Source organism: Corapipo altera, unplaced genomic scaffold, assembly GCF_003945725.1.
Source record: "Corapipo altera isolate COAL_440 unplaced genomic scaffold, ASM394572v1 1, whole genome shotgun sequence".
NCBI lineage: Eukaryota > Metazoa > Chordata > Aves > Passeriformes > Pipridae > Corapipo > Corapipo altera.
Window position 1 is genome coordinate 15,112,633 of NW_020884873.1, and position 144,179 is coordinate 15,256,811.

At 43.5% G+C, this 144,179-nt stretch overlaps 1 protein-coding gene across 7 annotated transcripts; it reads right to left on the minus strand.

The window, feature by feature from the left end:
- Positions 1 to 1,332: 1,332 nt before the first annotated feature.
- RBFOX2 (RNA binding fox-1 homolog 2) lies at positions 1,333 to 110,653 on the minus strand. 7 transcript variants are annotated; one of them, XM_027666644.1, is made up of 13 exons: positions 110,359 to 110,653; positions 56,981 to 57,205; positions 46,501 to 46,647; positions 32,657 to 32,710; positions 23,362 to 23,454; positions 20,536 to 20,596; positions 18,135 to 18,188; positions 17,899 to 17,991; positions 16,641 to 16,773; positions 8,671 to 8,713; positions 3,652 to 3,740; positions 2,632 to 2,704; positions 1,333 to 1,523 (listed from the first exon to the last, which is right to left on the minus strand). In XM_027666644.1, exons 1-13 carry the CDS (start codon positions 110,371 to 110,373, stop codon positions 1,479 to 1,481), a joined length of 1,125 nt encoding a protein of 374 aa, XP_027522445.1. In that variant the 5' UTR covers positions 110,374 to 110,653; the 3' UTR covers positions 1,333 to 1,478. The 7 variants fall into 7 exon arrangements, 5 of the variants coding, with proteins under 5 accessions (XP_027522445.1, XP_027522416.1, XP_027522405.1 ...); XM_027666615.1 differs by lacking the exon at positions 110,359 to 110,653 and adding an exon at positions 87,475 to 87,911 and having other exon boundaries at positions 46,501 to 46,644; XM_027666604.1 differs by lacking the exon at positions 110,359 to 110,653 and adding an exon at positions 87,475 to 87,910.
- Positions 110,654 to 144,179: the final 33,526 nt, after the last annotated feature.

The window sequence follows — 144,179 nt, forward strand, 5'->3', positions numbered from 1 at the left end:
CTGTCATCTAAATGTTATCTTTGAAACACAGCGAATTTGATGTATGTGGGAGCAGAAGGGAGAGGGTCTTGGGAGTTGTGGAGCCTTCTGCGAAATAGTCTCTATGCTTGTTCTAATATGTAGTGTCTATATGGACTCAGCAGACCAGGTGCACAACTTTCTACGAGAGGTTGGGCAAAACAAACCCAGGGGCTCCAATGCAGCTATGTAAGGGCCTGACAGAGCTTGTGGTAGGAAGTTCCTATGAATTCAGAGCTTGCACAAACTGCTTCTGCCAGAAACAAAACCACTTCAGGATCACATTTAGATATAAAAGATCCTCTTCCCCCACACAAACCCACATGCTTGTCCCTCACCTCAAGTAGCTTATACATGACTGTTTTTACCTTACTCATGTTGTTTGAAATAGATTACTTGCAGAAGCACCTAAGCAGCTCAGGATGAACAGGAGCAGAGACCTTGCACGCTGGGCCTCAGAGCATCTGCCATGCTCGACTCTTCTGCTAACTTTCTTCCTCTGCAAGGCTGCACATGCTTCACCTCTGCAAGTTTAACCACTTGCTGTCTGCAGCAGAGGTACTCTGCCTGATCCTGCACTGCATCTGCCACTTCTCAAGGAACAGGACAGCAAGGGAGAAAGATCTTGAAAAGAAGGAATGAAAACTAAGATAATTATAGCCACCAGCAATGGACAACAATCAGCTAGTAAAAGTTCTGTGTGTGGGGGAAAGGTCATCCTCATCAAAAACTTCTTCCAAAGTCTTGTCTCCTATACAGCAGATAACAGCAGAAGTCTTAGAGCAGGTTGAGGGACTCTTCTCTTGTGAAGTCTAAAATTCTGACACTGCTGAAGCTGTCCCAAACCTGTGCGTGTCAGATGATGACAGGAACGAGGAAAGTCTCTGCATTTCCCCCATTTCCAAATGTAAATGACTATTTCCCACCAGCATTTAGGTCCCAGCCGCAGCCAAAGAGTGCTTCCTTCTGCAGACCAGAAACACGGCAGGTGGAGACTTCTCCCTCACGTCCTTCCGTCTCACAGGCACCAAGCACCAGACCCAGGGAAGTAACTCTGTCTGCGTGTTCCTGATTAATTGCATGATATCAGTTTCTAACCGCTTTCCTTATCACTAATTGCCTTTTCCGTGATTGGTAGGATAAGCTATGCACCAACATACAGACACGGAAATGCATTATTTTTACCACAGTTTAAAAAAAACCCCAAAAATGAAAACAAAAACCAAAACAAAACAAAAAAAAAAAGCACAATCTTTGGAACAAAAGAATTAAAGGCAGAAATTTAAAGGAAAAAAAATACATATTCAAAGAACATAGTGAGGTATAAAAAAGTATTTTCTCTTTTGTTTTTTTGTTTTTCCTCCTCAACTTGCTATAGAGTTCCTCTACTAGTAAATATTGCAATAGCCAGGCCTCATGACTTGGGGGGGCTGTCCCACTTGCAGGGGGCTCACGTCACTTCAGTAGGGGGCAAATCGGCTGTAGCCACCTCGGTATAAACTCGCCTGTAGAAATGAAATGGGAGAAGAAAAGGTTGTTAGGAGAACTGTGAAGTGATACCTAGGACAGCACCCAAATGCTTTTGGAAGGACCAATGGACCTGTCCTGGCACTGGCCCACCACCATCAGCACCTCTAAGAAGCAAGAGAGAACTCCGTCTGCAAATCCAAAGACGTGGCTCAGGAGAACATGCTCATGGCCAGCCAAGCTGGAGGTGAAGTTTGGCAAGTCTTAGTGGAAGGGAGCTCAGTACCAGAGAGGAGATTCACGAGTCTTAATCTCAAGCTACATTTTTAGGTTGCCTTTATAGATAGATAGCAGACACCAAGACTTCTAGGATGCTCTTTACCTCACCTTAGGGTGATATGATGACCAGGTACCCTAGAATCACCTGCTTTTCCCTCACTGACCCTAAAGAGAATCCACATGATGAGCTGAGGCTGAAACAGAGGTGCTACACTGCAGTTATCTATTTTTAGGTGTCTTCTTCTCTGAACACATTTGTATTCCAGCTTCTGCAACAACTTAGCTACTGCGCTGGCTAGCAGATGGGCAAGCGTGTGTTTTCACCAAGCTGCTCCACTCGTCTCTGATGCCAGCATACCTCATTCCTACCCTTGCGTAACTACTGCTGGCAGGCAGGACACCGCATCCTTCCACTAGTGGAAGAGGGAACCAAGTGAAGCAGCTTTGCTGCAAGATGTCACAAGAACAACTTATTCCCTTGCTTCCTACAACTGAAATGGCACAAAAGGGCGTCTTGAATCTCAAACTATTGCCGATTTTTGCTCTCTATATCACTTTGATACAGTTCTACTGATTCACCAGCAGAGTTCTGGCTCCTGGCACTTCTGGTCAGTTTCAATTTTTGTTTTTCATTGTACTAGCTGATGTGCAAGACCAAGTAATAACTGGCCTCCTACAACCTGGTTCCTTTCCTAGTGCACACACACATATGAATGCAGAACAACTGGGAACCCAGCACTGCAGCTAAGGACCTCCTCTCTCAACACAAAAGTCTTTCTGGGTGAAGTTTCATTGCCTTGTACCCAGTGAACAGCTGTTCCCCACGCTGGAAATGAGAAACAGCACAAGAAAGAAAATCCCACTTACCACAGCGCCAACTCCGTAGCTAGCGGCAGGGGCAAGGGCATGGTAAGGATCTGCTGTGTACACCCTGCCATAACTGAAGAGAGGGAGAAAAGATATAAAAAGAAAAAAAAAAAAAGTCACTCGGGAGGGGCAGAGAAATAGCTGTCTGACCACAGGTAATGGAAGAAGCAGCATGCCCTTCCACACACATGTATGCACACATGCACACACAGGCACGCAGGCAGCCTCTCTGTGAAGAGAACCAATGGGCATGTTGCCATGCATCGGTATGAGATGGGCAAGAGAACGGCCTGCATGGAGGGATATGGTAGAAGCCATGAGCTTGACCTGTAGGGAAGAGGTCATCGCCTTTGAAATGACAGCTAGTATATCCCTTACCTCACGTGATGCAATTTGGGAGGAGAGTGACTGCTGGTGCTAGCGCTACTGGCATGGTAACAGCTGCTACATGGAAAGCAGTGAGGGATTCTCCATAATGAAAAGAGAGCATAAACTTTAATGGTCTCGCATTTGCTAGGATTAAAACACGACCTCACTGCACAGGAGATGAAAAATCTTAAGGCAAGCACTCTGATGATGACAATCCTTTGTATCTATTCAGAGCTGCATGTTACAGCATCCTAGAGCACTGCATGAGCTGAGTCATTTTTACTTTATGGATGGGGAAAGAAACGCACCCAGTGATTAAGCAACCTGCCCAGAGTCACAGAGCAAGAAAAGCCAGATCTCTGACTCTGAGGCTGTAACCGCACTGCCTCCTTTGTGCAGAGAATCACAAGGATAGGGAAGAGGCTAGGATTTGTGCCAGCTCACATACACCGGAGTGCAATACCGTCTGGGAGTAGAGACAAACCGTGCATTCAAGTCTTTCATGTTGGGTTGTCCATGCATGTGTGCGCATGCGAGTGCAAGAAAGACCAAAAAATGGGGGAAAGAAGTAGAAGTTCTGTAATGGATCGATGCTCCTTGAATCCCTGAGCACAGCAAGCTAACCCCCATGGACACCTGTCCCTTACATACCCATCGCTGTAAGCTGCTGCAGCGGCTGCAGCGGCCGTGGCTGCTGTTGCAGTAGCAGGCTGTGCATATCTGTAGGCTGCGTATCCACCCTGCAGGAGAGAAGAGAACTGACTTTACAGATACCTGTCCACCCACGCAGAGCATAAAAAAAAGAAAATTAAATAAAAGTCACACACATCACAAGGAGAGGAAGTATTTCAAACTGCATCAGCTCCCATGTCTTGTCTATCACAAGCATCACCCATTAACTCATGTATATTCCTTTCCTTAGAGGGACCAGGGAGGCTCTTCCACTACTCTGTTTAGCAGAAAAAATATACTGAAGAAGACTAAGCATGGTTATAACCCTGCAGAAAATGCAATTTGGCATGGAGGAACTGAAAACCAGAATAGACCTGAAATCTTCCATGTAACGTAATTTTAATGGTCCCTTCCTCTTAAGCTGGAGAAATTAGAGGTGGACACTTTCTGTGAAGTGTGTATTTTAGAAAGGGGACCATTATGAGAAATTCCTGCATTTATTTATTATTATTTTTTACCTCTCTTTTTTTAAGCCTAGAATTTAATTTAGTCCACATGTGCAAAAGTACCAATAGCCAGAGAAGCCAAAGAGTAGTCAGGAAAAGACGGTCAGAGAAGACAGTCTCTAGTGGGTTCAGGGCTGTCAACAAGCAAACTGACAAGGAAGCCAATCAGACTGTTCTACCTTCCCCTCCATATGAAAAGGACACAGGTCAAGGGAAATTATTCCAGAGTAGTCTGTACTGCTGCTGCTTTTCTGCCCGTGCGACACACTGTAGCAAAGGGGTTTACATTGAGCAGAGGTAGTTACTAAAAATGTGCTTACAGCTGTGTTGGCAAAACATGAATCCTGACTCAGAGAAAGACCTGTGAGTCTTCTGGAACTCCCACAAGGAGCTCCTGGGGCAGAGCAAGGCTTGGCCCAGGCTCTGCACACCCTGCAGTACTGAAGGGTCAAGGCCAGCCACCTTTCAGACCAGGGGCAAAGGTGGCACAGCAGGAAGCAAAGGGGACTCTGAAGCCGTGGTTAGGTCTTTCCTTACTGGACACTTCTGAACACATTTTTGTTAATTTACAGGGGAAGGGGGAATGGTAAATGAACCATGGCTTTGACTTGCTTGAAACACAATGAGCTATTAAAAAAAAAAAATCAGAAAATTCCAGATTGTTTCTGGCCTTTTCTTTTCTTTTTTAATTCCAAATGACATTTCAGGGTTTGAAGGAGCAGAAGGCAGAGTTATGGTCTTCACCTCCAGAATCAGCTCAACATACCTCTACCACTTATTTATCCTTTGCACATATGTAACTAAGAGTACAAGATCAGCTCTACCACAGAACTGTGTTTGCTCAGCAGTGCTCAGTTTGGGGCTAGGTAGTTTTTAAATTAGAAGTTATGATTTTAAACTTATTTTGGTTGCTTTTGTGGGGCCTGTGTTAGTCCCATGAAGGCTAACATGCTATCGAAAACGTTTGCAGACCCTTTCCTACTCCAGAGGAGAGGGACCTGCAGCCTCTTCAATTTTCTAGTTAACAGAAGAAAAAGCAACCCATATCTACACCTGTGAAACATCACCACGTGACCTGGAAGAGGTGTCACGTTGCAGTTTTGCCCTTTTAATCTCACCTGGCTGTTTCAAACTCTGCATTGTGGATTGATGGTTTGGGGATCCTTAGCTTGGTTTTGCCATGGTATCACTGCACCATTATTTCCACCACCAAAACATGATGGAGGCAACCGCAATGAGGCGCAGCCTTAATCCAAACCAAACCTTCAGCAATCTCACCAAATTAAAACAAGACTTTATATCATTGTTATTGAGTTATTCCCTTAGGTTTATCAGCTTCCTGAACCCTTGATCTGTTACTTGGGCACAGCTAAGAGGCACTTTCTCCTGGCACCACCCTCTGCAGGGCAGCTGACTTCAGCATGCACCCTGATTCCCACCCTGCCCCACACTTGCCAGTCACATTTCTGATCAGAAGCCACTTCAAATGTGCCTGGCACATACTCTGAACATGACAGCAAGATGCAGTTTGAAACCAAAAAGGCTTATCATGTAATTATCTTTTAACTCATGTCTCTCATAAAGGAAAACGAAACAAAAACAAATCAAAACAAAACAAAACAAAACAAAAAGAAGAAGAAGAAAAGAAGGGTTGGAATCGGGGGGGGAATGGTGTAACATTTATTAATCAAAATTAAAAACTAAGCATGCTGACATCTGGAGCTAGAACAACCAGCAAAGTCACCACGTTCAGACTCATATTGGCTAGTTCTATCCATCCCAGCATTCTCTTGGGACAGCAGTTCGCCCTAGGCTCTACCACAAGCTCAGTGAAGTACACAGCCTCAAGTACTAGAGCGTGCAGCCACAACAACCTGCTATTACGGAAACAGTCAGTCACCACTGGAGTTAACATTCCAACCTTAACAACTCCCGCAGCCTCCCACCCTCGCCCCCCAAAATGGCTCCCACCCTAGCCCTGTCCCACACCACAATGTTAATAATTATAACAAGCAATAACCCATCTGTTATATCAGAGAAGGGAACAGAGACTCCACTGAGAGATTTAGAGCGGGATGTTAACATTTCTTCAGTCAACTGCACAACAAACAAAAAGAAAAAAAAAAAACAGGAGAAATAATTCATTGGAGAAATGAAGTTAAGAAATAGCTGACGTGTACTGCTTTTTAACCATGCACTGATGCAAAATTGAAGCTACTGGTTATTTAAAAAAGGAAAAAAACCAAAAAAATCTCAGGATAGAGGTACACACGTACAGGCAGACCTGCTCAGTTCAAAGCGATCTGCAAAATCTACTTATGTGTACTTCAAATAAAACCAAAAATGGGGATTATAATGGCCATGGTGCATTCCTGTCATAGGAGCAATGAGTGGGGACAGCTGGGAGATTTCTGATACAGGGATGTATTTAGCATGACCAGCAGGTCCAAATACACCAAAACAGGGTGAAGGAAAGAGGAGGAACTATTGCAACTATTATTCATTATTTCATAAATCCTTTCACCAAGCTCTGGGACCTGTACAGAGCAAAGCAGGCACTGTACAGGTTGCCTCATCCAGCTGATGCTCCTGTTCTCCATAACCCAGTGCCCACCTACATAATTCCATAAATGCATCTAAAGCCCTGCTCAGTTTGTCCAATGCACCAGATATTTTCTCCCGCTCTTCCTGTTCACACAGAACTTTTAACTGATATGCAGAGCTCATCCGTAACCTCAGCTGCACAGTCCTAAAACTCCTAGTGATTTCTGGTGTCACTCGCTTCAGTGACACTCCAGTACTATAGTAAATATAAACGATAACAGAGTAGAGCATCTGCAATAAAGAGGAACAATCACGTTTCCCAATTAAATAAATAATTATTTAAAAAAAAAAAAAAAGGTCCTTGCTAACTTCCCCACTTTCCTCCAGCGCCACACAGCCAAACTGCAACAGAAGACACCACTGAGTGACAGAGTGCCTGAAACCCAGGACAGCCATGCAAACTCCCACTCCAATCTATTTGATTCCACAGGGACAGGTTACCCACCTAGGTTCAGTTTTTTAAAATCTTTAGCCTCATCTCAAAAGAGATGAATCTGTCTGAGCTTCTTGCAAAGATGTTAAGTCAGAGACCTTTCCATCACTGGGACAGTTTAATCACTGCCTCCACAAGGAAACAGGAACTAATGAGAAGGCTTATGCATTTTTACTGGGCAGTAACAACCAAAAGGACTGTGTAAATCAAGATTATACAGACTTTTGGATTGTCCGGGGAACATGTGAGAGAGGAACACAAGCCTAGATGTTGCTTATATTAATTCAAAGTTCTCTTTCTCTGGCTATCTGGCCAGTGTTGCTGGGACTATGCTGAACCCTTTCCCCATGTAGTACTTGAGCCTTCAGACCTCACTGCCTGTATTAGTCAGGTATTCACAAAAGCCCAAATTCAAAATGACTCTTCTGCAATGTTATTGTCCTTGGCTCATCAACAAAGCAATTTTTTTTTTAATTCCTTCTTTAATGTTAGATGACAGCTTTTTCAGTACTGTCTTATATTCTCTGAAATAATACAAACGTGGAGGAACAACATACACAGGAAGCTGCAATCCCAACTAAAGCAGCATTCCAATTACTGAGCATGTTAATGTAAATAAATGAGCACAATGGAATTCAGCTCAAAATAAGTCCATCTTCTCTTCCACTCTTCAGGTCCATATTAGGTGATCAATCCAAAGAGAGCTGGAGGAAATCCAACACTACAGCTTACTATGCCAGTGTATCCTATGGTATAAGCCTCCCTTTTTTTTTTTTTCCCCCTTCCTGCCTTAGACAGGCACACAAAAAGTATGTTGCTGGCCCTCTTTACTTCAAAGAGCCTTAATACCCCTAAGGCACAAGCACACATGTAACCCTGGAGAAATGTGTAACTCATGGTACCAGTTAGATACGTTCGACCACCTGCCAAGTTTAGGCGGTGAGCCCAATTTTAGGATCTTCTATTTGTCATCTCTCAAATGTGTCTTCTCCACCCCCAAACTGCCATATAACAGAATTTAAGAAGTAGAAAGGGCTAGAACCCCTTCTGGTATTTCTGTATTAGAAGGGTGGCATATGTGCACCAGGAATGAGCATGAATGAATTAAAAGAGGTGACAGGACAACGGTGTCCATTGCAGCAGGTGCTTCTAACATGGTAATGGGATAAGCATGACCTTGTTAACCCTTCCACTGAATTTATGTTTTGTTGGTTTTTTTTAGTTTTTGTTGTTTTGGTTTGGTTTTTTTTATTTTGAATGAAATGCCACTCAGTATGAAATCTGGACACACGCCACCCTGCTACAGCGGGGGCTTGGATCACACGTGAGTCTGCGCTGCCCTAAAAAAGCCTCTGTTCCCATCTCTAATGTGGTGCTGGAATGGTTAGTATAATTCAGTTTGTTCCACTGCAATCCACAATCTGATTGGTTGGCAGGTCACACTGGCACTCCTACCTGAGGTATTTTAGCGCTAATGATTGGTTCCTGTAAGACTATTCTATAACAGAACACAGGAAGAGCAGTTCAAAAAAACACAGCTGTGGAAAGAAACAATCATACAAACAGCCCGCAGCGGGGCTCACCAGCCTTTTCTTTCCAGTGGATGCAAGCACGCTTTTCACAGGCAGGAGCGGTCTTCGCATGGGTGGGTTTGTTTGGGTTTCCCCCCCACCACCCAGATTGACCCCATTGTAGAAGAAAGATAACCTTTCTTATGATCCGAAATGAAGCCCTCTGCATCCTGGGGCAGGTTGTTTTATCAATTCAGGTGTCTTGCCAGAGTGGGACGCATCCAACAACAGATGGAATGCCTTCTTCATAGAAGAAATGGCTAGCAGGATGGTTGCCCCAGGAAAGAAAAAAGGAGTGAGGAAAAGGAGGAGGAGGAAAATGAGAAATTGGTGCGTAGCATATATGCAGAAAAAGCAGCCCAAACTTGGGACACTTCCCTTTCATCTTGTCTATGACTAACCACTCCCTGCCAGTTTAGCTCCTTTTTCTACCCTTCCTTCACACAACCCTATGGGCTCAGACGTCCTAAGAGAACCTCAGTTTAACTTCCCCCAGTCCTAACTGAAGTATCCTCTGCCATCCCTTCCAGAATCTGGACAAGTCTATCACACCAACCAGAGGGATGGAAGCACTGCAGTGAAAAGCACGACAAATCAGTGGGGCACAGGGACACTGCAATCATTCCACCTGTGACAAAGAAATTGTTTGGAAAGGCAATTTCAAGTTTGGATTATGATAACTTTTTCCTGAGCTCCACTGGAGGGCTTTGAGCAGCAATAACAGAGGAAAAAGCACCATCATCTACCTTGATGGAGTTCCCTCTTCTATCAGCCTGCTTTCTGACAGAGAGACCATAGCCACAAACAGCAGTCATCAGAAGTCCACCTAATGGTTCTAACCTGACTTGGGGGCTTGCTTTTGTGTTATGTGATGGTAGTGCACTGCAGCACCAAGTCACTATGGGTATTCTTCATTACTGAAGTCTCTGTCCTTAAAACATGTTAAGCCTCTCTCCCCACCTGCAACAGAAGCTCTGAAGGAGCTTTCTCAAAAGAAGCAGGGAGTAACCCTGGCCAGTCTTTCCTTTCAATGTGGCAGACTCTTATACGCCACACTGAGGGAAGAGGCACTAAGCATCAATCATTTTCTTGGTTACTTGCTGTAGCAAAGTCAGTGGTGGGTAAAACTAGTGTTTTAGGCGTGAAGCAGGAAAACCCAGAATCTTCTGTTGTCCTTGACACAGTTTTATAAAGAAACACTTGACTAGGCAGATCAATTTTTAAAGGACTGCACACACAACAGTATATGTAAGAATGAAGAAATGCACCCAGTATCTCTGTGCTCAGAGAGCACATCTTCCAACTAGTGTACCCGGGCTGGGAAAAGCACCTCTACAAGACTTGATCCTCTACATAAGCCAACAAAATCCAAAAGCTAGTTCCATCTATTATCCTGAGTCTAACCCCAGGATCCTCTTTATAAATGTCAGGAATAGCACCTTCAAAGGAATGGGAATGTGAAATTCATGCTGACAACTGTGCCACTACCCAGTACAAAACTTCCCCAGCTCCAAAGAGCTATGACCTACAATATCACAAAAGGAAACTCCACTAGAGCTAGGCAGGCCACAAGTTGCAATGGCAGTAGTGAACCTGAACATATTTGCTTTGAAAGGCATATTCCTGCTCTGCAACAGCTCTCCCCCTCCCACTTTTCTCACTGGTCAGTTCAAATACCTCCATCTGCAACCCACCTAGGTAAACAGAGATGCCTTGGAGATTTGCAATACAGACTGACTGGGTAGGACAAAGACAATGACAGGACAAAGTCTCCCATGGTATTACACCTAATTCCCAGACAGGAGGAGGCTGCTGACTCTTGTAACCGAACATCTCAACATATTTGTACTCTACAATTCCCCAAAGATATGAGAGAATCTGGCCTATTTAGGTACCATTTCTACTAGCAAAATCAGATGTCAGTTTTCACTCTAGCATCTCAGTCTCCATTTTTAATCAGTCCCAGTGTCTTCCCCAAAGGGAAAATCTCCACATCCCAGTGGCACATGAACATTTTTAAACATACAGCTTGCTCAGTTTAGTGTGGGCTGCACAAATCAAACCTGAAAGGGCCCCAAGAGGGAAGAGAAAGGGGAGGGTGAAGGGGGAGAAGGAAAGGGAAGGTCTGAGGCTAAACCAGTCCTGTTATTTTTATATTCAAATTATGAGAGAAGTGTTGAGAGAAATTTTAATTTGCTAGTCGTCTCTCAGGCTGATTAGTACCAGTGTGCGTGTGGGGGACAGGACACCCAGTGAACTGACCCTGGCAATGATCAGGAAACCCAAAGGCTTAGGTCTTGCACCCAGGGGCAAGCGCAGTGACAGAGAAGCATGCTTGCATTCCTAAATATATAAATATATATATCCACAAGGAAGAAGAAAATTAAAGTAAATGATATTTAAAAAAACAAACCAAACCAAACAAACAAACCAAAAGAAAAAGAAAACAAAACAAAAAAAGGCTGGCTTGTCAGGGGTTGGGGACGAGAAGGCTCTGGTGTGTGTACTTACATAGAGGTCAGCACCGTAAAATCCGTCCTGGTAAACCACACTGCAGAAAATCCACACAAAAACAAAAAAACAAAAAAACAAAAAACAAAAGAACAGAAAACACATTCCGGTTATTGAGGACGGCAGCATGCACATGCGTTTTACACAGGCAGGTGATGTATGAATCCACAACCTGGGCTTTTGGCAGGAGCAAATCAGCAAGAGAATGTGTGTGCGCACGCACGCTAGACGGCTCCAAGTCATCTTCCATGGCATGCAAAGGGGAAGGGGCGGGCAGAGGGGGAGACAGTATGCGAAGGAGAGAGGGAGGGGAACCACCATCTTGTACAATAAATATAGACTCAAAAAGATCTGATGTCCTGAAGAAGAGAAACAAGGGTTTAGAAACCTCCACTCTTGGTTATTTTCCTGGAATGATTTTAGTTACCCCCTAAACACGTGGAAACATTGGCTTCCTGAAGTGGGTTTGTGAAATTGAGGAGCCCCTCAGAAGGCATCCCACGGGGGCTGGAATCACCTATGTCAGGAAGTGTGGTTCAGAGACTTGTGCCTGATTACATATTTCAGGCTTCACAGGGCTGCATGACTTTGTTTCTGACATCCATACATCACCTGCTTTTACCCTGCACATTAGACATGCGATAAGATTTGGCTGATCACACAAGCATGCAAAGTATTATTATTCAGCATCTTAAAGAACCGATGCAACACCTCAGGAAAACAAGTCAATCAATTCTGATCAAAGTAAACACAGAGAAATGTAATTGAAAAGAAAAAACCAAAAATACCCACAATGCATTGCTTTCACAAGCAGAGATAATGAGCTAAAAAGGTTAGGTGACTGGTCCAAGGTCCGAGAATTGAAAGGTGCAGTGGGAGTCCCTGGTAGTAACAACCTATTCCGTAGCAGAAAGGAGCAACTGGAAGGGTTTCCATGGGATGGTGCTTTTTCTGCTTTAAGCCATAGTTTTCTTTCTCTCAGAACTTCAAGCAGGAAAACTGTTTAACAGAGCCTGGGGTTCCCAAAGAGCTGCTCTTACCAGAGCATTCACTAGCTTAAGACTATGCAGCTCGCTCTGGGGACAGGGGTTGGGGAAGGATGAGGAAGGAAGAGAGGGTATGCCCCCCACCCAATTTGAGTTCAGCGTGTGCTTCACATACTGAGGAATTTCCTCCTGCTTCGTCCTCTCAATAGCTCCGCACAAACTTGCTCAAGGCTTTAAAAAGCATTAGCCCCACCATCTGTGATGTTCATGGATCTGATGTGCATGACTTACCCATAGCATTAAGGAAAAAGAAGGTATGGAACACTAGCTATTCTTTTGACTATTATTTTTTACTTATCAGATGAAATGTGAAATGCTGCCAAGAGCCTGCCACCCTCAGACACCCACCTATTGTAAGGCACACACACGCAAAAAAAGCCCAGCAGATCTTGCCAAAATTCTGCATGCTATTACTAAAAAATAAAATAAAATTAAAAAAAAATCTTGCCATGTTAGCTACTGCTTGAATAATTTAGTCTTGCTGTCTTCCCCAGGAAAAGTACACTCCATTCCCAATGGACAAAGTTACTGTAGTCTCCAAGAGCGCTGGGAGCAGGTATGAAGATAGAGACCCTTGTTAGAGGAAGAGGGGAGCCACTTCAGCAGGGAGAAGCAGGCCATAAGATCATGTTTGTTGAAGCTAAATTTTTACAACCACATAACAAAGAATTTGGCTCCTGGGGCAGTGACTTACATTGCTGGGTTCTCTATCTAGGACCAGGAGTGTTTTAGCAGTGATACTCCACCTGCTCCTGCAGGAAAGGCAAACGCATGACAGAGGAAGTGACTTGGTTTATGAACAGGTTAGCAGTTTTAACAGTTATTCCGAACACAATCAGTTGGATGAATATAAGCATTACCACATTGGATCAGGCCACTATTTCTGTCAGCAAGAAATGCTAGCATCAGCTCTCCAGAGAAAACTGCAAGGAACGCTAATAACAGGTAAGAGTAAGACTTCCTGGATCAAAATAACCAAGCACACGTGCATCCTCCATCTCTCCTTTAGTTAGGACTTGACTGACATCAACTCGCAGGGTTGAAATTTAGCAAGGTTTATTTATATGCTAGAATATCCATATTTGTTGCTTCTTAATGCTCGTAAAAACCTGAGAGAATTCCATCATTTGAGAACCACAGAGGCCATTCTGGTAATGTAGCCTGACCAGAAACATAAAGCAGTCCAGCAGCCCATCAAATCTGTGTCATCTGCAAAAAACACACTAACTGAGCTAAAACACATCCACGGGAAAAAGAATTATGCTGGTTTTGTAAAGCAGCCAGCATATCATCTAGGTGTACCAACAGTTGACTGTGCTGTAAAAAGAACCAAAAAACCACTCCAAATCCCCAAAGCTCCCTGCTGCCTTGTACCTAGTCTTTTATCTGCTGCGGCTTTGAACCTGTGAATCCTCTATATATTTACACTCCTAGACTAAATTACTCTTTACTAAGGCAAGTCCACTCTTCATATAGGTACTTAATGACCACGAACAAGTCAAAGACTAACCTACAGAGTTTGAGAAATAAAATTTATCAAGCTTATTTAGCTTCCAGAGTTTTACAGTAGGCAAGTTTTTTCCCCACTATCTAAATTCTTACAGCTTTTGGTCTGAAGTGTAATTTGTCAGCATTCTCATTTAAAAAGCGTGGCTGCTACAAATCAAGGCAATATTCCAGTACAGTTTTTACTCATGCTATATATCAGAGGTCTCCTTATTTCTACTGAGTGGTATCTCAGTTATAAACTGAAGGTGGCAATTGTATTCGAAGTCAGGCTCAGGTGACTATCTAACACCATCTCCAAGAGTCTAAGCAACTGCTTTCTGAGGTATGGATAGCCTTCCCTGGATAAACATCCATGTCCGTACATAAGTATGGAAATTCCAATTACACATTGGTAAATCTTAGTTTGAGTTCTTGAAATAAATATTAAACCATTAAGAGCTATGATTTCTTGCACCTTCCTCTGGTCTAGCACTTGACACTGTCAAAACTTACTCTAACCTGAATGGTCCTCAGGTCTGATCCAGTATGGCAATACCAACGAGCTTTTATTAATCTATATTCTGTATTTTTTAAATTCTGCTAAGCTCTCAAATGCAGTGATACCATTAAGTTTTGTAATTTAAACACCACTGAGGTTTGTGAAAACCAATTCCTTCCACCAGGTTTGAGTTAACCTGCAGCTTACTTTACCGTCATCTTCCACATTACTCACTATGTCTTGGTCACTCATGTGTTGCTGACTGATCTTGTAGTGTCATCTTTCCACTGGCCAAGAAGAAACTAACTGATGCAGGGCAAGGTGTCAGGAACATGTGCCTGTCCCTGACCCCATGGAGGTCAACAGTGGTCCTGACCACATGGAGCAGTGGCTGTCCAGGTTACTGCAACATGGAATTGAATAGTACATTTTGTATGATTCCACTAGGAAACAAATTTGGTCTACAAAATATCTTTTGGAGACTCAGACTATGATGACAAAAAACATCAGCAGTTAATTACACCTCAGTGCTTGGACTAGGGACAGTCCTGGGCCATCTGTGAACCTGCCTTGCTTACTGCTGCCCTTGTCAATGTTTACTACATAGTGTCCTGCCCATGAAGACATGGAATCAGTCAGCACAGTCAAAAAAACTCGATGTAATGTAAGTAAATACAGACATGAGACAGTATTTGGGATGGCTAATAAATGGAGCCTGGTCCATATTCCAAATGGAAATAAACCTTTTACAGGGACTCAGGCTGGATTTATATCAAAGACAAGCCCTCCCAGTGCCCCACTCATGACAGTCTCTTGCTAGGAAAGCTTAGCCATTACTCCCAGGGATGAAGAGCACATTTCCTCTCCCTGGTGCAAATAATTCATATTCTGCTAGACGGCAGCACTTAGCTCAGCTTTGCTTCTCTGTTAAGCTGTGGAGTACTTCCTAATAAAACTTGACTGGGTCATTTTTAGAGCAACAGACAAGTTGCAGGTCAGAGGTTATGGTTAGAGGATAACATGAACTAGAAGTGGTAGAAGAAAGAGGTGGATCTGAAAACCCAGAAGAAACACTGTTCAGAAGACCAACATTCAGGCAGGAGGTTTCATTTAAAGTCTTCTGGCAAATTAAATACATTGTCTAGCTTTGCTCTCCGGCAAATCTGGCAGATACATGACCACTGCAGCTTGCTTCCTTGAGCTCCACTTTAAACATCAGATGGGACTCTAAAAAGAAAGGGCCACAGAAGCTCTCACCACTTAATCTGCTATAGAAGGTACCGTAAGTTTATCAGGCCAGCTCCCTGCACTGATGTGTGTGGATTCCACCTTCCTTTTTAATAAAAGACCTGTGATTTATTTTCTTCCCTTTTGGGCCTAGTCTAAAGAAAAAAAAAAAGGGTCAGTCCACTTCTCTGTCTCGGAGGATTCATTCCTACTCCTGTTCTTTCTGAGAACATTGCCTGGAAAATATGGCAAGTAAAACTCCAGAGACAATATGAATAAAGTATCCTCAAAATCAGAAACAAACAAAAAAAAAGACAGTTTGGAAGGGATTTGCTGATTTATCTGTCATTCCATCACATTTACACAAACCAACAAAAACCCCAAACAAAACTCACATACGGACCTAGTTCCCTGTACTTTTAAACAGCGGAATATTCTTTTGTAACAGCATCTATTCCACTGCATTACTAGTGAAAAGTCTGAGGGCAAAGAATGCTAAGGCCATGCATTCGCTGCTGCTTCATTGCACTTTTATTTTCCCTACATCCCAAACACTCCCAGCTTTAAATTAATGGACTTGATTAATCTTTGTTTTAAACCTTTTTAAACCGTCTCCAACAAAGAAAGCAAATCCATTGTGGGTAACTGGCTCTTCTGTGTCCTACTGCCAGATGGTGAGGCATGAAGGTAATGGATAATATTCCTCAATCCAGGATATGAAAACGCAAATGGAGTGCAAAGAGCAGAACCTTTTCAGGAATTTTAGATCTCTTTGTGTCCTTCTCAGCAGCACTATAACATTTGGGTCAATGGATGACAAACGCCCCATAGACAAATTGAGAAATTATGAGAAGGAATTCATCAGCGCTTGAAGCTGTCACAAGTACTGAAAATTGTTTCAATCAAGAACTCAACACAGAAAAATTTAGATTTGCCCCCACTGGATTCCATCATGTGCAGAATGCTCTGGCACTAGCAATATCTTGACTCTCACCATCCAGACAATTTTAGGTTTTTTTTGTTAACTGATTAGCTATTTGACACAGTTGTGCAGAGCACTCTGCTCTTGTGACCTGTGCTTACCCTGGGTAGGCAGGGATGGCCGTGGGAGGTACCGCCCGGACTGCCCCATACACTGTCCTTCCTCGGCCCCTCAGATGGGCGCCCCGAAATGCGGCTGCTGTGGTGGCTGCAGTTGGATAGGGGAAGCCTGGAACTGTAAAGACAGACAAAGTGGAAGGTGAAAAGGATCTGAGGTCTTTCCCAGAGAACAACCACCTGCTTCAAACAAAGTGACACAATAGCTCCACAGCAGTGGGACGTTTTGCATCAATCCTGCAGAGGGACATGCTTATAACCCAGCAAGCATCCCATACAGACTTCCTTCTACACCATGGCCCTCTGGGGGGAGAAGGGTTGCAGAGAGGTTTGGCATGCAAGAGGTTAATGTTTTGGCATGCCTTACCCACCCCAAACAGGGTTCCAATCCCCCCACCTTCTGACACTGCCATGCAGTCTGGTTAGAGTCTGAGAAGCGCGGGGAGTTACTATCAATACAGCACGCGGTTCTTCCAAAACTGCAGAGGCTCTTTAAAATAATTGGTCAAGAGGCCCTTAAAGTCAACCAACTTACATCAGTCTCTTCCCTCCTTTCCCCTCCCACTCTTTGCCACCCAATCCTCTGTATGTTCATTTTAAAGCCTGAAAGACAAGATAGCCCATATAACAGCAGCAGAAATTTCCCATAAAGTGCCAGTTTACTGAGAGCCCAACTTCATTTAACAAGTGTGACCAATAACCAGCACCACATATAGTGATGCCTATATTATTATGCTTTAAACTGGAGTAAACTGGCTCGTGATGAAATGATGTAAAACCTCACAGGCATCTGCAAACACGTAATAATCAGATACCGAGAGGGAACGAGTCCCAGGGCACAAACCAAAGCCAACCCAACGTGCGTCCAGGTACATGCCACTAGGGGCCCTGCAGACTCGCGGTTTAGCAGCTTGTATAATATGTACTTTAGGGATTTGTCTGTTTGGTTTCTTCGATTTCTAAAGCGGGGAGGGGGGCAAGGGAATGGCCTATTGCTCACACACACCCTCCCCTTGTTCTGCAGCTTCCTCGTTGTTCAGAAAGACACATTCAGTAGTACAGCAACACACTGCAGATGAACAAGTTACAGCAACTGCACAGTATACTTTGGTTCAAGGTGAACTCATTCCCAGCGAGACCCATCCTTTCAAGTATATATTATACAGACTGGAGAGAAGAAGGGTAACAGGTCATTGTTAACTCAAGCACAGTAACAATACAGGGGTCAACAGGGGTTACTTACTGATTAAAGGAATGTAAGTGTTAATACCCCCCCTTCCTGAGAGGGGCACTGCGGCGTCATTGCCGAGCGAGACATCTGCTTGAAAGCTGGACGCTATTTTAATTTTAAAAAGAATAAAAAAAGAAAAAAAACAAAACAAAACCATAAAAAGGTTATAAAGAAACAGCAGATTAAGAACATAAACAAACACCACTGCAGTTAAATGGCAGAAGTGGAAGTGTCTACTTAAGCTCTACCTGCATATAACTCAGGGCCGTACACCGCTCCAACCACAGGACTCAACTTCCAACCTGAAACAACAAAGACTGCAGTGAATGCCAAAATCTACACCAAGAGAAGGAACGGGCAGCATGGGTAGGGGGAACGGTCTCTTGCATGCGGCCCCAGCTTCACATGCATAGCTCTTTCCATTTTCTGCTTCGCCTCAATCCCCCTTGGTGTAGATGGAGGCCAACTGCCTTTTTCTAATGTCAAGTTCTAGGTACAGGTCGCTGTATCAGAGGGAACAGCAAAACATCAGCTGATCCGCAGCACGGCAGAGGCACTGCTGAGGGAATGCCAACTGCCTTATACGCATATTCGCCGTGAGCACCATGCGACCTGGCATTCCCTGCTGAACCTTGCTGCCAACTCCTCCCTCCTTTACCAGGAACACCACAGATCCAAGCCCTCTCTAAAGCCACTGGCCCAGACTGTCATCTCAGGCAAGTCAACCTATAGCCTTGAATTCTCAAAACACCCTTCTGTCTTGTTTCCTAGAGAACTGCTGAAAAATAAGTGTCTGAATTTCCTCATTAACTGCATTACACAACTATAGTTCATAAAGCCAATTTGCATTCTGTCCATCTCACATTTTCTTCTCTCTGTTATTTTAGTATTTCCTGTCTTCTTTGTGCTGCTTTTCAGGTGAAAGCCTTCACAGAGAATTGATTTTAATATAATCTGGATAATTGGCAAGAACTGCAAATCATCAACATAACATGATTCCCTACAAGAGAATAGGGTTAAAATCTATGGGTACGAGGAGGAACATATTTCCAGTCAGATCTAGAAACCTATCTGTCCTTTTTCCTCTCCATCTCTCCAATAGGGGAGAAGAAGGGGTGTAAAGCTAACAACATATTCTGGTTAGCTTCCACAAAGCATTCCTTTCAGGAAAGACCTCAGCTATTCAGCTCGGAATCACACAGGCTTTATTATTTAAATAAATCCATACCCTTCCTCTGTCTTGGAGCCCTGGTGCACTTACTGAACTTTAACACCTCAAACCATTCCAGAAATCCAACTTTGTGAACTGCAGCCCATCAACACCACCCCTTCATCTGCTGGCAGGTTATCAGTGAGAGATGCAGTGCAAGCTCCCTCTATAAGAACAGACAGGCTTCTGCTGCACTGCCCACCTTGATGGCAAAATACTCCAGTGGCTGCAACAAGTGGATTGGGAATCAGCGCTCAAACTTACTAACAGTTGTACACCCACTTGTCAGTATGCCCTAAGCCTGGCCTAATACTAAATACCCTTGCATAGCTTTGAAGCTGGCTTTAACTGCTGGCTGCAAAAGCAAAATATTCTTGCCTCTTATCAATTTCACAAGTACGTCAAGTTTTGTTACCAGTCACATGTACGACACTTTATGCCCTTGTTTTCAGGACAATATAGCACGGTTGCATTGCCTTTTGCTACAAAATCCTTTCAGGTACTGAGACTCAGAATCCCAGCCCTTTTGCCTGGCTCTGTTTCCCCAGCTCTGCACTCAAAATAAGATTTATTTGCCAGGAGCCACTCAACAAGTCAGCAGCAGAGGCACATATAAAATTTTTATCTTCTGACTTCACAGTCTTATGTTATAATCAAAAAAGGTTCTCACACTAGCAACAAACTACCTGTACGCAGTTTCCTGCCTTGCTGAAGCTGTTTGGGAACATTTTCAGTCCGAAAAGGACTTTCCTGCCTGTTTCAGGACAAAGACTCAGATTCAAAATCTTTATCAAAGCAGCATTCATTTCTGCTGGGAGAATGACTTTTTATGCTATATATGCCTATGCAATAAAATTACTGTACAGAGAACCACCAAGATATCCCGATGAAACAGGATTCTTCATTATCCAAACAACTTGGTCTTTCTCTGTTTAGGTTCGCTAGAAAATTACTGAACACAAGCAAAATCCGTAACAAAAAGAGAGCACACAAGCAGTGCAAAGCCTCTGTTTTCCTGGTTGCTTGGGGACAGCTGTAGTTTTACAGACAGAACCTAAACTGAGATATAGCTAATTACGCATCTTAAGTTATGCTTCTGCATTCATATTTAGGTATCTATGTGATGGCAATGAGACACAGGAGCACTGCATATCCCACTGTACAGCATCAGCTTGCAGTAGTAGGGCAGGCAACTCATCACTCCTTGGCATCTTTACTCAGCTTGGCCATGTTGGGCATATCCCTACTTCTCTTTGTCTCCACTTCTCCATCTGGAAAATGGTATTTCTCCACAAAAACTTTCAGGTTATACTGAAGAATAAATTAGGGTTTGTGGGGTTTTGTTGGTTTCTTTTGGTCCTGAGGAGAGGTCGTGACTTTTCCCTTTCATCTTTCTTCAAACGTTTCAGCTCATCAATAGTACAAACAGTCTCTCTTACCATTTGCGTAAGGTGTGACCATCTTCTTATTGGTCATCACTCGTGCAGTGGCGTTGTTAACCTGAAAGTAAGAAAGGGGAGGGGGAGGAGAGGGAAGGAAGCATAGGACGTTAGGGAAAATGGTGGAAAACTCAGATACCACACATACACACACACGCACACACACACTATACTTCTCTGAGCAAAAAAAATTAATTTTACATTAATGCAATCTTTAAATTACTTTTAACAGTTGCCATTTAATTATAAAAGTTACAGCTAAATGTGGCATTTTAAAATTATGCATTAAATAAAAGGCCAACGAGAGTAAAGTGCAGATTCTCCACCGCCCTGCCATCCTTCGGCACAGGATTATTTACAGCTCAGTGATCCAAAGGGCAAAACTTGATGTTTTGTCCAGGTTCTGTTCAAGAGGCAGCAATAATTTCTGCAGACCAGGGCAGGGGAGCTGAACCAGGTGACACACAAACCGACCTGTTTCTCAAGCTCACTGCTGGAATTGGGGGCCAGCAGGTCTCTGGCAGGCATGCTTTTGGATAGAAAAAGGTAGCTTGGAGTCCATCCGCTTTAGATTTGAACTCCCAAGGCTTGAAGAAGTCTCTGGAACACCACCAACTGTTTGGACGGTCTATATTCACTGATTTCTTCCCCAAAATTTTAAAATCTTTTTCCAGATTATTTTTTCCCTGTCACATATCTCATAGAGCAAAAAGAAGAAATACATAGCAGCAGACCTGGGTCTTTTTTTGGTTTTATTGTGCCCTCCACCCTCTTTGCAGAGCTCTGTATAGTTCCAAGCAGTTTGATTGCTCAAGCAAGTGGGGTGTTACCACAGAGATGGTGCTGATAAAGAAAAGATGGACTAGTTTGGAAGCCAAGTTACTGCAGCCCTGTGTCAGACAGCCTCAAAGTTCCTGCAAGGAGGGTGAAGTCTTTATGTATCATCAATAATTTACCAAAACCCATGCCAAATGCGAATTGAGGTCAGGGTGAAGAAGAAAAAAAGTGGATATAAAAATAAAAGCTGCCTCGGGCCCTTGAGACATATGGATGGCGAGTGTACACAGGGTGGGGAGTCGGGAGCTACATTTTACTCTTGTTTCAGCCCCAAAACAATAGAAACATTACACATTTAAAAAGAGAGAATGGGAAACAACAATGATGAGACTGAGAGCATGCAGTTAAACACACACAGATAAAAAAAAAGAAAAAAAAAACACCACAATTGATTCAGAGGGTGGGGAGGGGAGGAGTGAGGGGATAAGGTCTCACAAACAATCATTTAGATGGAGCGAGTGCCTGAAATCAGCTGCTACAGCAAAGTGCAACACAAGCACTTAAAGGAAAAATTGCCAGAACCGATCAGAAACCACCAGTCAGCAAAGAGACCAACAGCTGCATTTAACTTAGTAAAGAAATAAACTCGGGAGGGGGGAAGAAACAAAAAGAGAGAAAACAAACAGTAACAGCTACAAACAGGTCTCAGATAGAAAGAGCAGCAGAAAGAAGGGGCAGGAGAGAGAGAAGAGGAAATGGGTGCATTAATAAAAACCAGCCAAACTGGAGTTCAGTAACTCTGAGTAAGATGTGCAAGGGGAAATCACCATGAAGTCAGTAATCAAACAGCTCAGACTGCTACAAAACAATATGTACATCCAAAGTCCAGGCGGCATTACTCAACAGCATTGAAAATAAAAGGGGGAGAAGGGGGAAGGAGGTGGGTGGGGACAACAAGTCAAATCACATTTCGTAGTGTTAATGTGAGATGGCAGATGGATTTTTTCTTTCTTAATTTTTTTTTTGTAATTTTAAGAAAAATTTAAAAAAAAAAAGAAAAAAGCTTCTTCTCTAGCACTTTTGTTTCACTTACCGCCAACTCGTACCATCGCCAGCATTGTGTATAGTTACCATGGAAAGAGTGAGTCAAGTGAAGGGCCCTAAACGCTAAACCATCGGAAAGGGAAATAAAAAAAACAAAACAAAAAAAAAAGCAAAATATGCAGACATCTTACTCAAAAACGGTGGCTTTTTCTGTTTCAATATTCTTACTTTTTGGTTTTTTTGTTGGTTTTTTTTGTTGTTGTTGTTGTGTTTTTTGGTTTTTTTTCAAGAAAGAGGGAGAGACGGATGATGCCAGTTAGCCTTCAACACAGTGGAACACCAAACCGGTCAATACCAGGCATGCCCAACATCTGGCCACGTTGGCCAGTCACACATTAACCCTTCCCTCCCCTGCGGCGAGAGCTAGAAGCTTTAAGGATTAGCTTTCACCGAGCCTACTTTTGACCATGGGCAGGTCAAGAAACCAGCAATGTGTATAACACAGCCCACTTGGGGCTTCTGCCCCCATGTCTCCCAAACCCTCCCCACCACAGGCATCATCTCACACTTGCATGGAGGAGAACTGGCCTCAGAGGAAAGAGAGGATACTGACTGGCCCCCTGCTTTCTTTTTTGGACACAGAGTTAGAAGTTGGACAGTACTCTTTCAGTTAGTTTTGTTCAGGCCTGGTAACAGGAAATCGGAGCCTCGCAAACTGAAGCAAAGGAAAAATCAAGACAGCAGAAGGGCAAAAATTTGGAGTGGGTGGGAATAAAACATAATAAAAGAAGAAAGAAAAGAAAAAAATACCCAAAACAACAATAAAAATATTCTGTAAAGGGTGTAAACTTCTATACATTTCAGTGCAGGGAGGTGAAGGACACAGACACAAACACACACGCACACACGAGACTGGGATCCAAATGTGAAATAAGTGAGGCAAGACACAAAAAGAAATCAAAAGAATAAATATAAAGAAGAAATTGAATTACTGAAGACATGCACCTCGATTTTACGGCCCTCTACCACGGTGCCGTGTAATTTCTCCCTGGCCCTGTCTGCATCAGCACTATTCTCGAAAGTTACGAACCCGAATCCCTGCATGCAGCGGGAGAAGGGGGGAAAACATGCACATCGTTATATATTGAAATACTGATCTCTAGGTAAATAGAGAAAAAATATCACAGTATGAAATCAACATCAGCACAACTGAGCAATAACCTCCTAGAGTCACATTGTTGGTTCATGCATGTTTCATAAATGAAAGAAATTAAATTCAATAAAAAAAGGAACCGTAATCATAATAAGAATAATAAGAGTAATTAAAAAAAAAAAGAAAACATAAAAGCAATTGAGGCCAGACCAAAAAAGAAGTACAAAGTTACTCGAGACAATTTTTCATTTTGTTTTGTTTGGGTTTTTTTTGTTTAAAAACACTAAACCCTGCTCCAACATAGGCAAGCTGGTCAAGCCCAAGCAGGGCTTCTCTCCCCTCTGCATGAACACATGCTTTGCAGGACCCCCACCCACCCCAACACAGTACAGGACATTGAGCAGCACTTTGTTCTCTTGAGAAACTGCTACAAGAGCAAGCAGCAATCTGAGTTCATGCCTGGCACCGGGAAGTCTGCGAAGCTTTGGGCAAATCAAACACTGAACCTTGCTTTTTCCACCTGTAAAATGGAGACAATAATAATTACCTACCTTAGAACACTGTTGAGAGGAAGGGCTCTTTGTAGAGCATCCCTTGTAAGCTCTTCGGGGCACAGCTCATGTCTACTCCTAAGCCTGTAACCTCCCTAATGGTATATGAGACCCTGAAAGTAAGCAGGGCTTCTAGGTGGCACCATCAAATAACATTACTTAATGTGAAGATTTAGAGTATCACATACTGTAGTGTCATCTCTGAGTACTGTGTTGGACTTGACTGTAAATCTAAACACCTAAATACCAATTCATCGGTCAAGGCAGGTTTTGTCTGACACTGCTGACCCACTGTTACCTCCCTTCTACCCTGCTACCCACCTTACTTGGCTTTGTTCTGAGATGGCAACCTCTGGGCTGTGGATAGCAACAGATCTCTGCCTAGTTAGACCAGAAAGCTTCAGAAAAATTGACATGCCCTGCTTGGCACAACCACAAAGGCTCAAGGACTGCCAAAACATCGCTTTAGCTGGACGAATTTAGGTTTACTGCATCCATGAAAGCACACACAACACGCCTGTCCTACATGCTCATGCTGCTGCCAACTCGTGCAGTCGTGTAGCAGGGCAGGGTAAGAGATCATGCTTTCTTCCACAGAGATGAATGCACTGACATTAAAAAGAGAGTCAACATGACTAAGTGAATTAGGATTTTAACTAGTAACAAATGGCATCTTAATAAGGACAACTGTGATGAGATACTCTTCATGCCATTACAGAGAGCAGAAACAAACAAAAAATGTTGTTGCATTCTGCTTTTAGGGTATCTTAAGAACAGAAGTAATTGGTTCCTGTGGCTTGGTATAAAGCAAATACTGATTTAATGTACTGGTTTAATCTCCACTAGCTTCAATACCCTCAGGAGCAGAACAACAAAGCTTACATTTGATGCAATGGAAACTCACAATGTTCATTGAAAAGCAAAGTGATGAGAGTGATCTACAGCTATGCCTGTCAGGGAAATGGCATGCTAGCCACTTGGCCTCCTCCATGCACCTTGGGGTCCCATATGTATGGACTGGACACCCCAAAAAACAAACAGCATAATGATTTCTAAGCATTGTTAGCAATGACACACAAGCAAGCCATTATTCTTCAAGTGCTTTTTAAAGGTCTTTACAATACTAATCAAACAGTCCAAGCCATTTGACAAGCTGGCTTTTACAACCCACAGCTAGGTTTCCAGCACAAAACTCTTACACATTTGTAAAACGGAGGGTTGGGGTTGTTTTTGTTGTTGGTTTGTTTTGTTGTTTGTTTGTTTTTTTTTGTTTGGTTTGGGGTTTTTTTTTTTTGGGGGGGGGTGGTTTGGTTTTTCTTTTTTAACTTCCCCCAAACCTCAAACAGCAATAATAAAAGAACTTAGCCAAGTAGTGCAATGTTGAGATCAACAAGAGTGCTCCTTTGGGCTCCAACCCAATAATCTACAGCTTCAGATAATTTCATTTCTCCAGCTATAAATAAGGAGCTATATAAATATCAGACTGATGCCTTTTTCAGAACAGCATAAAAGTTCGCTGTTTTAAATGATTTAAAATAAGAGCTACAAGACACAGAGGCTAATAAAACAGTCCAACTGCATATAACTCTCCAATATGTCACAGAGAACCAAAGGGGGTGCAGGGGGTGTAATAGCAAAGCTGATTATGAAGGAATAGGGTATTGTGTCTGCTTCAAAGAACCCCTACAGAGAAAGGTAAGCCTGAGAAACAGAGCAACACCTTTCCCTCTGGTTCTGTATAATGGGGGAAAAGTATCTTCTAAAGGCTGGAGGAGGAGGGGAGGTAAGGACTGCAACACGAATCTCTATTTCCCTCTTCTCTTTTTACATTAAAATTTCTGTTTGTTCTAGACAAGCCTGTGGAGACTGAATGAAATTTATGTCTTCGGTGATGATGTGAACTGAAAGCTGGAGTGCAGATGGAAGGTAATTTTTTAGACATTAAGCTGTGCAGGCTAGAACCAAGCTAAGACTATTTTAATTCACATCTGCTTGCAATTAGTGAAGTCTGTATGGGTTTTTAAAAAACTACATTAACATTAATTATCTTTAAACTGAGTAGGAATTTTCAGTATTTTTATTAAGTTGACTCAAGGTAGCATACAATCCACATGCAGACTATAGGAATATAATTAACAATGTGAATTAAACCAGAATTAATCTGATTCAGAACAACATAACTAATTAACCATATTGACAGATCAGTCCTTAGCAACTCACTTTGTTGAGAACCATTTAATGTCAATGCTGAATTAATGCTTTATATAGTTGACTATGGCAGAGTCAGTATTTGTGCCCTCTTGGTTTGTCATATTAATGCATCTCTTACACATTCAAATTTTCATCAGGAAAAACAGGTGAGCCATGCTTGACATTTTTGTTATTTCAAAGTTTAAAAACTAGCAATTATATATATATACACATATTTTTGATGTGGGAGAGAAAAAAGCACATACATATACTTTTTTTCCTTCTCATAGATGACCTGTAAAGAATAGGGATTAATTTGTAACTACACATATACAACAAACAATTCTCAGTTTTCCCTCCTCAAGGTTGTCTTGACCTTGGAAAAAAAAGAAAGAAAGGAGGAAGGAAAAAAAAGAGATGGCAGGTATCCAATATTTACTAGCTTAGCTTTATAACAGGTACTGGATTGCTCCATAGTAGTAGGTATGGAGCCAGAGGAAGGGAAGATCCTGGATAAAAAAAAAGACTTAGGGCTTCTAAAATTTAGATTATACAAATAGCTTGGGTTTAATAATGCTGTTATGATAACAAGGCTGAAATTTTCAACAATTCCTCCCCATCAGTAACTGCCAGGAACTTCTCCCAAGCAGAAAATAAGTTTGACCCAGTGAACACTAAACTCCAACAACAGTTTTAGGATTAGTAAGTAATTTGCAGTACCAGACTAACCCCTTTTTACCCAAAGGTTTATTGAAAGGGCCTGAAGAGACCGAGTAACTGCCACCCTTTTAGTCTGGCCTCAGACTCTGCAATAAATAACAAGCAACATGATGAGCAGTGAAAAAAAAATAATAAATGTATATATAGTATTTGAACGTTTCCATCTCTGAAGAATGAGAAAGAAAATTTACCATGTAACCGTAAAGGGAGAAATCAAAAGCAGACGGTTCTCCTGGGTGTGGCCAGAACACAGAAATTAAACAAAAAACAACAACAAAAATAAAATAAAGTAAAATAAAAAAATAAAACCAAAGAAAACTAAACAGAGCCCCTTGAAATCCATGCACTGTTATCCCTTTGTTTGTCATGGAGTTTAGACCAGTTACCCCAGCAGCAGCATCTTTGCCTTGTACCACTGGAGCACACAGCCAGCAACCAGCCTTGCTGTCATCTGCTGCTGTGCTTGGTTCAAACCAAGTTTTTTTCTTTTGTTTCTTTTCCCTTATTTCCATAATAAACAAACTTTTAGAAGCCTGAAAAAAACGGCCAAAGAGGCAGCAGTTTAGGCTACCTGTTTGCAAGACATTTGGAAAGATTAGGAGGGTTTCAGCTATAATCCACCTGAGATGAGCAGGACTGAATGCACCGACAGCATCACAGCAAAAAATCCAGAAACCACGTTACTGAAGTCACACACACAAACGCACCCTTCAGTTGGTGAGAATCAGCATAAAACAAGCTGCCACCATTTCAGCAGCTCTTCCAGCTCCTCCCTGCCCTGTGCCTCACTTCGAGTGCATTAAAGCATACGTGTAAAACACCCATCCGTGTACCTGTGTGATCTGGTGCGGCAGATACAGGAATTAATCTGGCTAAAAAAAATGTAAATGTATCTTCGAAAAAAACCTGCAGGGCTATTTTTAAGCTGTATCATTACTACAGTCCAGTTTGTGTCGCTCCACTGCCAATCCCTGCTGCAGAACAGAGGAGGGGGCAGAGGCTGGCAGTGGGCAACAGGAATCCAGCCAGCACTGCTGTGCAGTGAGAGCTTGGGGCTTCAGGGCAGCTTCAGCCAGCCCAGGTCAGGGGCTTCACGGCCCACGTCATCCCCGGCTGTGTGCTGCTCCTCCTCCCTTCAATCAATCGTGGATCTCACTGTGTGGTCTGTGAGTTCAACAGGCTAAACTGGCTGAAAACAAGCTTATTTCTCTCTCTCTTCCTGTTGCATCAGTATTTTGCCAATTTAGCACCCTAGATTCAGTTCTCTACACAGTGAAACGAGCACTACTGGGAAGGTGCTCCCACAGGAGCAGTAAGGCAGCTTATACTATGAAAACATCAACTTCATACTGAAATTCAAGTTTAAATAAACCAGTTCGGCGTATGGACTAATTTAACTCGTTGGTTTAGTATTGCAGACTTCAAGGCATAAAACTACTTCAGTGAACTAGGATAAGGGGACACCAGTCATGTCTCCTTCATGCCACTGGCATTCTAACGGGATTTGGTGACCTGAGAAGGTCACGCTGGTTGCCAGTACTTAATTTGTTTTTAAGCCTCTTTGTGTTAACAACACAATTTGTATTTCTGGCTCAACTGATGAAATCTGAACAAAATTTATAAAAATGGAATTAAAATGAAAATAAGACCTCTAATTCATTTTATGTAAGAAGGGGCTTTCCACTGACGGAAAACTAGGCCCAGAACAAGAGTGGCTCAACTCAAAGCACCTAATCCATTAAAAGAGAAGTAAATGCACATGCAAGCATACAGTCTTTAAGGCTTAATTATCAAAACCTGTATTCATATTTTTATCTTAACTTAGAGTTAACTGCAAACATAAAATCCCACACAGCTTCCTGCACAAGCTTTTAGTTAGGACAGGTTTACTTACATAAATCCAAACGCCAATAGATGTAACCTACTATACAACTAAGTTTTTAATTAAATATGAAGTACTTCAAGTCAGTTCAGTCCTATACAGGAACTTGGAGATCTGGATCTTCCAAGTGGAAAGCAGTGAGGGACAAACTTAAAGTATCCCGAAACCATGAGCTCATCTGCACTGATATGAACTCTTATAATTTAAAAAGCTACAAAAAAAAAAAAGCTCCCTATTCAGCTTAGATTTTGCTATGTGCTTATGCACTCTTGGTCTCTGAATGTCATCGAGGACACATCTTGGAATGCCACATGGTACACAGCTGATGAGCAAGGAGCTTGGATTCCCTTCCCCTGCAGCTTTATGAATGCCACAGGGTACTCATTACACAGGCAGACTGCATTAATTCTGCAAATATGTCTACTTGTTCAGTTCAGCACAATAGTGATAAAATACGCATCTAGAGGATGCATCTCCACTAACAAAACGAGCAGGAATCCTCTCAACTTCCTCTAGAGGTGTTTTATTCACGGTTCAGTGAAGTGCATGGTAAACTGCAACCATGGGCAGAATGCTATTTAAAGGCACTTGATCCGAGTCAGAACTAGAAATGTAATGGTAAACAGGATAAATTAAACAAACAGCTAGTTTCCTGGAAGCAAGCAAAAAAAACCAAAACAGATCAAGGGAAGACTGATGTCATTCTATTAAACAAGAATAAAACAAAATGAAATTCAAGGGATGTTTAAAGTTTGTACCTTCTTTCTCATACACAACAAAGCAATATAAGTGTAAAGTCTGCCAGGGCCCATATAATCCTACTGATCAGATTGAATCTGGGAAGAAATTGAGTTACAAAACAAGAATTCACATTGCTTTGAAAGAACAATCAGCAAAACTAATTATTAACTGCCTCCTACTCTGCTGTGATACAGAAAATCAACAAATAACACTTCTGAGAGAACCTGAGGCTGTGGTGGACACACTCTGCTCTCTCTCTTTGGTCACCAAGCTTCCTAAGTACACAGAGATCTTGAATATGCAGCCAGTTTGATAGTTCCCCCAGGCTGTCGAAGAAAACTGCCCAGTCATCTCAGGTGGATTCAAAAGGAAGAATGCAACCAGCACGCTTCCTTCAGTCCCTCCTACCGACCAGCACTGGAGTGATCCCAGCAGAGTTCTCCTGCTACAGCTTGGCAGGGACAAAGCGCTGCTCGACCCCATCGCACGCTGGGTGGGGACGAACCCAGGGCAGTTTGGGATTCACCACTGTACCTTTTAAATATTTACAAAACATATACACAAAACTCTACAACCCTTAGGAACCCGGGGAAGGGAAGGGAGCATTGAGAACACAGCACAAGGCAGGCAGCAGGAGCATCTGCTTTCGGATTCCCAAGAGAGAGGAGGAGAAGAAGAAGAGAGAGAGGTTTCATATCATTAGATTAGAATGGAAACCACAGGGCAGGAAAATGCATTCAGAATTTTTTTTCCTAAGGTGGAGGAAGAACCCAAGAGTGAGTGAGCGGCCTCCAGAAAGATCCATTTCCTTTGCTTCACCATCAGATCACCAAACTGTTGTTTTTCCATTATTATGTGAATACCAGGTGCTTCGTGCAGCTATACCCCACTCAAACACTGGGGCCTCCCATTTTCATGCTAAGCAGAAAGAATCTTGCATTCTTTTTAAAACAGGAATTACTTTGGGTAGGGAAGGATGCAGAGATACCATGAAATAACGCTTTGGCTGTTTTCTCATTCTGTTCAGATTCTGCCCCATCCCTCAATACAGGCTACCAGGTTTGTAACTGCTTTTTGCTGTAAGATGACAAAAAAGCAGTAGAAAACTGCATGGTCAAGGACTGGAAGAACATCTCTGCTTTTTTTTTTTTTTCCCCCAAATATTTATGAAGGGTTCAGGATAAAATTTGTCATGGAACTCTTCAGCAGTAATTTTTGTTTTAACTGAAAACCGGAAGCCTTGGGTTTTAGCAACTGCACAAGAAGGTACTTTTTGTAATAATAAATCAAGACTTCACAGAAAAGTCTTCAATGTCAATGTTGCCTGGAAGGGAAAGGGCAGCCGTGGGTGTTTAATACACAGGGTTGTATGGATGGGAGAGAGTGAGTGAAGTTCATGTGTGGAGAGGAAAAACACTGCTCTGGAAGGCACAGGCAGTGGGGTATGAAAGATGGAGCTCACCCCTTTGCCAGGCCAGTTACTTTTGTTCTTTCTTTTGCAATAATATCCAAATAAGTAGAGATTTGATAGAGGTCAGAGGCTATTCCCAAAGCCAAACAAAATTTACTAAAATCAAGAGTAATTCAGAGATAGTTTTGGCCTATAAATATCAAAAGAACAGTAGAGTGCAGAATAAATATTTACAAACTCAGCACAGCTGATTGTTTTGGTAAAGCGTACAGATTTTCATCCATTCGTGGAAGAAAAACACTCTAACTAAATCATATAGATATTTACTTTTTCAGACTGTCTTGTAAAAAATCAAAACGAAAGAAAATCATGGTATTAAGCACAAATAAAGGATGGGAAAAGGGCTAACTCCTTTATTTAATATAGAGATCAACGGCTTTCTGGTTTCCAGCTAATACAGAGACTGAAGAATTTCAGAATGCATGTTGGGCAACATGGGTGGAAATTTGCAGAGGACTCTGAACATGAACATACCCCAGAATATATGTTGAAGCAAAGAGGCCACCATAAAGACTGTGAACCTCAAATCCAAGCAAAAGGCATAGACTGTAAACTGAAACTGCTTAGCTGATTTGCAACTTCAAAACTTCTTGTGTGCATGCACACATGTGCACACACGTGTGTGTGGGGAGGAGGGAAATTTTGTTTTAATTGAAAATGGGAATCTTAGCATTGATTAAGTCAAGCAGAGTATAGACATGCACTGTGCAAGCTTCCCCCATAGAGCTTTGGCAATGCACCTTGCTCCTGACCTGCAAAACTCCCTGCTATTCCAGTGCTGAACCTCCTGGGCAGAGAGAGAATCACATCAATTTGTCATTGTGGTGATACCGGTTATGTGATGAGAACCAATTGCCAATTAGGACAGAGATCACTGAATATCTCTGCAGCTGACCTAAGCAACATCTGAAATCTCATCTTCAGAGAGATAAATTACCATTAACCCTCAACAAAACCTCCCTCTTAAAATATCTGTAAGATGAAAATAGGTGTGTGAATGCAAATTCTGTGGGGGAGGTCCACATGGGGCAGGGCAAGTGGAATGAGGATACTTATATTAAGCATCAAATATCTCAAACATGAAAGGTCAGTGTCTCAGAAGCACCGAGTAAGTCTATAAAACAGAGTAAATAAAATCCTTTCACATATGAGATATGACAGTTTTCTACGGAAGTATTTTAATGCAATGAAATGGGGGGATGGGGGTGAGTTAGCCTTTTTTCTTACAGTCTCCCATCACACAAAGTTGCTTTATCTTATTCTGCCTTCCCCACAGGGCAGCCATTGCTAGTGCAATGGGAACAGCTTGGTATGAAGGCTCAATTGACCGACTCCCTGTTTGTTCAAAAGGCTGTGGAACCTGATCACACATTACAGACAGGAGTGTCCAGGAGCATTTGTACATGCTGCCCAGAATTGACCATGCTCAGAGTCTCCAGTCAGAGGGAACAGGAGACAGTCCCCAAAATAGCTTTTCCCTTCCCCCATCACACTAATTCCTGCTGATCTCTACAGAATATATTCTCTAGGCAATGAACTGCCTTTTACTCTGCAATCAAATCAAGAGAAGCGGGTACAGAAACAGGACTTACCTTCGAGCCACGCTCATTAAAGATTATCTCTACATCAAGGATTTTGCCGAATTGCTGCAGAGAGACAAGGGGGAAAGAAAAAGATTTATTTTTGGCAATTCATTTTTTCTACCTTTTTGGACCTGGCTTAGTGCAAGAAGGGAGGTGAGAATATTTCCATTTCTAGCATACAGGCAAAGGAATAAAATCCCAGTGACGTGACCCAATTCTCTTGGGTTAAGACATGCAGATCCTCTTGGTAACAAACCCCAGGTTTTCTCACAAAAGTCTACAGGAAGAAAAACAATCTCCAGAAGAGTTTCAGGGATTTGAGGCATCTCATCTTTCCTGCTTTTAACCTAAACAATTCCTTCTTCCCTCATTCTACTATTTCGTCTACAACATGGATATATGATTTCATCTCAGGCATCTAACAACATTTCTAACATGTAATTCAGCATTTCAGCTTCCTCCTGAAGTGGTTATCACAAAGAGAAACCTAACAATGACGTTCCTCTGGAAGGGATAGTAGCATAACATCCTAACCTCAGAGATTCCAAACTCTGAGTCTCCTTTCCTCTTATTTACCAAAACTCCAAGCCTTTAAAAGAATTGATGGCAGATTCAGAAACCACAAAAATGGCAAACTCCCAACAGTTTGTTTTTCAGAAAAAAGATAATTCAGCTTCAACCTGTGACATGATGTTGATGGCCTGTGCAAGTCTACCACATGTGACAGAATTCTGACCTCTGTCTCAGCTTGGAGACCCTAAGGAGAGCTTTGCTCTGTATAAATGGGTTCAAAAGAGCTCCCTATTTAGCACAGAACACAAAATGGAAAACAAGAGTTACATGGTAGAAAGGAGATTTACCACCTCTGTGGAATTACATTTCATCTTGCTTGAAACATATTAAAATATTTCTATTGAAGTGGCCAGACTCAAACCAGTAACCTAGAGCTAAAATCAGAGGCCCACAATGCTCTGTCTTCAAGAATTGTCATGGCTCTATTTCCACAATGGAGGTCTTCTCTCTAGAAACACAGGTCTAGATGTCATTTTCAGGAGCCATGTATAAAAGTAGTCTTCATTCTAGAGAGACATATTGTGCTCAGACAAATGCTACATCTGAGTGTTTTTCCTATCCCATTTTTTAGGAAAGCTTCCAATGACATAGTTTTGATCTCACTACTTGCAAAAGTTTGGTAGCATATAAAGGAAGGGTCAGAAAGAAAATAAAGGTGATGAACACAGCCTCCAGGCACTGGGACACTCTCTCTCCCTTTTGCCTGTTGCTCTTAATATAGTATTTGCCTTTTTTTTAATTAACATTTGCATTCAGAGTCAAATGGGTATAATACTCATTTTGTGGGAGTCCTGTTTGAAAGGTTCATGGCTAGATTTGAAAATATGGAACATTTGTAACAGGGAGCCATGATGGCTGAGGAGAAGTTCTGAGTATGTAAAGCAACAAAAAGCTATTAAGTTCCTTGAACAAGTATTCCACAACTGTCTGCAAGCAAGCAAAGCCCTTCCAATAATTTTAGCTATAGTTTCTGTCCGCTTCCATTCTTCATTCTTAAAAAGGAGATCTTGGTTCACAGATGTTGTTTTTGCTCTTCTATTGTTTAAGGACAATACTTGATCTTCTATTCATCCCAAGAACAATTGAATTCACAATATTCTACGTTATATGAAGTTTGAATAATGCTAATGTAAACACGCATCTTCCTTGAAAGGAAACCTCAACATCTCAATAGCTTAGGCTTGATCCATGCTGGATCCTCTTTTGACTGCGGCTGTGCCAATCACCGCTAAAATACATTTTCTATTTCTATCCCACGCTTGGTGTAGGTTTGTCAATAAAGAAGATTAACCGTTGATTGCTTTTTATTGTCTTTGTTGCATATGGCTTGGGCACTGCCATGAAAGAAATCAGTTATGATTGCTTTCCTGGTAGACTATTCCAGCGTCATTACATGACATGGGCTGAACCAATTTAAAAGCTTGTGGCTGCTGAATAGCTGTCTCTGCTCCCTTGTCCTTCCTTGTCTGGTCTCACCAGCCTCCTAGAGATGGTCTCAGTTTTCATTCTCACCTGTAGATAAACTGATACAGCTCAATGATTCACTAAAAACCTAATCCAACAAAAGGAATAAATACAAAGTTTTTTTTGACAATTTACTGATCTGTAGTGGCTTAAAGGGTCAGGTGAGCTATAGGGCTCTAAGAAGCACAAGGGAGCAGAAAGCAGACCCTGCCTGAGAGCAGGATCTGTCCCCTGCCACATCACCTCAGCTGGCTAGCGTTGCCATACACACACTGAAACAGTCAGCCTCTCGATAAATGCAAGTGCCAAAATTATTTTCAGAATCTTCAAAGCCAAAATCACCATTCTACCTCAGCAGAATCATCCTGAAAGTGAACAAACCGTGCAGCTTCTGGTGCACAATTATGCCATCCCATATTCCCTTTTCTGCACACCCAGCTGGGCCTGGATCCCCAGGTAGTACTACCAGTACTGCCTCCCAGACCCATTGGGCTGAGCTCCCCCCACAGGGTTTCCACACCAACAGGAAATCCTGTCTTGTGTGTTTAACTTCTTGTGGCTGACAAAATGCTGGTGGTAACATGGAACGCAAGTGGTCTGACCCAGCTCTATGATAGGCGGCAGGTTTGCCTCCTTGCCTAGCAGATGGTGGAGGTACGTAATTTCCTAGATGACAGACTTAAGATCACTAAATCCTGTGGCTGCAGCAAGCAGCAAGCACAGGCTTGACATCTACTGTAATAGGCTACATCCACCCATGCACTTTTCTGCCTAGGAGTTGTGGGTGTTTGAAGAGGCAAGAGGGAAGGACCTCCTTGGGAGAGAAGAACAGACAAAACAGGGGCTAACTGCTGAACTGAGGTTTGCTGGGAAAGGGCTTCCGACTCCATGAAAATCCCTGGAAGAAAGCAGCATGACCATGAGGCAGTAGGATGCGCCTTGGGCTCTTCAAGGCTCTGCTGTTGCCACAGCTGCTCTGACAGCTCCTAACACCGTGACTCTTGTCCTCGCTGCTGCAACAGTTACAGCAGATCCAGCACTGGAGGCACTTTTTTCTGGTAGCATGCCAGAATTTTCCTGAAGAATGGAAGCAGGGAAAAAAAGAACTAGTTCATTTTAACAGTGTATATCTCCTTCAAAGCTGAATCTACTTTAGTGGAACATAAAAAGGCACTTTGTTCTCCGATGGTGCTTCGCCTACCAAATGTCAACAGTGCAATGCAAACAATGGAAGTTTTAAGAGTTCCTTACTGAAAGGTCACAATTTTTGTATGGAAAATGGTGGGCCATCTAAATACAAGGGTCAACACCAAGTGCCCTCCATAATAATTTTTTTAAATCATGTATACAGGCATGTTTCTATGTTCCAACGGACAGAGAGTCTGGCCAAATGAAACAAGTCCCATGCTTAAGTCATCCCTGAGGACTAACTGTCTAATCTCTGACCCTGAAGACATGAGTCACTGGGCTGATAGACTTGACTGGTTCATTCAGTGATTACCAAGAACTTCTGCTTAGAACCCTGCACAGCCTCTGGAGAAGGCATTGCATGCTCACCACTGTGAGTTAAAAAGCTTGCTATGTGACTGAGAATCCAATGTTTTCCCACCATATATCAGGTTGTGCAAGAAGCCACCTCCATGAACTGCTCATGCACATGCCATATGATGGAAAGATATACACACACACACTCTTCCAGTTATGCCATGGCATAGGAGCTATAGCATCTTGTTTTATCTTAGTGGTCCCTTCCCTGGAGTGACCTTGACAAGCTTTCAGTTATTTTCCTGTAAAGGAGATAAATGAAAACTCAGCTCCACTACAGTGGTAGAAGGGAGTGATAGAAGTAACAGTTTTTCAGAGGCATAAAAATAACAACAGACATGAGTTATGACCAGAATCCAGTTGTCTTGTTTGAACATCTACCTTATCATTGATGCAAGGGCATTGTGCAAGTAAAGGTATATGCATGCTGTGTGTTCTTTTCCACCCAGATGACATGAAGGCAACAGATTTTTCCAGCTGAGGCCATAGCTACATTCAGTATAATAAATTTGAGAGATCTGGCAACTGGGAGCTTTTGCATTCCAAGGCACTGACAGTTTGGTAATGCCCCTCCTGTATGCTCTGTTACAGCTGGCCCTGTCTCCTCTCCCCCTGTCTAGAGCTTTCAAAATCAGCTCCAAATGTGCCAGACAAATAACTTAATCCTAAAGATGCAAACGACAGGGAGTACAAGGCAAATTCTCTAGAAATCATGGAACAACAAAAGGTAATGTAAGACACCATGTGACCACATCACATCCCTACAAGAGAACTCTGTATGCCCAAGCAGCTCCACTAGCCTTACAAAATGCACTTAAAAAAAAGGTGTCAAACAATCCATTCTTAAAGATGGTCAAAATTCAAAACAGTCAGGAAACCAACCTCCTGTGCAGGAAGCTATTTCAGGTCCTAAAGCTTGAGATGCATGAGCAAGAGCATTTCATAAGCAGAATAGGTCCATGCTGCAGAGAGTGTCCTTTCCCTAGCTCCCAGTTCCATGGGATATACTTTCAGCTGAGCACAGCTGGCTCCATCCTAGCCTGTATTAGTCAGTGCTTAATTATGGCAGCATGTGGTCTGCCAGAGCTACGCTGTTATCAGTACATGAACTTCCTCACGCAAAGCTGAGTCACATGTCTTCAAACAGTGGGGCCAACCCTGTTCAGCCAAGCTACACCACTATGTTTTGCACTGACAGGAAGATGGAAGCATGGAGCATTTATAGACCAAAGCACTACCACAGTTTACCAACTGAACAGATAATAAGCAAGCACCAAGCAGTCCTTACTTGGGTTGACCTGTTGCCCAGCAAAACACGCATTTTCTAAGAAACCAGATTTTAACAAGAAGCCACACAAAGAGCACAGATTTTTCACAGGATTTACAGACCACAGACATCCCAGTAAAAAGCAAAAAAAAGGTGACAAGGAATACAGCTTCTCAGTCATTTCTTATCCTCTGACTCACAAATAAAAGATTTTCACATGAAACACTGAGACAGGGGTGAACAGTACTGGAGGGTACCATCCAGAAATCTTAACATCATCCAGCTTCCAGGTCTACACTTCCAGCTCCTTGCTGCTGCCTTGTGCCGTTCCCTGGAGGTCTGACTGCAGTGTACCTGGTACTGCTGCCACAGCTAAGGCACACAAAAGTAGCACACATTTAAAAATCAGTTTGAGAGGACTTAGCATGTAGACTGAGTTCATATGAAACTGGGTTAATAAAAGTTAACTCCACGTAATTTTACCCAGGCCTTTTACACACTTAAATCCAGCTATAGCACAGCACTATTTACTAAATGACATTCAGCCCAGTCTTGCTGCAGACTCTCCTACTAACTCACGTGAAAACCTAAACAAACCTCAGACAAGTATGTACAATCCACTCATTGCTGCCTTCCACCAGAAAGTTAGTACAGAAGTTTCCACAGCAGATACACTTTCGCAGAGCAAGACTGACAGTACAAGAGCTGCTGACAGCTGCAGTGACAAGCACCCCTGTGCAAGAAGCACCGTGGTTCCTGCCGCGGCCGTGCAGCCAAAGTACGATGTTCAAACAGCACTGAGTACACAAGTCCTTAGCAAAAGGTGGTTTCAGGAAATGCACAAGTGAAACACATCAGTATAAACAGCAGCGCCTCTTGTAACTCTAACCAACATCAGCAGGAACAAAGTCCTGCCATGTGACAGGGCTGGGGCTCACTCTCATCAAAGAAAGAGCTTGGAAACAAGAAAAGTCACAGAGGCCACTTTGTGCCAGAAGATTTGTCTTCCAATACTGGCACACTGGACTTGTTACATGCAATTGGTGGCCAATACTATTAGCAGATGAAAAACTTAAAATATATCTTGATATCCAGAAGACAAGATTTCCTCCTTCGGATGTCCAATCCACTAGGAAAGCAGAGTCCCTTTCTGCAACTTTCCTACTGCTGTATTTCAGGCTTCAGTGCGTGAACACCTGCAGGTCAGAGTTTCTTGGTCTATCATATTATTCACCTATATGCCTTAACCCATAATGAGTAGTTTTCTACCATTACCAATACTTGTGTACATGAATTACTTGTGTATTTTAATTTATTTACTGGCAAATACAGATTTAAAATTCTATTGAATTCTTGGTGACAAAGAGCTGTAGTCTAACTTGTTATTGCTTTAGCCTCGAACTATAGGCTCATGGAAGTATTTTGCACTCTTGACACCAGAATGAAGTTGGATGAGAAATTATATCCACTGAGTTATTTTAGGAAGTGCAAAGTGACAAAATGTTTCCTCAGAGGCCAAGATCTGAGGGCTACAAGAGCTTCCAAAAATATCCAAGTTTGCAGAGTTGCAATGCTTGGGTCATACCACAAACTTACATTATAAAGAACCTCACCATAGAGATATGAATTATGCTTAGAGAAGGAAAATTATAAGATTACCTGCCTTAACATCCAAAGTAAAATAAACCAAAAAAAAGTAGCTACCATTCTGTCACCTGTAATAAATGATGTTATTAATAACTTCATAAACTGAAAGTTATTAAACGTGACAGAATAGTCACCTTCACAGAAAACATCTATGGGTTATTACTGCTGTAGCTGATAATGCACACAACCCCTTTATCAGCTGGGCTGATGATGCTCCCCATCAGAAGCAGTAAAGTCTACAAGTAGTAGCGATGCAGTAAGCATGTTTTAAAAAAGCTAATGTCTCCATCTGAAGCCAAAGCCTGAGAAAATTCACACCCTGTACAGTGCTAACCCACCTTCATCTGCAAACATCATCAGCATAGTCCTTATTTTTATCTTACTATGGCAAAATGTTCTTTGCTTAAGTGTACATTCTGAAAAACATCAATTCTGACTCCTCATACTGTTGCTCTCACAACAGATAGATTTAGTGCACAAAACCCCATAAAAACTACCAAAACAATCCACTTTACTTGTTTTTGTAGAGGCAATTCAAGATTCAGCTTGAGAACAGAAGAATCTTTATCATGCACACTGTCCAACCCAGCCTCCATCTTCACCAGGAGACTCCTAAGTCCATCCTACTCTGAAGTCCAGAAATGATGAGACTATGCCAGCCAATTTTATACTGGGAGGAGAACTGCTTCTTGAAGCATGAGAGGGAAGGGCTGAAGCTATCAGGAATAAGGTACAAGCACAGACACGATCATAGCACAAAGTTGAAACACACTGAGGGAAACGTGAGCTTTTCTTCCGCATACATAGTCCAGAAAAGAAGGGGACAACCTATCAGAAGTTAAGGAGAAGACTACTACCATCATGTCAGTCCTTACACACACTAGCCAAAGAATGTCTAGTGATAGTAAGATTTTTAAAAGGTTGCTAATTTGTTTTTAACACTGATAGCAACTCTTCTTCTCCCTGTTAACTTGTTCCACTGTTTAAATTAGTCCAAATGACTATTTAATGAATTTTGCTCTTATTTCAAGGGTAATTGTGTTAAATCTCAGCTTCCAACTGGAAAATCTTATTGAGACTGTAAACAAGATCTAAACCCGTTAGTAGGTATCATCCATACATAAGCACCTCAGACTTGTCATCTCCCAACCTCTCTTTTTAATAAGCTGAGTAAATAATGTACCCAACACCTTACACAATTAAAAAAAAAAAATCACTCATCTTTCAAGCCCTAGTTGGTTTTTTTTTTGGTCTTAAACTGATCTTAGACCTGAGTAAAATTATGTAGTCACAGTCTTTTCAACTTTGAACAGGAGTAAGATCACACCCTTCCTTCAACCTGATAACTCCCTTTGAATTATTGAAGCAACTATCTTCAACAATCACTAGTACTCTTCCAAATCAGTATTTTCCAAAGAAGGCTTTCCATCCTACGAGCACAGACTGGTTCACATATAGTCAGTGCTCTGCACTGAGATACATCAAACACATTTTTGTTGGATTTATCATCAGTCAACCAGGCATTTCAACTCATTCTCTAACAGTAACCTTATCTTTCTCTTTCCTCCTCCTCAAATATTTTTTTAACTGCAAACCTTACTGGGAAGGTTTTAATAGTACTGTCTCCATGGGTTGATATAGATACTGAACAGAACAGAGACGGAAACAGATTCCCAGGGAAATTGTCACTAGAAACAGTCTTGATCACAGATGTCTCCCCAGTAACTACTACTTTTTTATTATCTGTCATTAAAGAGGTTTTTAATCCCTCTAATGTGTGCTGTGCTTGAGATAAGTAGGATTTTTCTTAAAAATTGGTCACTTGGACAAATTCAATTGGTTGAGCAGTGTTTAATTATACCAGTATTGCTTTGAACAATCCTGTCAAAATAAACAAAACAGTATTTGTCTGCAAAGATGTATATTACAAAGTCATGCTGAATAGATACTAACACGTTTCTTCAGATTCTAATGGATTTTTTTAAAACTTTCCAAAGTTATTTTTATCTTGGATCAACATACGGATAGTTAGTTAGTAGCTCTTTGGGTCACTCCTTTCAGATTTTTTCAACAGTAAATTCTGGTTGTCAGTCTTCCGGCCTCCTGCAACTCCTCCTAGCTTATAAGAACTGGCTAAAAACTAGCATTAATGAATAATCCATCTCCTTGCTTTGGCTATTATCTTTGGATGTACCTTATCTAGATCTGCTATTTTTAAAATATTAGTGAGCACTGTCTCATCCTCCTTTGTTATAAATCATATAGAAAAGCAGATAAGGTACAATACCCTAACTGTGGAATCATGCTTTTTTGGCCATCAGTATGATGCTGCTGAATTCTTTACAGCTTCCATTAACACTTTGCTTTTAAAGATACCTTCCTGGACAGTTATCCTGCCAATTGTTTAATGTCCAAGAAACAGACTCTTCTAAAGCTCCTTACATTACTGCTTGATGCCATATTCTGTTTGCACAAAGCAAATACAGACAAATAACAATCACTGGTACCTAGGCAACGGTGGGATTTCAGGTCAGCTATTAACTCTTCTTTATCTTCTAGAACAAGGTCAACTATTGATTTATTCCACAGTGGGTGCAGAACTGTGTGCATTAAAAAATGACCTATTCCTTCCAGAAGCTTTCTGGAAGTCTTTTTAATGGCCTCATGAAATGTCAAGCAAATATTACCTGTTCTAAGCAGCCCATTTTATTTGCCTCCCTATAAGATGCATAAGGAAATGTTTGCTCCTATCCTGAGGATATTTCAGGGACCCGTTAGAAACACGTAATTGCTGAAAAATGGTTGGAAACCAAATAATTTGAATTTGTTCAGAAATCCTTATGTTTGCCCCTCTCACAAATCGTGCAAGTTCAGAGAGCATTATGTAATATCCATTTAATCACATATGGGACAACATGTCTGAAGTCCCCCTCTACTCAAGTCTGGACAAAAGCATTAGATAGTTTCTGCGCCTCAGGGCTGGGCTGACCTCTCGCATGCTGTTGCATCCTTGAGGGGACTTCTTTACTCCCTCCCTACCATCACATTTATTTCTTCCTCCACAGCTTCACTGTCTACCCAATTCCTCTCTTCGTACAGTAGCTTGGGAAAAACACTCCAGGCAAGGATTTTGAGTCTCTCAGATATGACGTTGAAGAGATGTGACCTGACACACAGAAGGGAGAGGGAGAAGATGGGGGTTACAGGCTAGTCACAGCTCAAGACTCACACAACCGCGAGTCCCTGTTAGGAGAAAGGGTAGATTTCAGTGAGTCACCCAAAGGAAAGCATCCTGATCCTGAAAAAGAAATAGGAGCAAGCAGGATGTAGAGAGAATTGCTCTCCTGCTTGAGGCTATGAGCATGCTAAGAGAAGCAGCACTGAAAGAAAAAGGAAGATGCACAAGGATCATTATTTCCTTGGCAAAGTAGCAAAGTTCTCTATTACTGAAAAATGGCACATGGGAGTTTTTATGCCCCAGAAGATGAAGGGTCAGGTGAACTAGCAAAAGGTTTTACAAGAAATATACCATTTACCCAAGTTAAAATCACATCACTGTGCTGGAGTTTGAGATTATGTTTAGAGAAAAAAATAAACAAATAAAAATAACTTGAAGAACACATAGTGCTATTTCCTTATCCCTTCCATGTACAACAAGGGTACCATATGGGCCCAAAAAAAGGACAGGAAATCTTAAGGCAAGTAATTAGGCTGCATTTTCTACAAATCACCACTTAGGACAGTAGTTCATTTAAATTTCCTGGGTCTTCCAATCTGTAAAGCAGAGACAAGAGTCACTAGGACAGGGATGTCCTTGGCATTTCCATCTCATCCATGTCTCCCACACCAGGAGCACATGGAGGAGGAGCATCAAGGTGAAGAAGTGTGAAAAGGGCTAGCTGTCAGGCCAAGTGCCAGTCCCAGGAGAAGGGACAGCAATGTCTAAGTGATTTATGTAAGCGATGCAGCTCCCAGGAGAGGGGAGCAGCAGTAGCAGAGAGCAGGACGTGATAAATACAGATTGTAGCAGGTGGTCCAAGAACTGTCTGTGATTTCAGCAACCATTTATCCAAACCGGATGGAACTGCCTACCACACAGCCCTGCAACAGCAAAAAGCAAGCTAAAAAACCACAAAAGCAGAGCAGGCGACTGAGAATATTCAGCAATCACAGATTGCCAGGAGATGAGTTTCATTATGAAAACATTCCAACAGATGGCAAAAGTGTGACAATCTAAGGTATGAACAACACTGAAGCAAACCCAATCCTCTTGCAACAGAATCACAGACTCACTGTTTTGGCTGGCAATAAAGTCCAGAGGTTGTTTAGTGTGACCCTTGCTCACAGCAGGTCTAAGAAGATCTGTTTGGCCAGGCTGTGTCAGTGAAGGCACACACCTTCAAGGATAGAGCTTCCACAATCTTCACGGGCAACATTTTCCATTATTTAAGCATCCTCACAGTAAAAACAAAATTTTCCTGATATCTAATTGATATATCAAAGGCAGAGAGCCCCTTGCAGAGAGAGCTAGACAAATTACAGGGCTGGACAATCACCAACTACACAAAGTTAAAGAAAGACAAGTGCCAGATTCTGCACTGGGATGGGGCAACCCTGGATGTTCATGCAGACTGAGGTGCTGGAAAGCGGTGCCATAGAAAGGGACCTGGGGTCCTGGTAATGGCAAGTTGAATATGAGTCAGCAGTGCCCTGGCAGCCAGGAGGGTCAACCGTGTCCTGGGGGGCATCAGGCAAAGAATCGCCAGCTGGTTGAGGGAGGGGATTGTCCTGCTCTGCTCTTTATTGGTGAGATCTCAGCTTGAATATCGTGTGCAGTTTTGGGCACTGCAATATAAGAAAGATATTAAGCTATTGGAGATTGTCCAAAGGAGGGCAACAAAGATGGTGAAAGGCCTTGAGAGGAAGCCGTATAAGGGGCAGCTGAGGGCACTCGGTTTGTTTGGTCTGGACAAGAGGAGACTGAGAGGAGATCTCATAGCAATCTACAGCTTCCTCACAAGGGGAAGTGGAAGGTTTGGCACAAATCTCTTCTCTGTGGTGACCAATGACAGGACCCGAGAGAACTGCGTGAAGCTGTGTCAGGAGAGGTTTAGGTTAGATATCAGGAAAAGGTTCTTCAATTAGAGGGTGGTTGGACACAGGAACAAGCTTACCAGGGAAGTGGTCACAGCACCAAGCCTATCAGAGTTCAAGAAGCATTTGGACAGCACTCTTAGGCACATGGTGTGATTCCTAGTGGGTCCCTTGCAACTCAGGATATTCTATGACTCTACTTCCTATGTTCTAACTTGTGATTGTTGTCTTTGTCTCATCATCAGACACCATCAAAAATAATCTGGATACATCTTTTCTGTATCCCCTGATCAGGTAGTTGCAGACAACAAAAATAGCCCTCCTCTGCCCTTTTATCCTCAAAGCTGCAAAAGCCCAGACCTCAGACTCTGCTCACATGCCAAGTTCTGCAGCCTCCTGATCATCTCAGTGGTGCCCACTAGGCTTCCCTCAGTATTTCCTTTAGATGAAGTGCATTTCTTGCTCTGGAGATCCCCCACTGGACAGAGTTTTCCAGATGCAGTCCAACAACTGCTGGAGACAGGGGAAGGATCCCTTCCCTGGGCCTGCTGGCAACTCACTAACAAGGCCCAGGGTGCCATCCGCGCGCCTTTGCATCGAGGGCACACTGCTGCTCATGTTCAAGTGGTTGTCCATCAGGATCCCACATCTTTTACTGCAGGGCATCTCCCTACACAACCAGCCCATGCTGCTGCAGGGGTTATTCCCTCTCAAATGCAAAGCCTGAAACTCAGTTTTGCCAAGTATCTTAAGATTTCCCTCAGCCCATTTCTCCAGCCTGGCCACGTCCCACTGAATAGCAGCCCTGCCTTCATGCATTTTGACCACTCCTCTCCATTTGGCCTCATCCACAAAATAGTTTCTTATGGACACAAAAAGTTTCAAGAGCAAGGAGCAGAGATCTCTCACAAAATATAGCAACTGGGGCTCTTGTTAAGACCATCAGTGAAATTTTTAACATTTCTGCATGGTTTGTTCTCTTTGTACTGTCCATGCTATGAACAAACAAGCCCAATTCTTCTCTCATTTATAGGAGTCTGAGCTTGAAGTCCATGAATTTGACATATTTACAATATTGCAACACTACTCTGTGTGTGAGTGTGTGTATGCGCACGCATGTACACCCACAGAGATGGTTCAGGAGATACAACAACTGAAACAGGAATACTGCAGAATTTGGAGGAGCAGCTGGATATGCAGCTAGGACCAAGTTACACACTAAGCCTAAAGTGACAAGAGGAACTCTAGGTTTGGTCTTTCCTGACTTGAATTCTCTGGACTGTATCTTAAACAGGATATTAACTTAAAAACTAATCAGAAATAATTTTTAAGACTGTAAAATGTGCCATCAACCAAGGATTATATTGTAATCATATCAACAAGTCCAATACTCCTGATGATGATGATATATAGATAACTTCACCTCAGGGTTAGGTCATGAAGCATCTATAACATTTATCTCTGTGTTCACATGGAATGAGTCATCACCTATACTCACGTAAACAAACTCTTCCTTGAAGAGCTTATAAATTGAGAATCATGAATAGCATACAAGGATTAGGGAAGACAAACTATTTGGTCAAAAGAAACAGAATGTATATCATACGCAATGTAAAATACTGTCTGACTTGCACTAGCTTTTCCACATGCAATTGCTAGGTGGCAAATACCTTGCAGCAATTTTTCATCACAGAAATGGATTACGGAGAAGGACATAAATATTTCATCAAGTTTCTATGCAACTGAAAAACAGTCCTTTGCAAGGGATACATTAAGTCAATGTTTAATCCAAGTCTTTACTCAGAAAGAAGGTGAAGTTTTGTTTTGGGTTTGTTGGTTGGTTTGTTTCCCCAAACCAATTGTTAGATTACACTGAACATTGCTGCCCAGAGAAGCTGCAGATGCCCCATCCCTGGAGCTGTTTGAGGTCAGGCTGGATGGAGCTCTGAGCAATCTGGTCCAGTGAAAGGTGTCCCTGCCTATAGCAGAGGTGTTGCAATTAGATGATCTTTGAAGTCCCTTCCAATCCAAACCATTCTATGATTCTACTAACAACTTGATAGGAAGAACACTGTTACAGTTCTCATGTGTATTTACCAGCCAAGTTAAATGCTACCAATTGTCCTAGTCCTGCAATTATTTTACAGTGTGCTGACTAAATTGAGGGGGACAGGCTTTTCATTCACATAAATACACCAGTACCAGGTGTCCCACCTGTGGGAAAGAAGAATCTGCCATGCCCTAAAAGGCAGCGATAACTTACCCCAAACATCTGCCGAAGGTCAGGATCTCGGAAGCGGAAGGGAATGTTAGACACATGAAGTCGTTTTGGAGTGGATTTGCTCTCAGTATTCTCGCTGCTCTGCGTCTGTGATTGCTGTCCATCTGTCTGTGCCCCTCCTTCTGTCTGCTGAAATCAGAGAGACAAAAGCACGTGCATGAGTAGAAACCACAACTCCTCCTCACATGCTATGTCTACCTCTTTTTAGGTATTAGCACTACACTTGTAACTGCACTATCTAGCACTTGGCAATTATTTTGATAAAGCCAGCAGCCCTTAACAATTGATTTGTTGTTCTTCCCCTCCCTTTCCATGAGTAAACAGTAATGAGATCTCAGCCTCCCTCCCCTCGTATCACCTATCAGCTTAGTAGAGTTGTCTTCGGTTTTCTTAAATTGCTTCTCTCTTTTAGCCTGTTCTTCCTCACTTCAGCTGCCACCATATGAAAGCTCTAATGAAGAGGCGGATCTTTCATATCCTGAAGCTGGGAGGTAGTACCGCCACTCTAATCTCATGTGGCAGGATGTTCATACAATCATCAAAATCCCACAGCTGAAGTGGCAGCTCTTCACTGGGCCAATACCAGACGTGCATCCCCAAGCAAAACGGCATCTGCTCTGTCAAGCTCCCTTCAGAGAAACATTACCCCAAAAGATGATCTACAATTAAATGGTAAAATCCATGTATGAACAGATTATGGATGTCTTTGATTAACTTTTCTCATACATTTAAGTGAGCCCAGGAAGAGAAAACAGTCATCATCATCACCGCAAAATTTATAAAAATTTCAAGTGCTACTTTCTGCTACCAGTTCCATAGCTAAGAAAAGGTATTTGTTCCACCATTCTCAAGCACTGACTGGCATTGCAAAGCAAGGCCAAAGGGTTGGCCAGGAGTTCTTGTTCACAGAAAAAGTACAGCACACAGGCAGAGGAATAAGTGGGACCTGTGTGCCAGAGGAGAGACCTAATGCCCCGCAGAGATAACTGGCAGAAGAAAAGAAAGGAAGAGAACCTCAGTCACTTGTGTGGGCTTAGACTGAAAAGGGGTAAAATTTGAGCACAGCACTAAATATAACGGCAAGGCCCCTTTGCAAAATGGTTTGATGGAAAAAATGGCATTCTTCACACTTTAGTCACAAAAACAACCTCAAAACCTCAGAGCTACAGAACAAAGCAGACTACAATTTGGTCGGTTTTATTGCTCTGTCCCTTTCCAAGCACATGCACTGACAGGCCAAGGTATTCAAAGAGCACCCACCCCCTCACTATCTCCTGCTGCTCACTCAGTCTCCTAGGAGTCATGCTTTGACTACCTGTGTGATGCACTTTTAAGTGTCATTTCAACTCTTAAGGCAGAAGTCAGGTTGGCATCTAAATTCATCAAGTAAAAAGTTCTACAAGAAGGCAAGGACTGTGCAATTGCTAGAGTCAGTCTTTTCAAGGCATTTTCAAGTACACACATAGGCTTTAAAGATGGAAGAGTAGGGGTGAGTTTTTTACTGGTTTGGGTCCTTTTTCCCCCCATTTTAAATATGTGATTTGTGTATCAAAGATGAAAAAAATCTGAGGGGAGTTGCCCACAACATCTCCCCAACCATTGAATGTACTTGCTAGGCTGATCTGCACATCACTCAATATATAACACTTCATGTACATTTGGAATCATCTCCACAGATAAGCTAAACCAGCAACATTAAGAGAGTGTCTTCTGCCCAGAAATATCACTTACAGACATGACCTTGAACTTGCACATTGGTTATAAAGCAAGTAAATATAAAGATAAGGCAAGGAAACAGTAAGCACTGGGGTCTTGTCATGCTGAGCAAAGCAGTGGCAGCTTTCCATCTCATTTTGGGAGGGCTGCGCATTCAGCAGCATAAAACATGTTTGATCTGGTTAACACAAATTAAGCTGTGGCAGGAAGAATGAAGATACTGCCCTGGCGAGTATCTCTACTTCCCATAGCTGTGCAAGTCTTAGGTGAAGCCTGGCAGAATGAAGAATTTTTATTTGGCTAAGACTCATCCATCCCACAAACAAAATTTTTAGGAACAACCTCAGAAACTTCCAGTTGCTCTTATCCAAAAGCTATCTCCACCCACCCCCACCATCTCCCCTCTTCTCCTGCCCTCAACCCCATGACAAAAAGGTTCTCCAAACATACAGAGAGTGCACCCTAGGGGAACAATCAATGCAGCTGGCCTGCGATTAAATCAGACCATGCTATTTAGTGGGGGGTTTTTTTATCGCTCCACCAGAGTGCTTGGCTCCTCAGGGCAAATCTGTCCAAGAAGGACAAAACACAGGAGTAGCCTATCTATCATCACTGTATACAACACCTGCAAGTGAGTTCTTTAAAGTAACTCCCAAAAAACACCAACACTCCTGCTAAAGGGGATATCTACAATCCACTTCGGAGCCCTGTTAGTGCAATTTGCCAAATCCCATGTTTTCTATGGCTTTGCATGGATTTGGCAAGTGAGCAAACACCCATGGACAAAGTGCATCTTCTGCTGTGTGAATGAGGAAACACACAGATCTTGAATGGTGATGACAAAAATGTTTTAGTCTTTAAATTTAAATACAGGTTGCACAGGACTGGATCTGCTGTTTCCACAGGGGAGGAAGCCAGAATGTTGTCTGCACTCCTCTCCCATCCATTTGTTCCTAGGCAAAGGGCAGAACTCCTTTCTTACCAAGGGTGTGATGTATCATGTAGAGTGGCCCACCCGAAAGCACTCACAGCTGGTCCTGCATATGGCAGTGTCATTTTGCAGTATGTGAGATGTGTACAGCAAGACAAATGCTTCAAAGAGGAAAAACAATAGAAGGAACAGGGGATTTTGGTCCTTTACCTTTTTAACTACACTGAGAGTCCCCAAATGCTTTTCAGGCTTTCACATACCCTGATTTTTCAGTGGAAGTTTAACATCAAATACCTTGTCTCTCTGGATGCTGTAGCTCCCTCATCTCTATGGTCCCATGGTCCTAAGGTAAGATTTGAACTTTCCACCACTATAACATTAGCTCAATACATATGACTACTGCCACACATTCAGCTACAACATAAATGAAAGAAACAGTGTCCTCAGATCTTTCTTTTTTTCCTTTTATAGTTATTCCTTGGCTTAATTCACCAGGAAGGAGATGAAAGGAAGGGCCTGGAGTCTGTTCTAAGGCAGCACATAACAGATGCTGGCAACAGTGCTACTCTGACCAAGCCAGACTACAAAAGCCCAGATTTCACCAAGCGCCCACTCCCCACCTTGACTCCTTCCCCATACGGAGTTTAATCTCCTTCTGGCCTCATGTCAACACTTCACAGTGAAGAAATGGACCTCTCCCTTTGCTATAGACAGTGATTCAGCTCGGAAGGGAGCTAACACACGTTCAATGCCTGTCATCAGGCAACACAGAGACATGCTGTGGCAGAGATCTCGCATTTAGGAGCTGTATTGCATTCACCGCACCTCCTCAGCGCAGTCCGTGTAACATATATTGATGCAGGTGATAATGTCATTCATGCCTGCACACGCAAGCTTTGAGCTCTGCTCAAGGTCACTGAGAAACACATCAGAGCTCAGGACACGAGCAGCATGTGCTTTACTTTTAACTACTTGCTGCCTGTGCCCCCACGTCAGCTCCTCCCTTACACCCACCAGCAGTAAGGAAACGCTACGCAAGAAGAGGCAGCTGCTGAGAAAAGCACAGACATATACATGTGCGTGTGCTCATGTAAAAGGGGAGGAGGACACCTGGCAACATGAGGGTGTTCTGAAAGGTTTGGGGCCATCTTCTCACCTCCCAGTTGGACTCCTCTGTCCTAACCCAGGTGGTGATCATTTAAATGCTGGGGATTTCTCCGCAGCAGCAGGGAGGCTGGGGCTCCAGCACCACCTGAGCTCCGAGCAGATCTCCAACCGCATGGCTAGACAGAGGGCTACCTCCCCATCAAACTAGACAAGCACCAGTGTGACAGGCCAGCACAGAGATTATTAATACCCAGAACATTCTGTTTACATCTCCCACTTGCTTCTAGAACTGGAACCGCTTCAGGTCCAAGTTAGAGACAAACAAAAAACAACCCCTCGTTCTCTCCCCCAAGAAGCAGGCAGTCCAAAATGCTGTGAATCATAATGAGGAGGTTAAGAGCTATAAATCACTGCAAAGAAAATATTTACAAAATACAAACTGTAACTAATATTTAAAAGGGGATTTGGGTGGCTTACAAAATCTAGGAGACAGACTGTGCTCACTCCACTGCTCCTAGACCAGTCTTGAATTCAAAAAACCCCAAACCCACACATCCAACCTTGTTTGGATCAAGAGCTTGAAGAACTGTGGAGACAAGGACTGAAAGCTACAAGTGGCAGAAGGCAATCTTCCCATTGCGAAGCAGAGTGCAGATAATGTGGAAAACTCTCTGTAACTTCTAGCGAAGAACCTGTGTCAAAACAACCAGTCACCCACCAATGAACAGATGCCTGCTGAGCAGGTTTGGTGGAAAAACAAGTGAAGAATTAGGCTCCAGACACAAGATCACTTTCCTGCCCCAGCACACTCTACTCAAGTCAGACTGAGGTCCTACACATCCAAGAGCAAAGGCCATGGGAACTCTGGCTGCTTAAAAAACTCGTTTAGCAGACACAAGACCACAGGGCTAATCATCATCTTTCAACAGCAGTAAATATAGTTTTACAATTATATCCATGTACTTGATTTTTCAGAGATGCCAGCAGCATTATATTAAAAAAAAAATGTTTGGGCTACTTACAGGCACAATTAACTATTATCCAAAGTACTCGGTATGCCAAAAAAACCAGACAAAAAATGCTAAGGACATACCAAATTACTTCTGCAAGATTTTTTTACTATTTTCAGTATAGTCAGATGAATTCAGGGCATATTTTTTCAATTGTCAGTTACCTATTTTCAGACGCACTGAAGCTTAAGTAATTTTGTTCACTTTCCTCATTAAAAACATACCTCACAGAACACAAACCTAACATAGGAAAGCACACAGGAAACTTTGCTATCTCCCCTGTACATCTCTGATTTGTCAGGTAACACTTTCAATCTAAAGGTGGATATTTCTAATGGGATTCTATAGTGCTTTTCACTTTTTCTTTTTTTTTTCTCCCTCACCTTTCAATGAAGTGGTGGAATGGAGCCCCCCAAAAAGCCTGCTCTGCTGGTCACAGCCAAACCCTTTGTCAGCAGTTCCAGCCCATTCCTCACAAAAGGATGCCCTTACAAGGTGAAAGAAACAGCAAGATTTCCCCAGCTAGTAGTCAACCCTGGACCGTTCCATTGACAGTGGCAGAAGAACAGTCACACAGTGACAGACTTTAGATCCATCCAGCCCATTATCTTCTTTCTAACAGCAGCCAAATCTGTGAAAGAGTGCAAGAACAGGGCAAATGTTCACTGGTTTTTCTCCAGCAAACTAAGACAGTTGATGTCACAACTTGCAAAGCATGCTGTGGACAAGAGTTGCAATGACGAGTTCTTCATTATATGAAAAAAACCCCAAGTAATAAAACCTGCTTTTTTTTTTTCATACATGGCACCCAGTTATTTCCTGTGTGCATCCTAGTAAGTGAAAATGGGAAAGTTCCCTATTTTAGTTCCCTTACCATCCAATATTCTGTGTGCTTGTCATATGCCTTCACTCCTGTCAGCTCTTTTTGTAAGTGAAGATTTCACTTCTTTTCATAAAGAACCTGCTACATTCCTTTCATCATCACTATTATCCTTCCCTGTACTACTGCTAGATCTGCTACAACCTTTGAAAGATACACAGAAGTACCACAGCTGTATACTCTAACATAATGATATGTGCTGATTTATTTCCCATTTCTCATTTTAAAACTGCCTCACTAGACACAAGTCTGCAAGTGCTGACAATAATCTGCCTCGTATTCAGAATAATAAAATAATCTGCCTCATATTCAAAGAAAACTCCTGATGTTAAATGTCAGGGTTTGCAACCTCAAGACAGCAATTTCTAGGCTGAGGTGGCCAAACAATCAGCAGCCAACTACTTATTTGAAGCTAGTTCTTCCTTGTGTCCACCTGCTCAGCAGTATCAGAAAATAACTGAGGATATTCATTAAACATATTCTTCACCTGAAATACCTCACATGAGCAATTGCTTTAATTACTAAAGGGATGAAAAGTAATTACAGAGGAAAATTCTGCAATCTCAGTCTAGGCAAGAAATACCCAAGGGAAAGTCATCATTATAACATCATCCATGTGTTGCAAAAGCCAGTTGAGGAATCCTTGGTGCCGTTGGCTCCCTTCTATCTAAAGTCTTGCTAGATGTACAGGGCACAGCCAGACGACCAAGCACCTTCCCTGCCTTGGTTTTGAACATGACACATATGAGTCTCCCACCACAGATGCGTCTCCTTTGAGAAACTGGAAAGTCGAGATCCCTTTATGGCATAGTGGGTGAGTTAAGTATGTCCCAGTACGACAGCACATCAAGAAGCCGAGGCACAACGCTCTGTAATTAAATAATGCTTTATATTGGTTCATGACAACGTAACATCAAGGCAACAGCACCTGCCATTTTCACACAAAATAATTTACATAAACTTATTCCTCTTCTTCCGTATCTCCAGCTGCATTCCATAATTTATACAGACATACAGATTCTTCCCTCTGACATTAACAAGAGAAACAAGTTGAATAATCAGCTCGCAGTATTAAGTGCATTGCATTTACTATCAAGCAAGCTTTTTTAGTTCAGCAGATGATTAATCTTCCCTCTGCGGGTAGAGTACCAGGGGATGCAGAGAGCTGACAACTGCTCTCGGCTTCTGGCCACGCTCTCCATACGCTTACCTTGCAACAACAGCATTTGCTGGATCCCTCCAAGAGCTGCTCTAATTCATTAACCCAGCAAAAGAATTGGACAGCTTTCTGCCAGGTCAGTGAATTAAAGTGGCTCACGTAAGGAATGCCAGAGCCAGTAAATAGGAGTGGGAGTTTGTGCTTGGAGCCAGATATCTCTTTTCTGACAGCAGTGAATCTTTTAGATCAGCTCAGCTGCCAGAGGTACTGCAGCCTAATTAGCATTTCCCCTTGCAGCTAACTATGCTGGGTGTCTCCATTAGGGATAAGAGCACCAAAGTAAACCAAGAAGGGGGAAGGGAGAAAAAACCAGGCGACCCAGCACTGTAAGTAGTGAAATGCAGAGTGTCAACTGTTTAAGAGACAGGCTGCAACAGGCAGACCAAGTAGGCCAAATATGGTCCGGTACCTCAGTCTATTTTTAATCCAGTTCTTTCAGCTGTGCTTTGGGACAGTATCAAGAGAAAGGACAGATGCCTGGAGATGAAGTATGAGAGATCTGCATACCAGGCAAGAAACAAAGCTCCACAGATGAAGCTTGATCCTAAAATAAAAAAAAGATTCTAAAATATGAAGTTGTTTGTATTACACTACCTATTGTGTCAATTTCTTTTCCATGCCTCTGTTCTGAAAGCTCTGAATGCTTTCCACTACACTCACACTGCCAGAACCAAGCTCATCCTTAGCTGGTGACACCAACCAGTCGTTCCCCTTTGCTCAGGGCTTTTAGACTGCATAGGAAGGCATGGACTTTGACTCTCAGAGTTTATTTTACGTAAGTTCACTACTGATCTTTGACCTCAGGCTTCCAAATCACTGTCTATTAACTCAGACACCACCGCTAATTTCAAATCAATCTGAGTCACCCACAAGAATCTGCCAAGTTTCTATGAAAAGGTGCTCCTACCTGGTGTGTTAGGGACCTTGCTACAGACCCCTTCACACTGCTGTGTAGCATCTTACCAACAAGATTAAATTGCCCTTTCCATGAGGGGCCCCTAAGCTACCCCATGTTCTTTGTTACTTTGGCAATTATCCTAAAGGCTATCAGCCTAAAAAGCAGGAAGGCCCCACCATCTGACCACACCTTTTGCTATCTCACCCTGTCCCGACAAATGGACCAAGCACAGGCCTTGTTCTTAAAAGCAAGCAGGGAACTTATCTGTCTGGCTGAATGAATTTCTGAATCATCCCATGGGAGCACAGGCTTCAAGTCAGCAGCTAGAAAACCTACTGGCTGTTTGGTCTGGGGTATTACCTTCACACAAATGACAGCAACTGTGCTTGTCAGTCACAATAATGGGAGGGAAGGCTCATACCTCACCCCAATGACTTTTCACTCTATTCAAGTTAGCACTTTTGTTTGAGTAAGATAACAAAATGGTGAAAGGAAAAGATACCTTAAAGCATAGCAGTCCACATGGACTGAACAGGTGTATCCAACAAGCAATAACCAGTGCATGTAATGGACAAGGTGCTTGACATTACATGTAAATGTTTAAGGTGAAATACCCAACCTGTTCTGCTGTATATTTTATAGCACACTTTAGCCTGAGTAACTACTGAGCCTTCTTCCTTCCCCTAGATCCTACATCATTAATCAGCATACTGAGATGGAGAAAAGTTACATGGAATTACATCCCAAGGCAGCCCACAGAATAAAAGTAACTTCATACAGAAGAAGTCCTCTACAAAAAGATAAGGGGACTTGGAAGATCCAGGATGCAGTGGATGTGAAAGCAGCATGTGAAAGGCCCTTGGTTGAGGCACCTTCCCCCCTCTCTCTCCTTGGATTTCTTTATGTGCCACCATCTGGGATCCTTTGGGCTTGACGAGTCCCAGCCACAGCAGTCACAGCAACACCCCTGTCTGTGCCCTCACCCTTTCCCAGCCAGCTGGGGCCCTCGAGCCTAACTCTGCACGCTCAGCTCACACATCTTTAACCACATCAAATGGTCACACCAGATGTGCCCACCTGTTTCCAACAGCCAGTACAAGTGTTGTGTGTTATTCAACCTGTTTCTTGGATAAACCCCTGCCAGTCAGGCTCCCTCTGCAGACTCCTGGCAACACCACTGCCTCCCAGCAGTCTCCCAGCAACACTCCCTCCTCACAGATGGGCTCCCAATCCCTCCTCATAGGCTAGCCACACGCTGTGGGCTCCTTGGAGCCAGCTTTAGTTGATAAAACACAGAGCTCAGCCCTGCAGAGCCACCGAGATGGCTCCTAATATGGAAGAGGAGCAGGAAGGTTGGCAAGAACTTACATTCAAGGTCAAGAGTCACATCATTTCCATTAAAAAGAAATGCTCTTAAGCTCTGGACAAGGATGGGAACAGCAAAAACACATGGGGAAAACCACTGCCCTGTTTTATTCCCTATTTCCAGCTTCCCCATCCAACCAGCAGTGCTTGAGAAAGTTGCTTGCTGGAGACGGGCAGCCCAAATCTTACGGCTCGGAACGACATCGGACAATCTGGTGCTAAAATGATGACTTGCATTTCTGCACACTGCACCAGCTCTAAGTTTTATTTCCTGCCTGACCTCTTCTCATCTACGTTTGTGTTTACAGAGTAAGGCACTCAAAGTTCCTTTTACACACTATCAATGTGCCTTACAGGGTTTGTACTCTTTTGTTTCTTCAAGACGCTGAAGTTGAGGCATTCCCAAGATGAAATCAAAGATATCTTCACAAAGTCATGACCAATAGAGTCAAGCCACTGCAGTGGAGCAGAGGCACACACCAGGAACTGTGCACACTTGAGCTGGCACTATCAGTTCTTCCAACTGTTGGCACTGAATTCATTCAGTACTTACCAGGGAAAAAAATAATCTCTACAAGCCAAACACCAACTACAAGTAAAACTGAAAGCATTAACAGATTAAATCCGCCCCTGAGTGCCGAAGGCTCTCACCATAAGGCTCTTTATTAGGAAGTTAAGTCTTAACAAGTGGCTTAAGGGGTGGATAAAGCTTTTCCTGGGATAATCTGCCAGCATGTTGCCCAGTGCCAGTTCCAGGCCATGGGAAGAAGAAAGCAAAAATACAGAAGATGCTAAAAATCTTGGTTTGGCAAATGGATGACCAGTAGCTAAAAGCTCCTCTCCTAACTTTGCCCTCTGAAGCTCCCTGCCATCTTCAAAAAGTCAAATAAAAGTGATTTTCTACTCTGGCAGTTTCCTGAAAACAAAACCACATTGGGATTACATCTAAAATGCATGTGTTCACCCTAATTCTGTGTACCATCAACCTTCCAGAGTTTGCCTCCATCATGTTTATTTGAACCATTTGCCAATTAACACAAAGTTATTAACACTTTTATAAAAGACTGTCTTTGGACAACACCATCATGGTAACAACATAATGATTTTAAATACTACTTTCCTTTTTATTTTTTTTTTTCTTTGCAGACACCAATTCACAAGGGGAAAGATGGAAACCTAGTAATGGAAGGTCAGAAGCCATGTTTTGTTTATAATTCTCTCCTTCTCAAGTCTACTGCTGATTTGCCGTATACTTAAGAAACAGCAATCCAACCAATATCTGCTTTTCCCCAAAGCACTGTGCTGCTCTCCTGGCTCTGCACCCTTGTGCACTTACTGCAAGAGATCCGTTCTGCGTGCTGGCCGTGTTCGTGCTCTGCTCTCCGTGCGGCTGCGTGCTTCCGTAGAGTGTCAGATTGTGCTCGCTGGTCTGGCCTGCATAGTCCTGAGTGTGTGGCACCCCGTACTCTGTGGGAATCCCATTCTGTGGGGGTGGCGGAAATGGGATTGTGGTGAATGGCTGCACCATTGCATCAGGAGTTGCTGCTGGCTCCTGGTTACCCTGAAGAAAGGAAAAGGAGAAAACAGATTTATACTACAGAAGGTAGATCAAAACGTCAGCCCGAGAAACAACACACACGTGTACATGTGAACATCCCACCCACCATTACCCTAATATTGCAGTCTTCTATTACCTGTTCTATCAATAAGAGCATGCCTTACTCCTCTGAGCCATGACATTGTTTTCTTAATCTTTTCAGAGCAACTTTTTTGCTAATGGCTGGCACATGGAGAAAAAATTATGGGGTTTGCAAATTGCATACCCCTGTGATCTCACACATAGCTTTACACACAGTAAAGCATTATTTTGGAAGGGGGAAGAGACTCTGAAACATTGGAACAGAGAAGGAAACACAGAAAGAAGATCAGGCTTCTTTAATATCCCTGAAAGTACCGTAACTGGGTCCATCTCCTCCAGCCTGACACTCATTGCTCTGCTCACAAGCAAGCACATCATGTGGTTCAGAGCATGACTCTCTGTTATGTTGCAGTAATAAAAAGTTTACTTTTTCCAACCCATCTGTGCAGAAACCCCCTTCTTTGCTCTGGTAGCACTGAGTACACAGCACAGGTGCTCAGGTATCAATTGCTGGAATATCCAATTTGCTGCTTGCTGGCCATGCAGAAGACACCAAGGACCTGTAGGGAACTGAGCTGAGATTGCAAGCCTGGAGCACACTCACTCTTTCCCATTCCTGAGCATCCCTATTATCACAAAAGACATTAATCACCCACTCCTCCCTTAGCTTTGGGTATCCCACAGAGACCTCTGTGCTAGGATAGTGGGCTTTTTAGAAGCTTTTAGCACTGTCTTAGATGTTGCTGACACCAACCAGATGACTCAGAAACAGAGACCTGACCATGCAAAAGAAATCCAAAAAAAACCAGTAAAAAATGTTACACCATCATGTCAAAAAAACCACAATAAGCAAACAAAAAAGCATGCAGCTCTGCAGCCTCTGCAGGGATCTCACCAAAGGGGGAGCAGGGAGCTGCATTCAGCCACCTGGGGTGAAGGAGAACAGCCTTGACATTGAAGCCCAACCCTGGGAAGCCCAGGCTGCTGCACTGCTCCTACTGCTTCATCGCCGCAGCAGAAAAAAAATCCACAGAAAAGATTTATGATAGGAGGGCTGTTTGATTTATGTGCATGTCAACAGACTAATCCTGATTTTAAATTTTGGCTGCTGTTCCAGCCCTGGGTCCTCCCCCACAAAGTCTGAGGTGCTCGAGCCTATTCTAACACCAGCATGCTTAAACCAATGGAGTAAAAGCGAAACAGACCTTATCCCAGGGGTAGGAAAGGCAGAGTGGGAATTACCAGGCAGCCTTTCAGCAAAGAGAGCGCAGGACCCGACAGACCTCCAGTGAAGCTGGACAAACCTCTAATTCCTTTTATCAGCCTACCTGCAGCTTTCCCTTCCGGGCGAAGGAAACAATGATAAACGCAGCACACCTCCAGCCAGCACCGGGTCATTCAGACACTGGCTGAATCCCAAATTTGCTCTGACATTAGTCTATCTGGTCTGCCTCCCCTGGGGGCCACGTGGCCACACGCTCCTGCAGCTGGGGAGAAGGAGAGGGAAGGGCATTCAATACCACTCAGCGGAGCCACGCTAAAGCCTCGGCCTGCGCCGGGAACGGACCGTTTCATTAACTCAAGTCCAGCCACTGCAAAGCCTTGCTGCCTGCAGAAACACAAAACTCTGCAGCCTTATCTGAGAAAGAAAAATTCAGGCACGCACGCCAGCCACGGCCAGTGCTCAGCTCCTTGCACGCACTCCCCCAAGCCATTGCAGCCCTGCGTCGTGTGCTCGCGGGTCTGCAGGGGTTTTTTCACACACCAAGTACATTTTCTGAAAGCAGGACAGGATTTTTTAGTTTTCTCCCCCAAAAGGAGGGCAGTTCCACCAGCACTCTGCTTCTGCTCATTCCTTTGCCATTCTCAGCTTCAAAGCAAGGCATTTCTGACTCAATCTAAACTCACCAAGATCCGCAGAGCTGAGTTCTGAAACGGGAGGCAGGAGAGGCAGAACGATGGTTGTCCCACTGCAAACCAGGTATCAGCAACCCTATCGTTCACTTGCTCACACTGTTTATCTATCCCCTAACACGACAACTCCATTCTGTCCACATACCGCCTCCTTTCCAAATTCTTCTGCTTACAATATTTCATTTTATCCGATTGTCTGTGTGCTACGGCCCACACTGTCTGCCCCTTTCTTACGTTTAAAACAGGACTAAATATGAAACTGATTTTTTATTTTAAATTAAAAAATTGATAGGGTAACCCCAGAAAAGATGCAGGTACAGAAACTATTTACAATTTTCTCAGAACAAGCTAGATTTCCAAGCCAGTAGCATCCCAGATCAGAGGAACAAAATGCTAATTAGCCCTAAACAAAACCTATTCTGCCATCCTCTCTACAGTGCAGGGCTGCTCCCCAAAGGACACAGTCCAGCATCTTGTTTAATCTCACTCTTAGACTACTTAAAATGCCAGCCCATGAACCTTGTATAATCTTATTTTCAGTGGTTTTACCCCTCCATTAATACTGTTCCCTCCAGTTTAAATGCATTTCAACCTTTTTAAATATTTTCTTTCCCTTCTTCAATTATCTACAAATGCTTGAAGGATGAAAAATACTTACTCTCTCTTCTGTTGCTTGTGGCATTTTGATAATACGTATTTATTTTGAGTTTAATCACACCTCTCAAGCCAAAATATCCTGGTAACTTTATTTATTACTTCTCTCTGACCTTCTTAGATTTTCAAAGAAAGGATTTCTGGTGCCGAATGAATGTTTTTAATACCATTGTCACCCCACCCCACCCCAAATCGCATTAACATGCAAAAATCATATATCTTTTATTACAAATGTATCCTTCATTTAATGTCTCAGGTTACCTGGAGATTTATCACCATTATGTTTGTCCAGGTTTCATCTTCCCATGGAGTATCTGTATCTCAAATTATTTCTCTCTTTATATGATTATGGACATATTTCCCATCTGATTTTTTCTGTAATTTTAATTTCCTTTGGTGCTTTAGAATTACTTTTTTCTCTGTTTCCACTAGTGTCTGCAGAAAAGGACTCCTGATGAGATCTCTGCAGGTTACACAGCATACTGATATCCTCCAAACCCAGAGGAGATTCTACCTCTTCTGTTAATCTGCTAAATTTCAACGTTTACATACTTCATATTTTCAAGAACTAACACAGGACATGCACAAAAAAACCCCCATTAATCTTCAAACATAGAATCTGAACTCCTTTCCCTCGTTCTAACCCACCATAGAGAATTCTGCAGTCAGAGGTGCTGCTTCTCACATTTCTCAGGAGGTACAAAGAGCACGAAGAAACCCCAAGTTTTCCAGCTGAAGGTATGTACTTGGGAAGAGAGACTCAACAGAAAGTATTTTGTCCATCTAATCCTGACAACATACCTCACTGTATTGCCAGTCCTGCCTGCTCTAGTCATGAAAATCTCTGTAACATCTACTTAAATGCAACAAGAAACCCAGATAGGTATGTCCAAGGCAATCACCATCCCCAAACACACACAAGGACACCATCACGAGACTAGGAAAACCTGGCTGCAGCTCCCCTCAAAAGCTAGTGTCATCTTAAACTTCTGTGAGGGTATGAAATAAATCTTAACTAATGTTCAGGAGCAGACAGACACTTCTCTCGGCCACTGTGCATCAGGCCAGCAGTCTTCAGGAGGGGAGCGTGATGGACATTTGGTTGCAGGAATAGTTGTGGCAATTCCAGATCATCCAATTCCCTCCACAAATTTGTGCTGCCATGCACCAACCACGATAGCTGTCATCCCATGCTCAGTCTGGGAAAGGCTGGTCAGCGCAAGTGGAACTCAGTGTAATTAACACATACTGCTTAAAAAAAGGAAAACACTTCAATAGGATACAGGGTAACCTCAAGTTCCAAAAAGAAGAAGTAATTCCTGTGTTTGCTATTCATTCTGTTGCTCTGCTCCCACAGAAATCATTCATTCACAACAGGTGGGAATTCAAAGCAGCCCTTCCCTTGCAAAATGTTGGCATCTGATTCATCAGCACTCAAGACCTCAGAGCACAAGAAGGATATGGATATTCATTTGGGCTCCCTATTCTCAGCCCTACAAAGGTCTAGTCAGGTCCTTGCAGGTGCCAACTTTCTTCTTTAAGTCAGGGTTTCTCCTACACTGCTCATTACAAATCCGTCCCATATTTTGTTTAAAAAACAAATTAGCTAAAACAGTGAAAATCCCTAATGGGGACACATTTCTTGGAGTTTATGCAGCTTTAACTTAATTAACGAACTTTGTAGCTCCAAGCTAAGCAGAGGAATGGTAAGTAAATGCACGTAGTGGTACCTTGTGGAAGGGTGGGAACTGGAGATGATGTCTCAACAAGGAGCAAAGTGGTTCAGCAAATGCAACATAGGATGAATTCTTTCAGCAGACAGCAGGTGGTGATCCAAGATCACTGCACTGGAGCGCTAAGAGCAAACACCAGAAATGCACACAAAGGCCTCCTACTTCCATAAAACTGTCAAAGATCAGTGAGTTTTGTGAAGGAGTGGTTTTGTTTTGCTCATTACAGAAACAGATGTAATTATAGGAATATGAAAGGAGCTTTATAGCAATGCAGCCCCAGATCTCTTCTGTATTGGTACACCATAATACGCATATTTAGTAAAGCATAACTACCCAAATAAAAATTATTAACCTGGTAAAGCTAAACTGGTACAATTTCTCTACAGACATGGCAATCTGCCACGAGGTAACCCATGTGAGCTATCCATAACCCTACAATAAGCATCACAGAAAGGTGCAGAGAAATGGTACAGCATATAAACATCAAATAATCTCTTAAAAATGCCTTTGAACTCTGCTAACCCCCAAATCACTGGTATAGATGTGAGTATAAGCCTATTAGTGGAATAGGGTTTCTAATAGGTATCTCTTCACTGAACTAATTTTATGAAACCTTGAAGCAACTGACTTGCAGCTAAGGGAGGTAATTAACCTGTTTGTGAAGACCAGAGTGTTCCAGCCTACACTGTTTGCTCTCTGCACTAACCTAATCCCTTTCGTAAACAGCAAAAATGTTTGTAGCTGGGATCTGAAGAGCCTGGCACGACCGTTCAACCTGGAGCCGCTGCCCACCCTCAGCTCTGCACGAAGGGATCCTTGTAAGTGAGAGGGATGTAGGGACCACACCGTCTCCTTTCTACAATCCAGCTCGCAGCCTCCTGCCAGGGACGCAAACGTGACACACAGCTCTGGTACAGGAAGCAAAGCTCTGCTCCCCGGCTGTTCACAGGCAAGAGAGAAAGGGTTTACCATACAAGGCTCCTGCTTAGGAGTAAAAGAAATAATAATCATAAAAATAATAATAGGCTGGGGATTTTTTTTCCCCCTCCCCTTCTCACAGGCGAACAAAAAAGCTGCTCTAGCAGGGTCCTCTTCTCAGTCTCTTCCAACACAGTCTCCCTTCCCTGTTCTGAGCTGCAGGTTCAGAGAGGATCTGGTTGGAGCTGTCACCATCCCACCTCCAGCTGTGCACTCCTGCCCTCTTCTCCCTGCCAGCCTGCCCACTGCTGAGCCCTTTCAACACATATCCCAGGGGAAAAAAGAAAAATTACTCACTTTTTGTTGTCAGGTTAGTTTTGTTGCCACTTAAGAGTGCTGAAATGCCTTGGCAAGGAGATGGAGGAGAATCAGAGCCAGAAAGGACAGGGGGTGGAGAAGCTGGGGAGGGAAGGGCCATGGGCACCAGCTCTTGGATGAGCTCAGGCTGCCAGGGAGCTGCAGTCTCCAGCATGCATTAACCCTCTCCCCAGGCAATCCCACAATTTGCCCACTGATAACAAGCAATTTCTTCACAAATGGGAATAGATACAAACCAGCGTGAACAATGCTCCCCAGACACACCCGGAACTCCAGCATTATCGCTTCCAGAAAAACAGAGACTGGGGCATTTCATTACACCAGAGAGGAACCTCACCCTACACTGGTAGCTCTCGCAGCACATAGAACCTAAGCTTTAATTTTTAAAACTGTGCTTTTGCTCTTTAGGGCCATGAGGATACTCAAACACAAGGGAAAGTGACGTACAGGATGATGAAGTGATGGCTTTCCAGCTCCCCAAACACCCCAAACCAGTGTCTTGGCCATGCCAACCCTGCAGGTACCCACAATCACTCTATGAGCTCTCTATATAAAAATGCAGCAATAACACTTCCTCCATCATGGCCATTTCATTACAGATTAGCTTCTGAATGGGAAGAGTGGGTAAAATGCCTACAGAAAGGAAATCTGGAGGTGAAAAGGATATATACAAAGGATATAACCATCTCACATTCATCTTTGTACAAACCTGTTCCTGGATTCAGAGGGGTATGTGACCCTAACCTGACACCCACAGTCCACGCTACAAAGGCATTTCTGTAACTCCAGAGAGCAAGACTGGCATGCCTGTGTGTCTGGAGACCGAGACTGATAAAATCAACACTCTTTCTTGGTGTGGGTTGATCATAAAAGCACCTTGAAGAGGATCACAGTAATAAGAAGTTTTGTATTTCATCTGCACATCTGGAGCTTGATCTTTCTTTGATCTACAACACACTGGGGTAACAGAAAAGGATGTTGGATTTTCACTTTACTACCATGGGCACAAGAGCAATTCCTCCTGAATCCTCCCAAAAGTAGGGCTCTATCTATAGGTATTTCTGCAAATGTCTGCTGGACTTTTATGCTAGTTCTGTTAAAACAGAGAAAAGTTCATATGTATGCCTTTTTTTTTTTTTTTTTGTAATTTAAATTGGATGTAATCATTTCGGAAATGCTTTTTGTATTGGGCTAAGTTAAGCCTCAATAAGCTAATCTTGCACCAAAGGGAAAAAAAAAAAAAGAAAAAAGAGATGCCTGCACTCAAGCTTGCACCTAGCTAACCATTTAAAGGCATGTTTCCTTCAATTTCCTGGTGCAAGCTTGCACTAGATTATCTAATCTTGCCCTTCCCTCTCCTAGATACGTAAAGCAAAGGAAGAACAAGTTATCTTCCAATACACACTCTATCATTCCATGCCACCAAAAACTGTTCTGTAAAATAAAGCAGCTGGCCTTTTTTTTTTTTAATGCATCTAAGAACTTTATAGAGAAGAAGTTCAAGCCCCCTTCTGTAAGAAAGGATAAAAGAAAATTATAGTCTTATCTTACTCTTATACACAGGAAGCACTCACTCATCCCCATGCTACCATCATGTCCACTAATGGCCAACTTTTACCCTATCGCTCTGCACAAACACAGGCTCTCAGTGCTGAATGCATACACACTTGGTAAGAAGCCCTTGGGCAACCTGCAAAGAGGCTTCCTGTTGGATACAGCCAAAGCTTTAGTTATGCAACATTAATAAGGCCCAGGGCCACATCTACTTACCAGCCTGAAACACAGCTTTCAGATTTTAAAAAGCACTGATTTCTGCTCCTGAAATCTACATTATTCCCCATTCAAAAAAAAAAAAAAAGTTAAATGTTACTAGCACAAAGACAACCCAACAAATGCTTTCAATCAATTCACGCTCTCTGGGGCTGATTAGAGAGAATTGTGTTTCAAGAGATGACATTGGGGTCTCAACATCTGTTTCCATTCCATATTAGGAATGAAACTACCTCTGAGAATTACTGGGGAGAAGGGGGTAGGGGTGTGGAACAAAGGAAAAAGTCACCAGGATGGATATATCTTCAGCAACAAAGCCAGCAAGTAAGAAAAAAGCTCAGGCTCAATTTTTTGTTCCAGATTGGTCCTTTAGCACCTCTCCTGGCTGTATTCTCCCCACCTCTGCAGTATTCCAAGTGACTGTTTTCCACTTCACAGTCAAACATTCTTGGGGGAAAAAAGATTTCCATAAGATGACTAGCTTTCAACAAATCAGCATGAAAATAAAGTCTCAAAATACTACACATCTAGTCCTATGTTAATCCAGCAGGCACCCAGAGCAGCAGAAGCATGTCCCACACAGGGGAGATTACTCTACCATCAGGAAAAGACGCTTAAATTTCTTCTGTCGGACTAGAATTCAAATGAGTCACAGCTAAGAAACAGTGTGCTGCAGATGTGTCACGTATGTTTAATCCAAACTAACTGTGATTAGCTATTCAGCAGATTAGCAAACCAATCACACTTTCAGCTGCATGATTGCAGATCCTCTCTCAGGGAAGCAGAGGCCAGTGGTGGGGAAGGAATGTGCTAACTGCTCTTTCAGGAGTGTTCCATGGTTGCATCAGGGTATATGGGCACTCATGTACATGACACTTTAAATGGCACAGAGGATTTTCCTGTGCTGGTTTTCTGCCTTACTCTTGATGCTAACCAGTGGTTCCTGGTGCTGCTCAGAAAAAGAAGGGCTACAGAATATGAAAATATAACAGGGAAGAAAATCCCACCTGGTGCCATGGTATCTCTTGACCAGGCTGTCAGGGTAGTGTCACATCTACTGTCACCTCAGCTAATTCTGCAATCAGATTGCTTGCTTCAGACAGCTTTGTTTCAAGGAAGACAGTAACTCTCCAGATGACATATTTCAGAAAACCAGTGCTGCTTCTCCAAGCCCAGTCAGGTACCTGGTGCTGGACAGATAAGCAATTTTTCATCCCATGTCTCTGCTCTGCAAATGGACTATCATCGTGTATCTGCAAGTACACCACCAAACCCCAGTGAGTGTGAGGAGTTATTCCTGCAACATCAAGAATTCAAACGGCTTTCCTGACTGTTTAAATCCTCATGAAGCTCATTCAGCCCCTTAGAAAGATTTGTATCTGCTTTAGTCACAAGAATTTCTCAAATCGACACAGCTATCTGTAATAGAGTCTCCCAGATCTCTCTCTATATCCAGTGCTCTTCTAGGAAGGATTTTGAAGATCAGCTTTGGTACTAGGCTTTCCTGTCCCCCTCTTCCCTGCTGTGAGGGCTATAAGCTGAAAGCGGTACCGAGCTGTGCAGAGGTCTTGCTCTGAGCTGACTTGGTTCCTGGAGGAAAGACAAACCTTAAAGCCCTGTCTGGCAGCTTCACTTATACTGCACTTATACAGGCCCCTTCAATTCCCCAGATTTCAGTGGCCAGTAGGAAAGTCCTCCCGCCTGCCTGCACTAATTCCAGTATCGCACAGGAAAAAAAGCAGCCCTGCCTCTGCTGCCAGCATAGGAGGAGGAGGGAGGGAGAAAGCGCTGGGAAGGGGAGAACACATCTGGAATCAATTGGAGAGCGCCGAATGCCTCGGAAAGAACTGCAGAGCTGGCAGAAACCATAGCGAGGAGCCACGTGTTCGGACGTGACTACGAAGCAAAGGTGGGGGACGAGACACATACAGCATACTTAAACACAAAACCAGAGCTCCTCTTGGGGCTCTTGGGGATTTTTTTTGTGCAAGCAGCTAAACATCTCAGTCCTGTCATATTTTCACTGCCCCTGGCCTATCATGGATATGGTCAGAATTCCATACAGAAGACAGGAGATGAGATGAGGCAAACGGGACCCATCTGTGACTCGAGTACCAGGATTCAGTCACGCAGCAGCAATATTATATCAAGCTGCTCTCAGGGCACAGGGTGGAGGAAGTCTGTGACTGACTTGGCACATGTTTGAGAACAGAAATTTGCCGGTTTAAAAACGCAGATTTCTTCCCACAGTTACTTTCCATTCCAGCAGTGCATTCTGCTATCTCCTGCTACTCATTTGTTCCAAGAGTAGTTTTCCATTTTTCAAGGAAGCCTCCACTATGTGTCCTGGAAAGCAGAGGTTCTGGAAAGGAGCAGAGAGTCATGGAGAAGCAATTCACCAGTGCAGCAGCCTGGCACAAAGAGTGACTACAGTTGTTCAGATATATTACCAACAAGTAAGATGTGGGAAGCACTGCTACTTTGGTACGTGGCCTTGGCCAGATGAAAAATAAGACACATGCTTCCATACATGAATTTTAAAAACAGAATTAAAAAATTCAAAAGGAACACAAAAGAGCCACAGAAATGACGACAAGACTGGAAAAAGCCATATGGCTGTGCACTGAAAAACTTGAAAAGCCCAATTTATTTTGCTCATAATTTTTTTTAAAAATTAAGTGGCAACTGATTATTTTGTGAAAGTATATTAATTGTGAGGGGGGAAAAACCACACGCTTATAATATTTAATCTAATTTAAAAAGGCATCAAGAAATAGCCAAAAGCTGAGACTGATAAATTCAGCTCTGGTAAAAGACACCATTTCATTTTGTTTGCTGATTTCTAAATGACAGTCATTAAGTCAGCTGCTGAGAAGGACTCAGTCCTTTCCATCTCTTTGCACCTTTGTGCTGAAAACATTATGTCACTCAAAACAGAGGTACCTGAGTGAGACATAATGGCCCACACCACATGTACAGCCAAAAGAGGCTATCTAAAGCCAGATCTATAGGACAATATTCTGGAAAGCTAACAAGAGCTAGTGGAAGTCAATGCACATAAACGAATGATTAAACTCAGGAGCATACACATTTATATGCAAAATGACTTCACCCTATGGAGAGGAAAAAGCTATTGAAAAGTATAGGTGCAGTTTTGTGTACCACCTAATATGATAAACTACCAACTGGCCTCAGAATCAGTGCCTCTGCTTCCCTCCCCAGCCGTTGAGAGCTCTTGTCATGCCACGGCCATTGCCAGAAAATTAATCCAAACAATAGTCATCTGTTTGGTCATAAACTGAACTGTCTCGCTTTATATCTGCTTAAGCACGATGCCCAAAGTGGTGAGGAGGCTGAACATATGGCCAGGGCAGAGAGATGAGGGGGACTATTCTTCTCACAGCAGCCCACAGTTACGCTACATTAAGCGCAACTTGAAAATGCACCTGAAAGCCACTTCATACAAGAACAAGAGGCTACGTGGACATTTAGCATATGTTACTGCCACTACCTGTTTCACTTATGCTTAACTTCTAAAGCACGCCCATGTAAGCCAGCACAAAGCTGGTTTGTACACAGTGAATTTGTCAAGTATCTCAGAAAAGATTTCCCCATTGTTATAAAATCCTTTTAAAGCCTCTTTCCCCCAGGCCTTCCAGCTAATGTATGTTTACCAAATTCCTGCTGTAACCACAAACCAGTATAGACTTCTCCCCTACACAGGCCACCTGCACAGCTGAAAGGTAAAACTCGAGGTCAGCAGCACATTTGACCACCTTTCAGGTGTCTTCTCCTGGGCTGGGTGCGATTAATGCAGCTCCTGTGGCCCCCAAGCTCAGCAGTACCTTTGGAAGAATGCCCCTCTCCCTTGCGACCACCACATCAATGCTTGGTCACATAAAGCGCGTGTGGGTCTCACAGTAGTGATATACCAAATATTCACATTAAACTACTGGCAGTCCCACTTTTAAACTGCTCTATTTTACTAAAGCTTAAACTGATAAACCTTAAAAAGCTAAACTGAGATAAGGGCAATCCCGTTTCAGTGGCATGCCTGTCAGCATCTGTAGCTCCCTTAATACATTACTGCAAAGGTTCCCGTGAAATTTACCCCCCTGCATAATTCCCAGTAGATCTCCACCTTCCACAGCCAAGTGCATTAAAGGTACTTCTTTCTCCCTCCTCATGCACCTACAGAAAGACAAGAGCACAGGATATGCAAAACTTAAACCCTTTCAGCCAGTCGGTTTGCCCTTCTGTACATCCCCTTTCACGCACACAGTGTCAGGCTAAACAAAGCCGCTCACTCCAGGATACAGGCCTGGAAAAAAAGCATTAGCATCTGGCAACCAAGAGCAGCACCCCAGCATAAGAGCCTGAGAGCAAATACAAGTCTCTGGCACGAAGAGGAAACACCGAGATGTACGCCTGACTGCTCCTGTCAATCTTGCAGTGGGGGAATGCCCGATTTTTTTTTTTTAAATATATTTTTATCATATTACTGAAAGAAAATGCCAGGGACTGCTGTGGCCCCTGTCCCTTGAGGCTGCACTGCTGCCATCAGGCTGCACTGCCTTTGCAGCGATGAATATTTAAACAGGGCAATAAATATTTCAGAGCACATTCATCCCAATGAGAAGTCTACTAGCACAAGAGAGTTGAGACAACTACGCAGAGCTGGGGCTGCTCCCTGTTCTGCCTCTCCAGTTCTCACACCGCCTGCCCTCCCTTGGCCTTACTTCCCTCCAGACCTCAACAGAGAGCCTCAAATATTCACGAGCACAGCTCCGGTTACTTTACAAACAAGCAGAAACACCCATGAAAAAGTAAAAAAGTGCTCCACTTTTCAGAGAGGTGCAGAACACAACGAGTGCATGCTTTGCTTTCACCTCTTCTGGGCTTTTGGGTGTTTGCTCTCAGGAAGAAAATAATTTCCTTGAAGACTCCACAGGATCTTAAATCTTTTAATACTGCACCTCAAAAAAAGCAAGAAACTAAGAGCAACAAAGCCAAAAGCTTGACAGCACCCGGTCGAGTGAGAATGCACGACAATCTCTCTCTTCCCCCCACAACTCTCTCCGTAATTTCAGTGGTGCATTTACTCGGGTATTTCTCCGGTGCAAGCAGCTCTGCTGGCCTCTCAGTGGGATGCTAACAGATGTACAAAACTTGGCCATCACTGGCATGAATAAAATTGGGTAGAAAACAGGTTTAGGACATAACAGAAAATGTATTCATTTACTCAGCTATCACCTGCATGCCCTTCATGGCTATTTCGACTGTCATAGTGATAAAAGCTTGGGTTTTTAACTAGGACCTTAGCTACAGTCTCACTTCTAAATTTTTGGGGTTTAAAGACTATTTTACAGGGTAACTAAAATTTTGCAGAAAATCAAAATCACATATAAAGAGACTTATTCAGGATCAAATTTATAGGGCCATGAAACCTTTGGTCAGAATCAAAAATTATGTTTCATAACAGCTTCCACTGCGTATCTCACTAAATTCAAAAGATCTGAGATGTTTGCTGGTTATACGATACATGGAGAAGGCTTCAGAAAACGGGTATGGCTACTCTGAGTGAAAGGAAGCCAAAAAGACACCCTCACAAACAGCAGCCAGCAGACAAAGGGTTATCTTAAATGACAGGCACAAGCTAGTCTGCCCTGGCTAACTGAGCTGCACCAGGACATCTCCTTTCCAGGTAAAGACTGTAATAAACAGTATATAGAAAGAGTCACCTCTGCCTTTCTTCGTACCCACAGACCATCTTTTAAAAGGTGATGGTAACTAAGCTGCAATCTCAACGTATCACATGCTGCCCAAGATGCCTCTCGGACTGCACAAGAACACACTTCTCATACCTGGATCCTGGCCCAGCTTAAGGTACAAGCTAGGCACCAAATGGTTCAGCCCTGTCATGGCTTAGGCACAGCAGGGAGCGTGCAAGGGTATGCAACAACTCAGCAAGGTCTGCAGATGCACAGTCTTGAATTAAACTGCTAAATTCCCCTGCAGTCTCATTTCAGCTGCTTTTAGTCCTTTGAAGGAGGACAGCCGGGTCTTTGCTTTGCACAGAAAGGGCCCCGCAGCACATCAAGAGTGAGTTTCCTACGGCAAGCCAGAGCTCCTGTTATTTCATCCCTGGTCCTCATAGCCAAGGGAAGAGACCAAGGTAGGACCCAAGTGCTGCACAGCCCGTTTGGGATGGCTAGTTTCTTATTAATGAAATTCTCTCTCATTCTCTTGGTCTGTGGCACGAAATGGCTCCAAGCTGAAGTACTGAACTGTACTTCAGTACTGAACTGTCAAATAGCAAAACCTCTTTCCATGTCAAGGAAGAGCAGCTGCCTACTGAATAGGTGGATCAATCACCTGACGCTACCCTCTGTCCCTTCTGCTCTTGAAAGAGCAGTAGCATCCCTCCTTCAAGACTGGTGATCAGCCATGCCACCAAAAAGATGCTGTTTACATTAAAAGTATAAAATAGCAGTCACAGCAGTGTAATTCAGAGAGTGACAAAAATCCTGCTGCTTTGCCAGCACTGAGTCCTGGGGTTTTACATCTCTGCTTCTAACCACCACTCCAGCTGCCCTTTATATATCACTGAAACTAAAGGATCCAGTCAGAAGTCAGACCCAACCTGACCCAAAAAAACATCTTGTACTTTCCTATCTTATTAACAGACCTCATACACAGATAGAGGAAAACTTCTCGGAACATGAGTATTACCTCACCAAGTCATTTCGAGCAGGAGCCACCATTTTACAGCAGATATCAAAATAACGAGTGTTCCTCTGCTGACTGTGCAGCTCCGTGTTATTCCCATGATGGGCCACATACCCAGCAGCACACTAACATGTTAAAAACCAGCATCTGGTCCCAGGCAAGAATAAAAACCCGTGTTTGATACCATACAAAAAGTGTTAGGAAGGAAAACAAGGTTTAATTCTGTGGCTCCTGAGGACCTCTCATGACTCAGAAAATAAATGCAAACAGATGTAAAAGTTAATTTGGATCATATCAGCTTCACCGGCATGCAAAGGGCAGAGTAGGCACCCTGGGGAGAGGGAGGGAAAGATTTGCCATAGCTCAGGTTACTATTGCTGACAGTTGACCTAAAACACCCCAAGATTTCAGCAGACTCTGCCAGATCTTCTAATTTTCAAAGGTGCAACCGATTCCTTTAAGAGATGTGATGTGTGAAACACTAACACTAACTGAGGTCAGGGATGAAGGAGATCCTGCAGCACAACTATGTAAATGGTCCAGATGATAATCCTCACTGCTTTAGAACAAGCCAAATTAACTGAAACAAGAAGAAAGCAGAAGTGAATTGTTCCTTTGAAGATGTAAAATTTTCGATCCAAATCAATGAGGACATAAGGAACTGAAGTAATTTCTCCGCAGTCTGAAGCTACTGCACAGAACAGACAGACACGGACAGTTGCTCTGTCCTACAAACATGCTCCTTCAAAACAGATGTCTGTCTGCAACCCAACACACTCAGTTTGCGAAGCCGGAGACCCAGCTTGCTGGACGGGCTCCATGGAATCATCTCCCAGACAGGCCAGCACAGCCCACAGATATACTTCATCAGTGTCAAACCTGAGAAATGTTCTTCAGCACGAGCCCTCAACACTTGGTTTTCACTTTATTTCATTTGACGAGTTCTGAACTGCCCATCATCACAAACCAAGCATTGTTTCTGTCCTATTAAATTTTTAGGAAGAGTTAATGTTCAGAAGTGGCCAACGACAGCATGTGTAGTAGCCCACAGCAGCAAACATATCTATTGTTAACTGAAGTCCCTTTGCTTTGTTAGGACTTGAAAATGCACTAGACGATTCACAGGGAGACTGATGTATCTGAAAAACTTCCTTTAAATCCTTTAAAATGAAAATTGCTCTTTTAGCTTCCCCTTACATGTCTAGGACATAAAGCCTTTCCAGAATCCCAGTATTTGGCACCACAGGGTACAAGGACCACCTGCATTTTATAGCCATGGTTGATCTTAGATGATCACAGAAGAATTGGTTTGAGCAACAGCCTCTAGTTTTGTGTTCTGCTTCTGCTGAGTACTACCAACATCACACCTAATCAACAGACTCATCTCCATGCACTTAAGCAAGAGCAGGACTAATACAGCTGACCTCACATGGGGGCAGAGGAGTAGCTCATACAGGCACAGTAATCCCAAGCAGAAATTTGGGACAGACACGGCTGAGGGCAATTCCTGAACCACTTCACAGCTGGATTGTGAAGATGTCCCTGCTCATGACAGAGGGGTTGGACTAGATAACCTTTAAAGGTCCCTTCCAACCCAAACTGTTCTATTATTCTATGATTTTATGATTTGCTACAGGAACATTTCTGCTAGGATTGCCTGAAAAGTAGCCAAGAGGCTCATCACAACTCTGCATTTAAATCATGTCAATCAAACGTGGTTCTTTCCTGCCACCAGATTCTTTTCTCCTAGATTTAGGCCATAGAGTGTCTCAGAATAACTGTACGGTGACACACAGAGCCTCACAGCTAACCTAGAGGCCTACTACACTTTTGAAAGCCACTACAGCCTTCTACAAATGTCCTAGAAGAATGAAATTTATCTTCCTTTATGCTCCTCCAAAACATTAAGAAATTCCTATTACTCAGCTCCAGCTATTCTTCCCTGTGTTACAAATAACATAGGTCAGAGTTTCCTACCCACCCACTAAAAAAAAAAAAGCCACCGGCTTTCTAAATACTTCTGCTTTAAGCAGAAGGCTGGCTAGGAGATGCGTTCTGGGCCCTGTGGCTGAGCTCTGCCAAGCAGGACCCCGGCCACCCATCAGGCAGGGAGGCTTGGAGCTGGCAGGCAGGAGGCAGGGTAGGCACAGACCTGAATGGAGACTCTCAGCTCTGCAGCTTCCAGCGCAGCTTTCTCCTGACTTCTGTGCCACACTTGCAGTAAGTCCTGCAGCTGTCAAAACCAGTTAAGAGTACTCCTAACAAAACCCCAAAAAAGCCCTGAGAAATCACATTTGAGCTGAAAGGGACAGTAAAGTCACCGCCTTTCTTACCTCTTCATAGCAGGGCTTGTTACAGGACCTTCCTTTTGTCTAGGGCCAGTCACCATTGGGCTGCTCAAAGCTACAGTTTCAGACTTGATGGAAAATACAGCTCAGGGATCTTTAATCTGATTAAACCCAATTTAGATTCATGTCCCTGAATAAGACAAAGTATTCAGAAATCTTGCTTTCCGACAAAGCACTGAGATCTCTGCAGTATTTTTTCCACTCTTCTGAAGCCCATGTTACCAGATAAATTCATTCTCACACTCTTTGCAGCATTTTGATCAAAAGAAGCTTTGAAGGGACCTAGAGTCCCTCAGAAAAATTCTCTTATGATGGAGGTTTGTAACTGGCTTTGGATGACCTAAATTCTTTCTGACACCAAGAGGGTCAGTCCCTCCTTGACTACACCTCTTCATCAGTCACACCTATTGTATGCTCATCACAGTCTGTCACTCACATCCCTGTGAAGGACACAGGAAGCAAGGAACTGTCCCAAGTTTCCACCACAGCTTTCTGTCACCACCTTTCTCATTCCTATATTTCACCACACCATACTCTTTGCCATAGATTGGCTCCATCACAGTCTAACATGACTCTCAAAAAGCATTAACACTTCCCCAACCAAACTTAGATAAGAGGGACTCCTGGAACTACTTTTCCTCCCTTTCCCACTGCTTCGAGACAGAAGGAGCTTCATCCTGGAACGGGGTGGAGACAGACCAAAGAATGGTTTTGCAAAGCAAATGTAACAACATTAAACAGCATCACACACACAAAGAAAAGCAAGGGGCAAAGTTAAAGCAAACTAAGCTGCATTAAATATTTGAGCACTAAGCAAAGTTAACATACCACAAATACCTTATAGTCCAACCAACGGTCAACAAATTGACTAATTCACTAATTTCACCAAATTATCATGCTCTTCCTCCTCTACCTCGTGATTCAGGCTGGAAGAATCCTTTGTAAGTTAAATTAGATCTAAAACTCTGTCTGAAATCCTTTCCCTTGCTGTCCTATTTATTCTCAACCACACTTTACAAAGCAGGAAGGGACACATACTGGAAAACAAAAGCCTTATGTACTCCTGCTCCCTAATATTCCTAAGTACTTTGCATAATTGTTCAGTTTTGATAACCTCTTTTCATATGCTGCAATAGCAAAAATAGGAAAAGCTACAAAGAACAACAAATCAAATTAAGGGTTTCACTCTACATGGAGGGTACACAAGACAAAAGAGGACTAGTGCAATCCAAGAAATCCAAACTCGTCTCCAAGGCATTTTTAAATCAGTCTTTTTAAGTAATTTAAAGCAGGTTTTGCTATTAGGACTGGAGGGAGAGTATAGGCTTCAGATAAGGAGTTTCAGCGAGACCCGATAGATGAATGATGGCCCACGCACTGCATAGGTCAAACTCTGATTATCTAAATCTTGGTTAATCAAAAGCAATTATCTGAAAGTCAAATATGCCCTCCAAGTCAGATAACTCAGCAAGACCAGGACTTATATAAAGCACATAGAAATCCTAAACTCCACAGGACCACATCTGCCAACAGTATGAATTTTAAGCAGGATAACTGGGAGGACAGTTCAGACGGTTTTAACCATACTCAAGACTCCCAGCCCGAGGGCAGACTTCAGAAGCTAGAAAGATTACCCTTGCAATTACTTGGACATTTTTGGTGTCTCCATGCACCCTCAGATTACAGGCTACTTGGAGTGCAATTCCAGTTAGGTATTTAGAGACTACTCGGGGTAAAAGTCTCCATTACAGGCAGGCTGATAGAGCCAGCCTGGTTGATACTTCTCATTGCAGGATGTAGTTTTCAGTTGTTTATAATTCTGAGAAACCATTCAAACTGAAGTTTTTTTTCAAGCTATCTGTAATTGATTTTGGGGTTGGCAATTTTTTTGTTACTTCAGCCATAGCAATCCAACACAAGAAAGAAGTAGGGGGAATATTTTGTTTTGTTTATGATTAAGGGGGGAGGAAACCACCCCACACAATTTGAAAAGTCTATGAGGACTTCATATTTCACAGAAAAACTTGCACTTCAGGAATCTATATTTAGCAACCACACTAAAAAACCTACCAAAATCTGACCAACATTACAACAAAGCTATGGAAAACTACAGTACCTGTCTTATATTTTATCAGCTAAATCTGCTAGTGCAGTTGTATGCAATGGTCCAAACTGGCTAAAAAATAAAAGGTAAGGTAATAATTATGCAAAACCTGCTGAAAAGGAAAGAACTGATCCATTCTTTATATTTATTATGGAAAGAACAAATGGTGGCAAAAACGTTTTATGTTAAATACTAGGAAAGACTTAGCAATGCTCAGAAAGGTTGGTAGCGGCATTGCAAATGTTTTTAAGGCAGGTTACTTGCCATCAGGAATGGTTCATATATTGTTTATCCTAACAGGAAACAGAGATGCTCTTGAGGGTGGCTGGCAGTGCTGCTTGCACCCCATTTTCTGTGATTTCATGCCCTCATTCGGGGCTTGTCCACAGCTTCACAGGAGATACCAGCCATATCATATCCAGGTCTGTAGATCAAGGACAGCAGGGAGATGACCCATCTCCTGTACTTTGCACCATCTCCTTTGTAGGGATGATGTAACATGAAGTAGCAGTTTCCTACCTCAAATCCAAAAACCCCAAGAAACAGACCTGTAAGTACAGCAGGAGGTAAGTAAATTGGGACAAGAAGCCTGGGCACTAACAGGACAGACAGTGACAGTGAGCAAAGGGATAGAACAGACAAGTTTGACTGCAATAGGAACAGAGAAGGCAAACTAAATGAGGAATGCAAGGAGTGGGTGGAGAATTAAAAAAAACCTATGACAAGGAGACTGTAGTGAGGACAGGGAGGAGGAGGAAGAGAAGCAGAGAAAGAATAAGCAGGTCTAAAAATCAGCTCCTTCAAAAGGAACCGAAACGATTCAAGCAGTAAAGCAGTAGTCTGCCAAAACAGGAGGGCATTTAACTGAAGAGGAATGGAGACAGGGAGAGCACAGATACACATTTGTATGGGACAAGCTACTGACCAGGGATCATGAGGAGAGAGTGAGAGGAAGAAGATGTATCCATCAATCAACGATGGAAGGCAGAGGTGAGACAGGAAAGGTCACGCAGGGATGGAAGAGAGGGGAAAATGTGCATACCAGTGTACAGCCCCAAAGCCTAAACCAGAGCTTCATACTGTGAAAAGACACCATTCCTCTGCTGTCAGCAAATACACAAAACCAACTGGCAAGCACTGACCAAGCCGGCCTGCACAGAAAATGACAACTAATTACACATTCAGTAAAAGTGGCAGAGGTCTATGGGATGCATTTGGGATGGCCAGCTCTGCCACAGATAACTTGCAGAGGTCATCATGGTGCCACATATACTGAAGCTGACGGGGACTGGTAGAGGGTTGTCTGTTTTTTCTTCTCTTTCTTGTGGAAAAAAATAGCATACAATCATGTTATTAAAGAGTATCATAAACAGACACAGAAATAAAGAGAACAAATGAAGGTTTCTTTCCCATCTTAAAATATGGAAATGCCCTGGAACTGGAGTGCCTTCCCATCACCATCTTGATCACTCTCAATTCGGTTTGAGAATAATATTGCTCAATGGACAATTTTGCAAAGAAAAAAAATCAGGTATTAACGCATGCTGTTTAGCAAGCACAGCGTTTATTCTGTTTTCTTTTATACAGATAAAACACACTCTATTTCTTCAAAAAGCTTTCAGTTGAGTAATAATCGCTCTAGCTTCTGTGAACCCTACAAAACCAGCCTATACATCCCCTGCTCTCACTGGTCATAGAATAACCTCCAGAAGCCCAGCAAAACACCATCCTGCACAGGACAGGGTCATAAATAACTCTACAGGAGGACACCAACATACTTTTGGTAGGAAAGTTAACATTTCTCTACTCTAATTCCAGGGAACATGTCATATGGGAAGAATACTGACTACATCCTTTTACATAATATTTGAGAGCAGACTGAGGTAAATTAACCATCTCTTTCTCAGTACTTAAGACCTGCAAGGCATGCCTATTAGTGAATTCTGTGACTCTGCAGCTGGGAGGTAAGTAGGTTACAGAACTCATTGCAAAGGGGCAACCAACTGCACACATCATTTGCTGAAAATGGATCTAAAACAGGAACATGGAGCATTTTACCTGAAGTGGTTAATAAGACCAGAATCCATGTCTGAAAAAGATCACATGCAGATACACCCATTGCACTGGTGTTAGAATTTTATAGAAGACTGGTCAATACTAATTAAGTACAATGGAGCCATCATGAATTAATAACCTGGAGGGAAAGACATTGCTGGTTTTAAGGGCCTCCCTCCTTCTCAACCTTGAACTTTTCATAATTTTTGGTAGCTCACTACAGCCTTTTCACTGATCCAAATACTTCATAAATTAATAGTTTTTAAAATACAGTTCAACAGTATGTTAAATTTACACAGCCTTGGCAACCAAATATCACAGCAAAGTTAGGCATCCTCATTTCTCAATTCCTGGGGATAGCTACCTAGTCACCTGCAGGAGAAATGCATTAGGGAGCAGCGAGGTTATTTCTAGGACAGGGACTCAAGGAAATGGCAGTGCTGTATCAAGTTCCCTTTCACATCTCCATCCTGCCTAGGCAACGCTGAATACAGCTTCTGCCATCCCAAGGCAGCTCTGCAAGCGCCTGCAGCAGTTTGCTTCTACTCCAATGCATGCGAAAGTACTCAGCTCAGGTGGTAGAAAGACTTTAAAAAAAAACACTCACTGGGTTCTGACAGGCCCCACTGATTTGTAAGCCCTTCTCAACCAGTAGTTAGTGAGTATCACAACAGTTATAGACACAATGCACAGCCCCACCTCAAGCAACCATGTCCTAACATCTGGAAAAGTGAGATGGAGATTAATCTCTACATTCCCCAGGGAGATTCTCTTGGAAAAGTGACTGGCCAGGATTCCTCTCACACAAACCTCTGATGCTGACATGGTGTCTGCAGCACCAAAAAGAAGTCCTACAAGAAACAGTAGAAGGGAAGCAAAAGCTAGGGGATAGGTACAGGCACTGAGTCAGATACCACGCAAACAAGCACCACTTTCTGAACGGCAAAGAAAGGAGAAGAGCACAATTCCATGGACAGGACAGAGAAAAGAGCAATCCCCCTCAGACAGCTCACGCAAGTTTGCAAGAGTAACACCAAAGCAAGGAGCAAACAGCAAGGATAACTGGCCCCAAAGGAAAGGGAGATGGAATCCTCAAAGCTGGGAAAAGCGACAAGGGAATAGTCGTAGCTCCTGAGAGAAGTCAGAGAGGAAAAAAGGGGGCCTTCCACCACACATAGAAAAAGCTTTTGTTTTTTAATTCTTTCTTTTAGGGGAGCAAGGGAATCTTGCAGCATTCATCTTGCCTGGGGGAGAACAGAACCTAAAGCAGACATACAGGGATGGGAGGAGGGAGACTGTTCTGGGACTCATCTCCTTTACAGACGGTTCAAACAAAGGAGGACGGTCTCCTATAATGGGATGCATTGTACACTTTCAGCTAGCACAAGGTGGTTGTCGTGACAGGGTTCCCCATCTCCTGTCTTCCCCCTCCAAATACACACCCCCTGCATGATCCCAACATGGAGTTCAGACAAAGATCTGTTTTATCACACCATTACTGTAACAGGAGATGGAGAAAGATAGGGAAAAGGAATGAGGCAGAGAAATGAAAAGGAGACAGAGGCCTTTAATGAGTCAGCTGCTGCTCTGATTTAAATAAGATCTCCATTTAAGGAGCACTGCAATTGGGGTTTTTTTAATTTTAAAAAAAAAATCACTGACTGAGTAAGCAACTTTTGGCTGCACAAGGTTGTCTCACAGTTACACATGGGATCTGGGAGGGAAAGGGTTATGGAAGGGGGAAGGGAAAGGGAAGAAAACCTCTGGAAAAAGTGAGGCTGCTTGCTGGTTCATTTTAACAAGGACATAAATTAGTCTCAAAGCCACAAACGCCATCACCTCCCCAAGCCCTGGGCAGAGTGTAGCAAGTCAAACACGTGCCAAGATAAACGGCGCTAGCTGGAGCCTCCAAGGGGTGCTGGGGGGGACAAGAGGGGGCATGCTGGCAGGCAGGGCAGCGAAGATGCTTCAAATGGTGCCACAAAATGGAGACTAGTGATCCTACAGCTGCACAAAAGCGGACCTTCAGATGTTTCTGCCTACACCCACATCAAAAGCTGGGAACTCAAGACAGAGAAAGACGGAAAACGGGGTGCTGTGGTCGGAAAATAGCAGTTCTCCCTGGTCTGGCTTTAATTACCACAAGCAATCCTTCCTCCTCCTCCTCTTCCTATCTTGGAAGAAGGCCCGCCAGCAGGCAGCAGCCCAGGTGAAAGGTTCCACTGCCGACAGCAGGGAGGGGAGCAGACAATGGCGGGGGGGGGGGGGGGGGGGGGATTCATTACAAAGGCAGGCACACATACATACACACACACACACCGGCTGCCAGGGCTGCCACATGGGCTGGCGCCCGGGACTCCTTAAGGAGGCAGCAGCTCCCTCCCCACTCTCTGAGATGCTCGACACCTTCCCCCTCTCCCAGCCCTGATGGGAAACAGATTCGGAGGAAAACGCCAGCAAGGCACTGGGCTGTCCAAGAAAGGGAGGGCTTTGTGCTCTATGCAAGCCAGCAACCTCACCATGCACCACACGGAGAAAAAGCCTTTTAGCATATAATTCCCATCCACAGAAGAATCTCTCTTTTATCTGCAATTAGCACATAATGTACTGGGCCTCGTTTAACACTCATTTTCACTGATTTAGGATTAAGGGGGATAAGGCAAGGGTACTTTCTGTTAATGAATCTGAGCTCTTGCTCTCATTAGCAATTTTGGTTTCCTCTTTTTCAAGCATGTTTCTGCCTTCCAGCATCTCTCTTTCTTTCCATCACTGTTTCTAGTCTTCCCACTCCACACACTCATGTTTACTTTGTTCTACCAGCCTCTCATGCCTCTATAGAAGCTGATCTCCCAGACTTCCAAGGAAGATAGGCAAGCTTGCTCCCTAAAACACAACAAAACTCAGACCAGGCAAGCAATAATGTCTGGAGACTGAACCAAAAGGAACAAGAGACTGTATTCATTCATTGGCAATTACCAGCTTAACATACCAACAATATTTATTTTTCATAAATGAGAAAGAGCCCCAAGGAAATAAGTTCACAAGTTGTAAGTAAGGCCATTCCACTGCTTCAAACAACACTGCAGAATGAAAATAACGTGGTTGGGGCTATTATCTTGGATTTGCCATGCCCCTTCAGCCCCACATTCAGCCAAACCTGCAGTGAACTATTGCTAAGGACCAGCCTAGCAAGCCAAATGCTCCCCCTGAGAGAAGGCAGCACTGTGCTATAGCTGAACTCACCCGTGCTGTCTCCTCAACTCTGCATACAAGGGTTATCCATCATTCATCCAGATACCCAACTGACACACAGTCCAAGCTCTCCTCCCCTACTGTTTTTTTAAATATGCATCCTCTTCAGCATCAGTGTGTAAATACACAGCACAGATCCTGAAAACCTATCCTAGATAGTACATACTCCTAAGACAGTTGTAATTCAAGGTCAAACAATACTAATAATGCACAGTCTTGATACCTCCTTCCCCAGGTCAGTAAATTAGCAATTTCCATGGAAGACAGATTTCCCAGAAGTCTATCAGAATATCCCAAGCCTTTAAATGAGTTTATACCCTCCCCTATTTCAGCCAGCGCTCCAGCATAATCCCATCCTTCCCAGCTCCACATGTCTCCCATCCACCAGGCTCATGCTTCAGGGTGCTTGGTCCTAGGCACACACGAACTACACACTCTTGCATACTGGTGACCCAGGCACCTTCCTGCACTGCACAGACACGGGCTCTGTGCGTGACAGCTGTGGCTCAGAGCACATTGCAACACAAGGCTGTGAGGAACGACTCTCTGAAATGTGCACACATCAGTCTGCAGCTTAGGGGTACACACCTGCACCTAACCAGGCAGGCTCTGAGCACGCAGCAATACACAAATGGACCCTGACTGCAAAACACGGCTTTTCAGCATCACTCGCTAAACTAAATATAGGTCCAGAGAGCCTCAGGAGATTTCTGCAGAGCTCTTCTGTCTCAAAACAGAAAGCCTTGGTCCAGATAAAAAGGAATGTGTAATGGAAGGGACTAAAAGCAGAAGGTGGTGCTTGGGAGTCTGGGAAGATACCTTCAGAGCGGAGAGAGACCTATTTTTCAGCCACTGACAAAAACATGGCAGAGGAAAAGGGTCAAAGTGGTGTCACTTTTTGCAGCAGATCATTCTGAGTCAGACACCAGCAAAAGCATTGACTCTTGTAGTGGGACAGGAAGGATCTCAGTAACAGCAAACGAAGACGGATTCAACCAGGGCTAAAGAAAGCCAAGGCAGTATGCACCTAGTCTAAGACCTGCAAAGCTCCAACGAGAAACAGCACTTGTGAAACCCAGATCTGGAGAAAAGTTCCTTCTGAGAGTCCTTCCCTCCACCCCCTTGGGGAATATCCCCCAAAGGTTTCCATATCTCTGCAAGGCACTGCGGGGGCATTATATAATGCCTAACTCCAAAGGATTTCAGCTCCACGATGCTGCTCTCCTATTCCTCCCTTTGCCCGCTCCCTCCGGCGGCGACTTGCAGATGCCATGCCAAAAAAAAAAAAAAAAAAAAAATTTTGAAAATCCAAAAGCGCACAGCAGCCTTAAAAGGCGAGCACTGTCCGACGAAATCCCCTTGCGAGGCGGTGGATGCGCGATGGCCCTGGCAGCTGGGCGCGCTCCCCAGGAAACGTCAGCCTCTTTCCCCCGGGAAGACACGGGCAGCCCCACGCCTACAGCTACCTACAAGGTCTTCCCGGCCCCCGCGGTGACCAGCAGCCGGATGGAGAAACGGCTGGGAAGACGTTTACCTTCGGGATCGGCCGCTCAAAGGCGGGTTTAGTCTAACTCGGAGCAGGGGCACCCTCATGCACCGCTTCTCTCTAGAGGGCACTGCGAGGTTGCTCCGGCCAGGGGGACCGCAGGAACCCCTTCCCCGAAGCGCCCAGCCCGAGTGCCCGCCGCGGGGCTCCTTCCCGCAGCGCTGCCGGCCGCTCCGCTCCGCTCCTTCCCGCACCGCGCCGGGCGCCCGCTCCCCGCCCAGACAAAGCCGGGCTGGCAGCCGCCGGCAGTCCGGCCCGCTCGCCAGCCTTACCTGAGTTACCATTTTCTTTTTCTCCATAAACCAAAATGGGGGAGCCCGACCGCAGGGGGGAGGGAGGGGGAAAAAAAAAAAAAAACAAAGAGGAAAAAAATAAAATAAAAAAAAATAAAATAAAAAAGCAGCAGCCCCGTGGAGGCGGGCGGCGGGTGCCTGCGCTGCGCTGCCTCGCCGGCGCGGTGCCCCCCGAGCCCTTTTTCCTCTCTTTCTTCTCCCGTGTTCCTCCCCTTCTTCCCCCTCCCTCCCCCCGCGCCGCCCCCCCGGCTCAGCCAGATGGCTGCGGGAAGCGCCGCCCCGAATGCCGAAGGTAATTAATGCGAGCCGGGACCGCCCCCGCCGCGCCCCGCCTCGCCCCGCCCGGCTGGGCTCGGCTCGGCACGGCCACCCCCCGCCCGCCCCCCGCGGCAGCGCCCGCAGCCCCGGCCAGGCGCTCCCTCGCCGGTCCGCCGGGATCCCACCACCACCCTGCGGGAACCGCGGGGCTCGGCGGGGGTGCAAACGCGAGCTAGAAACAAAAGCGAAGGTGGCCCCGCGGAGCGCCGGTCCCGGCCGGCAGGAACGCACGGTGTGCCCGCGCTTCTCCGCACCTACCATGCCTAGCGCCCAGGCCTCCACCACCTGGACCTCACCAGCCGGGAAGGAGCATCTCCCGGCTGGAGGATGCTGGGGAGACAGCTGTCAGTTTTGCACAGATCTCCCTCCTGCCACAAACGGGAGAACGCGTGGGTTACATATGTTGGATGAACCGGAAGCAGTATCCCTGCCAGGATCTGCATTTCTATCATCATAAAAACTGGAGACCGCTGGACTCCTTCCCAGCTTGCTTTTTTTCCTCCTATTTATCTTCAGCAAGCATCTGGCCCATAACACCTGAGCGCGCCACGGTTGGCAGCATCTGTTCTCCCGGCGACCCCGTAAAACAGAGCGATACACTGCTACCCCATTTGCCAGACGGGATCTGAGATGCTCTGATTGATTTTTCCCAATATTGCACCCGTGGAAACCCAAGGACAGGGCTGACTGCAGGTCTGCCAATCCCGCAGTTAGACAAGAAGGCTGTATTGATGCTCCAGTGCTCATGATGCAGAGATAAAACCAGCTCAGGCAAGTTGTCCCTCTGATGTATCTCTTCCTGACACCTGGTACTCAAGAGACTCCCCAGGCTTTAGCAGCAGAAAAGTCAAATTATGGTGCAGTAACACCTTGCATCCCCATGTGCTCTACTTTACATGAATAGGCCCAGTTATAATTTACACACTCAAGCTTCATGGGCTTCTGCTATGGTCCTGCTCTCCAGGCAGCCCGTGCTGACCCACAGTGCTTTTCAGTTTCCCTATTTCATTCCCTGCAAACTGACCTCTGGTTCCCTCCCTTCCTCCTTCCCTTCCCCCTTCTCTCCTCACTGAGTAAGAGGTGAGAGGGAGCAAGTGTCACAGCCCAGTCCCCTCCTCTGTCATGAAAAGCAGGAGACCAAGACACCAGAAGCCCTTACATCCCACCAGCGCATGGAGGTAGACAGCCACGGGCCAACTGCCCAACAAGACCAAACTATCGTTCTTCAGGAAAGAAGCCAGCCCCCATGGCTACAGCCTGCAGGCCTCTGAGTCAGAGTCCACATTTTTTCTGCTTTATCTCATCATCGCTGGTAACTTGTATCTTACTATACTACACAACATTCAATGTTGCAAAAACAGTGAAAGTATTGGATTTGTTTTTTCCTCCTCTATTACAAACCTGAGATTCTGGAGCACAGTTCTAGGCCAATTATAAATTCCATTTCAAAGCAGCAAAAAACAGAGTGACCTCCTTAAACCTTTGACATGACAAAGCACCAGGTTTCAGCATTGTACATCCCATTCATCAGACCTCTGCAAATGACTCAGGATAATCTCTTTATTCTCTCCACTTGGTAATTTAACTGTCGTGTTTACTCAGTTTCCTCTGTGCCACCAGGTAGCAACTTTTTGTCCCAGACCTGGGGTTGTAGCAGAGACCTTCAGGACAAAGGAATGACATGCTACCATCATTCTACCACTGTTAACCAGGATAGCATCATTTCCACTCCATTTGGCCTTCACCTGAGGAACCTCTAGGAATACTTGCCATCGAAAAGTCTCCTAAGGACACAGAGGTGCCCAACCGTGCACTGAACCCTCCCCTTGCATTGCCTCCCACCACCCAGTTGGTACAACTGCTTTGCTCATGTGCCAGCAGAGTGGGAATCCCCTTCAGTGTGATCTACTGCTGGTCTCTCTCTTTCATCTCCATTGTAGGCCAGAAAGCATCTCTTCCCCCGTGGCTTGGAATATATCCACCTTTGCTCCTGTTGAGCAAAAGAAAAGACCCAATTTCCAGAGGATGTGCTCAGCCAACAAGAAACACCGGCCTGCAGGAATTCCGATTGCTGCAAAACCAGCTGAAATGAACATCTGATAGAGAGTTTCAAAAGCTTCAAAAATACCATGCAAAACATGACCAGACTTGGCAACACTTGAGATCTTTGTTGTCTTGGGTTTTACTGGAACCCACAGAGCAACACCTGATAATGAACAAAACTGACAAAATTAATTGGTGAATCTGTGCAACTCACCTTTCCGCACTGAGAGCTGGAGGTTCAGGTGTTGTCTCAGCCATGCGGAATAAGTTTGGTGGGCCATCACTTAGCTTCTCCTACATGAGAATTATGGAACCACTCCTGAATTTACCATCACCATTTGCCACCCTCTGCTGAGCAAAACCAAAGACCCAAACTGGAGATCTTGGGGCTGAAAAGAACTGAGAAGCGCGAGGAGAGCTGGAGGCTGGGAGCCTGAAGAATACACAGCTCAGAGCCAGGAGATCAACCCTTCCTACTTACTGCATTTATTCAAAAAGCAATATATTCAGAATGGCTCTAGATACCAATACTTAGGAGTTCTTATGATTTCTTGTGCATCACAGGCACATACGTGTTGAAACTTCATTACTGTGCTGCAGAAGTAGCACTTTGAAATAACTGTGGGTAAATTTCACTAGTCTGCCTCTGCAGTGGCAGGGCACAGCTGATCATCCTCACCATGCCAGGCAAAGCTCATTGCTCCCACCTGAACATGCCTGTGACACTTTTATATTCTCTTCTGTGTTCACACAGATGTATATGATAGTTTTTGCTTAGCTCCTATAATTCAAATTCTAATGGAAAAGAAGCTGGAGAAGGATGTTTACACAGCAGGTGACAGGATGAGGCCACTGAAATCACACTGGTGAGAGCACAGGTGAAGAACTAACCACTAGTTCGACAAAGTGCACACTCTTAAATGCTTGGGTTAGTTTAACACTCGTAGGAATCATGGAAATGAGGAGGCCACAAATACTTTGCTTTCAGTGAGTTTCAGAGTTGTTTTCCTTTTTTTTTTTTTTTTTTGCTTTGCTTTTAATTCCCCTTTGCTGCTAAGGGTGGAAAGCAAGCACAGCCTTCAATTTTAACATCCCATTACCTGCATTTCTGTGCTGGCTCAAGTTTACATGGAGCAAATCTGCCAGCTGGACCAAGGCCAGAGGGAAGAAAAAGAGTTTCAAGTGCAAAGAAGCAATTTATCAGGAACAAATCTTAACAACCAAAAGACACACTTCTGCTGGTGGATTCTATTCATGTGCGTAATAAAACCCCCCGATACAAGGTAACCTAACAAAATACTCTTTAGTGGCTATCTGATGTATCTCAGGGTAGATAATCTTCAACTGCTAGTCTATGTTTCACATTTTCTGGATAAACTTGGTGCCTGTGAGGACAAGGAATGCTGACACTGAATAGCCAAGGACTGCCTAGAGAACATCATCTTTCACTTGGCTCCAAAAATATTTGAGCCTGACCCACAGCCTCTGGCTTCTCCAAGACTCCACACACTGGGCCAGCAAATCTCACGTATGCTCCAAATATAGCCCCCTCCCCCAGCAGAGGCTGCAATACGGGCTTCGCCCAGCCCTGAGCGCTGCTCACAAACCCACCCCTTCCTATCACCCTACACATCCTCTCTGGACCTCCAAAAGCAAAAAGGTGAAAAACAAGACTTTTATGGGGGTTTTCTGAGTGGTTTCTGAGGAGAGAGGAGGAGAATAGGTGAGAAGCTGTTCTGGGTGGCTCACCATCCCTGTGGGACAGGCTGCAGTCACACGCACAAGTCACATGCGCTCCGACAATGCAATAAGATACGCAACAACACAAGTTTGCAGAGCATAGCCTTGCTGTCAGCTCAACCCCTCTAGAAACAAACAAACAAAAAAGGCAAAAAATGCAAACTGAAATACAGAGATCTCATAGTTAAAATATCAAATGGTACCGCTTGCGTGCAGCAGTTTCAAAGCCCTCCGCAGAGTCTCCGGGCTGCTGAGGCCTGGGACACACCAACCCAACAAGCCCAGCTTGGAAGCAATGTCCTTCTACAAAACCAGCATGTAAGCTCCAGTTTTGTCCAAAGATCATATAAGGCAAACACCAAAACTCATTCAAGTTGCCACTGTCCTTTCGCTTACCTGGACAACTGGGTATTGGTAATCCATACAATACACACCATACATAGCCAAAGATCCTCCAGCTAAAGGCCAAATGGACACAGGACTGAAAGCTTCAAATCCAAGTCTCCGTCTTTCAGCCTTGTGGGAAGGACTCTGGCAGCCCTGCGCAGTGCTTGGCTCGGGCCTCTGGGGCCACTCAGGTTGACACTAGCTCAGCTGAAAATAAAAAGGAGCTGCCTGGCTCAACACAGCTCAGCCCCTCTCTTCTGGGATCCAGCGAGGCAGCGCTCAACCATAGGCGGCACAGGCTCCTAAAATTAGAAATCCCCTACTGAAAACGGCCCTGCAAGCCTTGACTGAGGAGTGTCCTGCGATTCCCAGGCAGCAAACAGAGCAACTGCCAGGAAGAGGGGGACACAGGATCTTCGCAGCCACTGCCGCCAAGGCTGGGAGGAAGCAAACAGCACTTAGGATCTGAAAAGAGCATATGTTCTGGGCTCTAGGTGCGTCACAGGGAACACTCCCAATCCAGGACAGGGAAAAACATATGGGACTGTTCCTCCCCCACTCCCATACCCTTCTTGCTGTCCTCGGCAGGGACAGGTGCTGGGATTAGCATAGTAAAACCCTTTGGTGTCAGGGAGGGAGGGAGAGGGGAGAAGCCACATTGACATCTCGAACTGAAGGGATCTCTTTCACAAGGGAGCATGTGCCTGTATCATTTAACGTTTCTGCCTCTCTCCCCACTTGAGGCAAGCAGGGACAGCTGCCGGAACTGGGGCTGGCGGGGGGAGCTGGGCCCTGGAATGGCCCCCACCACCCCAGCCTTGGGCCAATGGGTTGCCCCCTCAGCTGTTCCAGTCAAACTGGGGGCGGCAGGGGGAGGATTAACTCTGCCATGGGGGACGGTGAGCAGTGGGGAGAAGGGGGCAAGGCTGGGCCGGGCCAGTTGTTGTGCCCGTTTTAGGAAGCCCGTCCTCCTCATTCCCAGGGAGGAATCTGCTCCCTGACCGACGGGGACAGATGGGGAGCTGCCTGGCCAGCAGGCTCACCCCACCAGCCCCACATGCCGGCTACGTTACCAGACACCCGAGAGCCCGCTGCTGATTCTTTAAAGATACACCATGACCAGGGGGTGCTAAGTGGCCCTGACCTCCCATAGCAAATTGCACAAGGTTTCACCCATCACTGCACAAAACCACTGGCCCAAATCCGGGGTCCTAAAGAGTTATACCAGCCCAAACCCACAAAAGATTCCCACCTTCCTCCAACAGACAGCAGGGATAAAACCCCTCCCTCCAAGGTTTCAACATACAGGGATCAAACCCAAGAAGGGCTAGCCAAATTTCCCCTCCACACACCATTTTAAATGCATAAAGTCAGGGATTTTTTCACATTTCTAATCTTTACCTTTTCTGTAGTCCTGCTGTGCACCCCTAAACAGCTACCTCAGCTTACCTCTGGGGCAGCTGCCTTTCCATCACACTGTTAATTTCCTCCCCCTCAGAAAGAGTTAAGTTTAAGATTTACTTTTCTTCAAGAGGTTAAATATGTGGATCATTATCTAGCACAATTGACATGTGTGGATCTTTGTAATTTAGGTAAGGGATGTCTAATCCACAGCCCTCTGACCCACTCAGCCCAGCAGGACAACTCTTGGCTTGTCCTCTGCTCCCACTGTCCTTTCTTTCTCAGACGCCTCAGAAAAGGACAGCTATGAGCTGGGTGAGTGGTTACAGCAGCTGTCGCCCACTCTCATCATCTTTCTTACAGCAACAGGGCCACTTCTTCCTTACAAAAGGAGCATGACCGATTTGGGGAGTACAAGGCATGACATTTTCTACATCTAAAAAAAAAATAAAAAAAAGTTTCTATAGCCATTGTTTCTGTGTGAAGATTTGCACAGAGAAAGAAATTAATTGCCCATAAATGGGAAAGCAGCTATGCTTCTAGATCTCTTCACTGGGAAAAAAAGGATGAGGCTCCCACAATAAACTTCCATCTCATTCTGCTTTTGGTCAATTTGTTTTGCCCCGGACACAAACCAGCTTCCTGAAGCTCACATTATGCCTCTTTCTCCTCACCTTCAGAGGGCTGTTTGGCTACCTCTGAGCACTCCCCCCACATGCCCTGCTTCGGGGCACAGATAGCATCTGCTTTCCTCTGAAGGACCAATACTTCTTTATTTCCTTCTCCTTTCTGTAACTACATGCTCAAAAGGTGCCTACCCTTCATTCTTTTGCATAGCTCATTACTATGCACTCAAGCAATTGAGTATCTCCAATAAAATCTTTTTATGAAAAGGCATTAATTTATACAAACCCAGAGCCTTTTCCAGTAGCCTGTTTTTTGCTACTTCATATTACTGCCCCAGGTTTTAAAACTAAATCCCTAACTAAGTTAAAAACCTTACATTTGTTTCACAATCCAATTCTTGTCATTTCCAACCAGGCCTCGGGGGAATAAAATGTTTCCAAATCCTAGTGAAGATATCTTCCTATCTATAAATAACCATCAAATGGGCAAAACAAAAGAAGGAGGGAGAGCAACACCTAAGCTCCTCTGCTGTTTTAACTACAGATCCAGACAGAACTGCCATGCTTTAAAGTTTTTGATGTAGACTTAAATACTCTGCCTAACCAGCATTAAGATACTCAGGTGACATTTTGGTAACAAAGTATCACACCTCCTGTGTCCCACAGACAATTAAATGACAAAAACTAGTTTTAAACTCATATGTGCCAAGATGGATAGAACAGGACTTTACTGGCCAGCAGTAAACTACTGAATTTTCTGCAAGGCTGGTCACAAGGACTGGTTTACTACTGCACACTGACTTGCAACAAATATTAGTCAAATATAAGATGGCGCTGCACTCCATAATTCTGAGATAATGGTCCAACTACATTATCATACAACCTACTATGCTCATGCATTTCCAGTAACACAAGTTAGGTAACTTAGAAAATCATAGCCTTGTTCCTGCAGATACTTACACGTATGAATAATTTTAAAATTACAGAAATATGAAGACTGAAAAAGATCTCCTGACGCACAGAATCAGATCAACTGCTATCACACAACATCCTCTTAAGTTTCATAAAATGTATCACACTGTATCTTAGAACTGGGTTTTGCAGTTACACTACCCCAGCAAAAAGGCTGCTCTAGAACATCTGGGATCATCAGTGTTCTTTTCCAGCTTAATGCTATTCCTGAGCAATTTCTGTTTATTCTTTGTTCTTGTGCCAGTACTGTCCTCTAGCTTAGCTGTATTTTCTCCTTCCCTTACAATTAACCTTCCTCGTGTATCCCCTCTCTAACAATCCAAACAAGCAGCTGTTCCAGTCCTCTGTCACATGATAGGCTTGCTATTCCCCGACCTCCAGAAGCACTTTCTTGCACCTGATCTAGCCTACACTCCTTTTTCTTTTTTAAAGACATCACCCAGATCAACATTACCTCTGTTTCACAATTTCAGCACTAAATGGCATCTTCTCTAGTCTCATTAGTACTTTCCTTTGTAGCACCACATCAGATGGTGTAGAACCTGTCTACAGTAAGAGACATCATCCCATTAAGAAAAATGCACATTACCAAATTAAGAAAATTGGTTATCTTAAAAACAGATAGGCTGATAAGGCACACCCTGATTTTGATGGATTTGTGTTGCCTTTTATTGCATTTTTCATTTGTGTCCAAGCCTTTAATTAATATTGTTGTGTCAACATACAGCTGACTTTGGGCCAACAGGTCTGTATTTACTCAGATCATCCCCCACCAGCAGTAGGTCTATTGCGCTTTCTGTTCTCCGTACGTACAACAGCTCTGCTATTTGCAGCCTACATGCACTAACTAAGGTCTTTGAATGTCCAGCACAGTTGTGTCTATGGTAGGTTCATGCCCATTACCCATCTTGCCCTTGCTCCCATGACCAACTCTACTTACAACAACAAAGATTTGTTCCATTCTGTGACCACAAGAGCATCCTCATTAACTACCCTATCCTCAACACTAAGTGGCCCCACATTTTCCCTTCTCTCGAACTGTATTTTGAGAAACTGTCACCCATTTCCTTAGCAACATTTACAAGGTTTAATTCAGCCTGATTTTTGGCAGTTCTCATTTTATCCCTACTGACTTTAAAGGCACAGCAATCTCTGCTGATAAATTCTCTTTCGTAAATTTTTTTTCACCTAATAGCATTTATAAAGTTAGGCTGAAGTTTCTTCTTAGAAGGTTTTCCCCCTTTACATATACCATCAATAATTTGTATCCAAAGTGCCTCTAAAAACAAACAAAACAAAAAACCCCAACCAAACAATAAAAACCCCACCAAACCCAAACCGCACAATTCCAATTCTACATTCAAGGCTGTTTTCAATCCACCTCACTGACTTCATTAAACATATTGCTTCATGTATTAAAGCTTGTATGATGATCAGCCCATCCAAAGGTGGGGAGGTGGAGGCTTCTAAACAGCTTGTTTTCCTGTAATAGTCATAGCACTGATAATTCACTCACTGTGTCAACAACAGGTGATGATGTTACGGTGACAAAATTCTTTTGACCTGATGATTATTAGCAGCATTTGTTCTCCAAGCTATATCTGAGAAATTAAAGTTTCTCAGACTAATATTTATCTCTCTAATGGTACTGGGAATAATATCATTTCCGAGCCTCAAGTTTGTATCCGAGTCCAATCCTATGAGGGATTACAGCAGACTCACAGTACTCCCCCAGGACCTCTTTTACCATTCTTCCCCACAGCAATTTGACCAGAAACAGATCCTGCATTATCAGTATTAACTCTGCTTTCTTCTTTACAGTCTACTGCATACAATGCAGCCTATCACCTTTTACATCTACCCTATCTGAATCACACATAATCTTGAATGCATGTTAAAGCCATGATTACTATTCTTGCAGATTGATATTATCCCTATAATATCCAGTTTCATGTTCTGCACCAGTAGCTCTGATTCCTCTATTTGTTATTTCTAATGCCAGGAGCCTGAAAAAAACCCAACCCTGATATGTTTGTGCATTTATTGATCACACAGCTCCCAGCTACCTCAACTAACAGTATCACCCATCTAGTTACTGCTGAATTCTATTATTCTTTTCATAACATTGGATTTTATTTTTTGTATCTCCTACCTACCCATTCCTTTTTCTAGAGATACTGTTTTACATGCTACTGTAGCAGCATTTACCTAATTTTCCTTTTTCCGTGTACTAAGCAAGGCATGGAGATTACACGAGTTCTTCCAAATGTTCCCAAAACCCAGTATTTTCCTTCACATACACTGCTCTCTTTGATGTCTGCAGACTGAGGAACATTTTTGGAAAATGCAAGACCACAGCCCTGGGCTTTGCTTTGCCTGCTTTGTTCAGACTGCTTATAACAAGCATGCTAAGTCACAATTACAAGTACAACTACAAGAACATAATATAGCCATAATCTCCCGATGCTTGAAGTGCAGCCACAGTAGTTCCAGACATTTGACAAATACATTTTTTTTTTAAATTGATAAAAACTGGTACTGTGGGGACAGAGCAATACAGAATGGAGTCTGAGCTATTTCCATTCTACATAGTCATTACACCACATTGATCTTTACTAAGGAACTACACCAACAGTTTCGTTTTACAAACTAAATTTATAAATCTTTTGTATAATTCTCTGTTCTCCAGACAAATTAATCCAAGCCTTATCTAGTTACTCCCACTAAAGAGCTCTTACCTCCGCTGATTCTAACTCTTCATCGCTAGAAGCCTGGCTGATGCTCTTCCTCTCACTCACCAAAAATGGCATCTTTAACAATTAGCCAATCACTACATCTGCTAAACTGGGTCATCAGGGATCTGATGAGCAGCTTACAATATGTCTCTGCTTTTTAAAGACTGATGTAAACGTAGAAAACATGCCAGCAAGGATGCATTTTCTGGCTGGGTATGTACTGATTTCCATAGCAGCTAAATAGTTCAAGCAGCTCAGCCAGTTCATACCAGTGTTAGACAAACAGCACTCGATACCAAGATTACATCTATAGAGCTGCAAGATATTCTCATTTTGCACCAAGGCAAGTCCCATGTCCTGAGCACAAAGATGGCTTTCGCTCACTCCAGGTAAGAATTTATACTGGAAAGTCATCATTCCTCTCTAGGGCTACATTTTCTGGGCTTTATTGTTTGAATGGTTTGAATAGGTATAATGTTTTTAAAAAAAAAACTGGATGATTTTTTTTTTTCTTCCTAGATCTAATATCACCAACAACTAGAAAAATTACTTATGGTCTAGTTGTTATTCTTACCCTGGAATCATTAGGGATTCAAGTGGGGAGGCCATAAATGTAGGCAGAGCATACACAGGAAAGCTCAATATTCCCAAATGGCAAGTAGAAGCAAAGATGACAATACACAGGTAACTGCAGAAACTGATTTTTTCTCACGTTTCAGAAACCTGTCAGTTTTGCATAGTTGTCCTGATCTCAAGAGCAAGGAGATCTGGTGGTGGATTAGTTATGCAGGTGAGTAACTCAGCACCAAGCCAGTGCGTTCCCTGAAAGTGAAACACGTTAAGCAGGCAAATGCTGCAGATCAGGAATGAGATGCATTAAGTAGAAATGAAACCAGCAGTTCTGGGCAATGTGGAGTAGCAGTAAACCAGAGTGTGTTGGATTAGCATAATAAGGACATCACAGGAAAGAATTTAAATGCGTTGGTAAAGCCATAGGAGCCACTACTTGCCTGAACCCTGTCTGATTAGTCAGTGCTACTGATGCCTCGTGTTCATTAGGATTAATAGGCCTAAAACACATTAGCACAAATGAAATTACCAAGAATATACTTCGAATCCAAGGAAACTAAAAGCCTCCTGGCAAACGGCCCAAGAAGCCCAAAGTTAGAGAAGGCAGCAAATACCAGGTTATGTGTAGCAGAGAAGATAGCCCCATCATACTCGCTGTTTCTGCCAAGAAAATACCACAGGCAGACAATGGAACTTCAGTCATTACACATCCAGTTTTAATGGATAAAATTCACAATTTCAAAAAAAAATTTGAGAGATAAAAATACCACAGACAACATTTAACAAAATCGAAGTTCTAAAATAGCTCCTGGTCATGTCTTTTCCCCTCAAAGTGCTGGAGATCTCCCCTTTAAATCTTTTGCTGCAACACATTCCCCTCTTGCAAGACAATTTACCTGTGAGGGATACAGTTTGTTTGCATCTGCCTCTACCACTCTAAACACTTTTTAACTAAGCTCTGTAGTCCTGAAACCCATTTAAAGTGGCTTAATAGCTAGGCACCATGCATGCTCTAAACTATGGACATAGGATACCTGCATTCTGTTAGTGCCCTTAGCTCTTCACTGCATCATCTACACATAGCTGTTAAATATTAATGGTTTGTCTAGACTGGAAAACTAGCACAGTTTTAAAAAACAATTACAAATACATAGCATAAGAGAACAGGTTCGAATTTAAAAAAAATTACTTCTTTACTACTGCTTATTTTCAAAGCCTCAACAAACTCTGCTTTAGGGAAGGACATGGAAAAAGGAGGCAGAACAAGAATATGATATTGGTCTGCTAAAGCAGCATATTGCAAGACCTTTGTTTGCTGGACAACTGGCTTTTGTTTTGTTCTGTTGAGCTTTCTTACAGCCATCCAGTAGAACAGTAATATTAGCAAACTCAAGAAACCTATGTACCAAACAGGACTCATGAAATGACAAGCCTGGATCTTCCTCAGCCAGAAACCAAGTTCTCCGAATACATGACCTACAAAGTCATGGCTGTCAAGAGACAAAGGCTCTTGATCCTGAAGTTAGGTTTCTGTAGGCAGAGTCTTTCTTAAGTTGGAAATACAGATCCTGCCCACACAATTTCAGCTGCTGGACAAGGACCCAGAGTCAATTCAGGCAAAACTCAGATTGCCCAAAGTCTATCTCTGAAATTATTACAAAGGAAAACATAAGGCAGTGATGAACACTCATCTCAAGTTTGAAAAATCCTCTGTCAAAAGACTGCACTCCCAAAACTGAGGTTTTATGCATGATGCTAACGAGCTGGCTCCCAGGAAGGCAGCTTTAACAGAACAATAACTCACAAGAATGTATTCGTGATTAAGTTGCAAAATAAACCTGCCAGCAGTCTGGATATACCAGCAGCAGATAGAAGACATGACTTTAGCTTTCCTTTCTACCCCAACCCAGTGCTTTACATGCATTACAAAACAGGTTTTAATTACACTATCTTGAGACAACTCCAGAACATCTGAGTACAACATGCGACAAGTCCAAAAGGAGCTTCTAAATTCAGACAGGTTCCATCGTCTTAGTTATCTTCAGAGGCACAATATAAAAGGGGGAAAAGAAAGTATACACAGTTTTTCCAGAAAAAAATTATCTGTATGTTGGGCCTGGGCCTCCTTTCAAAGAGAACTCTAAATGCTTGGCATTGCTTCAGGAAGCAAATAAGTGTATTTTTGGGCTAAGCCATTTGGCAATGAAGGTCATCATATCACAGCTTTCTTTTGGGACCACTTGTATATGCACTGATCTTGGTAATGCTACATCTCCATCAAAATGCTTTTTGCCTGTTACATGAGAAACAAAAAGGTGCCCAGATGCAGAATTTCAACATCAAAGAAAAGAAGAAGTTTTCTTTTCGTAGTTTAGACATTACATGAGACCCACACTGCCTTTCTATTTTCCTTTGGGAGCAGTGGACAAAGAGGAAACAAAAGAACAGACAGTTTTCCTTCACTTCAGAGGCTGCTCCAGAACCTCAGTCAGAGAAAAGCTTTGCCCATTCTATCTCTCATAGTCCCACTTGGTTTTTCACTTAACAAGAAGCAGCAGTTCAATTAGCTGATCCTTAAGGGGACAATGGAGAGATCCAAAAAAGGAAGACTTGACTCTTCTAGAAATAGAGCAGCTTAAGCCTGAGCGTTTCTTCAGATCTACACTAAGCCTAGAAAAATTAAGGTTAATTCCTTAATTAAAGAACCACCTTCCTAAGAATAAATACTATTAAAAGTCACCAGATGGTAGTATCAGAGATACTCTCACCAAGTATTTTTAATTGAATGAATCACAAACTAGGGCTGGTCTGCACTGGCGAATTCCCCCGTAACGCAAGCACAGTTCTGCCATTACCTCAGTCCTAGCAGTGAGTGGCCGCATGGGGCCGTTGGTAATGGCACTTGCATTCCCAGTCTCTCCCAGCAAACGCTCCTGGGATAAACCACTTTCACCAAGGATTTGAGCTAACACGTTTTACCCCGCCCTTGCCTGGGGTGAAGGGAGCACATGATCAACTATCACAGAGCATTTCAGTATGTGGCCCTGTCTTACTCATCCAGCTGAGCGCTTGCTTCCTAATGGAGACGGGTTTGCTATGGATTTTCCTCCCCACCTCACCTCCCAGCTTATCAAATTGCTTCCACGTGACAGACTAAAATAGAATAAAGTACTTGTTCCAAGTTAAAGGATGTCCACACATAAATTATGCTAGTATCAGCTTAAATTTATCCCTACCATAGAGCGGAATGGCTTCCCAGCCTCACAAACAAAAGTAGAATTTGGGGGAAAGGTTTTCTCAGATAGCATTCTGTTCTTCTGACACAGGAGCAAAAGCATTCCCTGCTCAACTTGGTTCAATCAGAACAGCAGAGCAGCTGCCCACACACTGTAAGCAAGAGGCAAAACATGTCAAAAGTATTAAACCAAACTCTTAATGGAATGAAAGTAAGACAGAAATAAACAAGCAGCACAGTCTACACGTGACAGCTGGGTCCGAGACTTCATTACTGGCAGGAACTGAGGAATTGGAGAACATCACGCAGACAGGACCTTTAGCTGCCACAACAGCAGGTCACCAAATAAATCTCAGGAAGTCATTTGGAAACACTTAGAGCACAGCAATATTCAGAATATGACACTTTCAGTGTAAATCTGCAATGACAATTTCATGATAGAAGAATTACACATCTGTCCATTAATTTCTGTAGGCCTCAATTCAAAATCTCACTTGCCTACTAAGCTTCAGATGATGAATCCTGCTTTTTCCCCATTCCCATTTAAGAAAACTTCAAAAATCCCAAACTCAGGCATCCCTAAAGAGATTCAAGAGCAAAATACCAGAAGTGCCGCAGTTAAGAATTTGGTGCATTTGCTGAGTGCACAGAAAGGATCCAGAAATAGCATGCAAAGCTGAGGTTTGGCAAAAACGAAGCAATTTACCCTGAAAGAGGAAAGTCAAGACACTAAATGAATGGTGACAGCAGCAAGTCATGCTTTAATGTAGGAGTGACCCCAGAGACTACTCTTCTTGGGGCAGAGGTGCTAGTTATTATTGTGTTCCTTCTCTAGTGGTTTTAGTGGAGAAGTATAAGGCTGTGGTGGAGAACAGAAGAGGTATGTTGAGGCTACGCCAGCTCAGAGGCAAGAGGTTGTCTTCACATCACTTTCTGCCTGAGACTAAGACAAAAATAGTAAAAGGCAGCAAACACCTAGATTTTTTTTTTTTTGGTGGAGTTTTTGAAACCTGTATATTTCTCAGAAAGCAGGAGAGATCAAAATTCTGAAAATCTTTTTATCCTCACACAGAGTCCCAAGAGATGGGCACAGAGGTCTGCTACAGGAACATAAGCTAACTGCTACCTACACCTCTCCCATGAGCCAAAAGAACAGAATAAAGGCTGACACAGCTCGGTCCAAAGTCCTTTCCTGCAGGCTAGCTTCAACTCCCAGCAAGTTCTAAAACAAGCCACAGCAGTTGAAATCCCTGGACAACAAACACCAAGGGCTTTCTCTGGATGCACCATCTGCACAGTCAAGATACTTGCTCTTTTCAGCAGCTTTCTGTGACCTTTACCAAAAAAAATTCACTCATGTTTATTTGCCCCAATTTACCACACTATCTGCATTCTCTGTCCCAAAACCAGGATGCCATAAAGATGGTTTCCTGGCTCCCATGAAAACTCATATCTTCTTTCTGTCACTATCAAGAAATCTCTACCAAAGCACTTGGCTCATGTTCTATGCACATTTCTCCAGTTACTCTGCAGTGGAGCTACTCTCACTTCATGGTAACAGGCCTACTAAGGCAAAATTCACTGCAACCCCTCCAAATTATCAGCTTGGATATCAGCAGCACTCAAACTTCAGCCTCTATGGCTTTATGGGTCTCTTAGCATGAATTTAAAAGAACCACTTATCTCAGGCTAGAGATTGGTGTGCAGGCCAGAGTTAAAGTAGGGCAATACTTAAGCTGCATCTGAAGCTCACATTGTAATGAAGCAAAAGCTGCAACTTCAAGCTCTGAAGGGGCACAGCAGGCACACCTCCTGCAACTGCTCTAAATTAGACAGCTTCTGAGAAACTTGCGCGAACCTTAAAAATCCAATACAGCTCGACAGGCAGATCGAGCTGCAGCACCCTCTTTCACATACACTACTGGGTCCTCAGCACAGTGCAAGGAATGAGACTATTCTGCAGCAGAGGAATGTGGTAGATATGCAAACACCGTAGGAAGCAAACTTCAGAATGGCAGGTTGCCAAAGGCACCTCTGGGCAAAATGAAGAAAAACCATCATTGCCACCCAACTGTCCCAGATCGTCTGCAATAGAACAGGAAAATACGTAACCCCCACCAAGATGAAAACAAAGAAAATGACAGTCACTTCTAAAAAGAAAAAACATGTTTACTGCACGTTCTCTTCCTGACTTACCCTCTTTACAATTACAGAACAGACCTAATAACAGCCCCCAAAAATCCAGCTGTCACATTTTGATAATTCAGTGATTGCCCACATAGATCTAATTACCTCAGCAAAGTCCACATGCCTAAAATCTCATGTGGGCATGGTCACTCCTCAGCCTTGCCCTGGCAGAGGTCTGGAGAGTGGAAGCAAGAGCAATGCTAGGATGATCAGATGTTTTTTGGAGTCACCATGGTCCAAGTATAGAGACAAGAAGAAGGAAAAACAGCTGCTCTAGAGCTAGAGACAACAGAATGCTTAAAAACCTAGAAAAATAATTAAACAAACTAATGAGCCATAGTTGGCAAAGGAACAATAGGTCAAGGAAGATACAATTCCTCAGTGGGGGGAGAGGTGAAGAAGGGGAGAAGCTCTCCCATGTTGGGACAGAGAGGAACCAAGTTAGCAGCTCCAGAGCAGAGCTGTGGCAAGGAGGGTAGAGAAAAAAGGACATACCAAAACAAGAGGTGATTAATTCTTAAGTTTCAGGGCTGGAAAAAGCAGTAGAAGACGAATAAAAGGAAACGTCTGTGGTGGATCCAAACAGGAGACAGGGGTGGGATGTCAATGCCACAGGGCTTGTTTTGTTATTGGGTTTGTTTGTTTTAAAAGGAAGCTAATAGAAAAACACCAGTGGCTTAAAATGCTCCAAGCATACAGCCTGCCACTCCTCCGAGGTTATGACAAAAATTCCCACCCCATAATGAGAAGGGCTTCTTGGGATCCAGCAGCCCTCATCCCCAGCTGGGGGGCAGAGGGGGTTCCCATATCAGCAACTCAGCAGCACGGAGCTCCCCGCGCTGGCACCGGCCGCCTGCCCAATTCAGACCTGTAATCTCCCTCGACTTTGATTTAATGCAGCAATTACTGGTAATGTGGTTTGAAGGAGATAAATGCCCAGTGCAGGGCTGGCTGGCACTGACGCTCATTTCGCTCATGATGCGAGAACAGTTTTAATTAAAATCCCCTTTATGATAAAGGAGCTGCTTGACTGGATGTTTCTGTGCAGCCCTGATACGGAGCCTCCTCCAAAGCGGATTAGAAATCAAAGTTTCCCCCTTCTCGCTACTGGCAACACACAAAAATAGGGAACAGTCACCGTGTCACCCCTCTACAATTTCCTTAACCCTAGAACTGCTAGGAAAATGCCCACGTTACCTTAAAAGCAATTGCTACTTCTTGTCATGGCTTCTAAGTGTTTTCCAAAAACTAAGCACAAGGGTTGCTTTAATGGGAATAAATGCACCCATGGAGCTCATCCTCTGTGACCCAAACTCCGTTTCCTCTCTATCTGGTTTAAAAGGGAGTCAGCTTCTATGGCAGACCCACATCTACAGCCTGCACTCTGGCAAGGAGAGAAATCAGACCCATGGTGCTCTGGCAAGGTGGTAGGAAGTCAGGATTTGGCTGAAAGGCTGGAAAAGCAGAAGCCTCTGCTGGGTGAGGCAGAGCAGCATGGACAGGGGAAAGGGAAGGCACAGCACTGCAAGATAAAGGCACAGAATTTGGCAGAGCGGTCAGGATCCCAGCACAGACATGTTCCAGAAATGGTCTGTCAGCTCTTGATCAAGTTACAGCAAAAGTAGGTGCAATTTTTGGTTGGTTTTCTTCTTTACAGTATAGGAAATACCAGAGATGAATACATTAAGCACAGCTAGTTTCTATTATTGCAAGTGCCAGGAGCAGATTGTCACAGTGAGAAATTGGCCTTGTGCATTACACAGAAAAGGCAGTGCTGGGTTTGGAGGCCTGCAGACAGTGCAATGTGAAGATAAAGAGCCTCAAGTCTGAATGCACATTATTCCTCTCCTCAAGCCACCGAACACACGTAAACATAAAAAGGCTGATTTAAGCAGCTGAATTTCTCTGTGACCTTCAGAATATATCTGTGAGCCATGGGACTACCTAAGCCTTGACCTGGGTCCCAGCCTTTTCAGAGTGTTTGCCTCATCACCCGAGCAGTGCTCCATGTTCCTTGATATTGTCTTCAACTCCAAAGCCCTCAATGCCAGTCATTGGGATTCTGTTCCAAAAAACCTTTATCTTTAAAATAAGAAAGTAATTTCAAAGTGGCTCTCATGTTCTGTGATTCCCCACCCCCTTCACGCAGTACAATATCAAACCACAGTGAAAAAAAAAGAAAAATCCTGACAGAACCAGGAGGAATTCAGCACAACAGCATAACTAGCTGAGTCCTCAGGAGTCTGCAGAAGCAGCCCACTGGACCACCAAACACACTGCTATGAATAGTGAAACCAGCCTTCAGGAGCACCTTGCTCCTCAACAGGATGAACAAAGGGTAAAAACACCAGGTCAGAGATAGCAACATGAAGATTTAATGTGGTTTTGCTGGTCCACAAGGGAAAAAAATGAAACCAAAAAAGGCCTGGTATAATTAACAAGATTAAAGGGGGATTTAGGATCAGGACAGAAAAGCAACGGGTCAGATTGATCCTTACAGGATTAAAGCTGGAATCCTACTAAGAGTCCAGTGGTTGAGAGATCAACGCAATGTAATGGGATTAAATCAACATCAGCTTTTGTTTTTACACAGCTGAACCTCCAGCGCCTGTGTTTTTACTGCTCCAGATAAGCAGCAGCAAAGTTGACAGGTACCCACAGAGAACCTGTGCACAGGCTGGCCAAGCACGTCTCCTTCAGCCCTTTTAGGCAGAAGAACAATAGGTTAATGCCACTTTCAGAGACAAAGGACAGAAAAATTGTGCTTTATTACAAATTGTCCAAACAATTGTCCAAAAAAGCTGAGGATTTACCAAAGTCCATGTTCCGGCCAGCTCTAAATTAACTGTTTTCAAGTGTGATGGGATCGCCTCAGGAATGATGGATAGGAAAGCCAGGAGGACAGTCCCAGCTGCAATCAGACATGCTGCCGACGGGCAATTGGATTTTGATAGTCTCTTGCCGGCAAGGAACAAAGGATGCAGTATACTCAGTGGAACATATCAGCAAATACGTTTAAGGCAAATTGTCGCATGTCCCTGTTGCACAACAATATCCAAGAATTACAAAAGTGAGAAAAGCCTCTTTCAGCATGTATCATTTGCATTACAGCTGGTGCAACACATGCAGGCCAGCTGCACCTCTGTCCCCCTGCCCCGAAATTTCCAAAGCTTGTCGGTAATTTGAGTTGGTAGCAAGGGGGAGGGAAAGAGGGAAACAGGACAAGGCTAGATATTCTTTCTAGATATCTAAGCTATTTTTAAAGTTTTTCATTCTTGTAGGAGAGAAAATCATGCATGTTTAAATGAGAGGGTATCCATCACCACCACACTTGGTTGAAGAGGGAAGGGGTGTTTATTGCACACCTGTTCACAACAGCTAAACAGCTGCATCGGAGAGCAACATTCCTCATGCAAGGAAAAAGCATTAAAGCATCTCATATTTCTACAGCACTTCTCAGTCCAAAAGGTGTTTAAAATCAGCAGTTACACATACACCATACACACTCCAACAAAGTTTTTTCTGCAGAGGAAAAATTTCCCCAACACTAACATTTTAAAATGCCAATACTGCCCATTTCTTAAAAGATGTTGCAGGCAGTAGCTTCATGTATGCTGAACGGGCTTCTCCTTTCAGCTAGCTGGACCAAAAAAAGTAATTGCCATTCACTGTTCCTCCTCACTCAAGCAGCAGCTAAAATCACAATGTAATAAATTTGGCGGGTGGAGGGGGGGAGAGAAGCTGCAACTACTTCTGGATCCGACAGGCCTTGGAGGAAAGTTCCTCTGCAGTGCTACTGAGATGGTCCTCATAGGGCTGCACACCCCACTTGTGCTGCACCAAATAGGCTTTGCCACCTTCCTGAGGGATGCTTTGTCTTTACTCATAAGGGTTCTCCATCCAAAAGATACGTCATGGATGCAAGCAGACATCACCATCGTGACTGAGAGTGGGATGAAAAAGGAGGCTATTACAACAGAAATGAAAAGTGAAAAAATAGCAACAGGCAGTTCACACTGCACATTTTCTGTCTTCTAGCCACATATACATAATTAAATTTCAGCATTTTTCTGCATTTAAACTTTGTTTCAACACTACATGATTTATAAATTATAAAAAAAGGAATGTTCTAGTATCATCCTATGTCAGCTCCTTAAAACATAATGAATAATAATCCCTAAGAATATCTTTAAAAATTGTCATCTGGTCAAAATATTTTCACTTCATCATTGTCTTATGTCCAATATTCAATTAGAGCATTGTGTGGGGGACAGCATCTTTCATTTGAGGCAGGAGAAAAACTAAATGCCTTTGCCCTGGATTCAGCTACAGACCCAAGAACCATCTGGTAAAAAATCAGCCAGCGCATTGTGCAGGCAGTATATTAGTCATGAGACATAGGACTCTGAGAACAATGAAACCTAAATTTAAGGGACAGACGAAGGAAACTTAATTACTTGTTTAAGCTTCTTCACAGCTTTGAGGAATCTTTAACACTTTCAGTAAAAGCCTTTAGCACCGGAGGGCACAAAGCACATCCTCAATTGATTTCCTAATTTTCTGCAGGCCTGTTTTGACTTCCAGCATGGAACTATCTGCACTGGTCCATCAGCACAGCTTGTCTATCCAATGCATGGCCACAGGGTGCATCATACGGCCCTCAGTACAGGGTACCATCCAGACTGCAGATCCTCCTCCAAACTGACAACTCCACAAAGAAAAACATTTTGTGACTCAAGCTCCTGCTGACCCAGTAGCCCTCACTGAAGGATGAAGGAATCTTTTCCAGTTAACCGCACAAGCCATCCAATCACCCTTTTGGTTAGGTGTGCACACATACGCAGTTGCTACCCTAGTGACTGCTTAGAGCTGTGGCAAAAAAGCCACTCCAATTTAGAGCCACTCAAAGACCTCTCCTATACCACCGCCATAGCCTTGGGGACTAGGACAGCCTTGATATACTGGAAAGTTGGGCAGAGAGATATCTAATGAGGTTCAACAAGGGTACTGCATCTGGGGAGGAATAACCCCAAGTGCCAGCACAGGTTGGGGGCTGACCTACTAGAGAACAGTTCTGCACAGAAGGACCTGGGAGTCTTAGTGGGTGACAAGTTGACCATGAGACAGCAGAGTGCTCTTGTGGCAAGGAGGGTCAATGGTATCCCGAGGTGCATAGGAACAAGTTTAGCCAGCAGGCCAAGGGAGGTGATCCTCCCCCTCTACTCAGCACTAGTGAGGCCACATCTGGAATGCTGTGTCCAGTTCTGGGCTCCTCAGTACAAAAAAGACAAGGAGCTACTGGAGAAGATCCAGCAGGAGGGCCACAAAGATGATCAGGGGTCTAGAGTATCTCTATTATGTGGAGAGATTGAAGGACCTGGGCCTATTTAGTCTAGAGAAGAGAAGACTGAGAGGGGATCTCATTAATGTATATAAATATCTCAAAGGCAGGTGTCAACAGGATGGTGCCAGACTCTTTTCAGTGGTGCCCAGTGACAGGACAAGGAACAATGATCATAAACTAAAACACAGGAAGTTCCACCTCAACATGAAGAAGAACTTCTTTACATTGAGGGTGGCAGAGCACTGGAACAGGCTGCCCAGGGAGGTTATGGAATCTCATTCTCTGGAGACATTTAAAAATCACTTGGATGCATTCCTGTGCAACCTGCTCCAGGTGACCCTGCCTTGGCAGGGGGGTTGGACTAGATGATCACAAGAGGTCCCTCCCAATCCTAACAATTCCGTGATTCTGTGAAAACAGTTCTGGGGCTAATGGAATTAAGATTAGCAAATAAACACCATGGGAAGTGCAGGAAACACAGATGTTCAGTCTCAAATCGCTATTATCTGCGCTCTTCCTCAAGCTTTCAGCTGGAAATCAGGAAGGCTGAGGTTTATTCTCTCCTTATTCTCTTATGGTTTATTCTCTTCCTTCCAAGATAAACAGGCTGTTTTGTGAAAAACTAACTTAAACATGACCCGGTCCCTGTCAGTCTCCCAGGACTTGGACAGGCTTACAGCAAACAGAGTCCCCTGTGCTCATCACTGTTTGGACAGGTGGGAATACAGCAGTCAGGCAGAAGAGCTGCTGGAGAAATTCACACCAACTCAGCCAGTCTACATCCCCCTAATTCTTTTGTTTAGACTCCTCAAGGAAGAGAATTCCTTAATATGATGGCAATGTGCTGGACACTTGATTTATACAAAACTGGATAAAATCATCCTACAGAAGAGATCATTCTGATCCTGAATCTCCTTTCTCTGAAGCCATGAAATGCCTTCTCTTTCTGAACTGCACTGGGGTCTCTCATCTTGGTTATGACCTTGACATCTTCCACAATTACAGGTTTGCAGGAACACAGAATTGGAAAAGATCACCTGGATTATCAACTTTAGTCCTCTAATAACACAGTCACATTATATAATCTCTTTCATAAACTCTTCTTTCTCTGTTTCCCAAAACTCCAAAGCTTTTATAAAACCCTAGATGCAAACAGATGCAAGTCGCTTTGTCACACTAACCCCCAAAAGAACACAATGCAGATATCCCCAACCCAGCTGTGCACGGAACAGCTCGAGTGTGGAAGTAGTATAACCATGTTCATGAGGTGCTGCACCAAAGCTAATAAACCTTATCGAGCAGCAGAACTCATTATCTCAGCTGCAGAGCTGGACAAACATAACTATATTACTTCTGGATTCAAGCTGCTACGTATGCATGCCACAGTATGGCACCGCAGGGACTTGCAGGCTGGGGAATCAGCTTTCAGGCTACTCACTCAAGGATTTTCACATGAGCTCCATTTTATGATTTTCCAGAGCTTTCCTGCTCTGGAGCAAGAATCCAAAAATCAGTGTTTATATTAACACAAAATGTCATTTAATACACTCGCAGAAATTTACCCAGACTTGACCTCTAACAGGCAATCAGGAAAACCTTTCTACACCACCACAGTCTCCCAGAGGCAACCCCATTTTAACCTCTCTTAGCACTGACCACGCCACACACGCACCTTTCACATACAGCAACTGCGTGTTCTCCCTCCTGTCAGAGATTCATTTGCCATTTTGGCTGACGTGTTCATTTGCCATGCCTACCAAACAGGTTCCAGCCAAAGACCTAGAGACACAGCCAGACCTCCCCAGCAAGAGCTGCCCCAGGCTTGGCACCAGAACAAAGTAGGGAGGCAGTTTTCCCTGGATAGCCACTTGCTATCAAACGCACACTTTGAAAACCGTGCCATAACATCCATACTCTTCACTGGCAGTAGCTATCTCTCATGAAAAAAGACCAAACAAATAATAGAAAGACCTGGCGTGAGGAAGAGCATGTTGCTAAGACTCAAGTTTGGCACTGGAGTTGGTTTTCCAATCTCTTGGTGGTAAAGCTGATGAGCTTGCAGCCTAGAGGGAAAAGTTATTCCAGTGAATGCAAGGAGAGACTTTTAAGTGATAAAAGGCAAGTAAAAGACAGGTCAGGAAGAAAACTAAAACCAAAAAAATTCGAAATGAGCTTGGCAAGCTTACTAGCATTATTCTTGCTGTATGGTAATTAGTGGGTCTAGGTAAGATCTCCACTTTCACAAGGCTCTAGAGAAAGGAATCATTTCTAGTTGCAATAGGCAGCCAGCCCTCTCACAGACACTCAGCATGTACCCTGTACGTGGCTGCGAGAAATGAGGAAATTATCCATACCCACTATAAACTGAGATCAGAGCAATGAATCCAGTGCTTTCCTACCAGAAGCCTAGCAACAGCATGGACCTCCCATACCTTGGTCCCTCCTGCCTTTGATAGTTTCAGCTGTCTTTGAGCACAGGAGAAGGATGATTGATAAATTGCTTCATAGGGCTGCTGCCCCTTCCTTTCAACCTTTCTTGTAAAAACAGACCTCCAACAAGGCGACATTCATACATGCAACTCTCAGAACACATCATGCTCTTTAGAAAATACTTGGAATGAAATGACTCTAGATTATATCTTATGACTCACAGTACACAAAGATTCATCTGCTCATAAATGGGAGGAAAAAAAAGAAGAAAAAAAAAAGAATCAGGCTTTCTTATCCAGTAAAGGGTTGAACACTTTTTCCACATTCAAACCACTCTGCTCCTGGCTGTCACCAGCAGAACACCTGCCCCCATGTTGTCAGTACTGACTTCCCTCAGAGTAAAGACCCTCTTGCCTTCATAGTCCAAATTACCCCATGTCCCATTCAGAGAATGGATGACTAGGAGCCCTCTCGAGCAATTCAGGAGCCCAGACAGCTGCATGCAAATGAGAACGAGTGAGAGAAGAGACAAAAGCAGAGTTAAATGGTCCCCCCCCAAAAAAAAAACCCCACTCTTATCTGCAAAGTAGAATTCCTATACACACCTATAGATATGGCAAAGCACCCACCTTGAGTTTCAACACTGACAATGCACTCAAATGGTCTACGCCATCAGAGGGACTATCATACCATCTCTGTCTCAGAAAGACTTCATACAACTGCATCCTACACAGTAAAAGTGTTAAGATAAATAGTCTCTCTTGATATTTAATGGCACAGATAGTCTGCCGCCTTCACTTCCCTCACAATGCCAAGCATTAGGTCATCACAACAGATATTTTAAGTTTCCCATTCTCCAGATCTCCACAGCCCACAATCTCCTGTAGTCTGCAAGGCTCTCAAGTATTTAAGAGTATCCTGCAACAAGTTTAACCTGAGGGAATACAGTTCAACAAGAAAGAATGTCAGTCTGAACCAAGGCTACAGGACCACTTCATTCCAGAAGCAGCATTATGATCAGGGACTGTGATGTTGCAGGTAGCCTGTATGTCTGGGTTCAGTATCCATGCTATACCACAGTTGCAGAGAAAGATGTATTCTTCTTTTTATTTTACTATTTGTCAAACCTGACAGCACTCAATATTGCACAATCTTTTCAAAGAAGATAATTCTGTAATGTGCACCCCTTGGGGGGTGGGGGGAAGAAACATTATGGTTGCTGTGGGAACCTTAATTCTGGATTTCAGGACTTGCATATTTAAAACCTCAAATTTAACATTGCATTAATGTAGCTTCATGCATTGAATTAAGGAATGACTCAGTACAAATCTCCATGCATCTACTGAAGTCCTGACATTCCAAGGACAAGAGGCACAGAACAGAAAAAAAGACAGCATGGGAACAAGGAGACAATGGGAGGTAGGGGGGGAACCTGTGAGCAGGGAAGCAAGAAACTGGCACAGGCGAGGCACAGCAAACCCCACACCAAACCAGATCTGTCACTTGAGGCTCCTTGTTCTCACTGCTAAAGGTTATGCAGCCTGTCAGATAAAAAGAGCTTAAAGCAGAAACACAAATAGGTACGGAAGAAAAGGTTCCTGAAAGGACCAAGGAGGAGAAGATTCCCCGAAAGTAACAAGGTAACCTGTACTGAGAAGGTAAAGATCACATATAGATAGTAAAAATTCACTAATTTCTTTAATTATCATGGCACAGTGCCCAGATGATGCCTTTAAAACCCCTTCAGCTATTTTCAAGCATTTAACATTTCTTTTCCCCACTTCTCTTAAGTTTAACTGCAATGCATACACAGCAGCAGTGCTGCCCTAAGTTTAGGGTGCAGGCAGAAGCGGCACCCCATGGAGGGTTACCAGCCTTCGTCTTGTCAGCAAACATCCCAAAACTCAACCTTCTTTTAAGAATCCAGGAAAAGGTTTCACCTTTTGGGCCAAAGTTGGTCTTTAGGCAGGCTAACACCTCTGCTTTACACTACTGTGCTCACACACCCCTCAGCATGAGGAGGCGAGATAGCAGGGCAGCTCTACTCTGCTCCCACACTCATCCTCTTCGTTTTAGCAGGGTAAGGAACATCTCCATTGTTTACTCCTTATCTAAAATCAGCAGCAGAGTGGCTGAATTACTTCTCCTCTTACCCCACCCACCAAACCACGCACAAATCTTAGCTGAGCCGTGGGGCCTGCCCAGTCTCTCTCACTAAAAACCAGCACCCCAAATGGGGTCCCGCACACCAGGCTGTGGCAAGAGGAAAAGCAGAGGAGGTGGACGTGCCTGCCAGCAGGGCCTGCTGGACGAAACCAGGCAAGTGTGCATACCCCTGCGCAGAGTCAAGTTACCCTGCAACAAAGATAGTGTGTGTATGTGCAAAGGAGGGAAGTCAAATCCTTCTGCCTGGGTTCCAAGGCTTGCTTTGTTGCTAAAATAAACCAGTGTTTGTTCCTGGGAGTGATGGGGAGTCAGACTCTAACAGCAGCCAGCAGCAGCGAGAGCCCCCACACTCAGGAAGGAGGGTGGGTTTTAAGAAAAAAAAAAAAAAAAAGAAAAAAACTTGGGACCCAATTATTCTTCACCTCACATATCTAGGTAAGGAAACACAAGGGCAAACTGCTGATCTCAAGAGTGCCCAGGAGCAGACAAAACTACACATAGATGACTGAGCACTCTAAGAGAACTGACGGCTCCAGAGGAAATTCCAGTCCTTGCTCAAAGGCTGAAAATATATATGTCTTTATATAAGCTTTTACTTTGCTTGCTGGATCTATATAACACTTTATACATGTTTTTCCTGACATTATTTTCCATACTCCACCAGAAACTTGAGTAACTGTGCCACTTCTGGAAAAACAACCTTGCATCCAACTTTTGTAGAAACAGCTTCTCTCTCCCAAACTCCAAAATTATGTATTCCCTTCCTGCTCCTCTCCTAACCTTCAGTGACTACAGATCCCTTTTAGCAGCAGTCCTTCACTACCTGGGATGTCTCTCAGTAACACCAAAATCCCATAAAGCAGAGGCACATGGGAACAGTGTTATGCAACCAAAGAAAAATTATATATATATATATATATACACACACAGAGGTCTCTCAGATGGCAGACAGTGATGAGCATTATACCAAAAATCTTGTCTCCAAGGCACCTGCCCAAAACTGTTCTCTCCAGAGAAACCTATAACCACAGGAAAAACCTGCTCGAAACCCAGTTAATAGTACCTGCTCGAAATATTTTTTACAAGGGAAAAACAGCCCACTGTGTGTAGAGGGTGCAGAGAGCTAAGCCCAACAGTGAAGGCCACTCACGTTAGTGCAGAGTCCTTCAGCTTTCCATTCCTTATATGTGCAAAGTGTGCAAGCCCTCACACACGCTTCCTACTCACCCAGAGGTACATCATGTTAGCCTGGGTCCTTCAAACCCAGCAGTGAGATGATCCGGCAACACAAGAGGCACTTCAGTAAGATTGTCGAGACCGAGGTTGGTTGAGGGTGGTTTTTGTTTTTTTTTTTTTTTTTCTTAAAGAAAAAAAAATCCGAACGGCTCAGTTTGAGGCTTAGAAAGCGTCTCGCCTCCTCCACCCCCCTCCTCCAGCTCTGGCTGCTCTGCGCTCTTCTCTCGCACTTAATCTCTCTCTGGGAGTTCCCAGCCCCGTGTGTCTGTACTGGCGTGCACAGCACACACTCTGCATTCGCCTCCAGGGAATTTCTCTCTGTCATTCTGCTTCTAAAAACACAATCTCGGCCTCACAAGATTCTTGCAAGAGGCAGGGATGGGTGGGGTTAGTAATAAATGCAGCCCGGCTTCCAGTGCCGGAGAGCGCTTAGTTTAGAAGAAGGGATCTGTAGCCGTGAACGAGGCAGAGCAGAGCACTGTCCTCCAAGGTCACTGGGGGTGAGGACCCATTCCCTGACCCATCCACTAACTGCTTCTCCAGGAATCATCCATAGATGCAGGAGCTGTGAAAGGTGCCATAGGCAGGTTCTGCATGTCTTCATCTACCCCACTAGTCAACACCCCAAATTCGGTTACAATTCAGTAGCTGTATTAATCATTAACCACTGACAGGAATCAAGGAGCACAACTATGGGGATCCTGAAGCTAAGCAGAAAATCTGTGTGTGCCAGCCACCCTGGAACTCCCTCAGGAAAAACAACCACTGGCAGCGTGAGCTGGAGAAAAGAAGCGACACAGATAAAGGGGTTAATCTGCTTTCGCAGGTGGCTCCACATGAGTATTTTCAGACTTGCATATTGCTAAAGGGAAAGCAGCAGCTGGCTCCGGTTCCTCAGAGTATATCGGGTTCCCACTTGCTTGGAGGCAGCTTTCCCCCCAAGTCTGACTGGGGCAAGTGCCCTTGCAGCCTTGCGCTCCCAGCCTGCTCCAATTTCAGGACTGCAAAGCTCTGCCGGTGGGGCGGCAGCCCCGGGAAAGGCACGTCGAGCAAAAGACACTCGCCCCAGCCACCAAGACAAGCACCAGCAAGCCCTTCCCTGCAGGAGCGAATCTTCGTCCCATCCCCCGTGCCCAATGCCACAGGATGAGTGTCACCTCACATCTCATTAATCAGTTAAACCACTCTTCCAAACTAGGAAAACGGGTTTCTCGCCCCCTTCCCTTCCCACCTCAAAATGAAGAATTGACTTCCCTCGCTGGGCTCCAAATGCTAAGTTAAATATGGCCCTGTGTCTAACAGGGGAGAAAAAAAACCAAACCAACCAAACAAAAAAAACACAAATGAAAAAAACCAACCTTGTTTTCATTGAGGCACTGGTCTCCTTGGAAATGAGTTTTGAAGGAATAGTTTTATCTCAGCTCAAGATACAGAAATACTGTTATTCCATGTATCGCCTCTGCTCCCTGTACTTATAGATTACTTAAATGCAATCCAGTGGGCTTTGAGCAAAGCAAGCATCCTGTGGCCTGCAGGCTCCACACACAAGTGAAGCCCTACCTACATGGGGTGACAAATGGATGGGCCTCCCACCACAGCCAGACCAGACATCCCAGATGTGCTTTGCACTCCACAGGCTCCCCTCGCCTTCAGCAAGCCACAGACACACCCCAGGGGAGGCTTGTCCCAGGAACAGGCATGAACACACAGGACACCGATGGGCTCTAAGGAAATAAATACATGACTGTCACTGCAGTCACACATAAAAACCGGAAAAAAAGGCTTATTGTCATGACCAGGACATAGCAGTCATAGGGATGTACTAGTTAGCGACTAGGCAAGATGATGTTCCATCTTCCAGCCAGAAAAATTCAGGCCCTGCTTTTCAGGGGAAGGAGCAGAAGGTCCTCCAGGAACATGGGATGTCACAGGGCTGTTCCACTATGGCATTGCGCAGGTCCCCATCTGTTCTCACCTTTTTGCACAATGGGTCAGGTTGGGAAGGTGAAAAGCAATGTTCCTAAAAATCACTTATGGCACCAAAGCCTATGCACCACAGTCTTCAAAGAGTGAAGCGTGTGATCCATAAACCTGTTCTCAAAGGCTCTGAGAGGAGTGAAACAGCAGCAATGCTGACATTTGCATCGTGGTTAGACACTTCTGTTAACATTCTGCTTCTCTGCAGCAGGGTCACACCAGCAGCAGTGACTAGTTCAACCAGCCTGCAGACTCAAGCAGACACTTCTGCACCAAATAACCTTGATGGCATTTTTAAGGTTTTCTTCTGATCCAGAATTACGATCCAAAAATGATCTTAAGTAACATTTTAATGAAAGCTGAGATTTCCTTGTGTGCAGAGGAGAAAGTGAGAAGACACATGGACCAGGTGAGCAAACCCAAATAAATCCTACTTCATATGTATTACCAAAAAAGACTTGAAAATTATGAGTGCTTAAAACTAAGCTGAAGAGTTACTATCAAGTTCCCTAATTTTAAAAAAAAATAAGAAAAGGGAAAAAAAAAAGAAAAAATTCTCCCCCTTCTTCCCCAGGATCTCTCATCCCTTTTGGGTCCCTTTCATGGGGGGGAAAAAAAAAAAAAAAAGAAACTTTCAGAATAAGCCTGTTCCTTAATTTCAACAAGTGAGACTTGTCACAGATCATTCCAGTCAACAACTGAAACTAGTTACAAGCATCATCCCAGCAACTCCACAGCTGTGCAGGTTATATTCAACCTCCAAATCAAAACAAGACCCATGAACCCTCCTTGAATCATCCAAATACTGACTCAAAATTTATTTCACTGTTGCTACAAGGCCACCACCTCTCCATGGAAGGTATATGGGAAGATTACTGAGAAGAGCAGTGATGTAATACCCTTGTCCTGGAGCAGGAGCCCTGTTTGATGAACTGCAAGAGCAGGTTTCTCAACACTCAGTATTGTCAAGCAGTGAGAGGAGTACCCGGCAGGTCAGAAAAGGAGGCTGCAGGATGACTCGCTTCGACAGAGCTGCTGCTGCTGCCCAGAGGCTCAAACCAACACTAAGAACGTGAGGTGCATGCCTAAGACTATCCACAGTTGTAAGACAGTACAGGTGGCAGTGGGCTAACCATTTTAGCCTCAGAAGCAAGAAAAATACTTACTTGGTCAATACAATTATTGGCGGGGGGAACAACTAGACGAATTATTACGCCGCCTTTAAGCTTTTACTCAGATTTTTCAACTACATTAGACAGTTTGTACAAAGTACCAATACAACACACTTTTTTCTAAAAAAATTTATCCTAAAAAAACCAAAACTATTCTCTAAAGAGCAAGAGGACAACAGTATGTCAATGCATCTTATTCCAGAAAGACACACATAACTAAGACAGGCTTCTGAAACAGGTAGCTAGGATCCTCTGCAAATGCTTTGTCTTAATCCTATCAATGGAGCTTTACAGGATATATGTCAGGGAACTCAGAGAGGCTGTTGTGTGTGGAAATACACATGATCTCTTAGGGATCTTTCATGTCTTAAAAAAGATTAAAAGTAGAAAGAAAAATATTTTAAAATTAATATATACCAAGCAACTAGAAAAATCTTCAGAGAGCTGCAGCCTAGTGAAACATTGGTCCCTCTTCTCTGATGGCAGGCTGTTGTGTAAATCAAAGTGAAAGGGGAAAAAAGCAGTCTGCAAAGACTTTAATGTTTGTTAGAGAGTTAAGGAAGGTTTTAGCAAGTAACAAAAGGAAAAAGAGAAAAAAAGGATCAAGTAACCACCTATTTAATATTACTTAAATGTCTTTGGCAAAATAACAGGCACTGATAAAAAGGAAAAAAATTCTACCTGCTTCTGTACCAGTATCAAAAGCCTTAATGGCACAAGAGTAATCGTGGCTGCTCAGTTACATATACAGACTGAACCCAAAAACACTGCTGGTATATAAGTTTCAAATAAGCCAAATGCTTAAAAAATATTCTACAAAAAGTTCTAGCCTATTTAGGAGAGATCAGAGTGGGCAAATGGGGAATGGGTACAGCACAGTTTCAAACTGACGTTATCTCTTTCTAGCTGATGGTGTCTCAGAGGCATATGATTTCAAATGCTTGTGGATTAACATTCTAGCAGATAAAGCTCAAGACAGGGTACAAGCTGGTGTGCCTGCTACACACTACTAAAATCACATTAGATAGCACACAGGATGAGTGGCTAGCTGAGCACCTCTTCATAACAGAGGGAAAAACCCATTTGATCAGGAATTTCTAATGCAATGACATTCACAGGAGGCATCGGGGGGCTAATGCCAAAGAACGTCCTCCAAATTTCTAAATTACAGAAAACAATTTCTTAGTTCAAGAAGTGTTACGTTGAAAATGAGTAAGTCCATATTAGATTCCATCTTGACAGAAAAGAGCAATCAGTTGTAAAAACAGAAATTAGCGGTAGCTTAGTTAAATTGATTGTGACAATTGCATTTGGACATATGTAAGGAGAATAGAGACCAAACCAGTGTATCTACGTACATACTGAGCACTTGAGTGGGACCAGAGGTACACTGGCATATTTTTCCTAGACAGACAGATTGCCTATTGGGCTTCCTTGTCACATCCCCACACTTGAACACTTGTATATATTCTAGCAAGTTGAAAAAAAAAAAAAACCAAAAAGAAAAGCTAAGAGAAGAAAATAGAAAGGAAATTAGAAAGGGGAAAAATAAAATTTACAAGGGAATCCTAACAACAGGAGGCAAAATCCATAAGCAAAGCTGGAAGACGATAATGAGTTTTTCAAAGCTTGTCAAGAATAGAAACTCCAGCAATTGCATTGATTTGCTACTATGGGGAAAAGGTAGACACATTCCCAATACTGAAGAAAGAGCCAAAGGATTCAATACGTATTTCTGTTCTATATTTGGAGAAAAGTCAGCTGTTGCAGTCTGTGATAACGAAATGCTTTCCATTCCAGCAGTAACTAAGGAAGATGTTCCAACAGTCACCCAACAAACAGCTCTGCGGTTCTCTTATCTGGCTCAAGCTTGCAAACAAAAGGGATGTAACCAGATAACAAGTGGGTTTTAACCAAACTACAGCTGTGAACATATTTAGATGTGGACACTTGGGAAGGTGTGCAGTCTGCTTTGAACTGCATCACCTGCACTTGCGGCTCTAACAAGCCCTAACTACAGTACTAACATTAAACCTGCTGCAAGGCCAAAAGTACCACTGTGGTGCAATGGCAACCCCAAATGCAGGTGTTTCTTGAAGCCCATTATTATTAAAGTGCTGCTGCTGCTAGCTGAGCTCGGCCAGCTTCTGTCATACCGGAAGACTGCATCAGGAAAGCAATGCTACAGGGGAAGGCACCAATACCAATTTTCGCAGCATCTGAACTTTCCTAGAGGCATCCATGTTGGAACTCTTCCACTAATGAGAGCTAAAATAACAGCCCAGTGCTGAGCAGAGTGAAAAATGAAATGGGGTCTGATAATAGAATGTTTGCAGAACAAAGATGCCAGTGGAAAGCTACTGGTAGGGAAGTGCAAATTAACCTGGGTACCTGAACACATCTGGGAGAGCATTCAGGATACATGAATAAAGAATAGTGATCATAAAAATATCTATTCCTAATGTTTAATAAGGCTTCCTGGCAACCTTACCTGTCAAACAAAACTGTAAAATACTTTAAAATAGGCTGAACTCTAAAATAAGATTATTCTCTTACGGTTAGTAAGTGCTTTGAATCTACATGTTCATCTTCACCGTGCAGTTTTCCATGGCTGGGGAGTGGGAGGGAAGGTACCCCAAGGCTGGGGCAGATTGAAGAGGGAAATTTAATTTCAAACCAAAGGAAAGCAGTGACTTTCACAGCCAACAGCCAGACCGAGCTCTCATATTTTATGCAGAAGTTGGATTTAGACTGAGGATGAAGACTCAGACCATTGTCCCACCACTACAAACATTTCAAGAACCATCTACAAAAGGTCTGACTGGAGATGGGAACTGTGACATGTTCTGCAGCACCCAGAGAGAAGTTTCTCCAACTCCATGGCTTATCTGACTCTGGCAGAAGGTCCGGGTAAGAGAACAAGGGAACCAGACTCCTGCTAGCTGTGGGTTTGGGCTTGCCTTGTGTCTTGCCGGTTTTTATTTGGTTCGATTGGTTGATTTTTATTTGGGGTTTGTTTTGGTTTTTTTAAAGAATATTAGAAATGGGGCTGGAAGCTATCTGGGGAGAAGCACAGAAGGCAGCCCTGGGCACACATGCAGTTCCTATGGAGATAAGAGGATCTTCTTTGAGGTTGGTTTGCTCCTTTCGGTGCCGCTGGAGACTACCCTGGCGGCAGAGTACTGCTCATTTGCAAAGACTCCCTCTGCTCAGGATCCTGGCATTATCTATAAGAATTTCTGAGCCACAAGGTAGATTTCCTCTTAACATCCGAAAGGACTCCAGGAAGCCTCTTTCTGCATTATCCTGTTTATGAAAGGAAGCAAGAACACAAAGTGCATACAATAAATCACCCAGAAAAAATACCACAATCCCTTTCAGATGTTTTGCCAAGCAAATAAGCCAAATGTTGGCATATTACAAGGGAAAGAAAAAAAAAAGGCCATTTTGTTACAGAGCAACCCATTTCATTACTGGAAAACTGGATTCCTATTCTCTCTCCTGCAGGTATGGTTCAGCTACACAGCAAGAGGTTTCTGAAAAAAGACTACTTATTTAAAAGCAAACTATCAAGAGCTAGTTTATCTTCCACAAAAATCAGAAAGCTTGGAACAATAAAACACCTTCATATGCAAACAAATCCAATAATTTTCAAGGACTGTCCTGCTACTGACTTCACACAGTAATTAAATTTAAGTCCTTAAATAAACTTCAGGAGATCTCAATTCACAGGCTTATCATTCAAGGGGGGAGGGAAGAAAATGGATCCCAGGAAAAGCTTTTTTGAGTTTGTTTGGTATTTTCCTCCCCTCACAACCATGCTCAAGAGCACCATTGTGTAAGGCACTGTCAATTCTTCAAGAGAAAAAGCTCAGCAATACACTTTTAAACTAAAACCAAGAACACCCACATCAATAAAACTAAACTGTGAACCCAGAGAATTCAAAGTTAAATGCTCAAGAGCATGTGAGCATTTAGATGTAAGGAATTCTTAGTGCTCTGGTATACTGGTTTGGGCATTCACCTGCAGAAACAGAATGATGATGCAGCCACTCAGGATACAGCAAACATGAGCTTGGGGAGCCAAGTGGGATTTTCCGTGAAATATACCCTGTCAGTCTTACTATGGTGGACTAGGAGCAAAGTCTGCAATTCCCAGTACCTTCTGAGGAGATTCTAGCAAACTGCTGTGTTGCCACCCCAGACTTGATTTCCAAGCTGTATCTTCTGCAATTCTGTCATACCTGGATCTAGTCTAAAGTCCATACTGAATTGGCATATAGCAAATACATTTAGGTACTTGTAAGAGGGGATCAGAATAAGCTCTAATCCTGGTATTTAAATATATACTTTTTAAAGTTTAGTTAACTAATAACTGCCCTAATATCCTCACTAGTAATGTCCAGATCACAAATTTTGATCTCCCTTCGATTTTTCCATTAAGTAGCAGAAAATTATCAGACAGCATCAAACTCCAACAAAAGTCTATTTTTAGTGTTAAATCAGGAGTAAAATGTCCAGCTGAACTGATAAAGGGCAGAAAGATTCTCTGTGCCCTAGACTTATTTGACAGTGCTAAATAGGGTATTTCTTTTGTTGCGGATTCTGAAGAGGGAGTCATAAATAAATAAAAAAATTTTTTAAAAAAGGCAACTCAGCTCCTACATCAACAATTCATCTTTCTATAGTCCACAAGGGAAGTTATACAAAAGAATGAACTGATGGCATCCAATTCAAGGTGTGAGATTTCACATGGCAACAGAGAAACTGTTTCCAAAACCTCATCAATGGAGCTACAGCATCATTACACCATTTTTTTGTCTCCATGCTTACCATGTCAAGTGGCCATACTACATCAGCAATTCATCAGCACTGCAACAACCCAGCAAATTAAGAAAGGATATGAATATGAGAGTATTGTAACAGTAGAGAAAGAGGAAGAACAGGGCATAGCTCTCTTCCCTGGACCACACAGGGGTTTATTAATACGCTGAAACTTTGGCTTAGGCCTGCTGGTGATAAAGGGGAATACAGATGGAGAGTAATACCATCCTGCAGAAAGGGACTCCTCCTGGCTTGTTTGTGTAAAGGAAGGCTAACAACGTTAGCGAGTTATTCAGGAAGTAATGGATACCCTCTTGCCCTGAGCAAATTCCTTTTCAATAACAGTAGTAATTTCCTAGGCAATACAACTGTATTAAGGTATAATGGCTACTATATTTATCTAGAGGCCCTGTACTGCTGGGATCTAATTTACTATGGTGTAGAAAGCAGTTTACAAATCCTGGGATAGTAAAGTTTCTGGAGACAAGAATAAAATTCTATCCTGTATTGCTCAGTTTGAAGACTGGGTTTTAACATTCCTTTTTAAGAGCATAAAATGCATTCACTCCAACTTAGAAAGACTCAAAGACTAATAAGCCCCAGAAGTAAACTGCAAATACACTTCTAAGAGGGAAGAAATCAGCTTAGCAAATACTACATTCTGTGCATTTTTTTATCCTTATTGTCACAGCTGCTTTATTTCTTCTTTTATTCAAATAACATTCTTTCATTTGACCCTCTGAGAAGAAAAATAATCCATGACATTACCTAGCAGCCTTACGTACCTAATGAAGACAAAAGAGCTGAATGCCTGAAGTGCAGCTTCACTATGGGGAACGGCACAAGTACATAATCAGCAAGGAAGAACAGAATGACTGCAGCTAATGAAGGGGTAACACCAATAAACACTGAATGACATCTCCTGAGGAACAAAACTAAACTGCTAAAAGACTTTGGTGGAACACACCATCAACCTGAGATAAGTACAGGTGGGTGGAAAGAGACCAAACACACGTGTCAGGGACTGCAGATACTTCCATTACATAACGGCAGTAAGAAATCCCAGGCAAAATCTCCATTAACAGAACTAAAAGCAAAATATTTCAAACGGGTATTGGCAGTTGTCAAACCACATAAAGGAAAGGCAGACTGCTCAAATGTAAAAGGCATTAATAAAGCAGAGGACAAGAAGTATAAATAGATATAAAACAGAGGAAGATTTCTAGATAACAGAAATGCTACTGGAAAATTTTAGTTATAGAATACAATATCCCAAAATGATCAGCAAAGGTCAGTTGTCAGAAAAGCAATTCTGCTTCTGATCTCATTCAGAGCAAAGCAGTCCTTAACCATACCTGCACTGCCACCATCCAGCTGGATTACTCTCATGGCTGCAGCAAACAGCTCACTCCATCTGACTGGTCCCTCGAGGAATTATGAGCATAAGACAATTTAGAAAAGTGTGTGTATGTAAAGACTAACTGCACTACTGTTCTCCTGCTTTATAAGCAAAAGAGAAACCATTTTTCAAAGTCTTTTTAGTGTATATATTTAATACGGGACTTCCAAGAAGGCATATGGATAGATACCTACCTGTATCTTTTAACAGGCCATTTTACCATTCTGCAGATCTCACATGCAGCAAGTACTAGAAACACACAGAATTTGCAACATGGGATGTTCCAACAAATTAGCACTTGTGTCAGCTGATTAACTTGAATCAGGAGGATTTTGGCTCTCATGGAAGCAGAGCAGCTATAGATCCGGTCTTCAACATCACTGCAGTCTGTGTATGGTCACATACTGTGACCTTCAAACACCTTCAGCTGAGCTCACATTAAGGCTGTTCCACCTTCCCTTCTTTCCCCGACATCCAACCATGAACAAAAAAAAAGAAACAAAACCCCAAAACCAAACCAAACCAAACAAACCAACCAACCAAACAAAAACAACCAAACAAACAGTACTGTAAATTCCATCCCATTGCATTTTCTGATCAAATCCTGGCAAAATTAGACTCTTCCACTAGAGACGGATTGCAACGTTCTTACTCTTCCAATCCCTTTCTAAGACAGACACACTGAATGAGTAGCAACTCACTCACACTGAGTTTAGATGAGATGAATGGTTTGAATTAATTATGGCTAGTCAACATGTGCATTTATTTTGTCCTAGGTCCTATGCAATACATTCTCATCTTATCCTAATCCAAATTTCAGCTCTGAAGTGTAGCCATACTGTCTGACAGCCATTGTAACTGCTAGAGAAGCTACTCATTCAGATAACAAAGCAACAATAATATATTAAATTCCTCCCTGTTCCCAAATTTCCAGAAAGCAACAGTAACCAGAACAATCTTTTTTCATCCTTGTGTGACCCAAAGAATGCACGTTTCCTTTCAGATAAAGGCCTTGCTATGGTTATCTAATGCTAATGTCACTACAAACTGGATTAGAGACGCCCAGAAACCTCGAAATACGTACATGGATAGTCAGCTGTATCCAGATTCTAAGTCTGAAGGAAATCAAGTGCTCCAAATTGTGCCTAATGTAGTTAAGTTTGCCCTTTAGGTAGCATAGACCAGTAAGAACATATTACACAGTGATTAGATTAATTCTTGAGTGAAATTCAGATGGCTGGCTCTATTTTTCTATTGTGTCAGTATATTTCAAATTATTTCAGAGACGATCACTTTTCCCATACTCTTCTCCACAGCAGCAGCTGCTCAAGAAAAACAGCAGTTCTCTGTCCGGGGTGAAGTTGGCAGCAACTGGGGACAACGCTGCTGTCAGAGTTCAGCTCCCAGTTCTGAAATGCCATTCTACTGGAAATACCAAAGAGCCTAAATCTAGCTACATATACCACGGGATGTAAAATATCTCTATCTCAGCTTTCAACAGAAAGCTCCGGAGTCTCATGACATTTACTTCTTTGGCCCCTGTCAGTCTTTCTCCAGACCCTGCAAAGGATCAGAGCTAGCTGCCATAAATGGCTGGAAAACAAGATGTTCCAGAAGCACTTGGAAATGAGCAGCACTGTTTTAGCTTAGGGAGACCATGGCAAGGAGCCAGGGTGACAGGTGCCCCAGAAATACAGATGACGATCAAACTGTTGCCAATGTTAGCCACTGCTGTCCTCCTGACCTGTAAGAAAGGATAGCCCAGGTGTAGCAGGAACAAGGGACCAGAAAAGGCAACGATGAGTTTGCTGGCAGTACCTGAAGTCTCTCCTCAGCAAAATCCAGCTGTAAAGAAATTTCAGTGGGTCTCATTAGATACAATTCTACTGCTAAACCTTTATTAGGCCTGGCAGTAAGTCAGTTTGGTCCTGCTGTGACATCAGAGTGCAGCTCGTCACCACAGGCACCAAAAGAGTTAAAAACGCAGATTGCTGCTAAAACTGCCACAAGCTACAAACCTGCTACAAACACTCTCCTTTGTGGGCCAGCAGCAACTAAATCCACTCCTCAACAGTTGGTTGGCCTTTGGAGGAAGAGGTGGGAAGAGACAAGTTGTGGGGGACTGCCCCCTCCCAAGTAAATAGCAGCACAGCATCTGCTCCAGTTTTCAGTTAAAATCAGTGAGATAGCGCTCATGATTTTAGCAGCAGCCTCTGGAGACAGCAGCCTCTGACCTTTATCAGGAAGAGCATCCTTGTCCTCTAATCACAGACTTCCTGGAAAATGCAATCTAGCTGGCAATTAATATAGAATGGAAGGGGGTGGAAAAAGACTCATAACATCGAATTACCACTGCAAAAATTTTTAAATACATCCCCCACCAAAAGGCAGAAGAATTCAAGCATGCTCTCACAACCTATCTTGCTCCCATAAGCATTGTTTAACAGTACTTACTAAAAAAATTTTCTCCTGTCTCCCACCAACAAAAAATCCTGCCCCCCCGCTCCCCAGTGTTGTTTTTCAGATGTTGCCTGCAGCAGCACAGCATCTTACTGTGAAAGCTTCAACACAGGTGTGCAGAGCATGACCTGGGCAGAATTACATGTGCCATTTCCACTGGGAAATCTAAGAGACTTATTAAGCCAGGACAGTGCCGATTAATCTACTAATGGAATGAATCAGAAGTGTGTTCCTGGCCCTTTCCCTTTCACATCCCAAAGCCTCAGGGGAGCTGAAACCATCTGGCAAATGCCTGCTCCGAGCAACGTTATGCTACTCCTGGAAATACCTCTCCCTTAATACTAAGACGAATGAAACCATCTTCCATCCACCAGCTATTCTCGGGAGCATCTGCGTAGCTCACTGAGGTAGTCTGCTTGCACACAGCATCCTTGCCCAGCCAATGCAGAGCTGCTCACTCACCATGCAGGAGATGTCAGCAGAACAGAAAGCGATCCCATTCATTTACTCGGGGTCCTGCTGAAGCAGCCGGACTGAGCGGGGCGGGGAAGCGGTTGCTGCATTCAGGGTAAGGCACACGGGCTGCCCTCCCACAGCAGATCCCAGGCACAGGGAAGCACTCTCCCTGCCCAGACTGAGGAAACGCTCTCGGTCCTTTCTTCATGCAGGGTGAGTTGCAGGTAGGGTAACAAGGAGGGGGTTGTTTATGTTAATTAAAAACAAAAAAATAATAATCTTTTCTGGAAACACATTCATAATGGAAATCTCACCAGAAAGCTTAAAGGGAAATCAAGACATCAAACAACTCCAAGGTTCATACATGATATATATTATTACTGTGAGACAGAGGGAAGGACTGACTCAGAGATGCTGAATACCCTGAACCCTTTGAGTAATAAGCAAGCTCAGGAAAAAAACAGAGCTGAGGCAGCTGTCACAAAAAAAGGAACTCTGTCACTTTTAAGATCATATAGGAGCAGAAGAGCATCCTATCTTACAATTTAGACACCCCATAAAAAAAAAAAGAGAGAGAAAGGCCCAAGACAACAGCAGTCATATGGCTGTGGAACAATGTAGATGGTAACAACTGGCTTTTGACTGTCACAAAACAACACAAGTACAGGGCAGGGGAGACAAGAGGCCCTCCATGCTCAGAGACAGCACAGAGCATGTTTAGACAAACATCCATCAGGAATTGCCTAACTTGTTATTACAGACTCCTAGAAACTGGTCCCCTAAATTACCGTTCCACTGCTTCACTACATTGAATCAGAAAATGTTGGTTTACCCCATAATATCTAATTTAAGCTGTCCTTGATGCATATTTAGCTGTCTTCAATGGACATAATAAATAATCAACCCCCATCCTCCATGCTTTCTACTTTCTTTTTTAAAAGAAGAAACAAGCTTGGTGTTTTCCTCCTATGTCAGTCTCTCTGAGCCTCTGTTTCTTGTTCTGCCCTGGACTATTTTCAGATTCTGCCTTTGTATTTCCTGAAGTGCTAAAAGTAGGTACAGTGCTCCCCTTTCTGTACCAAGCTGTAAACAATAACTACCTTCTGCAGTTATGTGACACATCTGGAAATGCATTCCAGGTTTTTAAGATCACAAAAAAAAGCACCAAATAGTCAGTCTGTTATTTCCTATTACCCCAGATCTTTCCTTGGATATTCCTTGTTAGCCAGTAAAGTCTCCATTTTATACTGCATATACAGTTCCTTTTGTTAATACAGCTCGGTTTTGTGTAATTTCACATTGTTGGATTTCAGGCCATTTCTGCAACTCACTGTGATCTTTCTGACATCTAATCCTACCTTCCAAAGGCTACCAGCCCTTGCACATACACATATTCAGTCACTGTTTTATTACACTGATGTTTGATGAGCAGTACAGAACAGCAGAGCAGCCAGGCCAGACCATGTTAAGACTCCAGATCACACACGCAGAGACAAGCATGATATAATTGCTCCACATACGGTTTTCCAATGAGGCACTCAGCCCCTTCTTAATTTCACCTTTCATTTGCCTTGTTTATGTAAAGGTCATGTGGGACTGGGTCCAAAGCCAGTAGCTTTCTCCATCTGCCAGGCCTGCTGCCATGTCAAAGGAAAAAACTAAATTGATCTGACATGATTGGCCCTTAAAAATTAGCAGTGTATGTCTGTTGTTGCCTTAATTTCCTTTAGTAAAGGATCTGACCATAAGCATCTGATGTTTTTCAGCATCTTCCCAGGTTCTGTATATACACTGTTCAGTTGAATTTCTTGGCATTTCTAGCCTCCTTTAAAAAAAAATTAGGATAGGAGAATAATATTTATTCACACATACACATGTGCGCACGCACACACACACACTCCATTCGCTTGAAAGCTGTGAGATTTCATGATGTGCGGAATACACACTGGAGAAAACCCACCACTCCAGCACAGCCTCTGTGGGCTCAAAGGAGGAGACCATCCTGCAGTGCCCTCTGAGCAGCAGCAATGCCGTGCAGCACCGTGCCTCTGGATCAAACCAGCTCGGGCCAGGAGCCTGCCCAAGCCAGGAAAGCCTAGACATCGCCTGCTCAGGCTCCCCTCTGAAAGCAGCTCTATCAGGAGCACTCCTTCTCAAACATCCCTCCTGTGTGTCCCCTCTGCTCACCCTGAGACATTTTGGAACAGATTAAAGACTTGCATAATGGAAACCTTTTCCACCATGACTCTCGAAAGAACGAAATGTCAACACAGCTCCCGTGGAGGGGCTGTCTGTGCCCTCCCTGGATGCTGCCCGTGCTGGGTTCAGGCAGTGACCCATCCTCTCCCCATCCCTCTGAACAAAACTTCCCTTGTCCAGAACAGAACACATGAGGAGTCACCCCCAAAACGCTCGCGGGACGCCAAGAGGCCGAGCCACCTCTCCCCTCTCTCCCTGCTGCTTCAGCCCTTCCCGCCCTACAGCCCGACGGGAGGGCTGCGCCAGGGCAGCCCCGGCGGCAGCGGGACGCGGGTCTGAGGGCGGGCGGGGCGGGGATCGCTGGCCGTGCGCCGGCTGCCCTCTCCCGGTAGCCCAGCGCCAGCGCCGGCCCGGCCCGCAGGGCTGCCCCGCGCACCCACACTCGCCCCCCGCACCTCCCGGGGCCCTCCCGCTTACACGGCAGGGCAGGGCAGGGCATGGAGGCCGCAGACGAGGCTCCAAGAGCCCGGGCTGTCCACCAGCAACGCGCTGGGGCACTTATGGGTACCTAGAAACAACAGCTGCGCAGGTATTATTCAGGAAAAAAAAATATATACAAAGTTCACATAAGCTGCTTAAATTTTCTTCTGTGATTTCGTTTGTTTTGGTTTTGTGGGTTTTTCTTCCAAGAAAGAAAACCCTTTCCAGGAAGAAAACCTGCACTCATGTGGTGACACTGCAGCTGTGCAAGCTGAGGACCCCAAGCCCCTCTCACCCAGAGCTTCAAAAGCACTTTGGTTTCAGGTTAAGAGCTGCACAGAACTTTATCCCCATAAAACATACCTAAAGCAGGGACTTGTTGCCACAGGATGTTGCGGATGCCAAAGATTTAGACAGGCTCAGAAACCATTTAGACAAATTCAATGAAGAAAAAAATCTATCACAGGTGACTTGAAAAAAAAAAAAAAAGAATAAAAATCTATGGCCAGGAAATCCCAAAGCCACAGGATTGCTTGAAGAGCACAGAGGAGGGGAAGTATCACTGAATCTTGGCCGTGCTCCCTCTGCTTTAAGTACTTGCTATTAGACACTGTCAAAGCCAGAACATTGGAAGGCAGAGACCTTCTGTCTGACCCAGAATAGCTGCTTTCATACCCTCAATAGGATATCATATCCATCAACAGGCTGTTTTCTCTGCACCATTTGGTTTTGGTCCTCCAGCTGATCCTTTTGCAGACTACTTCTAACACGCGCCACACTCTAGCATAATCATTCAGCAGGAAAAATCTAAACAAGATGCTGTCCCTCTTGCCAAAGGAACTGAGGGTCTTGGGAGTTTCCAAGACTCTTGCAGACACTGGGTAACACTCCAATGCTCACATCACATGAGAAAACGTGGAGTCCTGGTCCTTTCAAAGGATGACTCACATCTCCTCTTTAACCCCAAGCAGAGATGAGAAATTGCTTGAATCAGAGGACTCAAACATGAAAGGAATTCGTATTACATCATCCAGCCCATTTCCTGCCAACGCCTTATAACCCCAGAGCTTTGGCCGGACTATTCATCAGCAAGGTATTTGTTACTTCCCTTGAGAAGCTGTTTATAGGACTTAAGGAGCTTACTGTCAGGAAGTCTTCCCATGTATCTGAATTAGATGCACTCCTTAACTACCTCTCCTCATACAACTTTTCTCCACATGGTTACTTATTCTCTCTTGTTATTGATTAGCAGACAGGCATGCATCGGTATGGATGCTGGATTGTTTATGGAAGGTATTCAGGGTTCTGTAAGGAAAGGATCCCCCACCTTGAAGGCTACAAAGGCAGCAGACATGAGGGAAAAGAAGAACAAATATACAGCCAGAGTGATCTGTTTGCAGGACCTGTGTCAACTGCAAGGCATCATGTTTCCCGTATTATTTATGGATTTTGATGCTAGGAAATCAGCTAAATAAAGGAAAGGAGAGATTTAGAGGAATGTGGCCAATATAAGCAGAGAGACTTGGTTCAGAGGGAAATTTCAGAAACCAGGTTTATATCAAGTTAAGTTATTTAGTGGTATATGTTTTACATTTTTTTCTAATCCTACTTGCTGTATCTTCCTGTAGCTTCTTCTGGATATAGTTTGGCCTTGAGAAAACAAGGAACCACTTCTTTGTGCTTCAAGTGATCAACCAAGTGTCTGGCCAAGATGGTTCTGGATTTACAGAAGACATATCACTAGATTAGTCTCAGTGGATCTTACCTGTCCTCTTCCAATTCATCCTTAATTATTTCAGCTTCAATCTGTACATTCTGTTCTCTATTTTCCTTCTCAAGATGTCACAATTTACATTGCTTTAACTTAACTCTCTTCCACTCTATCAACACTTTCTTACCTTTGAATGTGCTGAGAGTTCTAAGTAGTGTGGGATGCAATTTAGTAGAGGATCTCTCAAGCTCCTCCTCTTATGCAGTGTTAAATGGCTTTCCATAAGCACATCTGAACTCTCCCACACTTCTCACAGCTTAGTGAAGCAGTAACATCCCCAGCAGTTACCCCACTACACACCTTTGAACCCCTCTGTGTGCAGCTGCCTCGCAGATGCTTCCCATCTCCTGAACATGTTGGACATTTTTGCCCAGACCACATTCTCTGAAATGAAGCTTGTTATTTTCTATGGGACACTGCAGTTAGGTCAGTAATAGAATATCCCTTTGGTCCTGTCTAGTACAGTGTGAAAACATTTCATTGCTTGCCTGAAGAGAGGCTGTAGGAGCCAGGACACAGCAGATTTGGCAGCCTTACCCTAATTCACCTCATTTTGAACATAAGGAAGATGTTTAGACCATCATTGGGATGGTCCCATCACAAATTTTGGTTTGATTGCTTTCAAGCAAAGAGGCGCTCCTTAAAAGCACTAGGAACATCAAGCCTGGTCTTCTTCATTTTATAGAGGACCTCACATGCTTCCTGATCTCTGTCCTAGCTATTTACTCAAGGAGTAAGGTGTCAAAATTTTATTTAAGTCTCTCTAGAACTTCTGTCTGTCTCTCAGTTTAAAAATCTGTGTCAAATACACTCTTCAAACTGAGAGTATAAGTAACAAACATACCAAAAATCCACAAATCACCCTCCTTTATAGGTCCTGAACAACTTAACACTTCCACTGCCACCATCTCAGGGGCTAATGAGCCAGTTAACTTACACACTAGAGGGATTTTCATAGTGACAAGCAGAAAAACAAATTAAAGACCAAAACACTTGTCAGGAACACTACTTAGATTTAAACTCTTGAGACAGGAAGTCTTTGTTCCACAAATAGGAGGGACCATGGCTGGTGCTATCATGGTACAAGTAAAAACAACAAGTGCCCAAACCATTTTCCTCTGGGTCCCTCCTGGAGGGAGCATGTCAGTCTGGTGATACGAAACCAAGAGAATTTTTTGTGGGTATCCTAATCCATGCTGAACCTCTCAGCTGCTAATCAAGTGGTGACAATACCCCAATTTACACTTCATCCACAGGACAGAGAAGAGGAAGATAGGTGAAGGGGTCTCAGACTCCACAGATGAGCAAGGACAGAGGCTTCCCCCTCTGAACTCTGTGCTGAGATCCTTGCTGCTTGCTGCAGAGACCACCAAAGGGAGCAGCAGTGCCTCTGTGCATCCAGCTCCAACAGAAGCCTGGTGACCTGCTGTCCTGCCTCCCTGTGGGAGCTCACACACCCCCTTCACATCTCAGGATGAAGGGCTTCCTTGCCGAACTCCCCGCATCTGGAGGGACTGGGCAAAGAAAACAAACGGGGAAAAAAGCAACAGGAGAGGCTTCCTGTTCTCACAGACTGCCACCACTCCAGTTCAGCTCCCCCAGACCAGCTTGCAGCCCCAGGGAAGTGAGCACATGCATCCTCCTGCAACCTATGATGCCCCAACAGATATCCCAAAGCAGCAAGTGAGTAAAGACCCAGGGGAACAGCCTGACAATTGGAGAGGATTTAACAGCATTTCACCTTAAGCTTGAACTCAAACTGAGGTGATACTGATAAAGCTGTTCCTAGCAGTTGCCATGGGCACCCACACTACTTTGGGCTGCAGTCTCATCTACACACACGAGAACAACAGGTCAGACTTGGTGAGTGCTCAGATGGAAAACCAGTCACTGAAATTAAGCTGTTGAAGGAAGTGTCACTTGTGATAGGTAACGATGTTTCCACCACATTAGCACCAAGCCAATGGCCCAGTTTGATTTAAGAATTGTACTCAGAAGTACAAGCTTTTAAAAGAGGCTTCAAACCAATATCCTAACCGGTTGTGATAGCTGAGGATCACTTTCTATAACAGAAGAGGTATAATAGCTCTAACATCCTGACCCAGTTCTAATGTATGCAATTACCTCCTGCTTCCATAAACTCTCTCTCCTCCTCTCTTCCCTTCGGTGGCAGCTAAACAAGGTGTTCTTGCTCATTTAGCTTCCTGTTGGGGAACAAAATTATTCTGTGCAGCTGCCAAATTCCGCCACATAAGTGCCAGTATTCATCACTCAAACAAATCTCAGATATCATGTCTAATACAGTTGGACATAAAAAGCACTAGAGCAATACAACATAGGTCTTGGCTATATACAAAATGAGCTGGCACAGTCAGCGTGGAATAGCTTTTTGGAAGCAGCGGATGTACACTCGATGAGTTTGTCTGTATGTAAAAGTATATCAGGATAGCTGTACCACTCATTTTCCCTATTGAGACCAACTCACGGTACCTCAGAGCTGTTTGTCACAGCCTGGGAAATGAAGCAAGGAAGTCTTGGTTCACTGCATTTTAGGCAGGCGCTCACATTACAAAAAAAGAAATACCACTTTGCTGGCAGAACCAACAGAGAGATGAAGAACTGAACAGCCCCCAGAGAATAAGCTCTCCTCACCAAAAGACTTGGTTCTCATCTCAGTTAGCAATGTTACACTAGCACTTCCCTTATTTTCCCTTTACAGAGGGCTTTGTCCCTACCATCAGCCTAGTTCTGGGGAGAAGAAAGGGCATCTCCCATTCCTGAACATGCATTAGACATCCCCAGAGCAAACCTTGAATTCTTGAGAACAGTCCCAGAGGGCTCTCCATATCCTGACATGGCTGCAAGATAGATCCAGTAATGCAACACTTCAGCAACAGAAAGCCTCTTTTTAGGCAAACTTACACAATAATGATTTAGCACATATACTCCCCAGGGTCTATCGCCACAAAAGTCCACTAAGCCAGTGCTTTGGCAGGGCAGGTGAGGAACAAGAAGGCTGTGCAATAACCCAAAGCTTTGGGTTTATCATAAAGCAATCACATAACACCAGAATTATGAGAGAAACAGCCTCAATATGAACTCCATCTCATATGCTTCAGTGCTGCTGCCCATGCATGATGACAACAGAAAGCTTAAATACTTAGGAGAAGATACAAAAAACCTCCGTACTGGAGAGCTAAGCATTCCCAAATGGCCAAAGCAAGGACTCAAACCAATCACACATTTCCATTGGCAGGAAGAAAATCCAAAAGAACCATCTGGGTATGATTTAACCACTAGGGGGTGTAAAAACAGCATAGTGAAAGGTTTGCAGACAGCAATTAACGGCATTTAGAGCCTGAAGGAACGAAAAGGACATTCAAACGAGGGAAGGAGTAGGATGCTACATAAAGTGAAAGAAAGGGCAAGTTACATCCACAGAATTTCTGGCAGGACTACTGTGGTCACCGGATGAAAAGCCCTAAAAAATAAGCTCTGCTTTGCTACTTCTCCTTAGGAAAACACTCTGGAAAAAAGCACAGTTGAAGTATTTACAACAAAGAACTGCAACGGGAAACAGCAAGACACATTGACTTACCCTCACCAGCTCAAATCCAACACAATTGCTCCTGCATCTCATAATTGCTCTGTTACAGGGTGAGGATCCCTACACATATTCCCACACCACTTCCTCCTTTCCCAGTACAGAAAGGCAGGTGATGGATCAGCCATTCCTGACTCTCCCACACCAGCCCCAGCCTGTGGCAATGGAAGACTTCTTTTTCTGCTGCTATCAAGTTAGAGGCTCCCAATCAGATTAGCTAAAAGCCTTGAAACCTCATTAGTGAAAATCAGATCTGAATTTAAGCTGCTTCAGGGACACAAGCAAGACAGAAGGACAAACACTTACCACAGATCAAAATGTTGTCAAGAGGAGGAAGAAAAAAACAAAACAAACAAAAAACCCAACAACAACAAACCAGCCAAAAATATTTTTACAAATATTTGCTAAATGAAAACACAGAAGTTAAACTGTGTTCACCCATACAGAGCCCTCCATGGCTGCCCAGGCTGTAATTCTCATTTCACGCCCTGGCTGTTGTACAGCTTTCTGTGCCCATCTCTGCTGATCTGGTGACCTGCCAGTAACAGCAGTTCTGGACTTTCAAATCAGAAGAGTTCTTACAGGATGAGAAAGAGGAAATCTGTGAAGTGGGACATACTGGTACATACCAAAATAGAACATCCCTAAATGGGTAGGCAAAATGAAGCACAAAACAGGGTGCAGAGGGTGCCACCAGACTGGGAAAGCCAAAAGCAAACACGAACCACTTTAAGGATCTGAGGCTGACTCTGCCTCTCATTCTAGTTTACCTTACTTAGCCTGGCTAGAGTAGGAACACAACTCTCCCAGCATCCCTGTGAGTAGTATTTATTTGTGCTAGTTAGCAGTTTAATATATCCCAGCAGACATTCTGAACAATTTCCTCCTATATGGGAACTCACACACACGTATCAGGCACCAAAGGCTGGAGCTCTTCAGTTGCTGAGGCTGCACTATGCTGCACTTCCTTCATAAAAACATCTCCCATTTAAGCTGTTGTTACATATACCCAGACCTCATCAAGAGATGATGAAAATCACTTTCTTTATATAGCAGTACCTGAGAGTATTAAAGAATTTGATTTTGGTTTTGTTATTTGCTCATTACTGAAATGTGCTGCATTATTGATTTTCCGTGCATATTAATTTCCTGCTACACTGGTTCATACTCTGCTTTGCAGCAGCGCTGCAGAGCACTGGAAAAAACTTCATTCTAAGAAGGGAGATTTAATGTGTGACAGTTGTATCTCACAACCATTAAATTTCATTTGTTCCAAAGCATCTCCTCCTTCCGTCACGAAAATTCATCAACTGGGATTTCTCTGTCTTCCGTCAGGAGCCAAGAGAATGCTTACAGATGCAGTGCACTGAACAGTGTCATTTTTACTGCTGCAGAAGGAGAACATCCTGAATAAGAGCAAGGGGCAGGGGCCCTGCAGGACTTGAAAGGAAGGCAAGACAAGTTTACAGATACTAGAAACAACCCAACAGGACATGTCATTCCCTACTCCACCAGCAAAGCAGACCCTTACAAAAACTCAGTGTTGTTTTGCTTCCCAGATGCCAGAATTACAGCAATAAGTATAAAACAGGGCCAAGCATGCACTGGCACTGAACAACTACATTCATTAACACTGAGGAGATAAAACGGGAACTTAGGACAGAGATTCTAAGTTTTGACGTTTTTAAGGATAAAGAATTTCCTGAACTGTTGGTAATGTGGATGATATTTAACCACTTATCAGGCACCTTGCCACATACTGTTGGAGGCCAAAGAAACCCATTCAATTTATCACATGTCTCCAGAAACATTCCACAACAGAACAAAACTATTTCCGCTCCATAACACGACAGCCAGGAAGCTGTCGGACAAAACATTCATAAGTGTACAGAGACGTATGTACACACACATTTACTGCAATCAGACACTTACTTGATTGTCTCTTGCTGGATATCCATGATAACCTGAAGTCAGAGGCTCGTTCTGCAAGACAAGAAAACAGAGTGAACGTAGGGGTTACAAGGAATAGAAAGCAAGTAAATAAATGTCTCTGTTAACTCGGCCAAAGACAAGAACCTGCATGAAATGGGAGAAGAATGAGCTAAAGTATTCTGCCAACTTGCTTTTTTCCAGGTAAGCCAATACACCTAAAATTTATTTTCAACTGCATATGCCAAATTGTGCAGAAAAAAAAAAAAATCAAGGCCATAAAATAAGCATAAACTAATCCTATCTTACCCTCTGTAATATCAGTTGTGTATAATTTTTGTTATTTTCTGAAGAATTTTTCAGTGCAAACACATTTACCCTCATGAAAACTGAACAAAACTGAGCACAAAATTACAGAAGCTATCACCCACCTCATCTAGTCTTGAAGAAATGCTTCCCTAAACATCAGACATAAAAGTGTCATTTTTGTCCTTTTCAAAACTATACTCATAGTTTAACATGAACTTAAAAAGCAGCCAGTGTAACTTCAAGCACCCTGGTAAGCCTGTGCAATACCTCAACACTCCCAACAGGAAATCAATCCTCTAGGCTTTATTTCTTCAACCCAGAAGGGACTCTGAGCCTTCACATTTTGTGATATTGGCAGCTCCATCACTCTGCTCTGCGGGAAATATATGAACCTCCAAAACTTCTGGAATTTCTCCATGAAATTCCCAGACTACTCATATTTTAGCAGTGCAGTGAGGATTAAGATAAACATACTTCATGATACTTCCTAAACGTTTATTTCTGTTTCTTAATTTATTTTCGGTTACTCTCCCTCCAACACATCCTATATGGAATGGGGAAAGGGCACTCACACATGCCCCAGGCATGCATCTTTCTCTCGAGGTGGAGGATAAATTAAACTAGACAAAGCTTATATAAATTCCACCCTGGTACCCCTGTGCGTTCACAAGCAACTCCCAGCAGAACGCTAAGAGGAGAAGGAAAGGAAACAGCCACCCTCCATAATCACTTTTTAAGTCTGTTCCTATCTCCTGTCAGGACTTGTAAGGAGGAACTCCTAAGTCAGTCCTGCACTTTCTCCAGCAGCTCTCAGGGAAGGGAAGGCTGAGAGAAAGAGGCTCAAGGGGAAGACTCTGACAAAACACAGCGAAACAACCTCAAATTGTCCAGAGCAAATACATTCTGGGCATGAAGCTGACTGAGATGTACAATCGCTGTCAGAAAGATTTTGTTGAGATGTTTTGGGTTTTGTGTGGGGACATTGGCGTGAAACAGGCCAGCTCCTACCAGAGAGAGGTGTGCTGCCCTACACGGGGCATGTGGCCACTGGCACAATTTCACAGTTTACACAAAACGCTTTAACACAACTTCTGGTGAAAAGCAAGGTGCTAATATTTCAGTGCAGGAATTAGCATTGCTATTTTAAGTTTGTATCCATCCTCCCTCTCTTCCTCTTTACCTCACGCCTGCCCAGGGGATTCTCCATGGAAACTTGCCAGGAAACATCCAGCCTCTCCTAATGCTCTCATGCTAAAGCTACAGTAGCATGCACAGTATGAGAGCTTCAAGGACAACAAAACTTCTGGCAGCCGGTTTTTGGGGATTAACAGTGATTAATTAGGCTGACCACCCTGAGAGTACATTCTTCTCAAATACCAATAGCCAGCAAGCAGGTTAAGCACAAAACTCTGCAAATAATTCAGAAACAGAAGGAAAGACACAGAAGCTGGACAAAGCAAGTGGTGATTGTCAACTATAGCACCAATCAAAGCTTTTGGGCTTTAACTAAGAACTTAATTAAAGAATAAGCAACACCACGCACAGTTAGTTCTTTGCTCCCCCAATATAAGTACACCTAAGAAGCACTGTGATTGTCTCTCCAACAAAATATAGTTTACCAATTTTTGTCTAAGTGTCATAAATATCCAAACAAAAAAATGTATCAAGAGAGATGGTCTTCTCCTGAAAGACTACTCCAGGTATGCTTTTAACAATACTTGTACACACACCTACAAGGTCAGTACCTCAGACATGCTCATGTGCCAGTCTCTCAACACCTTGTAAACCAGAAAGATTTCCACACAGAGAATGATGCACTAATGGACATGTTGCCCTTGCAGGTACTAAAGACATGGGCAGTGAATGCAAGTTGAAAGTTATAATGAAAAAAGGGAAAAAAGAAATCATTATTTTGAGGATGATGTTCTTCACATTGAGGACTAATAAAAGCGACTGTCACCACGAGGCTTTGGCAGAAAAGAGACAACACTGAACTTCATTGGATTTCCTGAAGTCAAAGAATCTGGATGCAAAGAAACTACATCTATAAACAGTAGAGTTTCATAAGTAAAAGCAAATCAGAAGAGTGTGAAAAGGAAAAGAAAGATGATTATGGAGATCTTAGAGCAGTCCACAATACATGAGAGGTCAGAAAGAAACAAGAAAAATCAAATGGAGGAAAAAAAACCCCACATTCACAATCTCCACTTCGCTTTTTGGAAAACAAACCCCACAAATTGCAGATTAAAAATGTCTGAGAGATATGGTTGCATCAGAAGGTAAAAGAAGAGGTGAAAGAGGGTTACATTAGGAAAGCAAGAGTTTGGAGATAGCAGAGGTTAGAAAGAGGGCAGCAGCTGGAGCATTAAGGTCACAAAAAGGCCAAAGATATCTCTTCGTCTTTCATACGGCAATGCTACCATCAAGTACTGGACTCTTTGCAAAATCCCTGCTGTGCGTATCATTGCTCTAATTGAACTTAACTCTCCAAGAGAAGGCAGGAAGCGCCTGGGGAAACCGTCTCCTGCCAATAATCTCCAGTGCTGCCAATTTTACAGGTCACTAATGGTGAATCTGGGGCCTGCTGCATGATTATTCCATACGGAGTTTGCTTTTGTTGAAAATTAAACAGAGCAAGAAATGAAAGCGTTAAACTCCTGCAACTGGAACAGCACAGTCCAGCAACATCCAGACAGAAAACCGCTGCTAGTAGGTGACCTAAGGCAGCAGAGGCTGGGGATACAGCTCAATCTCCTCCTCTGACTTCACAAGCACAAAACTAATCGCACAAAATGGAAGTGAAAAAGAGAGAGGAAAGGTTTGACACAGATAAACACCTTGCCCACAAACACGGAGGGACCCTGCCTTCTGGCAGCAGCCTGATGCAAGAGGGAATCCCCAGATAACTCCATCTCTTCTGTGCAGCTCCCTCCTGCCAATTACATTCTCTTTCGATGCCAACATGCAACCAGACATTCATAAAGAAATTGAGTTAGGCAGCACTAGCCTGCAAAATCAAATCAAACTGACACTGGGATGTTTCATTACTTTGTTTACCACTGAAAGGCATTTCTCAGGTACTTGAGATTTTCTTTAGAGTGGAGAGAATAAAACTAGAAGCTGAAACCGTAAATCAGCTTTCTACAACACGCATGGGGATTTTATTCAAACCGTATCAGTGATCTCACACATGGGCTTCCACACTTCCATAGGATGTGTGACCACATCCTATGTGTGACTGTACCCCAGTGATAGTCTCTGTGCAGGCCAATTGGATTTAACAGGATGAAAGTCACAACTCAGTTAAATTCACTAGGCCTTTAACCCCCACCCCTTTATTTCAAATTTTTCCTGTTCCTTCATTTCCCAGCCTTGCTAACACTAGTTCTTTTCCATTGGCACTTGCGGTTTGTGGCAGCCCTTACTATTGCAAGTCACAGGTACTGCCTCAGGTCAAAGGTAAACACAGCACAGCCATTTGCAGATGACTGAGGCACAAAGGAGACACTCCTGCACTAGCAGAACAGCCAGGCTTTGAGGTTGTCGGGATTTTGACATCTCTCAACTTGATAAATTTTAAAAGTTGCTGAATTAGACACATCTTAAAAATGTAAGGAACTATCAATAAACCAGGACACCAGTAAGAAGTGATCAGATCTGCAGGTGGTATTAACTTATGAAAGGCCACAAAGGTCTGAGGTAGAGTCATTCCTCTAGAGAAAATGTCACGGCTCTAACACATAATGAAAAGTCCTCTTACCCTTCGCTCAAAATTAAAACTAACTTTTAGCTTAAAGAGGCAATAACCCTCTTTGACTAACCTGACCCCAGAACAAATTAATTTTACATCACAACTTGCCATTTTGCCAGATGCAACAATCACTGAAGCCTGATTAGCAATTGTTTCTTTACACCCAAACTAAACCTAAAGCCTGCAGATTAAAACTCTGCTGGTAGGAACCACTAGCTTAGTGAGTTCATCCACATTTCCCTAGCAAGACAATGAATTCCAAGCTTCCACTTGAAGCGTTGAGTCCTTTCAGTTGCAAAGATAACCTCAGAAACATGCCCAAGCAATCTCTTCCCTGGATCTGCAGCATTCTTGCTTTCCTGACAATGCCAGGAAAAGTGAAGTTAATGTAGTTCTTTCAAGTTTCACAACGGCCTGCCCAGTTCTGAACAGCAGAAGCAAAACTCATGAGAGCAATTCATGTGTCTCTGCTCTGGCTGCCCCCGAGAGTGCAGCAGCCTGGTGGCTTGGATAGAAGTGACAAGGGAGAGTCCCTGCACCAGAAAGCCAGAAACCCCCGGAATACACAGAGCAATGAAATAAAAGGCAACAAGAAATTATTTGTTCCTTCCAAAAGCAAAATGGGATTTTGATGTGATGAGATAGCACAAGCTACACATTTATCAGAGACTTGTACTAGACAAACAGAAGCCACTTTTCTAGAACACAGTGAATAAGATGTTCACAGAAAAAAAAAAAAAAGGCTGGAAACACTGGCAACGAAGCTATTAATCTGAAAGTGACAGTTGCGAAAAAGTAAAGCTCATGAGCCAGACAGAAATCCCAGCGCTGTTCATCACAGCCCAGTGGTTTCACCATCTTTTTTGTTTTACTTCTTGCATACCAGGAAAGACAGAAATCCTGTGCTGAGGGAAGGCGGGGTGAGGGGGGATTGTCTTGAAAAAGGCTTTTTAGTACTTCAACTGTGGCAGAGCACTAGTAAAACTGTAAACGCCTTGATCTTATTATCAGTTACCAAGAAAATGGGCAATTTTTCATCAGACCCTTACTTGCACAAACTGTTGCATATAAACAAAAAAGAAATAACCATTTCTTTGTCTAAGTGTATCTGATGTGTTCAGTCTGCCTTCTCAATTGTGTGTGCTGTCTCCTACCCCAAATTGTTTTGGATAAAATTAATGAGAGAAAGCAGCATCTGAGGGTGAATTACCAATTATTAATGGAAAACTGAACTAAGTAGTTTTTAAATGGATCTTAATGTTACCCTTTTCCCTCAATACTTATCCTAATTTGATATACAGCTCTTGCTAATCACTCTGCGGGCCCAATAACTGTGTCTATAGTGTGGGACGCTTCCCTTCAGCTGTCTTCACTTTCAATTAAACTTGCTTCATGGCTTTGGCCAGTTTCCAGATGAGCAGACGTCATCTAGTAAAGGTCTTCCATTTATCCGCTTCCTTGTTAGTGCCCTGACATCAAGAGCCTGTACAATTTTCTGGATGCAGGTAACAGGACTTACATTTTACTCCTTACAAACACTTTTTTTTTTCTTTTTTAAGTGTATTTAGGGACTAAAAGCTTGAGATTTTGATAAAAGGCACCACACCAAGTACACTGTGCATGGCTGCCCTTGATGGCTGGGGAGGCACATGCTGGCTAGCACAGCCTTGGTTTCCGACACGCGCCCGAATGACTGAGGCCACTTCTTCAGGGACAGAAAACCAGGGGTGCAGCTGCCAGTGCAGGGTGCTGGCTGAGGGGGGCCTGATGCTGGTGGTCGTGCCCATGAGAGCAGAGAAGCGCCCACAGGCTCCTCGCTCTGGACCCTGGCAAAGGCCAGGATGGAGGCTCATCCGGCTCCTCTTCCTTCCTGGAATTCTGGCCCTGTTGCTGCATGACAGCAGCTTCCAGCCTGGCCCCCTCCACCCCACTCCAGGCTTCCCCGTATCCTAAAAATGTCATGTTTTCTGCAGAAGCCAGTACGATGTTGGACGCATGGGGCAGGAGAGCTCCTGTGCTGCCAGGTCCCCAGCGCCTCACAGGGCTCCAGTGAATGTAGCTCTCCACCTCCAGCCTCTCACCGACTCCAGCCCCACAGCACAAGGGGGTCACCATCACAGGTGCCCACACTGGCCTCTCAGTTCTGCAAAGCTGGACACCCAGCTCTGCTGCAGGGACATGGCACCCACGGCCCCAGGCAGCCCAAAACCCACCGTGGAACTGCAGGTCTTCCGCTTGGCCGTCATTACGGAGCAGGACCCCGGCAGAGCCCGCTGGTGGGAGGCCAGGCCTGCCAGAGGCTCCCCGGGCGGGAAGCCCAGTGACACAGTAAAGACAAGAAAGGAAGGTGATGTCAGATTAATAAAAATAGCCTCCTGCCCCAACCAGAGTTTGAATAGTCTGGAGCAGTCAGCTAAGGCAGCCCACAAGGTAGCCAGACAGAACAGGGCAACTTTGGGATGGCTGTGTCCCTGTTGAACAGAGCCCCAGTGACACCACCCAAATATGTCAGTGCAATTTTCTGTATTTTGAAGAACCTATTTCCTCAGTTCTAACCTCCTGGCACTTCTTTTCCATGAAACTCTATGTATATAAAAGAAACAATAACTGACTGATACAGCAGAGGCTGCAGAGTGGAATACAGACAAATACACATCTGACCAAACCACACAGAAAGGTGGTATTTAAACCTTCAGATCTGTTAAAAGATTCAGGATGCAACAAGTTTACAAATACATACTCAGGCTTTAAGCTGACAGTGTCCGTATGAAGTTACAGAACAGATGTCTAATGCTGTAGAGAGAAGGGGGACTTTTATACACAGAAAGCACTTCCTCAGCTAAAATTGAAGTATTTTACAGAGACTCTTTATAACAATGCTGACTCCTCCCTGACTTTCCCCCATCCTTCCCAAATAATGGAAGTAGCTCTCTGGAGGTCAGAAGCAGCTTTTCCCCAGCTAAGTTTTTCATTTTCCAGACAAGCCAAGGGGTGTTTTCAGCTTCTCAAAGAAGTGGGATTTCATTAATTTAGTGTAATTTAAATGTGCAAAACATATACTTTTTTTGGACTACATATGGCAGCATCCTCATACTGCTCCAGGCATAAAGGAAATACAGCCTGACTCTGCTGGTCCGTGACCTATGTCAGCAACAATAGATCCAGTGCAAGTTAAAGCCTCTGGGAATACTGTGCACAGTGTGACGTCTATGATCCAGTAAATACAAGGACACACTGCATGCACAGAAGTCAATAGCACAGAATATTGATTTCCCTCCTCTTTTACTAAACAGAAGCATTTTAAAATGGCAGTTCATCTTCGTTTATACTCTTACTCTACAGGAACAGGACAGGGGCCATAACAAGGCTTTAAAATCCAGCACTGGGGGCACCTTCACATGCCGTATTTGTTACATGGGGCTGAGGAAGCATTTCACACGTAATTCACTCTAAGCAAACTCATTAGAGGGCAACATACACAGGAAAATCCGGCTTGCTCAAACATGATGGCTACAAGTTTTCACAAGGTGAAGAAGGCTACAGAGTTATGCCTTAGTAACCAGCTTCATTGCTTCTGTTTGCTTAAAGAAACAGGATGGAGAATACTGGAGAGAATGAGAGAAGGGACATGACAGACCACAGATCCAGAAGGGAAGTCAGTTGATCACAAACTCCTTGGTTGATTTTACAAATATTCACAGGCTCAAAGGCTAAAAAGAAGAGTAGTTCTACTTCCCAGAACAAAATTATTGTTACCATATTTCCTTCAGAAGAAAAGGCTGAAGCTAATTTGTTGCTTGAGTGTGAAAAGGTTGTGATATAAAATTAAACCTGCCTTGCTCTTAGGAAAATTGGCATGAAAAAGAGCGAGAGGCACAATACCAAGTGCCGCAGGCAAATAGGTGCGAGAGAAATTTTCTGTGCCCTGGACACACTGGCCTGATTGCATAAGCTGCCCTACATAGTTGCAGAAATTATTTTCCCAGGTTTGCATTACAAACCATCTTCCCTTGGCCCAAAGATGTAACTTCCTCGAGCAGTCTAGCCAAATGCAGTTTCATCTCCGGAACACTGTGAGTGCCCATAGCCAGCTAGAGAAAGGAGAGAAGCGATGGGGGCAGGCACAAGGGCTGAAGTTGTAATGGCAAGGAGCTAAAAAGCCTGGAGGAGGGAGAGAGTACAGGGCTTGGGGCACAGGGTGAAGCAAAGGCAGGCTTCAGGAGTGCCTCAGCAGCCAGGACTGCTTCTGATTAAGCCCTCAGGATTGTGGAGCTGCACAGGAAGCGCTGGGGAGGGGAGGGGGGCTGGGGGTCTCAGAGCCACCATCCCAAACACACTAGAAATCTTTGTGTTCCAGCAACACCATCTGGAAACAGTTAGAGAGAAACAACTCCCAGTCCTTCCTTCACAAAATAGAAAAAAAATAATAAATCCACTCTTAAGACTATTAAGTCTGGCCTCTTCATCCCCCTCCTGGAAAACTCTTCTCCCTGCAACAGAGGGGAACAAAAGGGCATCTATAAAAGGGAGCAAAAACCCCTCGAGTGCTGCTGCAAGGGCAACTTGCACAACGTTAGCTCCCTCTGCTTTTGAGGGGCATCCCAAAGTGGCACCCCAAGGGATGGAGAAAGACCAAACCCTCGTGTCTCCTTGGCACACACCGCTTCAAAAGCAGCCCTGATCAAAGAGTATCCAGTGCAGGAATTGCACCTAATATGATCAACTTGACAAAAACATGGACAGCGAGTCATCCTGCAGCTAGAATATCCCCAAATGAGCGCTGTGCACATTGAGGGCTCACCCTGAACTCTGGCCCTTTGGAATCTCCCATTTCTCTACCATAAATCCTCACATGGATGCAAGAGAACCCAGTCCAACAGAGGCAAATATTCCAGACACACGTGAAAGATTTAATTCTGTTCTTAAGAGGACAGAAAGACTGTGATGCAAAGCACATCATCATCATCATGCTGTTGCTCCCCTACTGCCTCAGAGGTACCAAGGATCAGAAAGGCAACAGAGATTGATCCAGCCATTTCCAACCCCTGACAAGCTCCTTCCGATAAGGACAGGGACAGCCTGTTAGTGTCTCAGCACATGTTCTGAAGACAAAGAGGGTGTCTGTCTCCAAAGCCCCATTCACTACTATTTTAAAAGGGAAAAGTAGAGGTCATGACTGTTGAATTTTACCACAATAAATCCCCATGTAACAGTTTATTATAGAGGTACTCCCCTTGCAAGGGTTGCTATCTCCACAAGGAAGTAAAGCCTGCAGGGCTTTTACCCTTCCTCCTTGCTTTTACCTTTATTCATCTCTCCCACACACATCAGTATTTCTCAGGGTTTTTCTTCTAATTAGACACCAAAGTGGTAAACACTTGCCTGTAAAAAATGTAGAAACGTATCAAAACAAAATCAAAGCTAACCTTTCAACATCCCAATTAAGCAATTCCATATAAAATGTAACATGAGTGATTCCTGCTATAAACCAATGCCATTCCACTACAAAACAACACACCTTTGCTTTTCTTTTTACATCCACCCTGTAGCTGACTGCCACCTTCTTATAAGCCACAGACAGTCTGGATGGGATGTGGCCACATGCCAAAGCTCTCTATAACCAGAGTGCAATTCATAAAAATAAATTTTAAAAAAATGTCTTGAAATAACAGGTTTTCTAAGCCATTAACCAAGGACTCCTCGGAATCCACTTTTGATATATAAACCTCCTCACTGCTCTCATGAAGCTAACTATTGCTAAACATGACCGCCCTGAGATGCCTGCATGGTAGCTGTGGTCCCACCTCTACTGTAGAGCATATAAAAAGTGAGAAATCCTACCTAACCTACCAGAAATACCCAGCCTAGATAAACAGCACAGGATGGCAGGCTACAGCTGATGTCCCAACCTAGTCAAATAACTTATGCTGGAGGGACAAAACACCCCCATGCAGGCAATAGTCACCATTAGAACAGGATTAAAACAAGGAGAAAAGGAACACTAATCAAAGGATCTCCCTCCCTCACAGAGGAGGAACACCTCCTCTTTGGAATAGTTTTGAGGAGTTTAAGTAATGCTTTGTTTCAAAATTTTAAGAAAAAGGAAGAAAGGCCTGACCTTCCCTTAGAAGGCTGCATCCAAAAAGTTGGGAGAGTGCTCTGAAAAGAGAGGAAGATTCAAAGCAAAACACCACCCAACTCAGCTCTGGGGACAAAACCAGGCATTTACAGTAAGTTACTGTTTCCATTTCACTGCACACAGAAGCAAGGCAAGCCTCTTTGAAGGCGTTTCTAGGAAAGATCGTGTTACTGTGGAGAGCAAAATTAACCAGCGAGGTATCTGCAAGTGGTCTGAATTCTTCAGTTTAGCCAGGATGGGATTGCTAGCCCTACTTATAAGGGAATAGCTGCTGCTGCTTGTATTCCACCCAGTAGTCTCAGGCATTGGATATTCTTATACATCCTGTATTTAGATACAGCCATCTACAACAAAATTAAGACTGCAATTAAACAGCACAAGCTCATAGGAAGAAATTGGAAGGTCAAGACAGGCGCCAGAGGTCTTTGCAGTGACTGCAGCACTAAAGCACCAGGCTGCTGCAACCCAGGTACCTGGGAGACTGCAAGATCTGGGTCTGTCAAACAGGCAGGAGACAGACACAGTTCTTCCTTGCAGCATCCTGCACCCCTGCACTGCCTCCAATGCATTTCTCTCTTTCTACCAGCTCTAGGTTTAGTTAAAGCTCATGAAGACCTCAGAAACAGCACACAAATTCCTTACAGGGCCACAGTTCCACCCTATTATCTTTATGGATAGTTTGAAGCCCCTGGAAAAAGACCTATGCCCCGCTACAGGAGGTCTCAAAACCCCCAGACTGCATATTCCTGCCAGCACCACACAAAAGCATCAAAGCCCTCTCCCTTCCCCGCCTGCAAGACAATGTAATAAACAAGGAGGGGGAACTAACCAAAACTAGTTCCTTGCAGATTTGTACCCTCTTTCTGCCCCCCCCCCCCCCCCCCCCCCCCCCCCCCCCCAGCTGCTTCCCATTCCAGCCTCATGCAGTTATAACCACAGCCCCCCTCACTATGTCCCCTGCTATGGTTCCTCCAGGCAAAAGGGAGCAAACACCATGGCATGGCCAGACAGATCGTCCAGCTGCTCCATATGGAGTGCATAATCCATGAGTCCTGACTGCCTTGCCTTTTGTGGGGCACTTATCTGCATCTCTCCCATCATCATTTTTCCACAAAGCCTTTAGGAAAGTGATAGCATTACAATTCCTCCAACTTTTAAATGTGATTGAAATTACCACTTGATTTGTAAGTGTGCATGTGTGGGCAAGGACTGTCACAGCACATTCACCTAAAGCTTGTTTCCTTCATAATTTAGTCTAAAAACCTCTCCTGTGCGCAATCCCTGGAGACTCCTTTGCATTAAGAAGTAACATTTCCCTCCCTGAGCCTACGGATGAAATGCA

Excerpts from the sequence above, each read along its gene's own strand:
- RBFOX2 (XM_027666604.1), bottom strand. The coding sequence starts at position 87,519 with ATGTATGGTGTGTATTGTATGGATTACCAATACCCAGTTGTCCAG. Across the intron at positions 46,648-56,980 it reads CGCAGAACGGATCTCTTGCA|CAGACAGAAGGAGGGGCACA; the intron begins GTAAGTGCACAA and ends CTCTGATTTCAG. Across the intron at positions 2,705-3,651 it reads GCAGCAGCTTACAGCGATGG|TTATGGCAGGGTGTACACAG; the intron begins GTATGTAAGGGA and ends CCCTCTCTTCAG.